The sequence below is a fragment of the Eleutherodactylus coqui genome, chromosome 1 (genome assembly GCF_035609145.1).
Source record: "Eleutherodactylus coqui strain aEleCoq1 chromosome 1, aEleCoq1.hap1, whole genome shotgun sequence".
NCBI lineage: Eukaryota > Metazoa > Chordata > Amphibia > Anura > Eleutherodactylidae > Eleutherodactylus > Eleutherodactylus coqui.
Genome location: NC_089837.1, coordinates 204,022,059 through 204,127,963, shown reverse-complemented (window position 1 = coordinate 204,127,963; position 105,905 = coordinate 204,022,059). Strand labels below are relative to the sequence as shown.

The window sequence follows — 105,905 nt, the reverse complement described above, 5'->3', positions numbered from 1 at the left end:
TATATTATACATAGTGCTGTCAAGAATCAAATATCTATATAAATCATAATATCTATGTAATATCTATATATTAAGATCGATACTCTTAAAAAATGTATATTCTGTAGGATAAAAATGAATTAAAAACATAATATATCATAATGAAATGGCTCCAGGAGTGACAGTGACTACACCCACACACAGTGGCCTCAGTAGTAACAGTGACCCCACCCTTCACCATGGCCACAATAGTTATAGTGATCCCCCCCCACCGTGGCCTCAGCAGTAAAAGTGTCGCCCACAGCAGCACCCCACTTTCATGGTGACCAGAAATCGGCGCATGTACCCAAAGAGAGAGCTGAGTGGCCCCTCTGGTGCATAAGCCATAGGTTCACCACCACAGTAGTATATTATCTAGCTGTATGGAGGGGATATTTCTCACAGCAACCCAAATACCTCCTCAGTGCTAGCAGGGTCATACTAGCAGCACAGCCCCATCAGCAGTCTCTGCCCTGGTCTTACCCCTCTTGTCAGCTCCAGTATTACAGCCATCACTTCCTAGTACTCCTATATAAAGAGTCAGCTCTTCTCACCTGGTCAGTCAGAGCAGCAGGTGTAATTTATGGGATGGAACGAGGGTCGAGGATCCTCCCAACTCTTCCCCAATCGCCTCCAGGACCCTCTCCATGCTGGACTGGGACAGAACACAGTTTTCTTCTATGTTCAAACACAATAAGGGCTTATTTAAACGACCGTATATCGGCTTGGTTTTCACCTTACTTCCGCACCTCAATTAAAACATATGGATTTCCGGATTCTGCATGCAGAAAACAAATCGCAGCATGCTCCATCTCAGGGCAGATTCGGTGCGGACGGCTTCTGTTGAAGTTGACACTGCGAACGGTCGCAGATTCCATGGGAAAGGAAAAAACAGACTGTACTGCGCATGCGTGACGGCCGGCAGGTACGTGCGGTTGTGGGCAGGGTCGGATTCTGCTGCGCACTCCTGTATGTGGAATGCCATTCCCCGTGGACACAAGGCCTAAAAGTTATTTTTTTAGCACAGGGATTGGTTATTAAAACCCTGCTTCCCCGAAAATAAGAGCGTATCTTATATTAATTTTTGCTCCAAAAAATTGTACTTTTTTCCACGTATAGCTGCCTGGACACGAATTAAATTGACTTTTTTTTTTTTTACCAGTGAGGCCTCCTGCAGACTGCCGGGCCGGATCACGCTGCGAAAATTCGCCTCCTGACACCCAGCCAGCACATGCGCAGTGCGTAGCCCGCACAGAAATAGGACATGCCGAGATTTGTTTTCCGCGCATGTTCTTACGCGGACAAATCGCGGATGTCTGCTTATGATTGCAATATGAAATGCAACTCTATGGCAGCGGGCACAAGCGGAAATTCTGCGAGAAGTCCCAACGCAGAATTTCCGCCCGTCTGCTGGAGGCCTAACTAGGGCTTATTTTTGAAGTGTGGGTTATAGTTCAATCATCCACAAAAATTCTACAAAATCATACTTCGGGGGAAACAGGGCTTTCAAAATTATTTCCTTCTTCATAATAACTTATGTTACTGCGCCATTTTGCAGCGGTCCCAAATCATTAGTTCGTCAAATTTTACCCCCGCAGTATAAGAAATGAAAGCTGCGCTATGATTGGTTGCTATTGGCAACAAAAATTACAGGGGAAGTCGGTGAGTTTCGATTTTTAATTCCGCCAGCATTCGTCGCCGCTGCTGAAGAACTGAGCGTTCTAAAGGTCACTCAAAGCGGACCCGAACTGTGGATGTGTATACGGCACAGGCAGATTTAGTGATTTCTATAGGGCTGTGGCGGTGTGCAGTGAGGATGCTGAGCCGCCATAGTGAGGGCACACTGCACTGTGAATGGGCCATGGTGCCCATGAGGGGTACAGGGCCACTTGTGTCTTCTCTGAGGTGACACCAGGGAGCCCTCACAGGCGCCTCACCTCAGGGCTGTGCAGTCTGCTGTCGCACAGCACATTACCACACACACACTGGCGCGCCATGTCCGCACTGACAATGTGTAACACTTGAGGGCAACATGTCCTTCCGAGGGTTTCACCGCCTCGGCCATTCCTCGTGAGTCACCGCCGCCGTGCAGGCCTCAGCCGGTGATCTCACTGTGACATGTTATACAACACTGCCGTCATCTTTGTTATGGCAGGAATGTAGTGCGCCGCCTGCATGGAGCTGGTCAGACTCTGCCCTCCTTCCTGGGCAGACCAATGCCTGTACAGAGCCTCCCCTCTGCAGCTGCCTAATAGTGAGCCAAGCCGCGGCGGGTGAATGGGGCACGGCACATGCGCGGGAGGATCCGGCTCCCTTCCTGGCAAATAGTGAGCCGCTCGGTACTTGTCGCTGCATCCTGCAACTCGAGTGGACGGGGGAATAAGCCGCAGCGGTGAGCGGAGGGTCGGCGGTCGGGGCAGGATGCATGTGGCGGTCATCTCTCTGCGCCCCTCGGGAGGCTTTAACTAGAAGGCGTCGGACGTGACTTCTGCTCCTATGAGGTATGTGCGGACATCACGGCCATTGCTAATGTCATGCACGTTCCCGGGCTCTGCAGGCGGCGGCGCCCCTGTGAGGCCGACAGGGACATCTTCCTCCTCGGTTCCTGCGGTGCCAGTAGGGATGTCCTCCCCGGGGCTCAGGGGCAGGCGGGAAGTTCAAGGCTAGCTGGAGCCGGTGAAACTACCGGGGGCTCCTCGTTCTGGTGACCTGATGGGGGCAGCGGTGCCGACAATGGGGGCATCATACAAACAGCTGGATTTCTTGCTAGTCTGTGCCAGCAGAGCCCCTGGTGCAGCTTCCTTGCAAGTAGGGGGGGGGGGGGGGGGGGGGCTCGTGCAGCTTCCTTGCAAGTAGGGGGGGGGGGCTCGTGCAGCTTCCTTGCAAGTAGGGGGGGGGGGCTCGTGCAGCTTCCTTGCAAGTAGGGGGGGGGGGCTCGTGCAGCTTCCTTGCAAGTAGGGGGGGGGGGGGGCTCGTGCAGCTTCCTTGCAAGTAGGGGGGGGGGGCTCGTGCAGCTTCCTTGCAAGTAGGGGGGGGGGGGCTCGTGCAGCTTCCTTGCAAGTAGGGGGGGGGGGCTCGTGCAGCTTCCTTGCAAGTAGGGGGGGGGGGCTCGTGCAGCTTCCTTGCAAGTAGGGGGGGGGGGCTCGTGCAGCTTCCTTGCAAGTAGGGGGGGGGGGGGCTCGTGCAGCTTCCTTGCAAGTAGGGGGGGGGGGGCTCGTGCAGCTTCCTTGCAAGTAGGGGGGGGGGGGCTCGTGCAGCTTCCTTGCAAGTAGGGGGGGGGGCTCGTGCAGCTTCCTTGCAAGTAGGGGGGGGGGGGCTCGTGCAGCTTCCTTGCAAGTAGGGGGGGGGGGCTCGTGCAGCTTCCTTGCAAGTAGGGGGGGGGGCTCGTGCAGCTTCCTTGCAAGTAGGGGGGGGGGCTCGTGCAGCTTCCTTGCAAGTAGGGGGGGGGGCTCGTGCAGCTTCCTTGCAAGTAGGGGGGGGGGCTCGTGCAGCTTCCTTGCAAGTAGGGGGGGGGGGCTCGTGCAGCTTCCTTGCAAGTAGGGGGGGGGGGGCTCGTGCCGCTTCCTTGCAAGTAGGGGGGGGGGGGCTCGTGCCGCTTCCTTGCAAGTAGGGAGGGGGGGGGCTCGTGCAGCTTCCTTGCAAGTAGGGAGGGGGGGGCTCGTGCAGCTTCCTTGCAAGGCTGCTTACGCATCTGCGCTCGAGGTTCCGCTTTTCTGCTCTGTTTGAACTATAATGGCGTCCGGCCGCTGTGTGCCTGGCTGTCGAACAGAAGAATAAGTGCAGTGTGCTGTCTTTTCTTCCGGATCTGTGACGCAGCCTCCAGCCGGGGTACTGGTACCGGTGCAGGTGTGAGACCGGCCTGACTCCGCTAGATCTCTGGAACCAGGGCTTCTGAATGATAAATCTAGTGGTGTTGCCCACGGCTACCAATCAGATTACAGCACTAGTCTACAGAGTGGTTTGAAGGCCCGATTGGCGCATGTTCCCGCTGCAACCTCTCTTCCCTTGCACAGGTTTCCGCACTGTTCCTCACTATCGGACATCCTGGACTCGCTGCTGGATGCCTCTTGGCTGCCATGTCTTGGTCCTAGACATGTTGGTACCTAAGCATCAGCAGGTCTCATTTTTTTGCTGTGGTCCTCCTCATGTGCTGGATCCATGCATGTGTTGCCCTGAAGGGGGCACTTGCACACGGCCCGATAGAAATTGTGGATTCCGTGAGCATTTGATCTGCGGTCATATGCGGATCACTCACGTGCATCAGACTACAGAATTCTGCTCACATTAGTGGGTTGAAATTCTGTAATCTGCTTACGGAAAATAGAGCGAAGCATGTTCTATTTTACAGTGGAATATCTGACGTAGAGCCCATTATTCTGTGTGGTCATGGATTTTCTTGACCTGACCGTGTTGGTACAGCAGAATACGCGGCACCAACCTGCCATGGGCTCCCCTGCTGCCTAGCACACACATTGTGCGACGCACACAATAAAGATTGCAGCATGTTCCATGCACGCCGAGGTGGTATATGGCAATTTGCCTGCAGCAAGTATGCAATGTCATTGAGCTGTAGCCGGTACAAGTGCTGCCATGGGGTATTATTGTGTCTTGTCACCACCAGGAAATGGGGGTGGAGACAAGATTGTGGCTGCTTGACAGGTCGGTGACGCCCCCTCGTCGTGATTGGCTGCACGGAGCACTGACTGAGCCCAGGGACAGCTGCAGCCTCTGTACAGCTTTTTGCCTGCTGTGGAGGGTTAGGGGTTAGTTTTCCTATTGGGCTTACATTTATAGCTCTAAAGGCTTTTGCATTTACAGCTAATAATTTAAGCCCTACCGGAGAACGAAGACCGAACACTAACCCTCCAGGGCTGGCAAAAAGCTGTACAAAGGCTGAAGCTATAGGACCATCAATGACCTTCTAGAAATCGACCTTCTAGAAATCACCCTATCAGGAGCTCGAGGTGTGACAGGTGTTCCTGCATCCAAGCCCTGTCAAACCTCTAGCTTCCTGGTGGTGACATTACAATAATACAGGCACCGGGGTACCCTCACCTAAAAGCATTGCACTACCTCTGATTCGGTGCTGTACCTGCCTAACAGGACCTTATGGAAGTCTTTATTTTTCTGTCAGTTTTCTCATGAATCTGGAAAAAAACAAAAAATCCTGTTGCCCCTCAGCCAAAATATAGGTTAGCGTGCAAGTATATTCACACATAGCAGACTTGTAGACATTTCTGTGACTCTCATTCACATGAATGGGACTTGCAGAAATCCTGTGCTCGTCACCATGCAGATGACTGGGACAGAGATTCAGCATCAGAAACGACTGCAATGACTCTACCTTATCGGCTTATTCAGATGAGCATCTTCAGTTTTGGTCTGTGTAAAACAGGGCTATTTTAATCAGTGCCACGCCTGTATATGTTGTGCCACGCCTGTATATGTTGTGCATGTCTATCTTTTACATCTATGTCATCCCTGTGTAAACTTAATTTTTTTTGTGAATGAAAAAAGAAAATGGAATTTTTTTTTTTTTTTTTTTAGCAGTCTTTAGTAATCAATGATCAGTGGAAAACGGAGCACACATGGATGTCATCTGTGTGCGCTTGTATATTCCTTTTTTTTTTTTTTGTCTACCCATTGACTTGAATAGGTGACCAATTTCGAAAGTCAGACCAGAAAAGGACATGCTGTAATATATACAGGGGGCGGACAAAAGTATGGAAACCCTACAAAATGCTTGGCTGAGAGCTTTCTCGCCAAATTTGTGTTTACTTTACCTCTTGCCCTGCTCTTGGTGGTTTTGGGAGCCAGCTGGTAACAGCAGCTGAGTGGCTCAAACCCCTGACCAATAAAACCTTGCTCGGGCAGATGTTCACTCCAGCCCGGCATCATCTGTGTCATATTGCCTCCACATAAGTTACATCGGATTATAAATCATCTTTCAATAAGACATGTAGAGGCTGATTTTTAAGGCATGTATTTTGTATGACGTTTCCATATTTGTGTGTGTGTGTGTGTGTGTGTGTGTGTGTGTGTGTGTGTATATAATATATATTTCTGTTAAATAAAATAAAAATCTGCATAGTGCTATTGACTATAATGGGTTGATATGCTGTCTGCATGCAGTTTGTTGCAAATGTGCATAGCACCTGCCTATGTGAATTAGCCCTAAGGCTGTATAACTTGTGTGGAGCTCTGAGGGTCTGTTCACTCAGCGGAATTCACCTCAAAAACTACAGCAATACCCGAGGCTTTTTGGTGCAGATCCACACATGATGTTTGCCTTGTTGGTGGGCAACATTCACATGCGGTAAGCTGCATGTGTAAAATTACATTTCCAGATTAAGGGCTATTTCAGACGACCGTATATCGGCTCGGTTTTCACGCCAAGCCGATATACGGTGTCCTTGTCTGCAGGGGAGGGGGGGGGGGATGGAAGATCCAGGAGCAGGAACTGAGCTCCCGCCTCTTCCCCGCCACTATTTGCAATAGGAGGGATGGGGCGGAGCTAAATCCTGTCACTTAGCTCCGCCTTGTCCCGCCCCTCCCATTGCAAATAGTTGTAAGGGGTGGGGAAGGGGAGGGAGCTCAGTCCCTGCTTCTGGCTCTTTACCCCCCCTCCCCTCCCCTTAGTTACATTGCTTCTTGATGTGGAAACGAGATGTTTCACACTGAAGAATTCCACATGTGGAAAACTGGGTTTCCGCATCAAGACCTGGCATGTCACTTCTTGATGTGGAAGCATGATTTTTCCACATTGGAATTCCGCATGTAGAATTTGCCCATTGGTATGAAAAAAATCCTGCATGCCGATCAACGACAGAAATCGTGACTAATTTTTGCCTGTAAAATCTACATCCAAATCCTTGTCACTCTGATGCAGAGTCACCTTGCACGGAAAATTGCATTACAGTATGAAGTGACACCGCATGGGGCAGCAGCACATTGATTTGACTAGGTGACGGGGCTAAATCCTCATGAAGATCAATAGTAGAACTCCGAGGCTCACCCTCTGCTGCAGATTTATGTCCGATATACATCAGAAAAATCCAATGTAGATCTAACAGTTCTAATCATTTTTTTTTTTTTCCAGGATTTTTTGAGTGACAAAAAAGTTTCCAATGCATTTTTGGAATGATGCTTGCGTATTTTTACTGTCCTTTTTTGGGTGATGTTACTTAGTTGCACCATGTGCTTTTTCTTTGGCTTTTTTCTTCCAATATGGAAAGAATGCTAGAAATATTCCAAACCCAGAGGATGCTCTGAATTACCAAAAAAACGCCATGGACTCAAAAGTACACAGCAAAACTGTAGAAAATTGCTGCTAAAAAATGCTGTGTCAAAATGCAAAGAAAAAATGGTTCTTTTACATAAAAGATTGTGAAACCAGGGTTGGGCTGGGTTCATACGGGGCGGAATTACCGCGAAACTTCAAAACTGCCTGCAATCGTAAGCCTGAGACTAAGCAGCAAAGTGGACGAGATTCGCAAAAATCTCGACCGTGCTGCAGCCAAGCCGCACTGAAACTGACATGCCATGCGGAAATCAAAGCTGCAGCCTGTCAGTTGTATTGCCGTTTCTGCTGCGGGCTCTCTCCTTTTTATGGGGAGAGATTGACGCAGCGGAATAAGCCGCTTTCAAAACATGCGCCAAATGCTTAGTTTTTTTTTTTCCTGTGACTTTTGCTGCTTTTCTTTAATGTGAAAGTTAACAGGACTTTCTAATGTTAACATTGGCAAATCCTATTTACTTTCGTGTTTAAAAAAAAAAAATTGCAGCAAAATCGCGTGAGAAAAATGGAAGTGTGCAGGAGCCCTAAGTGTGGTTTCCCACACAGGTGTTCTGTAGTAGGTTTTCATGCAGTTGTATAAGCTGCTGGGTCCAGTAGAAGTCTGCCATATAGACCTGTGTGTGGTGAAGCCCCCTGGACCTGGTTCTCACTTGTCAGTACTATATGCTGCGCTCACTGAGGGCAGCACATTATAGGGACCCATGCTGATGCCAGCGGCGTCACCTATGGGGTAATGTGCAGGGATTTTGGGGAAATTACAGCTTGTTTCTGCAGCTCCCAGCAAAAGTTGAGTCCAGCTTATTCATGAGGACATAGTAACCATTACTGTAACTTATAACAGTTCTTTCTTGCATACAGTGGGGAAAATAGTATTTAGTCAGATAGCAATTGTACAAGTTCTCACACTTAGGGTGGATTCAGACGACCGTATATCGGCTCGGTTTTCATGCTGAGCCGATATACGGTGTCCTCATCTGCGGGCGGGGGGGGGGGGGGGGGAGAGAGCCAGGAGCAGGAGCCTAGCTCCCGCCCCCTCTCTGCCGCCTCTCCGACCCTCTGCACTATTTGCAATGAAAGGGAACGGGGCTAAGTTCCGAGAATTAGCCCCGCCCCTGTCCTGCCTCTCCCCATTCCAAATGGTGCAGGGGGGTGGAGAGGAGGCAGAGAGGGGTCAGGAGCTCAGAGCTGCAGAGAGAGACGACGTATATTGGCTGGGCGTGAAAACCCAGCCGATATACGTTTGTCTGAATCCAGCCTTAAAAAGATGAGAGGCCTGTAATTGACATCATAGGTAGACCTCAACTATGAGAGACAACATGAGAAAACACATCCAGAAAATCACATTGTCTGATTTTTTTAACGAATTTATTTGCAAATTATGGTGGAAAATAAGATTTGGTCACCTACAAACAAGCAAGATTTCGGGGTCTCACAGACCTCTAACCTCTTCTTTAAGAGGCTCCTCTGTCCTCCACTCACTACCTGTAGTAATGGCACCTGTTATCAGTATTAAAGGGGTTCTGACATGAATAATTTTTTTATGCTTTAGCAGCCATTGTTCCCTGGTCTGCCTAATGGACCCAGGGAACCCATGGGTTAATGGCTGCTAAAGCATAAAAATCGTATACTTACCTTGTCTCCTGTTGTTGTTGACATTGGGGGGTCATCTCCCGGCAGCATATTAGCACTTTCTGCTTAGGTTAAGCAGCCTGACTAGAGCCACCTGATTGGTGCACGCTGTGCAGTCACGTGGTGCCGAAGAGCCAATCAGGTGGCTCTAATCAGCAGCGCTGCTTAACCTAAGAAGAAAGTGCTAGTATGCCTCCCGGCAGGCAGTCGTCTTCCTCCAGCAGACGCGCCGCTCCGGGATCGCGCGCATGCGCAGTGGAGAGGTGCCCTCTGACAGGAGTCAGGACGGGCTGCGTCTCCACTGCGCATGCGCAGCACTCCGGAGTTCAGCCGGACGGACGGGCCGCCCACAGCAAGCACTGCTTGTGACGTGCTTGCTGTGGCGGTCCGTCCGTTGACCTCGGAAGTGCCTGACGGACGGACCAGAGCAGGAAGCGGTCTTTTTGACCGCTCCTGCTCTGCTTTAAAGGCACAGAAGAAGATGCCGGCTGGAGGGGACATGCCTGGCGATCGGGCCAGGCCAGGCAAGGTGAGTACAATTTTTTTTTTTTTTTTTTTTTCATGTCAGAACCCCTTTAAAGACACCTGTCCGGGGCGTGGCCAAGCAGCTGAACTGACCGGCCGCATGTGAGGAGCGCTCCTCCACATACCGGCAAAAAACCCTAATCCTGAGGACATCCTGAGGGTCCCCTGACCCAGAATAGCACCGGCGGAGGGAGGAGAGGATAGAGACCCTGACGGCGCTCCCGGACGGCCACAGCTGAGGTACCGTCAGCGGGGAGAGCGGAGACCCATAGCCGCCGCGGCCGTACTGCGGAGGACACCGGTGAGCGGCGGGGACTCCGAGCCCGACTTTGCTCCGAGAGGGGGGAGAGAGGAGGTGGACAAACCCCCGGAGGGACGTCTGTGGCACCGGAATAGCGGGCACCGCCGGCGGGAGGAAAGACCGAGAGGTCGCGGCTCCGGCGGCCATCTTGTGAGAGGCAGAGGCGGAGGTGCAGGGCCCTGAACACCGGAGTGCACTGCTCCCGGGCGCGGCACGGAGTTGTGCGGAGAGGGGGAAGAGGAGGTTGAGCTCCGGAAGGTACAACTGAGAGGTGGGCATAGGAAAAGCTGCTGGCGGGAAAAGACCGCGAAAACGCGGCTGCGGCGGCCATCTTGTGTGTGGCACCGAAACAGAAAGGCCCTAAAAACAAGGCCGAAAGCTACCCCCGGGCCCAATATAGTACCGCTGCAGGGGAAGGGAAGAGGACAGAGACATCAGAATTACATAGAAGGCACAGGCAGCGCAGTGCACAACGACCCCAGACCCGCAGCGAAGTGACCATCAAGCGAACAAGCGCTGCTAGCAAGCAAAGCAGTGAGAAGACACATTTAAGGGGACATAGAGAGAGGCCTTACCCCCCCCCCCCCCTCCACTTACAAGAGGACTAAACACCATACAATTCGGAGAACCAGGGGAAGGGGCAAAACAGGGGCAGCAGCAGACCCCTATAGAACATTCAATTTCTATAGCGGAAAACCAAACAACCGCGACATGGGTCCCACTAGACAAAACTCATCCGTAGACAAACTTAAAGTCTTCGCAAGAGGAGAAACCCGGAAGGAGCCCAGCCCTGAACCCGCTGCGCCCGCTGCGGCGGGAGTTGCAGCAACAAAGCATACCAACCCAGATCCAACTGAGGGAACGGTGCAAACACTGCAACAATTGTCTGAACAGCTTCTGACCGCAATACAAACATCTACAGCCACGCTCACCAGTAAAATTGATGAAGTTAAAATGGATGTGAGTCTGCTGAGACAAGATCTCCAAAATCTAAGAGAACGTGTTGCCAGCACAGAGAACAGAATATCTACCCTAGATGATACTGTCGCCCCAATGACAGATGCAATACGAGATCTTACGCAGAAAGCTGAATACTGGAGACAAAAAGCAGACGATCTGGAAAATCGGTCGCGAAGAAATAATTTGCGCATAGTGGGGCTACCAGAGCGGGCCGAGGGGCAAAGACCTGAAGAATTTATAGAACGCTGGCTTCGAGAACTATTTCCCAATGCTGGACTATCGCAAGTCTTTGTTATTGAACGTGCGCATCGAGTGCCCATGAAGCCACCAATACCAGGAGCCCCACCCAGACCCCTACTAGCAAAGCTGCTCAACTCCCGTGACAGGGATATAATCCTACAAGCTGCCAGAAAGGGAGGGCCCCTGCGACATGACAACGCCACAGTGTCCATTTTTCCGGATTTCTCGGCTGATCTCCAAAAGCAGCGAGCAACATTCTTCGGAGTCAAAAAGCAACTAAGAGATCTGCAGCTCCCGTACTCGATGGTGTATCCGGCTCGACTGCGGGTGATTGACGGGGACCGTACCCGCTTCTTCTCCACACCAACTGAAGCAGGCAATTGGCTGAACACCAGACGACGACCAGAAGGGCCGTAATGTATACATAACCATTTATTTTCCCCTCTCTAGGTGCAGAGACCAATACACAAAGATGAACATTTCCCTTACAGTTCCTAACTGCACACTAGTGACTATCCTCTAAACACGCCACAAGAACACTCTAGCCAAATGGCACAGAACCGAGACTTTCTTTATCTGTGGCAGACAAGTAATCTACGACTCCCAGGAGAAGATGACGAAGCTTCCCTTCCTACGGCCCCGGCGGGATTCACCCGTTTTAACCCCCCCCCATCCTCCTCCCCCACCGATCCCCCTCGTCGCTGTCTTGCGGGGTGATTTAGAACCCCCTCCCCATATGCTTCCTATCCTCAAGGGGACCCACCCAGAAAATGACAGCCTAACCAATGCCGGTCCACACAACTGATTTAACAATACAACAATACCACAAGTATAGTCTTGTAATAAGCTATACTATGTAGGTACCCCCTAAATACAGGTTGCCACGAATACGTATGTGATAGAGAAGATAATCTTCGAATCTGTTTAATTACAGGTTGATTGAGAGTTACAGTTGATAGTAGTTTATCAAAATGTTTTTAAGTTGTATGCATCAAGTGCTCTATGATGATATTGAAAATGTGCTGAAGTACTGTTACATGATATATGATAAAAATGCAATTGAGTGTCGGGGGGCGTCGCCTGGCGGGCAGAATAACATGGGGAATAGTATCCGGATCAGATTAACATCTCTTAGCCAATGGCGGAGATAGTCTTTGTATCCTGGAACGTCAGGGGCATGGGGTCTACTAGGAAACGGGCAGCGATGAACACGCTGCTGCGCTCCTGGCGACCACACGTCCTGTGCTTACAGGAGACCCACCTTACACCTGAAACCACAAAAGTCTTGCTGAAGCCATGGGTACAATGGTCCGCGCATGTATACCACACATCATACTCCAGGGGGGTGTCTCTACTAATAAGAAGAACACTTAGATGGGAGGTGGAACAGATTAGGAGAGACACAGAGGGCAGATATATTTTTGTAAGAGCTAAAATCAACAATGACCCATATGTCCTACTATGTTGCTATAACCCGCCGCCGGCAACAACAACCATTCTAGCAGACGGCATTCAATTTGCATCATTCTCTCCAGACGCAACAGTTGTCTGTATGGGAGATATGAACATGGTGATGGATCCCGCCTTGGATAGATTTGGGGGTGGTGCTCGGGGGGAGGGAGATGCGAACAAGACTCGCCTGGCCTCTATTATCTCGGTAACGGGTTGGCTAGACTTATGGCGAACATTTCACCCGCAGCAAAAAGAGTATACCTGCCATGCAGCCCACAACCACGCTCTCAGCCGAATAGACTATATATTCGGGTCCCCTTCACTATTCCCTAAAATAGACTCAATAGAGTTCCTACCTCGAGGTATCTCAGACCACTCGCCAATACGTATGACCCTTAAAAACCCAGGCCCAATCACAATCAAGAGACCAAGGGTGCACCCATTCTGGCTTTCATTATTTGGACCTAATGACCGCATACCGGACCAGATCCAAATATACTATGAGGCACATGAGACGCATGGAGATACAAATCTAGTATGGGAAGCATTTAAATCATACCTTAGAGGCTGTTTAAGGTCCTCAATTTCATTTGTCAAAAGAGCCACGGCACGTGAGGGTGAACTTTTAGCAGAGCAATGCCAACAACTAGAAAGAGATTATATAGCTGACCCTATAGACACTAAAAGAGATAAATGGCTTCAGACAGGCAGAGACTACTTATTATACCTGAAAGAGAAAGCCCAAAGGAATCTATTCTTTACCCGACAGTCCTTTTTTGAACAAGGAAACCAATCCAGTAAACTACTTGCTTATATGGCGAGACAGGAAACCGCCCCCCCAACCATACTGCGAGTTAAATCAACCGAGGAGGTAGTGCTTACAGACCCGAAAGAAATCCTAGATAGATTTCAGCAATTCTACAAAGACTTATACCAATCAAGGGTAAATTACACAGCGGCAGAACTAGAGACCTACTTAAATGACATAATATTTCCAGAAATACAAGACGACTATAGATCCCTACTTGACTCTCCCATTACAGTGGAAGAGATTGAAGAAGCAATAAATGAGATGGCTAAAAACAAAACTCCGGGAATGGATGGGCTACCAGTGGAAATATACCAACATTACAAAAAAGAAATAATCCCACACTTGTTTACCCTATACAAATACATCCTTGATAAGCATCACCTCCCAGAATCGATGCTAGAGGCCAACATAGTCCTCATACTTAAACCAGACAAAAACCCAGAGGAGTGCGGCTCGTATAGGCCGATTTCTCTATTAAACACGGACTATAAAATCCTTACTAAAATACTAGCGACCCGACTAAACCAAATAATAGGGAAAATTATACACCCGGACCAATCCGGCTTTATCCCGGGTAAATCGACATCGGACAATATCAGAAGAACACAGGTAATCACACAGGTGGGGTGGAGGTGGAGAGCAGACTGGGCCCTGGCCTCACTAGACGCGGCTAAAGCGTTCGACTCCGTCGAGTGGCAGTACCTGATAGAGGTGCTGCGTAAATTCAGGTTTGGAGAAACGTTTATAAAATGGGTCACCATCCTGTACAAAGCCCCGACCGCAAGGGTAACGGTAAACGGCCTGGTCTCCACTTCCTTCCCACTACACAGGGGGACACGACAGGGATGCCCACTTTCCCCCCTTCTATTTGCAATTGCAATCGAACCCCTAGCCCTGAGAATTCGACAACACAACTCATACAAAGGCGTTCAAATCGGACCCAGAGAGGATAGAATAGGCTTGTATGCGGACGATATAATATTGTATATGTCAGATCCTAGAAACACCCTACCACTGGCCATATCTCTAATAGACAGGTTTGGAATTTTTTCAGGCCTATGCATTAACTGGCAAAAATCCGCTTTCATGCCCCTAAGATCAGAGGGATGGCAGACGGGGGATGTATTTTGTAACTTACAAACCACTCCCGGATTTAAGTACCTTGGTATACATATCACCAGAGAACACACCCAGAGCCTCGAGTTAAATATTGCTCCCCTGCTGACAACTCTGCAGCAAAAGTTGAAAGGCTGGAGCACCCTACCACTATCTGTAGCAGGCAGAATAAACCTCATAAAAATGATAATACTCCCTAAATACTTATATTGCCTAGAACATACAGAAACAACTATACCACAGAAATTCTTTAAAAAAACTAACTCATTAATAACGTCATTCATATGGGGAAACTCTAGAGCCAAACTACGACTAGATACCCTACAACGCCCTAAAGAAATTGCAGGTATGGCGTTACCAGATTTTAAACTATATTATCTGGCGGGACAGGTCAGGTATCTCCGTCATTGGCTGTCGGGTGCGCCTCTCCCTAACTCCGAGCACCATCTCATGTACTTCCTCGAGGAGACTTCGTTGTGGATCCTCCTGGAAAAACCAAAATTGATAACCAAACAAATGCTGCCAGTCCACAGACTGGCAGTGAACGTGTGGCAGATATGCAAATCACTAACAAGACAAGAGAACACCCCCTTGGAGACTCCCCTGTGGGACAACAGGGCATTACCACACTTGATGAATTTGCCAGGTAAACAATTCTGGATAAACTCAGGAGTTACCACACTAGAGCATGTTTATAGGGACCAAACACTGGTTTCCTTTGAACAAATGCAAGAGCTGTACCAGATCCCGAGGGCGGGATTTTTTAGATACTTGCAACTCCGACACGCATTGATCGCACAGTTTCCAGGACCTAGACAAATATTTTCACAGTATCCATTAATAGGTGTACTGCGAACACAAGGACCCAAAGGCCTGATTTCAGTGCTGTATACCCATCTACTACATGCTAAAATTCCTGACATACCAATGACAGTAATGCAGAGATGGAGAGAACTTATTCCCACCCTCACTAGTGAGGATTGGGAAATGGCCATGTCCATATACACCACAGTATCACCGGCGGCAAATAACAAACTAACACAACTATATATCTTACATCAGTGTTATCTAACACCGAGCAGACTTCATAAAATGAATCGGATAACCACCAACCGCTGCCACCGATGTGGAATGCCCAATGCAAACTTCAACCATTTGATATGGAACTGCGTAGATATCCAGACATACTGGAAAGAGATTATAGAGTTTCTAACACAAATATTGGGAATACCAGTACCACACGACCCTGCGGTGTGCCTGTTGGGGATCTTAGACGAAGAACAATGGCAATATCATGACAGGATATTTCTTACAAAGGTTCTATTTTACGCCCGGAAGGCAATAGCCTTACGCTGGATGGACAGGCGCCCCCCGACACTCACAAAGTGGCAGAGCATTGTTAACGCCGTTCTGCCATATGAAAAAATGGTATATAAAAATAGAAAATGCCCTGAAAAATTCGATAAAGTGTGGGAAAGATGGTGTGGGTCACCAAGTACGGTGTACACACAGAACCAGTTCCATAACTTGCTGAGAACAGTGACGCCTAGAAACAATTAGATGGGTTAACAAAGGAACACACCCTCCGCCGACACCACAAAGAAATTATATTACCAGAGGAAAATGTAACAAAGGAATATGTCAATAGAATGTACTAAAACACTTGTTAGGAATGTAATGAGCTAATGATGTAACCAAAAGTTTTCTTTATTCAGTTGATGTACAAAATACAATGTTTTCAATAAAACGAGTTTAAAAAAAAAAAAAAGACACCTGTCCACAACCTCAAGCAGTCACACTCTAAACTCCACTATGGTGAAGACCAAAGAGCTGTCGTAGGACACCAGAAACAAAATTGTAGCCCTGCATCAGACTGGGAAGACTGAATCTGCAATAGGCAAGCAGCTTGGTGTGAAGAAATCAACTGTGGGAGCAATAATTAGAAAATGGAAGAGATACAAGACCACTGATAATCTCCCTCGATCTGAGGCTCCAAACAAGATCTCACCCCGTGGGGTCAAAATGACTACAAGAACGGTGAGCAAAAATCCCAGAACCACACGGGGGAACCTAGTGAATGACCTGCAGAGAGCTAGGACCAACGTAACAAAGGCTACCATCAGTAGCACACTACGCCGCCAGGGACCCAGATCCTGCAGTGTCAGACGTGTCCCCCTGCTTAAGCCAGTACATGTCCGGGGCCGACTGAAGTTTGCTAGAGAGCATTTGGATGATTCAGAAGAATTTCGGGAGAATGTCATATGGTCAGATGAAACCAAAGTAGAACTGTTTGGCAGAAACACAACTCGTCGTGTTTGGAGGAGAAAGAATGCTGAGTTGCATCCAAAGAACACCATACCTACTGTGAAGCATGGGGGTGGCAACCTCATGCTTTAGGGCTGTTTCTCTGCAAAGGGACCAGGACGAATGATCCATATACATGAAAGAATGAATGGGGCCATGTATCGTGAGATTTTGAGCGCAAACCTCCTTCCATCAACAAGGGCACTGAAGATGAAATGTGGCTGGGTCTTTCAGCATGACAATGATCCCAAGCACACCGCCAGGGCAATGAAGGAGTGGCTTCATAAGAAGCCTTTCAAGGTCCTGGAGTGGCCTAGCCAATCTCCAGATCTCAACCCTATAGAAAACCTTTGGAGGGAGTTGAAAGTCTGTGTTGCGCAGCAACAGCCCCAAAACATCACTGCTCGTGAGGAGATCTGCATGGAGGAATGGGCCAACACACCAGCAACAGTGTGTGCCAACCTTGTGAGGACTTACAGAAACCGTTTGGCCTCTGTCATTGACAATAAAGAATATATAACAAAGTATTGAGACAAACTCTTTTTATTGACCAAATACTTATTTTCCACCATAATTTGCAAATAAATTTGTTAAAAATCAGACAATGTGATTTTCTGGATGTGTTTTCTCATGTTGTCTCTCATAGTTGAGGTCTACCTATGATGTCAATTACAGGCCTCTCTTTTTAAGTGGGAGAACTTGTACAATTGGTATCGGACTAAATAACTTTTTTTTTTTTCCCAACTGTAAATAATTTAGGGAATTCTATACCTATCTTACATCATACACACAAAAACTAACGCATATAGGGAATGTCAGAAGTTGCCCAACCCCCTGGAAACTTTTGTACAACCATGGTTGATGCGTCAGAGCAATGAGTCTGCTCATATCAAAAGTAGCCATGGTATTATAATGGCCTCCAGTATCCGCAGACAGCAGCTTGGATGGGTCGGTGGGCCCTGGGGGCTCCTGCACTGTCTGCCTCCAACTTTCTACTTTTTGTATTTTTTTTTAAATGTGAGTAACTTATGCAATAAATATATGCAAATGTCAATGGAACTATAAAAAGCAATGTACTTTCGTTGATGTCACTTGTAATACACAACCAAAAATCTGCTCGTTTGAGTCGGGCCTAAGGCTATCCTCGAAGCATAAATTTGCCTGTAAATGCATGATTGCGATCTGTGGAGTGAGGTAGCAAAACTAATTGTGCTTTCAAATTTGCAATAACGGTATCTAAAGCGTACATGCACACCTAGCGTATTTTTCACAGCGAAAACCCTCTCGAATAAAGTGTTGGACTCTGCACTGAAAATCTGCAGCATACATTGATTGCAGTAGAATTGACATGCGGTGCAGATTTTAAATTCTTAGCATGTTTTTTTTTTTTTTTTTGACTTTTTAAAAAAAAAAAAAAAAAAAATTTTGTTTTTTGATTGTACTGTAAGGCGGAGTGTCCACGTGTAAGACGGAATATCACAAGCGATATTCCGCCGCATGGAACACCAATGTCACTGCAATTTTTGTTCCACGATAAACATATCTTAATGATTTTCCGCTCGTGTACACTGGGCTGCGCTTTCCATAGTTATCCTATGGAAAGCATGTCATGTGTGCGATGGATGGCTGCGAATCACGCTATGACAAATCGCCTGTGGTCAGCCAGCCTAAGGCGTCTCTCAAACGACATATTGTGACAGCATGTTTTGCACACGGAATACAATGTATCAATCTGCCACATTGCAGCAGCATGTTTTATCTTGACATGTATTGTGCGCCACATACACTTCAAAATAGTGCATGGCGATAAGAGGCCTGCAGCCAGTCCACAACAGCTCTAGCGGGCAGCAGAACAGCCGTATGAGCCTGGCCTAAGTGCTACGGGTTTTTCTTGCAGAAATTACTTAGCATTTATGTTCTGTATAAACGATAATATGGTTTCCGTCACGCAGTACGCTTTTCCCCACAAATCAATCATCTAAGGGCTCACACGGGCGTATTGTCACTGCGCAGTACGTGAATATTTTTCACATGCATGATTTGCCATACTAAAAGCTCGTGTGAAAAAAGATGCAGGATGTCCTATTGTATATTACACAGTAATATAGGCCATGGGGATAACATGCATGTTACATTTGTACTATGTGTGTGACAATATGCAGTGACCATATGCCCTTGAGTGAGAGCGAGCACCCACTGGCGTTTTTTTACCTGCGTTTTGCGTTTTTCCTGCACAGGCATAGAGATAACATGTGTTCCTGTCCACTGGCGTTTTTTTTGCGTTGCGTTTGCGTTTTTAACATAGGAACTGTCAGTTGCATATGTGTCCTTATTTTTCTCCTAATGCACCCATGAATGTCAATGGAAATTAACGGAAACGCCGCGAAAAACGCGCGGAAAAATCGCGGGAAACGCGGCGAAAACGCTGCGTTTTTTCCCCCGCGGAAAACGCAATCGCCAGTGGGTGCTCGCCCTGAGCCCTAAGGGCTTATTTACACGAGTGTATTTCAACCAGCGTTTTTAACGGCCGATATACGCTACCATCTAAACAGTCTCTCCTGCACCCACCCCCCCCCCTTCCCTCCGGTTCCCTCACCGGCTCTGTCTTTCTCCTTCCCTCCGGCTCTAACCCCTCCCGGCCCCTTGTCCATAGCCAGCAATGAGCCACTGCTGCCAACCAAAACAAAACGGTTGCCACCTGCAATCCAAAATTATACAAATTTTATATATAAAAACATATGACAAAAAAATGAGCAACCCACTCCATTAGGCTTCATGTCCACGGGGAAAATCAGGCCCGCTCCGGATTCTACATGGAGAATCCGTAGCGGGTCCCTCCTGGCCCGCAGACATGAGCGCTAAAAAGAATAAACTTAACTCTCGCCCGCTCCGGATCTTCCCTTCGCCGCGGCGTCATGTTCTCTGCGTCGCGGCCGGATCTTCTTTCTTCGGCCCGGCGGATGCGCAGGGCACATCGGTGACGTGCCCCGCGCATGCGCCGTCCCGAAGAAAAAAGATCCGGCCGCGACGGAGAGAAGATGGAGCCGCAGCGAAGGGAAGAACCGGAGCGGGTGAGTAAATTCCGAATTTTGTCTCCCACGGATCCGGACGGCTTCCATAGGCTTCAATAGAAGCCTGCGGGAGCCCCGCACCAAATGGAGCATGGTCCGGATTTTTACATGCTCAATTATTATTATTTTTTTTTTATTCACTTTTATTGACCATCCGCTGGTATTTATCTACCCGCAGGTAGTCAATGCATCCCTATGGGGTGCGGATCCGCGTGCAGGAGAAGAGTTAAAATCCGCTGCGGATTTTAATTCTTCTTTTGCCCGTGGACATGAGGCCTTAGTGTAAATTATAGTAATTTTAAAAATTATAAACACTTTTGCTTTTAGCCTCTTACCCTCAATAAAACAGAAAAGTCAGTTTATAAAAAAAAAAAATACATAAAATGGCCCTATACCATATTTTTCGCTCTAAGATGCACTTTTCTTCCCCCTCCCCCGATTATGAGATAAGCGCGCAATTGTGCAAAGAAACTTGCGATCAGTTAAAAGAGCAGTTCTCTCTCCTTTGCACTGCTGCCCGTGAGTGCCGGCGGGAACTGCTGCTGCTCCTCCTCTGTCTCCACCAATCGGACTCTTTCCTGGCTCATACACGAGTGCCGCTGTCACGGAGCTCCGGTGTTTCAGAGCTCTGCTGCTCCATCTGCTCTGTTACCCGGTACTACACCCTGCACTGTCCCGGGGTGAGTTAAAAATATTTTTTTCCCTTGTTTCCACCTCTAAAATGTTGGTGCGTTCCCTAATAAGTGTCTGGTCCTTAAGGGGTTAAAGAGGCTATACGATCTGGTACTGGAACTACCTTTTGGACTAGATTCACCTAGGGAAACTGAGGCCCCCTCCTCCTCTCTCTCTCTCTCTCTCTCCTTGCACTCGTTTCTGGAGGAAAAAATATATCCATACATTTGGGGGGGACGAGTCCTTTCTAATTTCCTGCTTAGAGATCTGTAAGCCTTACACATCTGGGAATGCTGGACACAGAAGTTGTGCACAAGTTCCCTTAAAAATCTTTTTTGGAGCCTCCATTGCAGTAAGGTACTGTAAAAAGTATCACCGTATGCAGCATATAAGACACCGGAGACATGACTAAAACCCGAAGGATCTCCTAGTCATTGACGCCTGTCGGATGCCGTTGTTCGTCATGCGGTGGATGAGTCCCTGCTGTCGTCTTCATTCTTGTGCTCCGTTGTAGGTGGGCAGCGATGGAAATAACAAACGGTGATGAGTGGGGCCTTGCTTATCTCATTTGTAGCCTCTTTTCCGGTTCATTGTCTTAGCAAAATCAGGGCTTGTTCTAGAATGTAACAGCCTGCTGCAGGAGGAGCTGTACAGCGTATCCTTGTCTGCCAGTTGGAAAGGATTATTCCTGCATATTATGTGAAAAGTGTCTGAACATGCTAATTTACTCAGACATACCATCTGCCCAAAACAAATATGTTGTTGTGGTATAGAGCCATTGAATCTGTAGTTAAATGGCTGGCCCCACCAAAAGTATTCTTCTGATCTTTATAGGGCATGTGAAATTAGGTACTTGTACAAAGTACACACCCTTTTTTTCTATTGTATAACTTTGGTTTGTACTCTTTCTGACGCCCCCTGCTGGTTTCCTTCTGGCAAAAATTCTGATCCACCCTTCTGCAGTCCTGGTGCTCGCACATGCATACTAGCTTCTGTCTGTGTCTTTTCTGTCCCTGCTTTTTCCCCTGTCAGTGCTGAGAGATTGTGGCGCTGGAGGGATCGGTTGGGAGATCACTCTACGGACAGCGTGATCTACCCCTCTGCGCTACCAGAGTGATTGTCACAATCCTCCTGCTTTTTAGATTCAGAGAATGAAGCTATTACTGATTATGACAGGCAGAGACAACTGGGGCGGCATGGCCAGAATGCCAATCACAAGTACAGCATACACGGGATAATTTGCTGCGATGTAGATTTTGGTGCAATTTCACCGCCTCAATCGAAGGAGTGAAATCAAGGGCTGTGGAGGCGGACTCCGAGTCCTACTTAGGCCCAATGTCCACGGGCGGATTTTAATGATAAAATCCGCGCGTGTTTCTTATGTAGGAGATCTGCACCTCTTGCTGTCCATAGGGATGCTTTAGCATCCGCACGGCAAGTAAGTGTGTGTGTGTGTGTGTGTGTGTGTGTGTGTGTGTGTGTGTGTGTTTGCAACTTTATCCAAAAATCAACAGATTTTGTAATTTAAAAAATAAAAAAAGATATATACATACACAGTCAAACCTCTGGTCTCATTGGGGGCCGTCGGCGCATGTGGCCTTCCTGGTGACGCAGCCCATGTGATCTCCTGCTCAGCGTCTCCTCCTCCTGATGCTGAAACGCTACCCACCCTTCTCCAGCGTCACTGTGGGTGCTAGTAAAACAATACTGTGGTGTAATGTAAGTGGCCATGTTTACCTAGATAACAGTGTCACCTGCAGTCCTATGTAACAGCACAGAGAACACAGTGATAACGCTGAGGACAGATGATGTACTGTAGTACAGCAGATGTCACCTGCAGTCCTATGTAACAGCACAGAGCACACCGTGATAACACTGAGAACAGATGATGTAGTAGATGTCACCTGCAGTCCTATGTTACACCACAGATAACACATGTTAAATGTTCATTTATTCTTTACAGTAATCGTCTCCATTAATTTTTGGTATTAACCATATTCTCTATTAAATCTGGTTTGGTGTTTTTTTTGGATTGTCTAGAACAAATTAACTGGATTTACATTGATTCCTATAGAAATAATTGCCTCGAGTTTCATTGGTTTCAAGTTTGGCCGATTTGCTTTCAGACGGATTACCAACGAAACTAGAGGTTTGACTGTATTTAAAAAAAGGGGACTGAACGATAAAGGTTTTAAGTGAAGCACTTTTATGTCAGTCTGACATGAACTCATTACCAGCATTTACTGTGAGCTGTAAAATGATAATTACAGTTGATAGAATCTGCTCAAGTGCCAACAGCCTGAGAAGAAAAAATGGATGGATCTTTTTTTTTTCCAAGGACACCAGAAAAAAATTCCCTACTTTTACAGACTATCTAGGAATTTCTTCCCTGGTTTTTGCCATGATGTGGATTAGAACAGTAGTTGAATAGGGCTAAACGCTATATGGACCTGTGTGCCAAGCTTACCTCTGCACAGCACAACTGATGGTCTTAAAGGAGATGTCCCGCGCCGAAACGGGGTTTTTTTTTTTTTTAACCCCCCCCCCCCCGTTCGGCGCGAGACAACCCCGATGCAGGGGTTAAAAAAACCACCCGCACAGCGCTTACCTGAATCCCGGCGGTCCGGTGACTTCAATACTTACCGCTGAAGATGGCCGCCGGGATCTTCTACCTTCGTGGACCGCAGCTCTTCTGTGCGGTCCACTGCCGATTCCAGCCTCCTGATTGGCTGGAATCGGCACGTGACGGGGCGGAGCTACACGGAGCCGGCATTCTACACCAGCGGCCCCATAGAAGACTGCAGAAGACCCGGACTGCGCAAGCGCGGCTAATTTGGCCATCGGAGGGCGAAAATTAGTCGGCTCCATGGGAACGAGGACGCCAGCAACGGAGCAGGTAAGTATAAAACTTTTTATAACTTCTGTATGGCTCATAATTAATGCACAATGTACATTACAAAGTGCATTATTATGGCCATACAGAAGTGTATAGACCCACTTGCTGCCGCGGGACAACCCCTTTAAGCACAGTAAAAGGGAAGGGGTCATCAGAAAATAAATCCCCAAGGATATTGGGGGATTTTTTTCTACATTTTTGCTCATAATTACAAGTCTATATTCTGAAAAACAAAGCAACCCCCCCCCCCCCCTCCAAAAAAAAGCTAAAATCCTTCATTTCTTACACTAACCACAGAGCCTAATAATTGTCCAATACTTCCTGATCTCTAGTGACCCCTTTGCAGCAGTCACCTCACACATACATCACAGGCAGAATTATACTGAAAGGTAACACCTGTATGTAGATAACACAGGATCCACCATTCACTATAAACTGTGATTATCTACACCATCCCACAAAATAACCCCTACACAGGTCAGAGCATGTCCAGAACGGTCTCTCATACAAGTCGATGGGTCCCCTCCTGTCCATTGTGTGAATGGCCCATGAGGCTGCTGTAAAGCATCTCTCTAAATGCTGTTAAATGTGACTCCAGAAAGATGGCCGTCAGCATGCTGATGTATAGACAGCAGAATAGAAAATAAAGACTACAAAAATGGAATGTTTCTCAATCTGCTTTTAATAGAAATAATTTTGGTGATAAAGACAAGAAATTCCACAAACTAACTCTAGACAAGGCATACTTGTTAACTGAAAACCATTCAAGGGGGACTACCTTCAGCCAATCAGAAGAGTGGGGTCAAAGCTATAATAGGAGTATATTAACCCTTTCATAATAGTCGCACTGCACTCTTCAGTTCAGTAGAATGCAAGTTTCGGTAACAAGCTGACCTAAGGCCTCATGCCCACGGCTGGGTCAGATTCCGCCTGTCAGATATTGCAACGAAATCGGACCTGGCGCCCTCCAGAGACTTTATACCTGCCGATGCTGGGCAGTGTTGCGGATTCTTGCAGTACTTCCACTGTGCTCACAGCAAAAGTATCGCGGGACAGACAGCTTCCATTGACTGCAATGGAAGTCATCCGGGTGATTTTCTTTGCAGTTTCTGTCCAATCCCTGGCTTCAGTGGTAAGAGGTTGAGGTCAGTGACTGACTGAAGTATTCACACGCTTAGATGTGACACCGTTAGACTAACCAGCTGCGTGCCCCTATCTTCCTTTAGGCAGCCTGTTCACGGGCGCTTTTGCATTGCGGTCCCCGCGGCGCTAATCTGGCCACGGAGAACGCAGTGCACGCTTTCCATGTTGCAGGTGGCAAATTGCAGCATGCTGTAAATTGCTGCGATTCTCCGGGGTGAGCCTCTGCTGGCTCCTGCTCCAGGGCAGCGGCTCCCAAGAGGCCACTGTGTTGCAGCCTAGTTTGGTACTTAAGTGTGTGTGTTGTGATGAGTGAGCATTGCCCTTAGTGAGTACCTGCCCACTCGAGAGAAAAGGTTCGGCTGCCGGCGGCGGGGAGGAACGTAGGGGAGATCTCTCTCCCTCCCCCCCACTCTCACTGCCGCAACTCACCTCTCACCCGCGCCGACAGCCGAACCTTCTCTATCGAGTGGGCAGGTACTCGGTAAGGGCAATGCTCGCTCATCTCTAGGTACATATAATTGTGTAATCCCTAATAACTATTTAGGTGGTTGTGGTGAAAAAATCAATATGCCATTGTTGTGTACACCCTTCCTCTTTTAAATTTTATTTTTTTGATGGTATTTACCATGCAGCGTAATTGACACAATACCTTTTCCCTCTGGGTCGTTGTGATTATAACAATACCAAAATTAAACCAATTTCCCCCCAACCCCACGCTTTTGCACAATAAAAATCCTCTTTTTCAAAAGATTATTTTGGCATTGCTGCATTCCAAGATTTTTTATATTAGCGAAGCTGGATGGCATGCGGGAGGGTGCAGCGTAATGTGACTGTGACCTCAGCCAGCGTCCGCAAGTAACTGTCTCTTTTCCTTGTTCATCTGTACTGTGGATGGTTGAGGCCGTTGGATGTGCGCAGTAGTTGTTCTTGGAGATGGTTTGACCAAAAAAATGCGCAATTTAAAAATTTTTTTTTTTTTTTTCCTTTTTTTTAAATTTTTCTGACTACATTTAGCATGCGGGATAAATGATATGTATTCCTTTTCCTAGTCCCCATATTGAACTCGAACTTGCAATTGTTCGATTGCTCATACAATATAATGTAATACCATAGTATTGCATTATACCTTATTTTGACAGGCTGACTATGAAGCTGTGCCACATGCACGCCTTCATGGATATTTGTTAATGGCATCCCTAGATGTGTAAAGAAGGCCCCTGGATGCCATGGCAATTGAATGGCACAATCGCATCGCTGGGGGGCCATTCCTGACCCCCGAATGGTGGTGTCATTTAAGTTCGGCTGTCATAATCTATAGCGGAATTTAGAGGGTTAACAATCTTGATCAGCCTTGCCATTGATTGCGGGTGTCTGCTGTTAAAGATAGCCGACACCCACCTTGTATGGCTTGGGACCGGCTCTTCATCCGACTCCAGGAGATAAATGTACGCTCTGTGACGTTAAAGGGGTACTAACCTTTCGGACAACTTCTGCTCCTCTCCTAGCTTGTGCCAATCTTATCGGTTCTGTAATGTAATTGCAATAAAAATGTTTTTGCTTTACCACTGTAAATCACATTTGAAGTGTCTGCCACTAGAGGGTTCTTCCTTCTAGCTTCTCTGCAATTGACTGTCGTTGGGTACAGAACCTTGAGAGGACACTGGTGTTTCCATAGCAATGGGGGGCGAAGCTATCTTCACAGGCAGCTTACCTACACTCAGAGGCTGCAGTCTGACAGATCTGCGGGTAATGTGATAACGATCTCCATGGTCTGTGCCTCTTACAGCATGTGGACACATATATATTACGCACACTTTAGCAGGTTTACTAAGCATTTAAACAGCATGTCTCAAAATGCCAGATTATCATGGCAAAGCACAGTGGTGAGCATTCAGATACTGCCTCCCTCCTGATTAGACCAGAGTGTACAGTATAGCATGGGAAGTCAGGACAGTGAACTACTGGCAGAATGGTAGACTTGCTTATACACCCCCTCCATGAAATCGAAATGCGCAAACAGCTGAGCAATAGAAAAATGGTGAAAAACCACTAAAAATCAGAACCTACGGACATGAAACAGGGTGCAAACAGCAGTAAATGAGAGAGTAAGGAGAAGTGAGTGTATTTTAGAAAACTTGTTGAAAACTCTTACACTTTAAACCCCTCTCTTCTGGTGTTGCATTTTCCTGCAAACACATACAGTTTGGCTATGACACTGCAGCCCTATTGCTTAACCCCATATTATCGTAGGACTAATACAATTACAGATTGTCGTAGCTCTGTGGCACTGTGTCATTAAAGGGGTTGTCCAAGTTATATTTATTTTTTTCCAACAGCATGGAATGTTATACAATAAGTTATGCAAACCGGTTTGATTTCCCCCAACGGTCCAGCACAGCAGCCTCCGTCTTTCATGCAGGTCTTTATTTGCACTTGCAGCAGCGACATGCCTTTATACCCCCATGACTGCTGCAGCCAATGACTTGCCTGAGACCAGTGATTGTGTGTGTGTGTGTACAGGAGGTTACCTATGCAGCATGTACACAATGTGTTGTGGGGAGGACTGGAACTGCGGCCAGGTGAGTCCATTCATATATCCAACACCGCTTTCACATGGCAATGTTCTGGTCAGACTTTTGCATCAGCGTTTGTAAGCAAAAGCGAGAAAAGCATAATGGAAGGATCTGCACCTCCTGTGTGTTTGGAGAATCCTTGTTCTGTTTTATGACTACTGATCAAAATATTGCACCATGAAAGTAATGTAGCATTCTACTTTTTTTTTCCTTAAAGGTGGCCCAGAATGTCTTTCCCTGAGGTTCTGGGCAGGTGGGACAAATTTGGTGCATACTCTGTGTCCACTGCTTGAATGTGCTTTGTCTTCCTTGTATATTCCATCTGCTGTGAATGACACATAATTATAGGCTGCACAGTGTGCATATGTGGTAGGATGAAGGCAACACGAAGAAAATGTTTTTTTTGTTTTTTCTTTCAGTCTTACTTGCTGTAACTTTTTTTTACAGATTTTCATTTACATAGTAGCTTTTTAATAGGAGTGAAGTAGTTTTCTGATTGTCTACTACTTATCATTCCCAGGTATCTTCCTAATAAGTGCTGGTTGTCGCCTGCATGGAATGCAATAAGCCCTGCTTCTGAGAGGACTTAGCTCTCATCTTACCTCTAGTAAAGTGTAGCAGCTTTGTAGTTCCTGTCTGACTCAGGTCTGACCTTTGGATACTAGTTGGCTCTTAGTAGCCGCAGCCATCGGTGGGTGTGACTTTTACTGTGAAAAATTGTTCCCGGCGACTGGAAGTGCAAAGCACTGGGTGTTTCTCTAAACAGTCATCACATTGATAATACGCCTTAGACTAGTGACCTTTATGGTATAGCTAAGATGTGCTCTTGTTGCCAAGCTTTTTTTTGTTATGTAATCCAATGTTCTTGGCATAAAAGAACCGCACACGGTATATTCATGTAATGTTATGGCATTTGAAGGGTTATTCATTTTTGGCATATCCTTTTGAAAATGGTTCCTCTAATCTATTTTTTTTTTTCTTTTTTTTTGTTGCAGCTTTCAGAGCTGTGTACTGTTATTGCTTTTTGTTTCCTATGCCTAAGGCCTCATGTCCACGGGGAAAATCAGATCCGCTGCAGATTCTCCATGGAGAATCTGCAGCGGGTCCCTCCTGCCCCGCGGACATGAGCGCCGAAAATAGCAATTTAAAGCATTTACCTTTCCGGCGCGGGCGACGAAGCTCTGTACTTCCTCACGGCCGGATCTTCATTTTCGGCCGGCGGATGAATTCCTGACGCCGGCGGCACGTCGCCGGCACGTCGTCGACGTGCCGCGCGCATGCGCCGGGCACATCCGCCGAGCCGAAGCAAGGGAGATGCGGCCGTGAGGAAGAGAAGAGCTTCGCGGTCCGCTGCGGGTGAGTAAATGCTTTAAATTCCTATTTTAGGTCTCCCGCGGATCCGGACGGCTTCCATAGGCTTCAATAGAAGCCCGCGGGAGCCGTCCCCGCGGGAGACCCGCATGAAAATGGAGCATGGTCCAGATTTTTTCATGCTCCATTTTTTTTAAAATCACTTTTATTGACGATCCGCGGGTATTTATGTACCCGCGGGTGGTCAATGCATCCCTATGGGATGCGGATCCGCATGCAGGAAATCCGCTGCGGATCCTAAATCCTATTTTCCCCGTGGACATGAGCCCTAAGGGCATGCGTAGTGTGTGTGGTTGGGCTTTATCTCACTGCATAGAATATGTGGTTGCGACTTGGCTTGGTTGGCACACGACAAACTTTTTCAAGTCTACTGACGTTTACCAGACCCCACAACTTTGGCATCTGTTGATCTTGGAGCAAGGGAATTGCGAAGGGTCATTAGAAGCCTGTCTGTGGGCTCCACAAAACTTCTGGACTTGATACCGGAGAACCCCAAGGTGGGGACATTCTACATGCTTCCAAAACTACACAAAGCCGGCAACCCAGGAAGACCGATTATCTCAGGTGTGGGAACCCTCACTGAAGGAATCTCAGGATGGGTGGAAGGCATCCTCAAACCACTGGTGAGAAACACAACCAGCTACCTGCAAGACACCACGGACCTACTGAACAAACTGTCAACTGTAGGTCCCCTCCCCAATGGCACCATCCTGGCCACTATGGATGTGGAATCCTTGTATTCCAACATCCCACACGAGGATGGACTGACTGCCTGCCAGGCGCACCTTGAGGCCAATGGGGTCGCCTCTGATGCAGTGCTACAACTCACAAGATTCATTCTCACACACAATTATTTCTCCTTTGGCAAAGAGAAATTCCTGCAACTCACAGGAACTGCCATGGGCAGTAAAATGGCACCGCAATATGCCAACCTTTTTATGGCAAAACTGGAGAGTGACTTTCTGGCCTCTTGCCCCAGCAAACCATTGGCCTACTTCCGCTGCATTGATGACATCATTATCATCTGGACCAACACCGAACAAGAATTAATAAAATTCCATGAAAGATTCAATGCATTCCACCCCACCATAAACCTGACATTAAACTACTCGCATACAGAAATCAACTTTTTGGACACCACCATAAAGATTTCAAATAACTCAATACAGACATCCCTGTACCGAAAACCGATTGATCGGCCCACATACCTCAGATGGGACAGTTTCCATCCTAAACACATCAAAAAGTCCATTGTCTACAGCCAGGCCATCAGATACAACCGGATCTGCTCCAACCCAACAGACAGAGAGGAACATTTGTACCATCTTAAAAGAACATTTATAAATCAGGGCTACCATCCCACCTCAATTGATGACCAAATCACCAGAGCCACCAGGATACCCAGAAGTCAACTACTCCAATACAAGGAGAAGGAAAGAAACAATCGTGTGCCTCTAGTAGTGACCTACAATCCGCAACTAGAGGTACTAAGGAAAACCGCAAGAAAACTCCACCATACCCTGCACAAGGATGACCGTCTGAAAACCATATTCCCGGACCCTCCGCTTCTGTGTTACAGGCAACCTCCTAACTTGAGGAACTTTTATAATCAGGAGTGCATTACCCTCTGACACACAAAAAGGAACTTATCCCTGTAATGTAAGGAGCTGTAAGACCTGCTCACATGTACTGACTGCGGACAGGATACGGATCCCCAACACACAGCAGGACTATAAGATCCCAGGGACATTTACATGTTCCTCGTCCAATGTTGTGTACCTGATCATGTGCAGTAAATGTCCTGTTGGGGGTCTTTATGTTGGAGAAACAGGACAGAAACTGAAAGCCAGGATGAGATCTCATCGCCATACAATTGAACACAGAAAAAGAGAATTACCTGTGGCCGAGCACTTCTCTAACCATGGACATAACATAGGAGATATGAGAGTTTTGATATTGAAGGGTGGTTTCAAGTCACAAAACCACAGAAGAATTTGGGAATATAAATTGATAACAACCTTTGACACGCTGAATACTGGGTTAAACTATTCCCCAGGATTTATGCGTGAATGGGAAGTGTGAGACTTGATTGCACAGATAAGACCCCCATCAACAGTAATTCAGGGACCATAAACTTTCACTCCCTTATCAGTATTTAGCTAAAAATGTTTGTGTATCTCTTATAACAATTCGAGCCTGTTGACCTTTCCCCCCCCCTCCAACAGTAATTTAGGGACCATAAAACTTTCACTCCGCTATCAGTGCCTAGACAAAAAAAGTTTGTTTTCTGGTTTGCAGAATTCCTTTTAAGTGCGAACCAATCACATCCATATCTGTGCCTTGTCATAAGTATGTATGTTATAAGTGTGTATAAATATGCATGCCTCTTCAGATCCAATCCATTTAAGCCGGAAGAAGTACCCTGCGTTGGTACGAAAGCTCGCTATTATTACATCATGTATTTTTGTTAGCCATTAAAAGGTATCATATCTACAAGATTACGTGGTTTCTCTTGCTGAGAACAATCACATTTTGCTCTACTGGCTAACACGGTACCAAACCTTTGTTTTCATTTGACACAATCCTGCATCATGCAGTGGGAGCAGGGGTTAACATGTAAATGGCCTCCAAATTCTTCCTAGTTCCTTTTTATACAAACTAAAGCGGACAATAACTTGTGGCAGGGAATCGCTAGAGGTGTTCAGTCTTGTCTGCTGCTGATCTCCTGACCGTGTGCTGGAGGCAGCGCCATGACGTGCGGGTGGTGCCAGCTGTGGAGGGCTTGCTGCTTAGACTTCTTTCGCTTATAGTGATGCCAGAAGTATTAAAGTACTTTGAAATGAATTTCAGAATTCTGTTAGGAAACAGAGTTGTCATCAGGACCCCAAAGGGTGAACTAATCCAATGTGATTCATCGCCCAGCCCTGGCTGTACCATAGGGACATGGGTGGCATCGGTCTAAACTGCAGGGATAAAAGTATTGGGTCAGCTTTACTATTCAAAATACAACCGGTTTCTGGCGCAAATTATACTAGAAAGCTGTCGTGTGTGTGTGTGTGTGTGTGTGTGTGTGTGTGTTTTTAATCATAGTGAAAAATTTTGGTTGGTATGATTGAAAGTACAGTGTATTACAAGAATCGCTTGAATAGGGCCGACTGCACACAGCCGGGTCGGATTCTGGCTGTTGACCCCATGCGTCCCCTTCCTGCAGAAGGGGCGGGGATCGGACTGCTTCTTCTGACTTCAATGGAAGCCATCCGCACCGACAAAGAATATGCTGTGATTTGTGGCTTTTTTTTTTTTTTTTTCTTTTTTGTTTTAAATTCCCTCCACGAGTAGAATATCGCAATTGTTTTCCGCTCGTGGACAGGGAACAGCAATTTTTGGGCAGTATTTTCTGCAGAATCCGCTCTGGATTCTGCAATGCAAATACACCCGTGTGAATTGGGCCTTTAATAAAGTGCTTTTAGGTGCTGAATCCCCATTGTATGCTATGAAAATCTGCGTTGGGTCCAATGTCCACGGCGGATGTGAATTGCAGTTCTAGCCTCCCATAGGGAAGCATGGGCATCCGCACTCGAATTTACATATCTCGATTTGTTTTCTGGATTCTGCATGCGGAAAACGAATCACAGCATGCTCTATTTTCGTGAGGTTCCCGTATGGACGGCTTCCATTGAAGTCAATAGAATTTGAAAATGAAGTACTGCACATGTGGTGGCCGGCACTACTGCACACATCCACATTACAGAAAAAAGACCAGGACAGCTAAGCGGGGTCATCGGGCAGAGTCGGATTCTGCTGTGACTCCTGCATGCACAATCCGACCCGCCAGTGGACATTAGGGCCTTTATATTGCACAGATTTTTCTGCACACTGGGTATGAAATCTGCCTTATGGGGGGAAAAAAGAATTTAACGTGACAGTTCTTGGTGCGGAGACTTCTAGTGGCAGATGGATTTTTACTACGGTTTCCCTGAAAATAAGACCTAGCATGATTTTCCAGAATTTTTGAGGATGCAAAATGATTTTTCAGGCTTTTTGAGGATGCTTGAAATATAAGCCCTACTCCAAAATTAAGCCCTGCTAACAGTTAATTAAAGTCAATTTAAATAGTGTCCAGGCAGCTATACATGTAAAAAAGTTAAACCTTTTTGAACAATAATGAATGACACTGTCTTATTTTCGGGGAAACACGGTATTTTCCGCATGGGGGAAAAAAAATAAATATGTACATCCAGTTCAGCCTGTTGATCCAGAGAAAGGCAATAAAGCATTCACTGGCTAAATTGATGCACGGATCCAACTCTGTGCAGAACTCCGATGCTTAGCCTCCTGTTGTACTGTCAGACCCATGATGTTGAACTGACAGGACGGAGTCTGTGTGAATGAAGCCTTATAATTCTTATTCACTGTACTGCCATGTGGATTCGCAGGATCAGCATTATTTTAGCAATTAGCCATCAATCCAAAATAGAATTTGTCATTTAATGATGTCATTCTCTCAAGCGTTGGTTGCTTTCCCTGCGGGATGCCTTGTCCCAGCATGTTTGCACTCTGGCATTCTTCTAACACCCCTGACTTCTGCAGTCAGTGCAAGTTCTTGTTTGGGGTAGATCATTTGACCTTAGTTTCGTCTGAAGGAAATTACCTTTCCGACTGTCAGTAGCACCATGTGTTAAACCTGTTGGGACAAAGTCTTTGGCAAGTGATGAACATGCATTTTTCTTCACTGACACTGAATCCTAATTATGCACTGTTAAAATGTCACTTGCTGGGCCATTAGGATATTGCATTGCTTAGAGAGACCTATAGTGTGTTCATACAGTCAGGCTAGCTTTAACCCCTTAATGACGCGGGCCCCCCCTCCCCCATTTAAAAAATCATAACTCCTTTATTTATCCATCGACGTCGCTTTATGAGGGCTTGTCTTTTTTGCGGGACGAGTTGTATTTGTCAGTGGTGCTATTTAATCTACCGTATAATGTACTGAAAAAATTCAAGTGGAGAGAAATGAAAAAAATTTACATTCCGCCATCTTTCAGTGCATCTTGTTTCTACAGCACACAAACTGCAACAAAAATGACAACTTTATTGTATAGAATGAATATATATTTTATGCATATGCTGCCGGAGGTGGGAGGGAGTTTAGCAGCGTTTGTCGGCTGTTTGCAATGGGAGGGGATGGGGGCGGAGCTAATCTTCACACCCTCCTATTGCTGGCTGCGACAACAGGTGGGGAGGGGGCGGGAGCTTGGCACACTAACCAACTCTCCTTGCAGAGAGCCGGGAGGGAAGGGGAAGAACAGTTTAGCGGAAAAATTTTAAAAGTTATTGTGTGCAGAAAATGGTAGGAGAAATTTCTATATTTCTCCTACGATCTTCTGCGCACAATAACTTTAAAAAATTTTCCGTCGACGTAGTTGTGTGAGGGCTCATTTTTTGCGGGATGTTCTGTAGTTTAGTACCAATTCGGAATATATATATTTTTTAATCTTTATTGCATTTTTTTTCTGGGAGGCGAGGTGACAAAGTGCATTTCTGCCATTGTTTATTCATTTTCAGATCCACAGGCCTTTCCCGAATTTCGGCGCATTCACCAATCTGCAAAATGGGGGACTCAAGCGCTACTACAGGTAGCCGAGAGCCTGCAACACTGACTAAGAGCCGCGGTGAGCAGTCCTCAGTCATGTCAGCGCTGTTATCCAATGAATGATGGCGATTACATAAAAGTTAACACCATTAAAGTTTAAGGCCTCATGTCCACGGGGAAAATCAGGCCCGCTGCGGATTCTTCATGTAAAATCCGTAGCGGGTCCCTCCTGCCCCGCGGACTTGAGGCCTAAAAATCAGAATAAACTCCTTACGATGCGGAACTTCCTTCCTTCTTGGCCGGATCCTCTTTCTTCGGGCCGGCGGCATGACGCGCGCATGCGCCGGGCACTTCCGCCAGGCCAAAGAAAGAAGATCCGGTCGTGAAGGAAGGAAGAACCGCATCGTAAGGAGCAGGTGAGTTTAATTCTGGTACGGGTCTCCCGCGGATCCGGATGGCTTCCATAGAAGCCTGCGGGAGCCGTCCCCGCGGGAGACCCGCACTAAAGTGGAGCATGTCCATTTTTTTTAAATCATTTTTTTCCCCCCGCACGCAGATCTGCACCTGACGGGAAAAATGACACCCGCAGGTATTTAACTACCTGCGGGTATCCAATGGATCCCTATGGGGCGCGGATCCACGTGAGGGAAAAATGCCGCGGACTTTAAGCCCGTGGACATGAGGCCTTATGCTCCTTTTGGTTTGAGCCCTGTTGTACATACGGACATAATAGGGCCACAATTTGTATGTTTCTGAACACGGGACAAACTTTGGGGTCGGGGGGGATATCAACTTTGGGGTGAAAGTCTGTTTGTGTCTGTGTCATTTTAAAAACAGTTTTTGGTTTTTTTGTTTTGTACAATTGCCACAAAATTTAAAGTCAGTATTTTCTCCTTCTACTTTGCTCAGATTCATTCAAAAACTGGTCAAAATATGTAGTACACCCTTAGCCAAATTCGTTAAGGGGTCTAGTTTTCAGAATGGGGTCATTTGTGGGGCTTCTCCATCGGTTTGGCCGCTCAGGGGCTCTACAAGTGGGCAATGGGGCCTAAATTGCCTTCAAGCAAAATGTCTGTTCTGAAAGCCACCAGCTGCTCCTTCAGTTTGGGCCTCCTTGTGCATACAGACATATTAGGGCCACAATGGATATGTTTCTGAACACAGGACAAACAGGGGGGAACCATTTTGGGGTGCAAATCCTCATTATGTGCACCATGGGAAAAAAAATCCTTAAAATTTCATATTTTTGCAATTATTATGTCATTTAAATTTTTTTTCCTTCTCTAAATTGCATTAATTCCTGAAAAGAAACTGTGGTGCCAAAATACGACCCCCCCCCCCCCCCCTCAGTGAATACATTAAGGGGTGTAGTTTTTTTTTTTAAATGGAGTCATTTGTGGGGGTATCTGTCATTCTGACACCCATGAGCCTTTGCAATCTTGGCTTGAAGGAAAACAAAATGTTCCTCAAAATGCTGATTTCATCATGTAGCTCCGCCCCGTCACGTGTGCCGATTCCAGCCAATCAGGAGGCTGGAATCGGCACAAGTGACGGGGCGGAGCTACGCAATGCCGCGTAGAAGGGGGCGGAGCCAGAACGCTGCTGCTGCCGGACAGACCCAAAGGCAGAAGACCCTCCTGCGCAAGCGCGTCTAATCGGGCGATTAGACGCTGAAGTTAGACGGCGCCATGGAGACGGGGATGCCAGCGCAGGGAAGGTAAGTGAATAACTTCTGTATGCCTCATATTTAATGCACGATGTATATTACAAAGTGCATGTATATGGCCATACAGAAGTGTATAACCCCACTTGCTTTCGCGAGACAACCCCTTTAAGTAAGTGGAGAAGGGCGGGGCAGTGACAGGAGTGAATACCCGCTCCTGTGCAGCAGTATGAGAGGGAGTGCACACAGGGACGAGTATCGGGCATCGTTTGCCCGACATTTGTCCTGTGTAAGTGGGCCTTTAGGGCTAATTCACAGCGTTTCACTGCAGCTGAATGTTAACGCTGCAGAATTCCGCAGCGTGAAGTTACTTGTGGCATGTCCTATTTGCTGTGGGAATACTCGCTGACTGCTTCCATTGTAGTCAATGGAATCCTCCCGTCACGCTATACTTTCACTGTAGCACAGCAAAAGTATAGCGTGAATATGCGCCCCGCCCACCGCGTCATGCATTGTACTTGCACATACGCGCCGGCGCCATGTGGGAGCTATGCAGCGGATCCAGAAGTGAGTATGGGGTCTTTGGGTCCATTTAAGACGGTCTAATGTGTGTTTGCACTGGCTAACTTTTTAAGCTTCTCTCCTTCACATAGAAAGTGACTTGCGTCTTGCATATAAGGGTTTGCTTGATCTGTATTGGCTCTCTGCTTTTTAATCTTCATTTTGTATTACTTTGACTTGACATTTTGCGGGCTTTGGAACCAATTACCACATTTATCATATTTTTAGACTCTGACACTTTATTTTTATGACTAGTCCGATAGTCATGGTTCTGTGAGAAAGGTGGTATAATGTTAGAGTAGATAGTCTATAAAAGTACGGCAGAGCCACTGTGATAAATCTGGCACATTTTAAAGACTGTCCTGTCTAAAAGCCTTAGACACAGGATGTGAGTAAAAGAAATGAAAAAGGAGGGTGGAGCAAGACCCAGTGAGGGTAGTGGAATATTTATGGAGTACAAAGAGTTTTCAATGATTGAGTATTTTGAATGGTGGAGGTGCTGCCAACCAGATGACGCTCCACCAGTGTGGGCGTAAGTGTAGCGAAAAGGATGTGAAAAGAACTGGTATGGAGGCGCAACACTCTAAGCTACTAGAATATGTAGATCAAAGTCCAATGTGTGATGGTGAAAGCACTTCTTTTTTATTATTATTTTTTCAGAAATTAAAAACCAGCAATGGAATATGCGTTTCGGGGAAGAACCCCTTCGTCAGTTCGGCTGGATAGGACAACAGGATGCCTAGGGGTGACACGATTCCAAAGATGTATAGAATGTGTCGGAGGTCCTGTGTGCAGGAGGACAGGGGAGAAAGGCTAAAGCATTTTTTTTTTTTCTCCCCTGTCCTCCTGCACACAGGACCTCCGACACATTCTATACATCTTTGGAATCGTGTCACCCCTAGGCATCCTGTTGTCCTATCCAGCCGAACTGACGAAGGGGTTCTTCCCCGAAACGCATATTCCATTGCTGGTTTTTAATTTCTGAAAAAATAATAATAAAAAAGAAGTGCTTTCACCATCACACATTGGACTTTGATCTACTTCTTCTAGTAGCTTAGAGTGTTGCGCCTCCATACCAGTTCTTTTCACATCCTTTTAGACACAGGATGTCTGTTGGGCGCTAACCTGATGATTAGTCAATACCTGTTTCATGCACTGCTCCCTTGCACTAGTCATAACACAGCATACTAGTTTGGTCTGTGTTACAAAGATAATTTGAATCCTTAAAGAGGCAGTCCCGCAACCCCCCCCCCCCGCCTTTTTTTTTTTTTTTTTTTTCACCACTGCACTAATCCTGATTGTTTCTAACACCCTAGATGTCTCCTTTTGTATACTGCACTCACTCCCATAAAGAGCAGCCTCATTTCTTGTGTGTGTATCAGACACCATCTTGATTCTAAAAAATTCTCCCCTGCATTCTCATCTTCTGCTGTGCTAGCAATCTCATGATGCATCAACACATGACCATCTACCATTTTTGCCTGCTGGGAGGACAGCATGATTATCCTCCTCCCCCCTCTCTAGAATCTCTTAAAGGGGTTGTCTCACGGCAGCAAGTGGAGTTATACACTTCTGTATGGCCATATTAATGCACTTTGTAATGTACATCGTGCATTAAATATGAGCCATACTGAAGTTATTCACTTACCTGCTCCATTGCTAGCGTCCTCGTCGCTGTGGATCCGTCTAAATTCGCTGTCTTCTGGCGTTTTTAGCTTGCGCAGTCCGGTCTTCTGCCTGGTGAATGGGGCCGCTCGTGCCGGAGAGCTGGTCCCGCGTCATCGTAGCTCCGCCCCGTCACGTGTGCCGATTCCAGCCAATCAGGAGGCTGGAATCGGCAATGGACCGCACAGAGCCCACGGTGCACCATGGGAGAAGACCCGCGATGCATCGTGGGTGAAGATCCCGGCGGCCATCTTGGAGAAGGAAGAATAATATATATATAATTTTTTTTTTTTTTTTTTAACCCATCCTTTGGGTTTGTCTCGCGCCGAACAGGGGGCCTATTGAAAAAGAAAAAACCCGTTTCGGCACGAGACAACCCCTTTAAATAAGCTAAAGACCAACCTATACATCACTGCTGTAACTGATTGGTCCCCCAAATGCTGCAGACCTCTTTCCAGACTATGACCGTGTCATAAATTCATGATTCCTCGTTGTATTAAATCCGACGATTAATGTTTTTGGTTGACGTAATATGTATGGGTACCTTTTTAGAATGCAAATCTGTGTGGCACACTGCTATATTTTGCGCTAGTCATTCTCTCCCTCCGTATTTCATAATTATGACAGACGTCCAAAATTTGTGTAGGAACTGCCGCGTTAACAAAATCTGAAGACTAAGGTCAGACAGTGTAAAATGTGTGCTGTTGAAACCTTCCTAAAATTTGCAACCAATTTTGTTGCCACTTTCCATCCAGATTTGCATTGTCTGCCCACAAATCCACCCCCCCCCCCCCCAACTTTCTTCCTTTTATTTCTTCTTTCTATACAAGACTAACATCAGTGAGTTGTGAGCCTTTTGTTGGTGTGACTCCAGAGATTAGAATCCGATTAGCCTGTTGCTAGGCCCAGCTGTTTGTTTGCTCAGTGTGTAGAGATGTAAGATGACCCAGAACTGTATTAGTCAGAGCTCCAGCAAACTACACTAGATCTGTTTTGCAGTGTGAAGTTTTTAACGGTTCTCTTATTATTCAGTCCTCTGATAAATGTTGTTGATTATAATCAGATTAGGCCCCTATTCATCCGGCCAGATTTCTGGTTGGCGTGCTGTCTGTATATTTAATAGACAGTACAAGGACTGATTAACGCCTTTGCGGCTGTTCACATGGACAAGTTTTGAAAGTCGCTGCATGGCCTAGTCTGGTCTGTAACAGACTAATCTAGGACATGCAATGTTCACTGCTCATGCAGATTACACAGATCAGGGACGGGTGTCCATGTACTGTCTGATACAAGTTGTGCCCAAGATTCTTGGGTGCAATTCACATATGGCTATATCTGTATGCTGCGATAGATTGCATAAGGCAATCTATTTGCCTGCGAATTACCATGTATCACACACGTAATCGTATGCTCTTGTAAGCCTGGCCTAAGGGACAAACTGATATTGTGGCCTCTGAATAAAGTGCTTTAGATTTCTTAGGCTGGGGTCACACAGGACAGAATGTTGGTGAAATTCTCACAGAATGACCGCACCGAAAAACTGCGAGAATTCCACTTGAAAAGTGCAGCTTCAAAACCCGCGGCCTTTAGCCGCAGGTTGTGGAGCGTCCTTGCCGTCGGCGTTTCACTCCGGCTTTCTTTTCCCATAGAGCGGAGAGAGGCCGCTGCGGAAAAGAGAAAAGAATTGACACGCTGTAGAATAGATTTCTGAGCCACATGGCAGTTTTTGTGCAGCTTGGCCGCAGTGTATGGACAAGATTTTTGCTAAATCCCATCCACTGTGCTGGCTAATCCCGGAATTAGGAGCAGCAGGTGGAATTGCCATGCGGACTTTCTGCATGGAAATTCTGTGGCAATTCCATCCCGTGTGAACCCAGCCTTAGTCTGATCAGTGTTTTTGTGTTGACTGTTGGGGTTTACTTTTAAAGCTGGGGTCACACAGGGCGGATTTGCCGTGGTTTTGCCGCGGATTGCCGTTGCATATCCGCACTGCGGCAAAACCGCTGCGTTTGCAGTGCAATGCAGCACAAATGAGATTTGCCAAAAAGCTGTTCTCACAGGACGGATTTTTTCCGCACAGCCGCAGTGCGGAAATGCAACTGCGTCGCGGTTTTAAAAGATGCAGCATGTTCATTCTTTGGTCGTTTCCGCAGCGGTTTTTTGTCCACAGACCTCTATGGACGCAGCCAAAACCGCACCAAATACGCGACAAAAGTAAAAAAGCGCTGCGGAAAAAAACGCTTCCAGATTTTTCCGCACGAAAATCCGCAGCAAAATCCGCAAGCCCAAATTAACCTTTGAAGCGGTTTTGCCGCAGAAGCAGTTCTTCTGCGTCAAAACCGCAACGGAAAAACCGCAGCAAAACCGCAAAAAATCCGCCCTGTGTGACCCTAGCCTAACACTTTAAGGCTGGGTTCACACAGGGCAGATTTGCCGCGGATTGCTGTTGCATATCCGCACTGCGGCAAAACCGCTGCGTTTGCATGCAATGCAGCACAAATGAGATTTGCCAAAAAGCTGTTCTCACAGGACGGATTTTTTCCGCACTGCCGTAGTGCGAAAATGCAACTGCGTCGCGGTTTTAAAAGATGCAGCATGTTCATTCTTTGGTCTTTTCCGCAGCGCTTTTTTTGTCCATAGACCTCTATGGACGCAGCCAAAACCGCACCAAATATGCGACAAAATAAAAAACCGCTTGCGGATTTTTCCGCACGAAAATCCGCAGCAAAATCCGCCAGCCCAAATTAACCTTTGAAGCAGTTTTGCCGCAGAAGCAGTTCTTCTGCGTCAAAACCGCAACGGAAAAACCGCGGCAAAACAGCAACAAATCAGCCCTGTGTGAACCCAGCCTAAGGTAAACAGAACGGAATTGGTCAGGGTGGGGACCTGGCTGACTCATTGTAAGGTTTCCTACACGAGTAATCTGCAGTACAGAAGGCAGTGGGTGGTATTATTACTGTGTGCATCTATGGCATAGCCTGGCAGCTCCACCAATTATTTAGAATGCCAGAAACTGTGTTTTCAACCAAAGATTAATGGAGAATACTAATCAAAGAAACTATGTGGTAAATATTCTGGTTTTTAAGAAATGAGCACACACTGCATTATATGTATTGTTCATGTCGGCTAGTCAAACGAAGTTATCTGCTTCATAGGGTGATGGCATGTATTTGTACAGTATCTTATAGCTTGTTATCCCTTTACCTGCGGTCTCCTGCTCCGTTCTCTATTGGTATCCAGTGGTCAAGACCTGGATGCTCGGCTGTTATACTTGTCAGGCATGTAAAAACTAGCCCTTTCTGTAATGAGGACAGTTTGTACAGTCGTGGACACGTAGTGGAGCGCTGCTGGTGATGTAGATTTTGCACTCCCCAGCAACAATTCTAAATAACAATGTGGAGATCTGAAGCTGGCTGGAACGTATAGTCGTGCAGGCCACAAACATACGTGCTGGAGTTCAGTTTAACTATTTGCATGGACATTTGGAATAATGGCAATAAGAGGCAATGTTGGGTAAATTTAGAAAATGACCAAAATAGTCCTAAAGTGTTTGCATCCTTTAGATACAGATCCCCATCTTTGGATTGAAGTGGTGAAGTCTGCCGTGGATCCTCATCAAAATGGTGTGTGGCTTTTGACGCGGAAAGTGCACACCAATTCTGTGTGCGAACATACCATTAGGCCTCCTTCCCACGAGCGTGACGGGGTCCGCCGCGTAATATTACGCAGTGAAGCCCGTCACGGCGCCCCCCAGAGCCCCTATACTTACCTGCGGGAGATAGCGTGAAATCGCTTCCCCGCCCACCGCCGCCGCGTCACCGCCCACCACCGCCGCGTCACCGGCCGTGTCACGTGACGCGGCCGGCCGCGTCATATGGCGTCATATGACGCGCGGCGGTGGGTGGGAAAGCGTTTTTTCACGCTATCTCCCGCTGGTTACAGCGGGAGATAGCGTGAAAGGACGGCTTCCATTGACTGCAATGGAAGCCGTCAGTGCGTACAGCCCGTCCTCACCCGCAGAAAATAGAGCATGCTGCGGGTGAGGACGGGAGAAATCGCGGTGCGTAATTCCGCGCTGGAATTACGCATCGTGAGCATTGTGCTATTAGGTTCAATAGAACCTAATAGCTGCGGGCAACGCAGCGGATTTTCGCCGCGAATTACGCGGCGGAAATCCGTTCGTGGGAAGGAGGCCTTAGGCTGGCTTCACACTGGTTACAAAATTGCAATGGGTTCTTTCACAAGAGCGATGTTTTGTAACCTGCTACATTGCGAGAATACAAAATTGCGGCATGCTCTATACAGCCGCGATTTGCTATGTTTTGTAGCCCATGTTTCCCTTGTTTATTGCATCGCAAGAACTTGCGATTTTCGTGCTATGCGATTTTTAAACATTAGAAGGGTCCGATTAACTCTCTCGCTATTAAAAAAAAATAAAAAATCCTAAGAAAAGAAGAATCAATGACCCTGCAAAATCGTGTGTTCGTAGCAGCGATATCGCAGCCGCCCATGTGAAGGAGGCCTTAAGGTTTTATGCAATTGACTGGCGTATCTAATGATTTGTTTTAAAATAACTTGTCTAGTAGGTGAGAAATGCATGCACTATAGTGACACAGCTGTATGTCAACAATATACATACCCTTAGGCCTCATGTCCACGGGCAAAAGAAGAATTAAAATCCACTGCGGATTTTAACTCTTCTCCTGCCCGCGGATCCGCATCCCATAGGGATGCATTGACCACCCGCGGGTAGATAAATACCCGCGGATGGTCAATAAAAGTGATTTAAAAAAAAAAATGGAGCATGGAAAAATCTGGACCATGCTCAATTTTCGTGCGGGTCTCCACCGGGGACGGCTCCCGCAGGCTTCTATTGAAGCCTATGGAAGCCATCCGGATCCGCGGGAGACAAAAATCGGATTTTACTCACCCGCTACGGTTCTTCCCTTCGCCGCGGCGCCATCTTCTCTCCGTCGCGGCCGGATCTTTTTTCTTCGGGCCGCGACGCAGAGAAGATGACGCCGCGGCGAAAAGAAGATCCGGAGCGTGCGGAGAGGTGAGTTTATTCTTATTTATTCTCATTTTCAGCCCTCATGTCCGTGGGGCAGGAGGGACCCGCTACGGATTCTCCATGGAGAATCCGGAGTGGGCCTGATTTTCCCCGTGGACATGAGGCCTTAAGGCCGCCTGCAGACGGCCGGGTCGGATCCCGCTGTGAGATTTCTTGCAGCGGGATGCGGGCCTGTGCCCCTGAACAGCCCTGCGGCTCACCCGCTCCCAGCGTCTCCTCTCTGCACTGTGTGACATTTCTGTGTAGGCCTTTGCGAGACCCGCACAGAAATATAACATGCCACAATTTGTTTTCCGCGTGTGTTTTCACGTGGACAAATCGCAGCCATCTGCCTAGGATTGAGTTATCTAATACAATCCTATGGAAGCAAGCACGGGTGGAATTTCCGCCCGTGTGCAGGAAGCACAACCTCGTTCTATGATGTGTACAGCCAGGGTTGCATAGACATTGTGTATTTGCACGCACATGTGTTTTTGCTTTACTTTGTGTAAAGCTAAACAACAAAAAAAACTTATTTAGACATAGTTTTTAGAGTTTTTTTTTTTTTCTTTACAGGACAAGTTGTATTTTTCAATGGTACTATTTAATATGCTGAAAAACTTTTTAAAAAATTCTAAGTGGATTAAAATGAAAACAATACATACATTCAGCTATCTATCGGTGCGTCTTGCTTCTACGGCGCACAAACTGCAACAAAAATGACATGATAACTTTATTCGGTAGGTCCGTATGATTACTACAATACCAACGTGTGGTTTTTTGTTATTTTTTGCTGTACTCTTTGTATTCTTTCTAAGATTATCTTCACATAAAACACCCAAAAAAATGTAAAATATTCTGTGCGCAAGAACCTTTTTGTTTTTCCATCGATGTAGTTTTGTGAGGGCTCATTTTTTGCGGGACGCTCCGTAGTTTCCTTTGGTACCCTTTTGACATAGATACGACTTTTTGATTGCTTTCTATTGTTTTTTTCACACTTGCGATCGCGATATTGCTGTGTGTTGGGTTTTTTTTGTTTGTTTTTTTTTTTTGTTCTCTGTAATTATCAAGTTTGCGTTTTTGTTTGTTTTTTTTAATATCCAAAGTTCTGCTATCGCTAATCTGCTGCATTTTCTTAATGAGTGAACACACCCTTAAACTAACATTTTGTGTCCCTCCTTTTATGTGACTTTGTTTCATCAGTCATTGTATGAAAGTTTGTCCTCTATTTTCAGGCACATGCGCAAAACAGAAAATGCCGCTGGAGACAATCTGGGTTGTGAAGCCGATGAGTTTTCAGATGAAGCAAATGCCGAAACCTTCTATAGCCCCTCTCCTCCCAGCACTCCCCGACAGATGAAACGTATGTCAACCAAACATCAACGGAACAGCACGGGGAGGACAGCCAATCGAAACCTATGTAAAGGTCAGTTTCTGAATAACGGTGGTTTGAGTAGTTCTTATAGAGGCATTACATTAAATTCTATGGACACCTTTTGGGGGACCTTTTTTTTCACTTAAATTTTGGCTGACTTATTTTTGCAGTAGGTTTTATTTAAAAATTGACTGTCTTCTCGGCTTCTACATATCGCTGTATAGAGACACTGCAATGTAATGCCCCATTTAGACTGGGTGAGGGTCGGCTAAATGACTGCACGAGCGCGGATGTCACCGCTAAGGTTGTTGGTGCTCATGCAGAGCGTTTAGACAGGCAGATAATACTGCTGGATCACGGGCTTCTCTTTGACTTCTCGCTCAGCGCTTCACCTTCTATGTGAAGCGTTTACACACAACAAGAAGCCAGCGATCCAGTCATATTTTCTATGTGGATTTGAAAGTTGGCAATAACAAAAAGTGAGTGAATAGTAAACCTTTGGTTTACATTTTTACACAGGATGAATATAATTCAATTTAATTAGTTGTAATGAATTTTGAGCGATAATTGTCCCGTGTAAATGGCCCTTTAGTCTCAATAGGAGATCTGTCAGTGAGGCAAGCTTTCAGCCCTTATCTATCCTCTCCTGCATGCTAATTTAAGAGCAGAACAAAATTCTTTGTGGATAAACTTTCAGATGAAGCACTGATTGAATCACGTTGTTAACTGTATCGCCCAGCATGGTGGCCCCACTGCCTACTGATCATTGTGTTTATTGGGCTACAAGGCAGTTTGAAATTATAATCTATTTATTTCCACTTAATAGTTTTAGTGTGAAATATACAGGAAAGCAAAATAATGCCCTTTTTTTCTTTTAAAGGTATCTGTTTGTTTGTTTTTTGACAGATCCATTTAACCCTTTAAGGACCAGGCTGTTTTGTACCTAAAGGACCAGACACTTTTAAGCAATTCATGTGGTGGTTTTACTACCCTATTATTTTTTTTTTTTCTTTTAGCCTGTGACATAGTGATTTTTTTATTTTTATCTTTTCTATTTTTAATATCTTCACCGCCTTTTTCTTTTTTTTTTTTTTCTCCTTTTATTGGGGGTATATAAAAAATATATATATATAATATTCGAGTCAGGAAAGGCTTTAAAAACCCCCCCTATACTTGCCTCCCAGCCAGCGTCTGTGTCTCCGACGGCGGTGCGGCAGGCTGCGTGAATGCTCTCCGCGGTCATCCCCCGCCGTCAGCGATGTGTAAGTAAGAGCTGTGATTGGATCGAGCGTCAGCCAATCGCAGACGGTGCTCGATCATTCACAGCCAATCAAGCTGCTTTAGAATTCTCCCTGCTGTCATCTCCACGCTCGGCTTTCAAATCCCCTGCCATCGGTGCTGTGTAAGTAAGCGCTGTGATTGGACCGAGTGCCAGCTGTGATTGGCTGGCGCTCAATCCAATCACAGCACTTACTTACACAGCACTGACAGAGCCAAGCAGAGAGGGCGGCGGGGGATGACAACAGGGAGAATTCAAGCAGCTTGTCACACAGACGCCGGCTGGGAGGTGAGTATGGAGGGTTTTTTTTTTTCTTTACCTAGTATATACTGGAGTATAGCTCGGCTTATACTCGAGTCAATAAGTTTTCCCAGTCTTTGGGGTGGAACTTATTGTCTCGGCTTATGCTCGGGTCGGCTAATACTCGAGTATATACGGTATGTTTTTTACTATCCATGTCCCCCACGTCATGTAAGGCATCTGGGGACATTCACAGGTGTGTGTTTGTTTTTTTTTGTTTGTTTTGTTTTTTTTTTTTTGTTTTTTTTTTAAGTTGACACTTTCCCACTGTAGCTGGGGCATCCCTTGGAGCCCCAGTTACAGGAAAAAACATCCCCTGTAGTGAGATTAGTTACTGGCAGAGCTGGTCAGGGTCTACTGGGACCCTGCAGCTCTGCTGTAGCAGGGAATCCCGGCAGTCACCGTGATCCCCCAGCTCCCGTAGTGGAAGACACCCTTCCACTTTCCCTATTCAGTACACCGGGCTCATTAAGCGCTGTGTGCTCGGGGAAGGTGAAGACAGGATCAGTAAAAAAACAAACAAAAAAAACCCTCCTGCCTTATCCTCCAGGTTATCAGCTGTGACTAACAGCTGACAACCCGTCTTGCTCTGAGTGATTGCAGAGCAGGAGGCTTAAATCCCCGCCATAATTTCACAGTCGGCCGGGCTTTAAGCCCAGGACCAAGCACCGTATATTTACCTTGCTTGGTCCCTAATGGGTTAAAGGAGTTGTACCAATATTGAAAGTTAGTCCCTATCCTCGGTCTAGGGGATAACTTTATGATCAGTGGGGGTCTGATGACTTGGACCCCTACAGAGCCTGAGAAGGTCCACTCATGAACGAAGCTGCGGATGAGCGAGTGCACTACCCTTCGTCATGCCGTAAATAGCTGTCTCCTACAGTCCCACTGAAATTAATGGCGCAGCAGTGCGCTTGCTCAACCACTGCTCCATTTATGCGAGGACCTTTGAGACCTCCATTCTTGGAATGGCAGCGGTTAGAACCCCACCGATCAGAAAGTTATTAACTATCCTGCTGTCACAACCCCTCTACATTACTGTTTTAAGACAGTGGCACTTTAAAAATAGGTATATTGCTGACGTCTTTCCAGCTGTTATGGCAGTGGGCACAGAACATCCATTGTAATGCTGCTGGGTTCTTCTGAAATCTCTGAACAAAGCAGTATAGTCAGTGTTTGGGGCCCTTTTACACGGAACTAGTATCGTTTAAAAAAAATCGTTCAAATGAGCAAAAATGAACAAAAACTGTTTAGTGTAAATTCAGCCATTGATCGAACAACGGACAATAAATCATTCGCTTTTCGTTCATTTTCTGCTGGCATAAAAATAAATTATTGGCTCTATCACTAAACGTTCAATTTAAATACAGATCATTTAGTCGTTCTCATTCACCATACAGTGAATGTGAGTGACTGAACATACCAACGCTGTATCTGCCTGCACAAACAGGCTGTCCGAGCAAACTCTGACATTGTTGGCTCATTCAAACAAGAAATCATTTGGTGTAAACAGGCACTTAGTTTAGAACCTAGTCAATCCCTGAGTTCCTGTTGAAAAGTTACTGTCCAATGGATGAAGCGAAACTGCCCAAAAAACTGAAATGTTTTGTTTTTACAAAAAGGCTATCAAAAATCAAAGCAGTCAAGTTCTGAAGAGTCCCAATTGGGGAATGAATACAATAATGTTTAATTGCTATACATTGGATAGCTATTCTAAACTATTCTAATCTAAAGCAGAACATAAAGGTTATTTTCAAATAAATATATAAAAAAAATTTAACTTGTGAGTTACTGCAGTGAAAGTTGCATAGGATATACTCTATAAGGGTGACTACCCACTACAGTTTTTCTTTTCACTGCGAAATTCGCAGCAGTTTTTTCTCTGCAGGGATCTATGGGACTTGTAATGTTACAATCGCGATCGCGCAGAATCGCAATTTACCGTGAAATCGTGATTTTGCGCAATCGTGATTTTTTAACATTACAAGTCCCATAGATGCCTGCAGAAAAAAAACCCGCCGCGAATTTCGCAGTGAAAAAAAACTGGAGTGGGTAGTCATCCTTACACTGTGGTTTTGAACCAAAGCTACGGTGATGAGGAATTTTTAAGTTAAGTACTCCTTGTTAAAGTTATTACTGCCAGTACAGGGAGTGCCAATATTTTTATGTATATGTCAGTAAGCGGATCGGGTACAGAAGGCCATTTTGGCCGAAACGTTGTTTCTGGGTTGATGGGGTAATAACGTTTCTTCTACTTCATCCGCTTATGCTGCCAGTTACCCTTCTATTGGATGATCTATATTCTGGAGTCTTTCTGGTTTGAGCTCCCTTGTCTGGCTTCTGCATAATCCAGCCTGACCCAGAGTGGGAGGATTTTGGTGCTGCTGGTTGGACTTTCTTTGTTTCGGGTACAGAAAATGCATGACTGGTAAAGCCGAATAAAGGGGAATACTTTTCCACAAAGTACTTAAAGATATCTGAGAAATCTACAGTAGATTCAAATGACAACCAAAGGAAAACTCCTGTCCGCATGTGACAGACTTGGGATGGGTTTACGGATAGGCTTTTATGGCTAAAGACGTTCCGTTTTATTCTTAACATTTATGGTAAGGCCTCATGTCCAAGGGCTGTATTGATAAAATGTTGGGCATCTCCCTACAGCTATTCACCGTTGTTTGGCGAGAGCCGACAGAGTATGGCTGTGAGTGTACTGTGCAAGCCCATGAATCGCATGCGCATGGTGTGACTGTCCAGTTGTTTTTGTTTTTTTTTCTAAATTCGCCGCTTTGTTTCATAGCGGGGTTGCATACACTGCCTATACAAATGTATAGGGCTCACACTGCATGGTGCGCAGAGAAATAGAGCATGCTCTGATTTATCTCTTGTGCGTGTATGCACACAGTGTTTACACGCACAAGTTCATTAACTCCATCCACTGCGTATCATGTAGCCATGCGTAATATGCGGTGAAAAACCACCTGTGAACATGAGCCATAAAGAAAATCCTGTTGCTAATAACCTTTACATTCAAGAGAAGTAATCGTAGAGCGCATACAATGTATGCCAGACTAAAGATTTGTACTAGTCCAAAACTTGTTTCTTCATCCAGAATATTCAAACTATATTGAGCATGTGAAGAAAAACAAACTAGATGAAGTGTACTTTTATGTAGTTACATATTGGGTCCTGCAGAATTAAATAAGAACAGCCGTAACCCCCTCTTTCTTTTCATTTCAGAAAAGATGAGCACACCAAACCAGACGCCTCAGAAAGAAGTAAGTAAAAATACGGAAAATGTAGAGGATCACAGCTATCGTCAGGAAAAGAAAAACAGGGCAACGCTCAGGACAACAGAAAGAGATCGCAAGAAAAATGTGCAATGTTCCTTCATGCTGGATCCGGGCTGTGGATCCTTGCCAAAAAAATCCATACCAGATGTTGATCTTAATAAGCCTTACCTCAGCCTTGGCTGCAGCAATGCCAAGCTACCAGTGTCTGTGCCTGTTCCTATTGCCAGGACTACACGACAGACCTCAAGAACAGACTGCCCGGCCGACCGCTTAAAGTTTTTTGAGACTCTTCGTCTTCTGCTTAAGCTTACTTCAGTCTCCAAAAAGAAGGAAAGGGAACAGAGGGGTCAGGAAAGCACCTCTTCTACATGGTTCAATAGATCGAATGAACTTTTCTGGCTGGAGCTACAAGCCTGGCATGCTGGCCGCAGTATTAATGACCAAGACTTGCATCTTTATACAGCCCGGCAGGCCATACCAGACATTATTAATGAAATACAAACTTTTAAAGTAAACTATGGGAGACTATCGCGTCTCAGCAATGGGGGAGATCTCAATGGGACTTTCTCTGAGGAGACGTGTATCAGATCTCATGAAGATGTTGCAAGTGGTCACTCAAGCTATCATGACCACATCCAGAAACAACGCGTCTCTTTTGAGCAAGTAAAACAGATTATGGAACTTCTAGAGTATATTGAGGCACTTTACCCATCTTTACAAGCTCTTCAGAGAGACTATGAAAAATATGCTGCAAAAGACTTTCAAGCCCGAGTGCAGGCACTCTGTTTATGGCTTAATATAACCAAGGACCTGAATCATAAGCTCAGGATTATGGGAACTGTTCTAGGTATCAAAAATCTTTCTGACATTGGCTGGCCAGTGTTTGAAATAGCTTCACCACGTCCATCCTACGGCCCAGAAGAGGAGGGCAATGACATGGAACAAGAAGGGGCTATGAGCACAGACGGCTCAGGAACGTGTACGGAAGAAAGCGACGACGACAAAGAGGAGATGGACAATCAATTGGATGCCGGCCAGGACTCTGATAATAATTCAAACAGCAAATTAAAGGTTCATTTTAGAAAAGAGGACAGCCAACTTCAGAAACTAGATAGATTTGTGTCAGAAGATGACTCGTGCTGGGCAACTTCCGAATGCAGTCATGGCACTGGCTGTAATAGGGATTGTTTGACTTCAATCTATAGACCATTTGTGGACAAGGCTTTGAAGCAAATGGGACTGCGAAAGTTGATTTTAAGGCTTCATAAATTAATGCACGGTTCGCTTCAGAGGGCACGCACAGCATTGATAAAGACTGATCGCAAACTGGAGGTTAGTGTTCATGGGTCTAAGAATAATTATATTTCTTTATATACACAAAGTACAAAGGTACTGGTGTATCTTGTCTCCACCGGACGTAGGAGTGGAGACAAGGCGTGTGCTCACTTAGTGACAGGCAAGTTTCAGGTAACTCCCCCAGGAGGTGATTGGATGATTGGCATCAGTTCATTGTTGCTGGCATGCATGCTCCCCAGGTAGGTGTATTTTCCAGCCACAGCCACCCTGCTATTTCCAATGCACAGCTCTACCTTCCCCGCTCCTGTAATGGTAACACTGCCAGTGACAGTGTATAGCCCTTCTGCCTGCTGTCACTCACCCCGGTGCACTCGGTTGTGCCCTAAAGTCTCCGGCATTGTCGCTGGCATTGTCAGTGTGGACGGTGCTGGCCTCTGTTCCTCCTGGGGCCGCCTTCAGCATCTCTTGAACGCCTCCTGTCACTGACCCTGCCACAGTACGTTGTGCGCTAGCGGCTCGGCCGCTGTCTGTGGTGCTGGGGCTTCAGCGGTGTCACCGTGGCCGGCGCTGGGCTGCGTTGCTCGTGCGGCCACTGTCAGCATCGCAGCTTTGAGGCATTCTGTGGGGCAGAACACAAGCGTGGTGTCAGCAGCTGCAAAGCAAATACAGCGGCTTAAGCTTAGCGCGGATGTCATCCCCATCCGACAGTGTGAGTGCCGGCTAGAACAGCGCTGGCTCCACCAACAGGTGGCCAACATGTACTCATTTACCCTTACACGTACACCTATCCCTAACCCCCCCTTTATCACCTGTCAGGCTAAGGCTAACCCTTAGCCGCCAGTGAGCCAATCAGGAGTTTGGGGGCATCAACAAGCCGGATACTCTACATCAGTATCTCTCCACCCCTGCTTCCGGTGGAGACAAGATAAAACAGTACCTACACGAAGACGTGACCACCTTTTACCTTGGCGCATATATATATATATATATATATATATATATATATATATATATATATATATATATATAAATTTTTTTTTTTCAGCTCTGACCGCACACATCTTAAGAAAGGACACCTCTATTTGTATATGTATAATGTAAATATATTAAGAATATATAACATTACACATTTCTTTATCTCGATTCTGTTACATATGAATGTTTTAAGGTTTATAAAAAATAAGTAGAAAGTAAATTGGGTAACTTGGAATGAACCTTAGACAGCCTGAGAGTGCTTCTGTGCAGAGAAAAACCGCACTGCAGCCATATGCCAACACTTTTTGATATGGGAAAACCTTTTTTTTTTTTTTTTAATATTCTGCGTAACATTTAGCTTTCTGAACAATACAAAACCATATTTCACATTATTTAGCCAAAAAGTTGGAGTATTTTACAGAGTGGAGATTTTTTTTTTTTAATCTCTCTTCACCCTAAGTGTCTCTTAACTGTTTCTAAAGAGTAGATACGAATCAGTCGTTTGTTTTCCAGCTGAATTTCTTTTTTTTTTTTTTTAATCTAACTTTCATCACATTTATACTCAAAGAAATACTTTCAGAAATGGCACTTTGAAGTAAGGTTAATGGGAGGAATTGTTTTGAACTGCTAGGGAGATGCAGTCTGTACTTTCTATAGCAGATAAACAATTCTGTAATGTTATGAGCTCAAACCTTTTGAGGGATTTTACTAAATTATAAGTAATACCTGCCCCTGGTACATTTTATGGAAACTGATTAGCCTGGAATACAGCTGCTGCTGCTCAGAATCTGGCTTCAACTCTATGACTTAGGCCGGCTGCACACAAACGGATTTGCATTGCGCCATTTGTAACATGCTGTGTAAAATCACTTTTCTTCCTACAAACTCGCAGAAACAAATTGCAATTTTTTGCGAGTGAAGGAAAAATCACAGCATATTTTATTTTTGCGTGGATTCTGCATGGACAGCTTCCATTGAAGACAATGTAAGCCGTCCGACCCGCGGCCCATCTGCAATTGACATTGTGGAAAGGTCGCTGGTACTTCAGCTGTACTGCGCTTGTCCAGCGGCTCGCCGTAGTCATCCGCAGGTCAGATGAAAAGTGACAGGTAAGGGACGTTTTTTGCCGTTGGCTCACGTGTCATGTGTAGTTGACCTTTATAGCACTAATTCTAGGTAGAAAAAAATGAAAGTGTTTTTAATATTGATATTTTGTGTCGTTTTTTGAGTACAGTCTTCAGAATTCCCAGACCTCATGTTATGTTCAGATTATTTACCGGACCTGTTGAGACAATCTCATAGTTCCATGCAAAACTTGGAAGCATCGTGTGACCCTATCTCATTGGAAGAGCTAAGTGCCATGGACTTGCCATCATTTGAGCCTGCCTTCCTAGTCCTCTGTCGTGTACTTTTAAATGTCATTCATGAATGTCTCAAATTGAGATTGGAGCAGAGGCCAGCTGGGGAACCATCTCTTCTGAGCATTAAACAGGTTAGTGTCACGTTTTTTGCAAGAGAATGTGTGTGTGTGTGTGTGTGTGTGTGTGTGTGTGTGTGTATGTATATATATTTTCTTTCTGCACCCAAGCATTACTGAGAATGATCAAGACCTCATGTCCACGGGCACGCATGGATTCTGAGTGTGGAATCTCGCAGCGGATTCCACCCGTGCCCGCAGCCATGAAGCAAAAAAGACATTTACTCACTAGTCCGGACTCAGTGCGGGTCTCCTGCATTGCTGCTGGATCTTTTTTCTTCTGCATGGCGGATGCGCTTTTCTGACTCCCATCACTGATGTAAGTTTTTAGTAGAAGTTTGTGCTGCTGTACAAGTCCTGTCTATAAGTGATATAGTGCTCTGCCCCATAAATAAAGACCCCCTCACCCATCCCTTCCCATTGGAAGGGATTGGTTTTATGGCTCTTACTGTCATTTTACACTTCTATAGCGCATACTTATTCCGCAGGGCTTTAAATCACTAGCTGTCCCCACGGGGCTCAGTCTAGATTCACCTGTTAGTATGTTTTTGGAATGTGGGTGGAAACCAGAGTACGTTGGGAAAACTCACACAAACCTAAACCTATTGTGGGAATGTACAAACTCCATGCAGATGTTGTCCATGATTTGAAGCCAGTGGTGCAAGGCAACAGTGCTAATCACTGAGCCACCGTGCTGCCCCAATAACTTTTTACAGCTGTCTGAATGTAGCTGAACTAGTGCTGGCAGCTGCACTTTGATTTGAGTGCCAGCCCTTTTTGAAAAGTAGTGTAAGCCGTAACGAATGATGATCCCTGTGTGGGTGCACCTCTCATGTACTGGTTGTATGCATGTACTCTACTATTTTCCATCAGGAAATAATGCTGTGATCTGTTTTTATCTTGCAGTTAGTGAGAGAGTGCAAGGAAGTCCTGAAAGGTGGATTGCTTATGAAGCAATATTATCAGTTTATGCTACGAGAAGTGCTTGATGATTTTCACAAGCCTGACTGTAATATTGATGCTTTTGAGGAAGACCTGCATAAAATGTTAATGGTAAGCTTTTCTTTACTTTGAGGCCACCTCGTAGGCCACTGTGCATGGCAGATCTGGAGGCCATGACAACCCATTAAGACCCCATGATGGCATCTTGTGGGTCAGATGGGTGACAGAGGAAATCCCTCCACTCTGACAGGCCTTTTGCATGCTGAAGCATGTAAGGGTTAGAGAGGGTGTTGAGCTGTCAGCAGACAGCCCAGCCGCCCGTTGCTAGCGGTATAGGACAGCCTTGCTGCTATTCTGATGCAGTGCAATAAAAAGGCGCCATGTAGAATAACGACCATTAGTGACTGCCATAAGAAGGCGTATGGAGGGTCACTAAGAGGTTAATCCATCTCGCATGTGTTTGTGTGAGGCAAGGTACTTCTGCTGTTGGATATTTTCGAAGGCTAATGTCCTTAAATAACCTACATTTTATTCTAAAATGTAACTTACTAGAAGGACCATTTTTGTGACAGCTAAGAATATGTAATGCTCTGCAGCAGAGATTTTGCCTCAAGCTGGGGGAAATAAATTTATGCGTTTACTTGTGTTCATCAAAATAAATGTCTCATTAAGTATTGTTTGGACCGTAGTCCAAAAGAAAATTAGTATTTACCTTTTTAATTAGTGCTATTTCCTGTTTGAATATGCAGATTCATGTAATGATGACCAATTGCAAGCTTTAGGTTTCCTTCTCAAGAACAGAGAGAAATTGGCGATCGTTTGATCGCCAATAAAATGTACTGCAAAATTTCGGTATTGTAATATGTTGAACTTTTGCAGCCATCCTGATAAGCCCTGCCTCCGGCAGGACTTGGAGAAGTTTTTGCCAAGCCTGGAGGCCTTCACAAGGCCCCAGGCTGCCATGGTAACCAAGAGACACCTTGCGTCATTTCCCTATGTTAGGACATTTAAATGCTAATATTAGGCTGTCCTTAGCATCTAAAGTGTTAATGGCCGGGATTCGAGTCCTCTCTGATCATGGCCATTGCTGTCTAAGACAGCAGGCACCTGTAGTATATGAAGTGATCTGCACTCCTGAGTCTGCTTCATAGAAACTCTGCACATCCGACATCAGCTGTTGCCCAAGCATTGATGAATTTATTTTATTTGGGGTGGAAAGTAGTGTTTTGGGGTTTTTTAATTTAGGTTTTTATTTTTTTACTTCATGAAATGTTTATTTATTTTATCCCACAAGGTGGAGATAATCTGCTTACTTCTATAATGCTTTGGAATACCCAGTCTATCATGGCCTAATAAACAGATGTCTCTGGCAGATCTTGAATGTATTTGTCTGGCTTACTGCTTCCATAAAAACCCATTGATGCTCCGCAGTAGCCGGTGGGGGGGGGTTCACACAGGGCAGATTTGCCGCGGTTTTTCCGTTGCGGTTTTGCCGCAGAAGAACTGCTTCTGCAGCAAAACCGCTTCAAAGGTTAATTTGGGCTTGCGGATTTTCGTGCGGGAAAATCCACAAGCGGTTTTTTTTTTTCTTCTGCAGCGCTTTTTTCCTTTTTGCTGCTTATTTGGTGCAGATTTGGCTGCATCCACAGAGGTCTATGGACAAAAAAGACCGTAGAATGAACATGCTGCATCTTTGAAAACCGCGCCGCAGTTGCATTTCTGCACTGCGGCTGTGTGGAAAAAATCCGCACTATGAGAACAGCTTTTTGGCAAATCTCATTTGTGCTGCATTGCACTGCAATCGCAGCGGATTTGCCGCAGTGGGGATATGCAACGGCAAAACCGCGGCAAATCTGCCCTGTGTGAACCTAGCCTAACCCCTTCAGTGGCGGGTTTCTTACCACCCTGTCAGACCTACCAGGGCAGATTTGTTTTAAATGGGCCGATCATTTAATTTCAACAAATTTCTAGTCGCATTCCAAGAGCCATAACTTTTTCATTTTTCCATTGACACAGCCATATGAGGACTTGTTTTTTGCGGGACAAGTTGTACTTTTATTGACATCATTTTTGGGTATATATAATGTATTGCATAACTTTGTAAAAAAAAAAAAGTGTGCCATTTTGTTTTTTTTGGATTATATTTTTACGGTGTTCAGCGTGCGGGAATAAATGTGATAACATTATTCTCTGAGTCACACGATTCCGGCGATACCAAGTTTTTATACAGTGTTTTGTTGTTTTTTTTTGCTATTTTTGTACATTTAAAACATTTTTTTTCTTTTAAAGGTTTCCTTTTGTTTCGCCACATTCCAAGAGCCGGATTAATGTTATTTTCCATTGCCAAAGCTCTAGAAGGCCTTGTTTTTTGCGGGGTTTACTGTAGTCTTCATTTATCTATTTTTTTTATTATTTTTTTTTAGGAACATGTAAAATTTTGATCGCTTTTTATTTCATTTTTTTCCTACGGGCAAAATTAAGAAAATCTGTAATTCTGGCATGTTTTTTATTTTTATTTTTCGCTGCATTCTCTGAGCAGTATAAATAATGTATTTAAGTAATTCTACAGGCCAGTACGATTATGCCAATACCAAATTATAACAGTTTTTTTTTCTTTTCACGACTTTTATTACTTTTTTTTGCTTACCTGTCTGGACGCTGCGGGTTCCTGTCCGTCGCGCCGGATATTCTTTGCTTCTGCCCAGCGGATGTGCTCGGCATGCTGGCAGCGTCGGAGAGAAAAAATTCAGCTGCAGGCGTACCGCAGATACGAACGGCAGAGACCCGCAGAAAATGAAGCATGCTTTGGGTGTTTTCCCGCACGTAAGATCTGCGCGGCAGGGAAAATTTGTCATCCGCAGGTATTTACTTACCTGTGGGTGTCCAATGCATCCCTATGGGACACCCGTGCGGATTTCCCTATTCTATTTGTCCAGTGGACATGAGGCATAAGGCCTCCTGTCAAAGAGCGATTTATTTTTTATTTTTACCCTCTGCGTTTCCAGCGGCGATAATCCGGCCGCCGTGAACGCTTTCCATAGACAACTAGCTCACTGAGTAGGAACTACTGCTGACCCAACAGTCCATATATTCAGAGGCAGCATCCACCGCAAAAAATGAATAAAAGGGAACTTTATTCCATCATGGTTCCAATAGGAAAACAGAAAATATAGCAAAACGGAATTTACAACAGAGTAGCAGCAGCAGCAGCGTTTCGATCCACATAAGATCTTTATCAAGCCTAATGGAATAAAGTTCCTTTTTAGTCAATTTTTGCCGTGGATGCTGCCTCTGAATATATGGACTATTGGGTGAGTTGGAGCAGGCTGGGATCCGGCCTGGTAAGGCATAACATCACTGGGGCTTTAATCGTTGTATGACGTGGGCCGTATTATTGAGTGCTGCTGTGGCTTGACACTCTGAAGTTAGAATGACTGCTGAGCGGCTTCTTGCTCAGTTTTTGAGCGACTGCTTATGGTGAATGGAGATGGCCGGCACGGAATGATTCCCGGCCCCCTTCACCTTCAATCACTTGAATGACTATCGCTTCTGCGGATTTTATCTGTGAGAATGTTGTGTTCTAGCTTTAAACTAAACAAACTAATACAAAGATGTCCTTCCCCAATGCTAGGTGTACTTTGACTACATGCGGAGCTGGATTCAGATGCTGCAGCAGTTGCCTCAGGCCTCACACAGTCTGAAAAACCTTCTAGAGGAAGAATGGAACTTCACCAAAGAAATTACTCCTTACATACGAGGAGGCGAGGCTCAGGCGGGGAAACTCTTCTGGTAGGAAAGTCCTTGTCATTTATGGCCTGTTGGCTCCAGTAGCTCCATGAGCCACAGGAAGAGTTCATTGCTTTTGTGTTTGTTTTGTTTCTGCTTGTGGCAGTTTGCCTTCCATAATTAGTAAATGCAGTGCACAAGCGTTTCTAAGGCCGCCTGCAGACGGCCGGGTTGTATCCCGGTCCTATGTCCCTGAAGAGGCCTGCGGCTTACCTGATCCCGGCGTCTTCATTCTCTGCTATGCGCCGGCTGCTGCCCAGCCAACCCGTCACCAGTGACATTTCTGACCCGCCAGAAATAGAGCATGCCGCGGTTTGTTTTCCGCGTGTATTTTTACACGGACAAATCTCGGCCGGCTGCCTAGTATTGCGTTATCTAATGCGATCCTATGCAGGCAGAAATTCTGCGGGAAATCTGCCATGGAATTTCTGCCTGTGTGCAGGGGGCCTTACTGTCTTGTGACCCAGTTTGGTGTGGAATCTACGCCAAAAGTCCTTACATTCCAATGGGATGTTGCTTCACGGTTTTTAATAGGTGAATTTTTTCGCTGTAGATTTTAAAATGCTTATCGTGAATAAAAAAAAAAAAAGATTTGTCACTTCTTAATCTAACAGGAATTCTGCAGGTGGATTTGGCCCATAGACGAGGGCTAAATGCGCAAATAAATCTGCGGCAGAAATACGCAGCCCAGTTACAGACTTCTGCTGAATCTACATGAAAAAATCCAACTTGTATACTGCACTGTGAACATACCTTAAAGGGGTTGTCTCGCGCCGAAACGTTTTTTTTTTTTCCAATAGGCCCCCCGTTCGACGTGAGACAAACCCAAGGGATGGGTTAAAAAAAAAATAAATAAAATATATATATATATATATATATATATATATATATATATATATATATATATATATATATATATATATATATATATATATATATATATATATATATATATCTTACCCGAATCCCTGCTCTGCGACGACTTCTTTCTTCCTTCTCCAAGATGGCCGCCGGGATCTTCACCCACGATGCACTGCGGGTCTTCTCCCATGGTGCACCGTGGGCTCTATGCGGTCCATTGCCGATTCCAGCCTCCTGATTGGCTGGAATCGGCACACGTGACGGGGCGGAGCTATGATGACGACGCAGGACCAGCTCTCCGGCACGAGCGGCCCCATTCACCAGGCAGAAGACCAGACTGCGCAAGCGCGTCTAAAAACGCCAGAAGACAGCGAATTTAGACGGATCCATGGCGACGGGGACGCTAGCAACGGAGCAGGTAAGTGAATAACTTCTGTATGGCTCATATTTAATGCACGATGTATATTACAAAGTGCATTAATATGGCCATACAGAAATGTATGACCCCACTTGCTGCCGCGAGACAACCCCTTTAAAAGTGACTGCGGTCAGTTAAAGCGACCGTCTTGTCCTCGGAAACAAAGATGGCTGAACTGTTTCTTGAACTACTTGGTCAATCAAAGCAGGTGTATCCCGTAGTATCTTACACCAATAATATCTACTAATGCACGGTGTGTATCAGGGAGTCAGAGAAGCTGAGGTGGCCATGTTTGTTTCTGGTCACTTTCATCCTTTCAGTCTGAACAGTGTTATTTAAAAGGCCCAACAGAGGGAGAGGGGCTCCCAGTCTCTCAAACAGCTCGTCTGCTGAAGCCCCCCAGGCCTTGATCATGATAAGGCGACCTGGATGAGTCTAATCTGGAATCATGTGTTTTTTAGTGACATAGCGGGGATGCTGCTGAAGTCAACAGGGAAGTTTCTGGACTCTGGCTTACAGGAAAGCTGTGACGAGTTTTGGGCCAGCACAGACGATAGCAGTGTCTCTGATGAAATACGGTAAGAGAGGCCTGGTGGAAAGAAGGCTTTTACTGTCATAGACTAATTACTTGTTCTAGGATAATTGGTAATTAAGAGTTCTATATAGGATGTCTTTATGCAAGCTTTTAATCGCAAGAAATTGAGGTCTTCAGATATACATACCATTGATAGTTGCTTGGAAGAACATAATGGGCTTATTGGTTTTTATGCTTGTAGCTCACTGAATATCTAAAATAAGAAAGTTCCTTGAAAATTTGACAAGGGTGTTGGAAATGAAGATGGTGTCATTTAAATTCTAGTTAGGTTTTTTTTTTTTTTTTTTTCTCGTCTTTCTTCCACAGGGCCAAGAGTTGGGTGGATAGATTGATACAGAATTTTGGTCAAAACAGTATGAAGCCGTTTTATGTGTGTGTCAAATAAGTCTTAAATAAAAAAACAAAAAAAAAACCTACAACTGAATGCAGAGGGAGTAAGAATATCCATGGAATTAAGGCCATATTTTTTGCTTAGTGCATTACTGTTTGAATTTTTTGTTGTCTTTTTATGTGGGCCAAAATAACCACAAGCTAATAATTGGGTTTTCACCCATCTAGTCACTATAACAGTCCATACAAAATCAAATCAAAGCCACCACAACTCAGTTTTTCAAATAAAAAATAACTTTTAATGGTTTATTTAAAAACAAAGGAGAATAGAAAAAAAATGTCCTCTCATGGTTCTAGTATAGTACTACCTAAAGGTCCCTTTACACGGGATGATGGAAAAATTATGCGGTACACTATACCCCAATAATAATGGCGTATTGTCCACCACCTAATTTTTCCGTTTTTAGTCCACCAGTGGTATTTTCCCAGTGCGCGGTGTTCCCGGTTATAACAGATGTATGACTATTTGTTCTATACCAGCCACTGTTGGGGTACTGTGTACTATATATGCTTCCATTACTCTCTCCTGGATCAATCGTTGTTTTAGAATAGGATTTTCCAGGAAGAGGTTCGAGTGTGGGGTTGTCCTTGTTAGGGCAGTTAACCTGCTTGGGTAGTAATGTACTAGGAACCGAATTTAAATTTATTTTTTTTTTTTCCCACTTCTGTTCTTAATTGATAAAGGTTATGTTTTATCAGAAAAAATGGGTTTTGTTTTGAGGTGGACTTGCCTTTTAACGCAGACAAAAGTTTGAATGTTTGTTTAAATGATGCACCTTGTGTATAGAAATGCTTTAGAAACCTCTTGACGAGGCTCATAACTTTGTTTGTGTCTTCCACAGGAGATCAGTTATTGAGACCAGCCGTACTCTGAAAGAACTCTTTCATGAAGCCAGAGAAAGAGCATCTAAAGCTCTTGGTTTTGCTAAAATGTTAAGAAAGGTACGATCTGCTTGAAATATTTCAAACTTTAAGCCTCTCAGAAATCATAAGAGGAGGACATTATTTCTATCTGTATGATTAAAGGGTTTTGCCATCTCATAAACAAATGTACAGCCAAATTATGCCATCAGCTTATGATTGGTGGAGGTCTAACCTTTGGAAGCCCCAGTGGTCCAGAGAGAACTAGGGTGCTCCTGTGCAGAAAAAAAAACATGTAGGGATGCAGTGCTAAGCCAGATTACCAAATGTGGTAAAGGGTTATGTCCCAAATTTTCTTACTGTATTTCTAGCTTGATTGAAAAATCTTTCAAACGTCCTAGTATATACATAATTTGTAATGATTAGAAATGTGTATCTTATGCTCTTACCACGTTTTAGAGTTGAGGATTGTAAATTGATGGCCTATAAATTTTAGGGTTTATAAAGGGGGCTTTAAAGTGTACTGATAATAAAGCAGGCAAGCAACATTTTCCTCAGCTCAAAAGCAGCAACTGTCTGTTTTACAACTGTACTGCAGCACCCTTGCTAGAAGACGGGGTGCTGTAAAGGACAGATTGTACTCTGCGGTCAGGCTCACAGGGCCTGTTTTGTGGTTAACAATCCCTTCTTATAGTTCTATTAGTTTAAGTGATCTGATTATCAAGAAAAGTTAAGCAAATTCAAAAAGCAACCAGTATGTTTTTGCACTGTAGGTATAATCTTCACTCTTTCTGCTGCCCTGTGTATTCAGGCCAAAGTGTAAATGTAGTGATTCTGAAGAAGGCAACAAAATAAAAAGTTATGGCATTTCTACCTCCTATAAAGAGCATATAATAAAGTGTTTAATATACACAAAATACTTTTACTCTGGACAAAGACCCCTTATGAGATTCAGTACAGTTGAAACTCATTGGGTCCATTCTTGGGGTATATTTATGTTGTGATGCCCATCTGTGGGGCTTTTTGTGCCCAAAGTCACGCTACAGTGCCTCTTGTCTCCACCTGGATAGCGTACCCTCCCTCTGCTCGGTTTTTTGCTGATGCAATACGGGTTGGAAATATCCAGGGGATAACACTATTTGTTTTATGTCCATATATGTATAGTGCCTAGGGCACGAGTTCTTTTAAAATATTTAAATAAAAGTTATGTATTTTATATATCTACGTACTTTCTCTGTAAATCTAGAAAACTTGATTCAGCGTTTTTGTTTTTTTTTTTCTATTTTATGTAAATAGCGAAACAAAATAAAAAGGTAATCAATGGTGGAACTACTACCCCACCATGAAGACCTTTTAAAAGCTTGTGAGAATAAAAAAAAAAAGCCAAAGATTGGGGGGAAAAAAACCTCATACACAGCCATGGTAATGAGAAAATCAAAAAGATACCATTCATGGAGTGCAACAATTAAGAATATAAAAAAAAAACAAAAAACATTGCTAGGTCCTTTTAGGGGCCTGTCAGGGACATGCTGATTTCAGAAAATCGAATGGTGCAAGAGTTTTGTAATACTTGGATTTGTAAGTTTGCAGTACCTGGCAGAAATGAGTCCGATACAGCTCATTAATTTCCATATAATCACTGTGGCCCCAATCCTCAATCGCTCCTCCGTCACTGATTGACAGGCCTATTTATGTGCACAGCAACAGAGAGTAAGCTGTCAGTCAGCGACAGGGCGTGTAGTGGATATATGAATATTAATGAACTGCTTCGGTCTTTGCTGTGTTCTGCAAAATTAAAAATGTAGGTATTTTAATACTCATGCACTGATTTGGTATAAGTAACAAACTACTGAATTCAGCGTGTCTGTCACTGTATCTTTCCAAGGAAATTAAGCACTTACAGTGTATAAAGTTAAACCTCTTTCATTGATATAAATGATATGTACAGCAAAATGGTCCAAATTGGCTTACGTGTTTCAAGCGGTAATTCCTCTCTTAAGCACAGCTCACTTATAATATGTGTGGACCTATTTAAAAACAGGACTATAGTAGGACCAAGAAAAATTAAATCCTGATTAACCCTTAGTCTAGGGCTATATGGTAACTTTTGGCCAAGACAGGGATTATCTGACCAATGATCATTGTGTAGCCCTGTAACCGATCACTCTCATTGAGGTCAGTGAGGTTGTCATGCGAGACTCAAGTAGCTGTGACTCGCAGATTACAAAAAATCTATGGTGTATTTTTGTGACCTGCAAGTCATGACCGCTTGCACCACAACCCCAGAGACCTCAATGAGGATGTAAGGTCCTAGGGCAACACGGTGATTTTTGGTCATATTATGGCCTCAGTGTAACCCTAGTCTCCTCGAACATGCTTATGTTAATACATAGAAAAATTGTAGCAATATCTCGTATTTACTAATATTTGTTCAAATTAATGCCTATGGGTTAGTGTTTAGTTTTAAAATCCATATTGCCCTCCTTAAAAAAAAAATAAATAAATAATGGGGGGGGGTTGATTTTATACTCAACTACTGGTTTTCCTTGGAGAGAGATTGCTTACCGGTCCGCATTTGAGATGCAATCCCCTACACTAAAAGCTGCATATATTACAACCATAAGCCTGTATTGCCAATCCCGTACACTAGTGTCTTTCATTGTCAGAGCCTTGACTTATACATTCAATCTGTGGACATCATGTGGAGATGAGCACCATCCATTGACATTTTCACTTCTGACAAGTTCCCTTAAAGGCCCAAAATAGGCTGATCCTGAAGAGGATTACCTTAATTTGTGCAAAGCTGGACATCTGAAAGTGTTATCCCAATGCTATAGCCCATGCAACATAAAATAAGACCACAGTATGCGTGCCTTTTCACAAATAGTATGATGAGGTTTTTTTCAGTAAATTTCATTCCGTTTCCTTTAGCTACTGTTGTCTAAATCGGTTTTGTTTTTCTAGGATTTGGAGATTGCTGCGGAGTTTACTTTTTCGGCACCTGTGCAAGACCTTTTAACTTACTTAAAATGCAAGGATTATTCAAAGGTAAATAACTTATTAGCAAGTAGATTGCATTTTATGCGTTGTAAAGGATCACTTGAAAGCGCAAATACAGAATTCAACCCCAATAGATGCCATCTCCTGTATTTGTATGCAGAGGAACGGTTGTGGGGAGGGAGGTGTTGAATGTGTGTTAAACTGATAACCTCATACACTACATATCTTGTCCCCTAAAATACAGCCCCAATTCCATTTGGGATGCTGTGTAAGATGTAGAGAAAAGGAGAATGTAATATTATTGGAATCTCAAATGGCATTATTTTATTCAAAGTAGAACAGAAAACCAATCAGAAGGTGAAAGTGAGACCATTTTCATTTAGAAATTGATGGCAGCATCACATCTCAAAAAAGTCTGGGAATTGAGGAGACCAATTGCTGGGGTTTTGGAGGAGGCATGTTGTCCCATTCTTGCCTGATGTGAGACTGTAGCTCAACGGTCCTGGATCGTCTTTTGGATTTTTTTTGTTGCTTAATGCTGCAAATGTTTTCTATTGTTTTTAAAGGTCTGGATTGCAGGTGGGGCAGTTCAGAACCTGGACTCTTCTTCTGTTGAGTGATAGTGTTGTGATGGATGTGGTTTAGCATTGTTTTGCTGAAAGGCTTTCTCTGAAAGAGAAATTTGGATGGGAGCTTATGATATTGTAAAACCTCTACATGCTGCTTGGCATTGATAGCTCCTTACAAGATGTGTAAGCGGCCTGTGCTATAGGCACTAATGCAGCTCTATACCATCAGAGATGCACTTCTAACCACCTCGATGGTCCCTCTGCTCTTGAGTCCACAGGATACTGCGTCTGTGTGAAAAAGTTTCAAGTTTTGATTCATCTGACCACAGAAAAAAAAATTATTTTTGCCTCAGTCCATTTGAAATTAACTTTGGCCCGAAGAAGACGCAGTTGTTTCTGGATTGTGTTGACATCTGACTTCTCTGCATGATATAGCTTTTACTTGCATTTGTTTCTCTCCTCCCCTCTGAGCGATTTGCAATGGGAGTGGGTGGAGCGAAGCTCCAGCCCCCTCCCCACCCCTTGTCCATAACCAGCAATGGGAGTGGGCGGGACAGAGCAGAGTCGTACTGGAGGTGAGGGAAGGGGGGGAACTGCTTAGATGGAAGCGTATATCGGCCAGGCGTAAAAACCCGACCGATATACACTCGTGGAAATAAGACCTTAACCTGCACCATAAAACCATGGCATTGTACAGTAAAATACATGTGGTTTTCAGCAGCATTTTTGATGTGCAATTAACATGATTATCAAAAAATACTTTCAAATCGCCATAAAAAAAGTTTTAAAAGCATACAAGAAAAGCGTTGTGCAAAAACGGCCTTAGATTTCTGTTTGCATGCAATAATTGAGAAGAAATTTCTTAAACAGAGTAATAACTAGTTAAAAGGGGTTGTGCAGTTGCTAATTGTTGATGACCTACCTTTTGAGATAAGCATCAACTATAGATCAATCAGGGTTTGTTGCAGTCATGCACTGAGCTGGTTTCTTCTGGAAGCAGACGGCTCCGTTTCCATTGTAGTGGCCGGCTTGATATTGCATGCAAAGTTCCCTTTCATTTTAATAGGAACTTTGCCTGTAATACTTCTCCTCACCACTGCAGCAGGAGCGGAGTGGTCTGCTTCCTGCAAAAATCAGCAAAGTGCACTAGCCTGGTGACTGACAGGGATCCTGGGTGGCAGGCCCTGATCTCTACTATTGGTGGCTTATTATGCAGGTAGGCCAGCAATAATTTACGACTGGACAACCTCTTTAATGAAGGACAAGGGTAGTAGTCTGTTTGTAGCCCTGCAAGGAGCTGAATGATTGTATTATGAAATATGAGGTGTGGTTAACAGAACATAGGAAAAATGAACCAAAACGGTTTCTGACAATTCCAATTTTGATCCTGGTGCATAGTCTACAGCAATTAATTTTTAATTGATTTACTGGAAGATTGTCTATATTTTCCAAGAAAAACGTGCAGAAAGATTGTTTGCACTCTGTCCGGTCTCCTCTTGCATAGTAACTTGGGAATGTCGGATATTTAGATGACTCTGCAGTTTAGATTGCTTTTCCCTCTGTTACAAACCGCAATATACTTTGTTCATGTTTTCAGCAGTTTAGACTTCTTTCATTGCCTAAACAAAACGTCAGGGTTTCTTTTGTCTGGTATGATATGTGTATTTGCCTGTCACCTTTTAGTTGGTTGCAGAGTGTCACCTTGAAGGTTTGATAGATGTCCCATGTAAACATGGGGTTCTGCAGGGGAGACTCCAGGTGAATGCCCACAACTGACTGTCCACAGCATTTACACTAGGCTCCACTGACCGGCAGCTGGAATAAAGCATGCATGAGACTTAACAATGGTTTTATTTCTTTCATCTTTTTAGGTGTTTGTTCCCACTATAGAAAATCTCCATGTGTTTGTGCCAGATAATTTTTCTAGAGGAAGAACGGTTATTTTGCAATTACTGAATGCTGCAGCTGGTGTAGACTGTTCTAAGGAGTGTGACGATATGGCATTTGATGCCTTCTTGCTGATGACTAAGCACTCTGAGGCGGAGCAACAAATAGCAGATGTCTGGGGTAGCTGGGAGGGACAGACTGTAAAAATAGTGCCCCCTGTGGAAACCGTGGAGACTCTGAGAAGTATGCAGGTAAATGTCCATTGAATCAGTATTTACCAAAATTATTTCAAATGATATACCAATTGTTTTTTTGACCTTTTTTCTTTCTAATTTTGGCATAAGATCCAAATAACCTTTCATTCTAATTTACACCCATTAGGTTGACAATCTGCTGCTTGTGGTAACTCAATCTTCCCATTTGCTGCGCAATAGAAAAGGTTTTCAGCATTCTGTTGAGGACATTTTGTCTCTGAAGCTTGAACAGACATCCAGCCATCCCGTGATTGCAGACGCTTTGCATCAACTCAAGGTGAAAGTCTAACTGTTGTCATTACATGTAAACATTTACATTTTTAGGGCTTATTAAGACGATCGTATATCGGCTGGGTTTTCACACCCGGCCGATATACGGTGTCCTTGTCTGCAGGGGGAGGAGGATGGAAGAGCCAGGAGCAGGAACTGAGCTCCCACCCTTTGCCACTATTTGCAATAGGAGGGGGTGAGATGGGGGCGGAGCTAAGTACCAGCGCTTAGCTCTGCCCCTGTCCTGCCCCTCTCATTGCAAATAGTGGGAAGAGGTGGGAGTTCAGTTCCTGCTCCTGGCTCTTCAATCCTCCCCCCCTTAAATAAGCCCTTAGAACAATGTTTGGGAGCTTCACACCTGCATTGGAAATTCCGCACTCCTGCTCCTTTCAGGAAAGCAGAAAAGAGGAATCCGCACAGCCGAACAGACAGAACCCATTGACTATGATGGGGTTTGTCTGCTTTCCGCCCAACTGCCCAGCTTTTGGACATAAAAAGGGCTTCACATGGAGGTTCCGACAGGGATGTGAAACCGGCCTATGATATACTTTTATTCCTAATCGTCTCCTCATGTAGGTTCTTAGATATATTTAACATTAAGTGTGGTGAAATAAAAAAGAAATGCACCATTTTGGGAGAGGATTTTACAGCATTTTCAATGTAGTAAGAATAACATGTTGACTTTATTTTGCATAGGAGTACAATTACGACACCAGATGAATAGAACTTTTGGTTCTATACATGGTTTACTACTTTGGAAATAATTATCTAAAATTGCCTTTGTTGCTAGATTCTGAGACCCACAATCTTGTTTGTTCCTTGATTAGGCTGTGTGAGGGTTATTCTTTCCAGGACAAGCTGTAGATTTTATTGGTACTATGTTGGGAGTACATATGACTTTTTGATCACGCTCTCTTTTAGTATTTAAAAAAAAAATGTTTTTTTAAAGGGGTGTTTTTAAGCCTTTTTTTCATGTGTTCTAGTGAAATTGAACTTGTGATCACTTGATTTGTTTGTACCATATACTGCAATACTTCAGTATTACAGTATATAGTACTTTCTGTTGTTGCTTATTGACACCTTAAAAGCCAGCCATTTTTGTTCTCAGGTGTAGATTTTTTATTTTTACATTTGTATATCTTTAACCTACCATATATTTTAGAAATTTTCAAAGTGTAGTGAAATGAAAAAAGGAAAATACAATTTTGCCATTTAGAGGGTGGGAGCTGTTTCAAAGTGCTAAAAACAACATGTTATTTTTTTATTCTGTGGGTCAGTACAGTTAGAACGACTCCAAATTCATATTTATTTTTTTTTATATGTTCTACTGATAAAGGCATTTTTTTTAATCTAAAAAAAAAAGAGAAAATGTCAGTCTTTTGAACAACTTGCGGTGATACAGGGATGAGTGTCGGGCATCGTTTATCTGACACTCGTCCAGTGTAAACCGGCCTTTAGTCAGAGACCATAAAACCTTCACTCCCTTATCAGTGTCTTATGGAAAATCTTTATATCTCTGTTGCAGTATTCTTTTAAGTACAAACCAATCGCATCCATGTCCGTGCCAGTATGTGTGTGTATAAATATGCATGCCTCTTCGGATCTATTTCATTTAAGCCTGAAGCAAAACCCTGCATTGGTTTGGAAGCTCACACTAACCTCATGTAACATCACACTAACATCAAGGTATCATACAAGATTACTTAGTTTCTCTTCCTGAGAACGATCACATTTTGCTCTTCTAGCTAACGGTACCAAACCATTTTCTCCATTATGAGTAATCTAAAAAACACAGCAATTCACACACTTTTGTAAAGACTCCTCTGAACGTGCCTGACCTCTTACGGCTCCCTGTCCACGGCCGACGCAAAATATTACTAGCGATATTCCGCTGCAGGGGAGGAGCACTGACAGGTCTCCGAGATGAGCCTGTCTAATGGATAGGCTCACCGCAGAGAATCGCAGCATGCCGTGACTTCAATCCTGCGAGTGGAGAATCGCTGGGATTCTCCACTCGGGGACGCCGGAGCTGTGCTTTCCATAGCAACCCAATGGAAAGCTTTACAGAGCGTGATTCGCCAGCCATTTATCACCCACAGATTATCGCCCGTTGACAAGTGGCCTAAGGGAGATTGCACGTGTGAAGAATACTAATGAACATCTACTAAAATGCCCAGCATTTATGGGGAGAAGTGCTTTAGTAAAGCCCAGACATAAAGCTTCAGTAAGTAGTACACCATGCTGGCTCATAGCTTGTTGGTCAGACTCATAGTATAGCATCAGGCAGGCTGCCAAGTCCCTCCTTAGTGCACCCAATAAACTACAGATACCACATTCTTCCCCAACATCACAATGCCAGACTGCATGTTGCAAACGTTATAAAAATGCAGGTATTAGTTTATATATTTGCCAAAATGCAGAAGTTCACACCTGTGTTATTGGTCCCTATTGACTTGTCATTCCCTACACTAAATTGACAGGCAATCATTGCACTATGCTGGGCTGTATGTAAATTTCAACTCCATACTGGTCAGGCATGCATACTTGCACATACATCATTAGTTAAATGTAGGCAGATTCTACCCATGTTGGTGGGTTCAATCAATCCAACATGTTTAGGAGAAGTCAGACTGTCTCATGAGATTTGCTGTCCAAGGAAACATCAACATGATTGATTTGATCCTGGGTTCTAAGCAATGCCAGAGATGTCCGTCAACAGCTTATCTTACTAATTTATTTGGTATGAACGTGTGCATTCTATTACTTCAAGTATCAATTTTTCTGTGGGAATTGGGGGAGACACATTACTGTGCAGAACTTTTAGGCAGGTGGGGAAAATGCTACAAATAAATGTTAGAACCAACGACAGAGGAAGAAGTCTCCAGGCTCCTTTCCACTGCCCGCCCCACCACCTGCGCTAGCGACCGTCTCCCCTCTCACCTCCTCCGGTCCCTTTCCCCAGCTCTCATTACTCATCTCACTACAATCTGCAACCTCTCCCTAACCTCTAGCATTTTTCCCTCCTCATTCAAACACTCCATTATATCCCCTCTGCTTAAAAAACCAACCCTGGACCCAACTGATGCTGCCAACTACCGACCCGTCTCAAACCTCCCCTCCATCTCCAAATTACTGGAACGTCTGGTCTACTCCCACCTTACTCGCTTTCTCTCTGACAACTCGCTCCTCGACCCCCTCCAGCCTGGTTTCCGCTCTCTACACTCGACCGAAACTGCCCTTACAAAAGTAACAAATGACCTGATGACTGCAAAGTCGAGAGGTGATTACTCCCTACTAATCCTCCTTGACCTGTCTGCTGCATTTGACACTGTTGACCATAACCTCCTTCTTACTATGCTCCACTCTATTGGTCTTAAGGATACTGCTCTCTCCTGGTTCTCTTCCTACCCCTCTGGCCGCTCTTTCAGTGTCTCCTTTGCTGGTTCTATCTCTGCTCCACTTCCTCTCGCTGTTGGGGTACCGCAGGGCTCGGTCCTTGGTCCCCTTCTCTTCTGTATCTATAGTGCCCCAATTGGACAAACCATCCACAAATTTGGTCTCCAATGCCATCTCTACGCTGATGACACCCAACTATACACCTCCTCTCGTGAGATCTCTGGACCATTCCTCCAAAATATCACCGACTGTCTGTCCGCTGTCTCTAACACTATGTCCTCCCCTTTTCTCGAACTAAACCTCTATCACTTGCCATTGTGCTTTTTGCCTGTGCATGCAAGGAATTTTTTGTTTCAAACCTGCCTCGCATCACTTTGCAGAGTTTCTCCCATTGTTTCCAGTTGGAGACCTCACATTGCGTAGTGTGCACCTAGCACGTGGTGCGATGCTGCTGCTGGTCTCCTTGAAAACAATGGGCGGTGTGATGTGAGAGCGGGAACAAAGATGGGGCATACCGTGCTTTGTTTCGCGCTTCACATTGACATTTTTCAAAACTCATTGAAATCAATGGGGAAAAAATGATCAGTTTATATCAGTTTTGCTTCAGTTTCTCTCCACCAAAAACTGAGCAGAGAGACGGAAACCCTGAACTAACGCAGGTGTGAAACCACTCTTAGCTTTATAGATCTGTATGGAGAATTGAATATGTGTGCACCATTGACATATGGAGGTATGCGTGTAGTGAGCGCAGGTGAACAGTGGGATTAAAGTTTTTAAACTTTTTAATGTTCTTGATGTAGTTGCTATAGTACCCGCAAGGGGCTTGCAGGAAAATAAAGCAAAAATTGAGTGTCATTTTCCTAACAGAGTGATGCCCTAGACCTCTGCAGTAAGATCAACAATGCCATAGACCGGGTGGATCAGTTGTACAGCTCTGAATTTGAAGCTGAGGTGGATGAATCAGAATCTTCCACTTTGCAGCAATACTACAGAGAAGCCATGATTCAAGGTTACAACTTTGGTTTTGAGGTATGTACTACAAATGTGATTATCAACTTCAGTGTATGATGCATAAATTATATAGACAAATGACTTATAGGGGTATTCCTTATATAAAACTTCTGTTGAAAGTATGTAGTAAAAATACTCAATTTTAATCTTTTCAGTAGTTCATCAAATGCATTGTATATTTGCGACTTCAGGCCATATGCCTTTAAATCTTCTATGTTCCCCAAGATGACCATGTATAACCTGCAAAAGGTCTGTCTCACAAGTTTCAATCACATATTAGTGGTGCAAGGACTATATTACTAGAATTGGTCACATATCAGTGGTGCAGACTCTGTTATAAGGAGCAGTCGCATATTATTAGTGGTGCAGGGTCACTCATCAGTTAAGGCCCATTTACACGCAGAGATAATCTTTCAACCAATTGAAAGATTTGGCAATCATTTTGCATATAGTTTTAATAGCCACTAATTGCCATTAACATGTTATCTTCATTTGCATGTAAATGGGACTCCAGGAGCTGGTTGCAGAGCCCAATGTGTGATTAATCCCATGCTGGGCTCTGCAAACAGCTGCATAGTTCTTGTCGGGGCTGCTGGCAATCAACAGTGTAATCTCCGACTCCCGTGCAGAACACAGCATGCGGTCTGTTGAGAGATACTTTTATCTCCGTGCTGCTAAACGATGGATTTTAAGTTCACCTTAAAATCATTATACAGTCGAAAAGTGCACGATGGCAGCGTTTACTTGTAACGATTTATCGCTTATTTTCAGTCGTTGGAATGAATTTTGAGCGATGATCTTTACGTGTAAAATGGGCCTTTAGTCACATTTCAGAGGTGAGGGTCTGTTATCAGGAGCAGTCACACACTATCAGAGGTGCGGGGGTCTGTCTCACCAGTTACAATCACATATCAGAGGTGCAGGATCTGTCGTCAGGAGCAGTCACAACCTCTCAGTGCAGGGTTTTTCTCAACACTTGCAGGGACATATCAGATGTAGGCCATGTCTCACCAACTGCAGTCATATAATGGCAGTGGTACAGAGTTTGTTTTACACCCTTCAGGTAGTTCATGTATAAGAGTAGAAGGCATGAATAAAAGAAATTATTATAATTTAAATTCCTGATATAGGCTGCCTGCAGACGGGCGGAAATTCCGCGGTGGGATTCCCCGCAGAATTTCCGCCTGTACACGCCTGCATGGGATTGCATTACAATACGCACTCCTTTGCAGACAGCCGCGGTTTGTCTGCGCGAAATCACGCGCAGAAAACAAACCGCGGCATGCTCTAATTCTGTGCGCACAGAAACGGCACTCCCCGGCCGCCGGCTCCACTCTGCACATGCGCCAGCTGCCCGCAGCCGGCACATGAAAGAGCGGGAGCGGGTGAGTTCCGCGCTGCTCTCTGCAGGCGCTCGGGTCAGGTCCCGGTGCGAGAATTCTTGCAGCTGGATCCGACCCGGCCGTCTGCAGGCGGCCATAGAGGTTGACAATATGTATGTTTGTAAATACAGATAAAACAGAATTTTGACTGTAATATGCAATATGTTAGAAGTAAAGTCAGTTACATAAACACATCTTGGAATTTCCGAAATCATGTCTACAGATTTCCAAGGATATTTGTACATAAGACTGTATATTTCTTGTCAGTGCATCTCCTGCCACTTGTAGTAATTGGGAAGAGATTTGATGCAGTTCTGTGATTCAAAATCTACACCGTTTACTGCTGTACATGGGAACACATATGTATGTAAAGCTGCTTAAAAAGATTCTGAGTAAAAGCCCTGCCTGGGTGGGGCTCCTCCAGAGGGAAGCCCCGCCCCACTCACACAGCATGACTCGTACAGGTGCCAGCTGCAATAAGCGAAGCTCCACCTGCATTAGGCAGCAGAGAACCGCTACCATGTAATAGCAGGCTTACATTCATGCCCTAATCCCATAGTGTCATTTAGGAAGCAGCCACCTGTACCAATCAGATGTTGCCAATTGTGTCCCTAATTTTCTCTTTGTGAAAGAGCCAAAGTTCTAAAGTTTATCCATACTTTTTTTTTCCTCTTCCCTTTTATTCATGTCCTTTTCCATCACTTGGCTGAACTTGATGGACATATGTCTTTTTTCAGCTATATTTACTGTTTAATGCCTTACAGTTTTTTTCTCCTAGAAGTTGTAAATACATAGTTACATAGTACACAGCACGTGTAGTCATTTAAGCTGGGTTCACACAGGGTGGATTCCTGTCGGAAATCTCGCGGTTTGGCCGCAGCAAAAACCGCGAGAGGCTTTGAAGTGGCCCAGCCGCTCGCTTTTCCGTTGCGGCCGGCGCTCCATAGAGGAGAGCGCAGCCGCGACAAAAATAAACAAAAAAAAAAAGTAAATAGACATGCTGCATCTTCTGAAACCGCGGCTGCGGCGGCCGCAGCCGTGGTTTCAGCCGGATTTACTGCAGCGGATTGGCCGTCCCGTGTGGACGAGGTTTCTGAGAAATCTCGTCCACATGGCTGGCTAATCCCGAGATTAGCGGCCGCGGGCGGATTTGCCGCGGCCAAAAGCCGCGGCAAATCCGCCCTGTGTGAACCCAGCCTAATTGATTTCAGTGAGAGCTACACCTGTAATTATGAGCCCTGGCCACTACACAGTTCAGAGCAGCAGCTTCCACTCTACGGTGTATGCCGGCACGGACAGGCAGCGCTGCCTGGGAAGCCCCTGTAATCATAACTATATCTAAGCAAATCCTCTTTCTCATCTAATCTAGCATTCAACCCCACCCCGTCAACTATCGTGATTGAGATGTCAAAAATATACTAAAATTTAAAATGGTCAACCCTCCAGAGCGTTTATCCCTTTGGAGGGTCTCCAATTTAATCCTAGCGGATTTCTTGTTCCATGATAAACTGCTAAATATCTTATTGAGTCTAAAAGAATATTGTGATAGAATCCAAACCAGGGCGTTTTGAAGTATATAAAGGAGTTCAGACATCAAAACCAGTTTGATAAGATTTCACCTGCCAATTATTGACAATGGGAGACTATTCCAGAACATGACCTTCTTTTTCACACCAATGAAATCAAATTGGCAAAAATATAGTCTTGTGGCTTAGAAGATACCACAACTACCAAATAGTCCAATGAATAGTCCCCTGAAAGGGTATCTGAAGGAAGTTTTACAGATTGTCCCTTGTTAATAGTGAGACTTGACATCTTACTAAATATATCAGAAATAGACATAATAGGACTCATTGATCTACTCACATCCCCGTATAAAACAGCAGATCATCTGCATATGAGCTATGTTTCTCAAGTTCTCCATACCGTAATCCCAACTATATATGGTATGTGTCTTAGCAAACCAGGCAGGGGTTCAATTATTAAGGTAAAGAGAAGGGATGGGGGACACACTTGAATTATTCCCTTCTCCAACAGCATCCGTCCCAAAATACGACCATTTACTCCTCACTCTTGCCCCTGGCATGGAATAGAGCAGTTTAATCCTTGCCACAAATTTCTCCCCGAAACCCATCTATGAAGAACGGCCTACAAATAATTCTACTCGACACTCCAAAGTATTGGCAGCCTCACGTGACAAAACAACCCTGCCATCACAAACTCGATGATCCGCTAGAAGATTCAGATATAGCCTCATTGAATTAATAGCAATTGATTTTATATGGCATAAGGTCGGAATGATCCTCATGTATTAAACTAGTCATTTTTAAAAGTAATTTATTTGCAAGTACCTTCACCAAGATTTTAACGTCGGTGATATTGAACGATAATAATCAGGAAGAGACAAATTCTTTTCCAATTTAGGAATTAAGACAATCATAGCATCTCTCATTTATGGTGTAAGTATGCCTTTTAATGCAATGATTTATTAAACACCTTCTATAAGTGTGACAGAAGCATATCTTGGTAGTACTTAACCCTTTCCAATCCACTGTCTGACGTCTAAAGACATTCCGATTGAAGGCTGTACAGCTCCGATGTTGGAGGACGTCCGGCAGGGTATTCTTACTGTAGATTACTGGCCGCTGTGTTCTCGGTGGGCCTCTCCAGCATGTCCTATACCGCAGTACTGGCTCTAGCCAACAGATGGTGCCATTGTATAATGTCAGAAAGAGAAAACCCCCTAGGAAACTGTGAATCCAAAATTGGATTGCAAAGGGTTAAATTCATTTGGGAGACTGTCCAACCCAGGTGACTTTGAATAAGTTGAGGGATGCAGAAGCAATACTTCCTAATGAAGTGTTAAAGGAGCATCTAATATCGCTCTCTGTTCATCAAACAAAATTGGCGATTGCACCCAAGCCAAATATTCATAGAGATCTTCACAATCCACACTTAACTTAGAAGCATGCAGAATCTGCGCTGGTAAAAAGATAGGACGAGTGCCGACTAGCCTGTCAGCTCTGTGCCGCACCGCTGTCCATGGTGCTGACCATAGACTCCTACGGGAGCCGCGGCAGCACTCTGTTTGAAGCACGGACATGTGAATGGGCCGCTCCACGGAGCATCTCGTTCACCGCAGAATTCCTGCATGTCAGCAGCGTGGTTTACACGTTGCCGTAGCAGCGTGTAAACCACGCTCATCTGAATGTAGCCTAGGGGTGCTATTATGCAAGCATTACTTGCTGTGGGTAGGAGCTCATTCACACTAGTGTGTAATACGCACGTATTACATGGTGAATGGAGTCGGTGAAGGTACACTAATCTTCATTGATCCATTCACATATGCGTATATACATTGTGTAGAATACGTGCGTGAAAAAATACAGCATATTCTGTTTTATGTGCGTACAACTCTATTCTCTATGGGTTGAATATTAAATGCTATACATACACAATACACTGTGTATGAAGGACATTTAATATGCAACTCCACTAGGAGACAGAGCTGGGAATCCGGTTCTGGCAGCAGTGGCGTCCGCGTTTACCTGCTCTGTCGCTGTCTTTCATGTACTGCAGATGGACACGGCGGCTCGCCGTTGCACATGCGCAGTATAGATATTTTTATTTTTTTTTTACACGTGCCGTCGCTAGGCAGATTACGCAATTCCAACATACTAATGTAAATGGAACTGCGTAAAGCTATGTAATTGCCTATGAGTTATCGCATGTCACATGGGCGTACCCAGCCCGCATAATACGCAATTCAATACAGTTGTGTGAGCCCAGCCTTAAGGGTTTGCTGTGGAATAACCCACACATTTTAGCTGTGATTTAGGATAAAGAAATATGATTTTTACTTTACATTTTCTTTTAAATCTGAAAAGCACAGAACTCTATGTTCAAATCCACAGCTATTCCGCCGCTAATGCTCTAATTTTTGCTTCAAGTTTTGTTTTCATTACAGTGGGGGAAGTCCACACTGCAATCAGCGCTGCTCCCACCGCACATGTCCATTCCGCTGTTGAATCTGTGGAATTTTTCCACACGACGTGGAGGATATTTTTTAAATGTCGTTCACACGTCTTGTACTGTATATGCTGTGGGTTTTCAGTGTGAAAATAAAGAGCACTTCCACCCTGTGTGAGCATACCCTAAGTCTCTTCTCTTCATAGATGTATGAAAAGCAGTTTCTAAGGACTTGCAATCAACATTAAAACCTGGAAGGATATTCCAGTTTTGCAGAAAGTCTCCCCCCCCCCCCCCCCCTACATTGTAATCGTATAGACAATATAATTTTATTTATTTTTATGACTATTTTGCATTTGGATTTTGGAAGCTAGTGTTTATAGTCAGAATAGTTTGGCCAGAATTACTGACGTTAAGTTCTTTGCCTTCAAGTACCACAAAGAAGTTGTTCGTCTGATGTCTGGGAAGTTCAGACAGATAATTGGTGACAAATACATCAGCTTCGCCAGGAAGTGGATGAACTATGTGCTGACAAAATGTGAAAGTGGTCGAGGCACCAGACCAAGGTAATAGATGGATGCATTTTAATCAACTGCACAGTCAATTCAGACATTTTTTTTTCCTCTGATGGAGTTGGGGGTTAACTATTTTGAGGGGAAAAAAAATAATACAAGACCCTATAGTCTCCTGTCCCAGACCCCGCAGCTCCGGTTTTGCCTGCTCGGTCTGTTTACAATCTGCAGTCTGTGCGTACGCAGAGTGTAATAGACAGTGGCTGTCAATCACAGCACCCAGCGGTGCACTGAGATTTGCTGCACTGGAGCTACTGTGTGCTTCAATTTCTCACCATTTTCAAGAAATTAGTTTGCTGTCAATAACGAAGGATGATTTTACACGGGCCGAGAATTTTATTATTAATGATGATTAATTAAGTCTACATGCCTGAATGACTAATGATAAATTTATTTGTCTTTCCATTTCTGCATGCAAAAATAAATAAATGACTGACTGGCCCGTGTAGACAAGCAGTCGTTTATCTATGCATGACTGCCTGTTTACTGTGAATGGAGGCGGGTGGGGTGGAATGATCCCAGCCCACTCCGACTTTGTTCACTCAGCGGCGATCATTTCTGCGTAAAAGCACAGGAACGATCATCCTGGGACAACCTGTCGGGCATCTGCACCCGACCGCTCACCCCGTGCGCCCAGCTCCCGTCCCACTATTCACTCGTATGTTTCCACAGCAATACTGGAAAAGAAGCATTGCATTTCTTCTAAATGTGGTTTTTAAGCTGGTCCTACTGAATAAAAACTGAGACGTTTTAATGACAAACCCCTATGTATGTGCATGTCTAAGGGCTGCTCCTTATTGCCAGCCTTTTGGTTTATACCATTTTTTTGTTTTAAATGCAATGACTTTTCAAACTACCAACAAATGAATGGTGACTTTAAAAAAAATCGCTGCTGGGGATCTGAAGTACATTTTGATCAGATCGTGTTTTGGTGCCAGCAGGAGTGCATCCTCATTGCCTCCTCATCGCCTAGTGATGGCTTCAAAAGAGCGCCAATCATCACTAATAGCAGTACAATCAGTAATGTGTGAAAATCCATTTAGGTCAATAACCAATCTGGTTCCATCATTAGTTGAAAGCGCTACTACACTGTGTGTATTGATGAAGATCTTCACTTTTCTAGGTGGGCAACACAAGGATTTGACTATCTCCAAGCTATTGAACCAGCATTTATTTCAGGTCTTCCCGAGGATGACTTTCTGGTATGTTGTTTTTGTTGCTTCTTCCAGATTTTGGTTATGTAGAGTATTCTGGAAAAAATGTTCTCTCTGCACTGTGGATGTTTACTTCATATGCTCAATAAGGGCTCATTTAAGCTGTCACATTACTATTTGTTTGTAGTGTTATGTGAATTAATACAATGTGAATTAATGTGATCACGTTACGCTTAATTTTATTCTAAATGTTATGGTGACTACCTTTTTTTTTTTTTTTTTTTTTTTTTTTTTTTAATGATTTGTTTAGAGTTTGCAAGCACTCATGAATGAATGCATCGGCCACGTTATCGGAAAGCCCCATAGTCCGGTCACTGGCTTGTACCTTGGTAAGTTATTAACTATTGTTTTGGGGTTTGTTTGGTTTTTTTTTGTTTTTGTTTTTTTTACAATTTCAATTTTTGTTTCCAGCGTGTTTTTTATTGAAGTGAATATTTCAGCAGACTTACATGATTGCTTACCTTGTGCAGCACAGACCTATCATTTATGATGAATATATTGACTGTTTAGCAGGGCACACATGGTCTAAAACGGTTACTGCTGCGGGGCTCCTGCAGCGGTTTACAGCTGTGATCCCAGCCCTGACGCTGCGTACAGCCGCGTATGGCGGCGAAATTGTACTGTGCATGACCACATACTCACGCAGGCAGTCATGTGCAGTACACCTTTTTTTTTTTTTTTTTCCTGTTTATATTTCCCTGCTGTCGCTTAGCGCTGATGCAACATTAATGCTTATGGGCTGTGGGTTTATACAAAACCCCAGAAAACAATTGGCTCTATGTCATGTATGTCTACAGTTAAGAACAGCCTTGTCTAATTCCCCTCCCCAACGCAAACCAGGGAGGAAGTCCCCCATTTGCCCTGATCCTAAACCTCAGTTGTCTATATATGGATTTCACTCAGGCCAAAAGATTTGATCCATCTTATGAAGAACAGCCCATAAATATTCCCGCTCAACACTGTCAAAAACTTTGACAATGTCCATGGAAAGAACCGCCCTTCTTTAAGCCATCTAATACTTCATTTGTACATTTAAGATACAGTCTTGTCCAACATGAAACCCAATTGAGCCTCATGGCTACCTGAGAAATGACCTAGAACTTTGGCCATTATTTATTTACTGTTTATAACAAAACGGGCCTGTAACAACCAGGTTTAGGGAGGTCCATGATGTTGGCCTTCCTCATGGATGAGAGTAGATTACCCTCCTATGAAGACTGCCGAAAAAATCGGAAGAAGGGGAGATAGTAAAATGTCCTCATGTCTTTTAAAAAAAAATTTCCAGGCAGCCTATCTGACTTGGGAACCTTTTTAGGAAAAAAAGGCAATGCAGTCCCCTGAGAGCACAGGCCCATTGAGCAACAACTTTTACAACTTTAGCAACACTGATGAGGGAAAATCAGAAATATGTGCATTTAACCCCCTAACAAACACATGAAATTTAGAAAAATCATCCCAAAAAAAGTAACTTTCTTTAATGTAGATTAAACATAATTAATTTTGGCCTTAAGAACCAATGGCCTTTCCCCTTTTGTGTTCCAGAAGTCATACAGCTACATAGAGAAAAAAAACTTGACGTTATGACACCTTGTATTTTGCTGAAGGAGTTCTACTTTTTGCGGTACTTAAAACAAATTGAATTATGTTCAGGCCGCCTGCGCACAGATGTGGCGGAATCCGTATGCGGAATCCGGCCCTGGCATCAGCGGCGTTCGCGTTTACCTGCTTGAATTTCTCTTCATCTGTACTGTGGATGGTCTGTGCGGCTCGCTGTATGACATGCAGTACCCTTTTAGTAAACGCTGCAGTGTCCATTGCGGAAGGGCTGCAGATCGGATGGCTTCCATTGACTTCAATGGAAGTCATCCACTCGGAATCCGCGCAAAAATGGAGCACGCTACAATTTTTTTTTTCCGCCAGCGTGAACCGCAATTGGTTTTTGCTCTTGTGCAGGAAGAATCTGTTTACATAGCATGCTATGAAGGTATTTGTTGTGGAATCCGATGGCAGATGCCCGCTGCGGATTCCGCACTGCAATCTGCCCGTGTGCAGCCAGCCTTATTCATTTTTTGCTATAGGCAGTGGAAAAAAGTAACTTCAATGTTGTTTTGGGGATTTATTTTCAGAGTTCACCATATTGGAAAAATATTATGTTAAATATATTCTGCAGGTCTTTACAATTATGACAATACCAAATTTTATAGTAGTTTTAATGTGTTTTGCTCCCTTTGTACAATATTAACCCTTTTTTGTAGAAAAATACGGCGTGGTGCCACATTCCAGGGGCAGAGCTTTTTTAGTTTTCAATCAACAGAACTCTGAGGCTTGTTTTTTATGTAACCACTGTACCATTTTGAGGTATTAACTGCTTTTTTTTCTGTATACCTGTTTTGCCAAAGTGAGATGAACAAAAATGGCTGTATTGGCACTTTAAAGGGGTTGTCCCGCGCCGAAACGGTTTTTGTTTTTTTTTAACCCCCCCGCCCCCGTTCGGCGCGAGACAACCCCGATGCAGGGGTTAAAAAAACAAACCGGAGAGTGCTTACCTGAATCCCGGCGGTCCGGCGTCTTCATACTCACCTGCTGAAAATGGCCGCCGGGGTCTGCTCCCTCCGTGGACCGCAGCTCTTCTGTGCGGTCCATTGCCGATTCCAGCCTCCTGATTGACTGGAATCGGCACGTGACGGGGCGGAGCTACACGGAGCCGGCATTCTGCACGAGCGGCCCCATTGAAGACAGCAGAAGACCCGGACTGCGCAAGCGCGGCTAATTTGGCCATTAGAGGCCGAAAATTAGTCGGCACCATGGAGACGAGGACGCCAGCAACGGAGCAGGTAAGTATAAAACTTTTGATAACTTCTGTATGGCTCATAATTAATGCACAATGTACATTACAAAGTGCATTAATATGGCCATACAGAAGTGTATAGACCCACTTGCTGCCGCGGGACAACCCCTTTAAGTGATATTTGTGTTGCTGGATACATGTTTGTTTTTCTTTTTTCAATATTTTAAAGCGTTGTGTAAGTGGGAAAAATGTTTGAATACCCCCTCCCCCAAGAGCTTTTGGATGCAACGGCCAGCAATCTGCAGGGTTATATGGTTTAGCGGTACGATTATAGATGAGCAAGTCCTGATTTTTCACTCCCTCTTTCTATGAGAGTTATGAGAACAGCGGAGCACGCTTGGCAGTTTCCATAACACTCTTAAAACTGAATGGAGAGCGCTGGCTGGCTGGGTGAGGGGATCTCATGCGCTCCGTGTAGGAATGGTACCTAGAGGTGGAATACACACGTATTATAAATAGATTTGTCCTGTGGATATGTTATAAATTAGCAAATTAGGAATACGACTTTAAAAGGAACATGTCATTAGAAAATGATGTATTTAAGTATTTATGTTAAATTTATATATTTTTTTTTTTGATTTCTGGTTGTTGTGTTTTTTTCCTTTTTAATAAACTTTCCATGTCACTAATATCCTGCCGTTTTCACTCTGGCCACTAAGCCTAATAATAGTGTGAGACTTCTGTTTTGTACAGCAACTTAATAGGCCATAGATACACTGGGCAGGAGGGGGCTCATTGACTAGGAGAGTATTCTAGGTATGCTAAGGGACGTGTGCAGATGCTTTTGGGCAGGGGAGGAGGTCAGCTGTGACCATCACCTATTGAAATTTTGTCACTGAGGTGACCACTGAAGTTTTCTGTACAGAACAAAGTGGCAGACTGTTAGGCCTGGTGCCCATATATACAATATACATATGTATGTAATTATACACACATAGTGGCCTGGAAAGTTAAAAAAAAAAAAAAATTGGCGTAACAAGTTGGTTTAAACAATAGGCCATTTTCTGACAATGCATTCCCTTTAAGTTGCTTTTTATGCAACTGTAGTGGCGACTTTTCACTTCTTTTTTTTTTTTTCCTTATTTGCAAATATATTTCCTCATTTTAGGAGGACTTTCTATGACACTTCTAAAGTTGGCTCTGTTCACAATTGCATTGATTTTTTTTTATTTTTTTTTTTCTTAAAAAACCTCATCAGAAACCTTTCATAGCCAGATTTGTTACATGACTGATATCGCCAGAGCCCAACGGAACTGCAGTGTCTTATATGGCTCCCATTGATTTCTGCTGAGGGGTCACTCATTTTGAGAGGGATAAATAGTGCATAGAGCCATATGCCAACTAGAATGGAACTTGTAACAGAAGCTCTGATTCAAGAATAATCTAACTTGTTTACTACATGTTATTGCTGCCATAAATCAAGCTCTACGTGACTTGCACCTATAAAATCTCCCTAATATTCTGTGCCTCTGCAGATTGAGAGTGCGGATCTTCCCCTTTTGATAGGAGCGATGAGGGGAAAAAAACAAAAAATCTGTGTCTTTGCAGCTGCATTGGAAAATGGCTCAGAGTGAATGGAAGATTGTTGTGTTATTATGTTTCCATGGCAATGACATACAGATGGGTTTTATTGACTACAACGGCGTCTTTCATACCCTTTTTTTGTACATTTTGTTGTGCTGTGCAATATATTTAGTCACAGCTGTATCTCTGAATCACGCTATGCATATCTGAATGATCTTTGATAATATATGTATTGCAAAGAGTACTAAATTATCATTCATTAGAAACCTAATGGTTTTTAGCAATCTTCTTGGGCTCGGCTGTCACCCGTCTGATCAGTGTCTGTTTACGGTTTCATTATTTGTCGTCAAAAATGTAGCTTTATGCTAGCAAAAAAATTGTAAGGCAAATTGATCATTTTATTGCTGTTTTAATGATAATGATTAAAGGGAGAACATCAACTTAAATGTTTCCTATGCCACTTATATAGATTGCGTTGGGTTGACATTTTATAGCAGTAGCTTAGGTCTTAGTAAATGACCATAAGGTTTCTACAATGGAAGAGTTTGTTTTTCCTGCTATTTAATTGACCTTCTTTTAAATTTGTTTTGTTTTTATTAGTTACACATCGCAATAGTCCAAGACCTGTAAAGGTGCCTCGATGTCACAGTGACCCACCAAATCCCCATCTGAACACTCCTGCCCCCGAAGGCTTTAGGTATTTGTTATTCTTGAAATACTTCATGTGATGTGTTGCGTTTTTTTTTCCAGCGATTTGTTGGTAAGATTTAGAAAGTCAAATGATACATGTACAACACATGAGTAGATTGCATCGTTAACCTGATGGAATACACCTTTATCATCTATCCACTGGGGGGTTTTGGTGTCCATCCGTCCCCCTTCCCATTTGAATGGAGCCGCAGCCAAGATTATATGCTACTGCTGCATTCACCTCCATGGGTCTGAAAGAAATAATAAAAAAAAAAAAAAAAATTGATCAAGGTGTGCAGAATTCTAATACAAGATCAGCTGCTACACCGATTAGGTAACTCATATAAGTTAATGGGAATTAGAGATACAGCATGGCACCGTGAAGTAGGCTGTTCCTGCAGCAAGTTCATTGGAATTGAAGAGAGTGATATACAGGACTTCATTACAATCAGAACCCTTCCAAAGGAAAAAAAAAAGGTGATCTATGTATCGGCGATAATACAGGACATCATTAGTAAAGAGCTGATGACCATAGAGATGCATTTCTTCAAAATAATCCTTATATAGGGGCCTTTAAGGGCATCTATCGTAGGCAGTATGGGAGCATACGAAAGAAGATGTGGGTGTCAGTAGCAGGCACTATGGGAGCATAGCAGGTCTTTCATGCGCATCAGTTACACGCTATTACTACAGGAGCCAGTAATGGATGCACTATTGCTACTGGGGCCACTGAAAGGCGGTGCTGTTACTACTGGGCCAACTATATTATCATAGGGGCCACTGAAATAGCAGAGGTAAAATCATATGTCGTTATAAGGTGCGAACTCTCTGCCCACACACTTTTTTTTTTTTTTTTTTTTTTTTTTTTTTTAGTAGAGGCGCCTTGAGGTAAAAATGATCTCAGGGGTACCCAAAGTCTGGGAAGCACTACTTTTGTGGTGCGTTCACATGGGATAAATATGCTGCAGATTTTCAGACGCAGAATAACTGTTTTCATGAAAATTGACCTGTGGTGTCTATTTTAAATCCGCAGAATGTCAATTTACGCTGTGTATTTGCACTGCGGACTTCACCTGTTTCAGTGAGCGGGGTAAAATCTGTAATAAATTCACAAATTACTCATGCAGGTTTTGCAGTGAATTTGTTGCAGTTTTTCTTCCTCTGAACTTACATCCCAAGTGGAAGTAACATTACACTTCAGCTATAGTATGATTGTTCTCCGTGATAGAAACCGAGTTATCTTGTAGATATGATACCTTTTAATGGCTAACAAAAATACATGATGTTATAGCGAGCTTTCAGATAGTTCCATTATCCACCCTTCATCAGGCTATTTCAGCCTGATGAGGGTGGATAACAGAACCATCCGAACCATCCGAAAGCTCGCTATAACATCATGTATTTTTGTTAGCCATTAAAAGGTATCATATCTACAAGATAACTCGGTTTCTATCACTGAGAACAATCATACTTTACTCGCTAACATAGTACCAAACCTTTTTTTCATATTACTTCATCTACACACACAGGTTACCCCAGTGCAATAAATGTACCAGTACTTGTAGAACTTGTATAATATCTTACAAAGCAATGGGAAAAAAGGAAAATTGTTCAAATCAGTTTTGCTTTCAATCTGCTTTGTATCACAGAGGCACCCCTAGGCCATGTGTCTGCAATTTACTGTCAACATTGTTGTGATTTACCCCCTCCCCAAATGATTCTTTGTGATACATTGCTAATGAGAAAACCTTATTCTCACTTTTATAGTGATTTTATTTCAAATCTGTTCTTCTTTCTCGCAGGGGTTCAAGTGTACCAGAGAATGACCGACTAACCTCCATAGCATCAGAGTTGCAATTTAGATCTCTTAGTCGCCATTCAAGCCCAACAGAAGAGAGAGAAGGTAATCCATATGCCCCTACTAGTTTAGCCTCTCTATGGTGTCGTGTTGTTTATGCATCATCTAGTTGTTAGTTTCAGTTGATTCGTTTTATTTAGGTTGTATTTGCATGGAGTGGTTGAGATGTGATTAACCCCTTAACGACGGCCCCATCGGGAAACTACGTCCTCAGAAAGTGAGCTTTAATCCTAGAGGCCGTAGTTTTATGCATCCTCTTTGGATTGATGCCCACTGGCCTGAGGACGATCGCAAAAAAGTAAAGAAAACAGTGTAAAAAAGTAGTAATTCAGTTGCTATGATGGATCGGATCCATCACGGCAGCTGAAAATACTCACATGGCTTGTCGGCGGTGTCCCCCGGAGATCTGGTCCTCCCTGACCCGCCGGCGGCCTTCTGCGCATGCGCGCCAGCCGATGACGTCACGCGCAGAAGCCCGGGTGTCCCCGGCAAATTTAAAATCTCCTGGCTCCCGGCTCCTGAAGGTAGCCGGGAACCAGGAGGTGTTACCGGGGACCACTGTGAGCGGTCCCCGGGCCCGCGATCACCGCTATCCATTGGGATAGCGGTGATCGCGAAAAAGTTGAAAAAGTAAAACAAAAGTAAAGTTTCACCTCCCCTCATGGATCGGATCCATGAGGGGAGGTGAAGATACTCACCCCCGGTCCTCTGCGATGTCCCGATGTCCCGGGACCCGAAATCCCCGTCTGCGCATGCGCGCCCGATGATTGACATCGGGCGCGTGCACAGAGGGACTCGAGCCCCGGGAAATTCAAAATTGCTCTGCTCCTGGCTGCCATGTGTAGCCAAGAGCAGAGGGATGTCACCAGGGACATGATCACTGTCATCCAATGGATGACAGTGATCATGTAAAGTAAAAAAAAAGTGCAAAAAGTAAAAAAATAAAAAATAAAAAAAGGGGGTAAAAGGTAAAAAAAAAAAGTGCAAAAAGTAAAAAAAAAGTTTTAAAAAGTTAAAAAAAACCTTGCGTTTCATCTCCCCCCCCCCCCCCCCCCCCCCCACGGATCATAAATCCGCAGGCCTTAGGTACGTCATTTCATCCGTGAGGGAGGATGAAATGACGTACCTAAGGCCTGCGGATTTATCCGCGGACCTCACCCCAGCTTCTGCGCACGCGCCCATCGCCAATGTGGCAGGCGCATGCGCAAAAGCCGTGGTTTTTTAAAATCTACCTGCTCCTGGCTACAAAACTTAGCCGAGAGCCTGGAGATTTCACGGGGGGCCGCGGTGAGCGGTTCCTGATCACGTGTTCGCCGTTATCCAAAGAATAATGGCGATCACGTTAAAGTTAAAAAAAGGGGAAGGTTCATCTCCCCTCACCGATGCGATCAGTGAGAGGAGATAAAACTTTTTACCGGAGGCCTCCATATTTGCACCCCGACGAAATCTTCTTCCGTGAACTTTCCCGTATTCTGCGCATGCAACCGCCGGCAAAACACCGGACACATGCGTAGGAGTCGGGGAGCCCAGGAAACTTAATATCTCCTTGCTCTCGGCGACCAACGGTCACCGAGAGCCTGGAGCAGTGACCGGTGGCCTCGTTGAGCGGTCCCCAGTCACGTGAAAAAATGGTAGCGATCTACCTTTGGCCGGTCTCACATGACCGGATAGGAATTACGGATTCCACATGCGTTTGATTAGCGGTAATACGCAGATCAATCGCATTGGATTACACAATTCCCCTCACATTAGCGGGTTGGAATTGTGTAATCCACTCGCAGAAAAGAGAACGCAGCAGGTTCTATTTTACTGTGGATATCGGCAACATAGAGCCCATTGTGCTCCATGGTCGCGGATATACCTGCTGCCCATACGCAACTACGTTGTATACGGGCTGCGGGTACCCGCGTCATCGCTAAGCGACGGTGCGGGAAATACAAACAACAAAAAAAAAAAGTGTACTGCGCATGACCGCCCGTGTTAGTACGCAGTTATGCGCAGTACATTACGCGGCCGTACGCAGGGTCACAGCCGGGCTCACAGCTGGGATCCACCTACGGCTGCGTAAGCCCGGCGTTATTCAGACCGCTACCTGTAATACGCAATTTACAAGAAGCCCCGGGAACGCTCGCCTTCCTGCAGTTCCAGGAGCAGCTTGTTGAGCGCCTTCTGTGTGAGACCGCCGCACCTCATCAAGCTTACGGAGACTCACGGAACGCCACTTTTTACACAACATACCCGCCACTGAGGTCAAAAAATGACCCCCAAAAAGCATGAGAGGAGGGGGGATACCTGATTTTATTGCCCTATGTGCCCATCCCAACCAGCCTCCATAATTACCTGTCTTTGGAAATACTACACAGTTCACATTATTACTTTTATCTAAGATTTGGGGAACGCCGAAAAGGGTGCGGAGGGGGATTTTTAGGGAGTCAATTTTTTTTTCGTACAAATGAGCAATGGGGCCTGGAATTTATTCAGTTGTGCCCTGCAATCCAACGGGTGTTCCCTCCATTACAGGCCTTGCCATGTTTCCTGTAAGTAGATTAGGGCCACAATGGGTATGTTTTTGAACACGGGACAAACGGGGGTATCCATTTGGGGGTGAATGTCTTCATTCCTATGTACACTGTACAACAAAAAAAGTTTTTAAATTGACAAAATTGCCAAAAAAATGAAAATCGTAATTTTTTCCTTCTGCTTTGCTGAAATTTATTCAAATACTGTGGGGTCAAAATACGCAGTACACCCCTAGATGAATTCGTTAAGGGGTCTAGTTTTTAAAATGGGGACATTTGTGGGGGTTCTTTATCGTTTTGGACGCTCAATGGCTCTATAAGTGGGCAATGGGGCCTGGAATTTATTCCGTTGTACCCTTAAAACCAATGGGTGCTCCTTCCATTATAGGCCTAGCCATGCGTCCTTTAAGTAGATTAGGGCCACAAGGGGTATGGTTCTGAACACGGGACAAACAGGGGTATCCATTTTGGGGTGAAAGTCTTCATTCCTATGTGTGCTGTACAAAAAAAACAGTTTTTAAATTGATACAACTGCCAAAAAAATGAAAATTGTAATTTTTTTTCCTACTGCTTTGCTTAGATTTATTCAAAAATTGTAGGGTAAAAATACACAGTACGCCCCTAGATAAATTCGTTAGGGGGTCTAGTTTTCAAAATGGGATCATTTGTGGGGGTTCTCTGTCGTTTTGGCCGCTCAAGGGCTCTACAAGTGGGCAATGGGGCCTAAATCACCTTCATGCTAAATTTCTGTTCTGAAAGCCACCGACTACTCCTTTCATTTTGGGCCCCGTTGTGCATCCAGACAAAAGATTAGGGCCACAATGGGTATGTCTCTGAACACGGGAGAAACAGGGGGATCTATTTTGGGGTGCAAGTCTTCATCATGTGTGTGCTGTACCAAAAAAGCAGTTTTTAAAACGACAGAATTGGCAAAAAAAACGAAAATCACAATTTTTTCCTTTTGCTTTGCTTCAATTCATTCAAAAACTGTGGGAACAAAATGGTCAGTACACCTCTAGATAAATTCGTTAAGGGGTCTAGTTTTCAAAATGGGGTCACTTGTGGGGGTTTTCTTTGATTTTGGCCGCTCAAGAGCTCTACAAATGTGCTATGGGGCCTAAAACGCCTTCAAGGAAAATCTATGTTCTGAAAGCCACCGACTACTCCTTTCGTTTTGGGCCCCATTGTGCATCCAGACATGAGATTAGGGCCACAATGAGTATGTCTCTGAACACGGGAGAAACAGGGGTATCCATTTTGGGGTGAAAGGCTTCATTCATGCGTGTGCTGTACAAAAAAAGCTGTTTTTAAAACGACAGAATTGGCAAAAAAACGAAAATCACAATTTTTTCCTTTTGCTTGGCTTGAATTCATTCAAAAACTGTGGGGTCAAAATGGTCAGTACACCCCTAGATAAATTCGTTAAGGGGTCTAGTTTTCAACATGGGGTCACTTGTGGGGGTTCTCTTTGGTTTTGGCCACTCAAGAGCTCTACAAAAGTGCTATGGGGCCTATAACGCCTTCAAGGAAAATTTGTGTTCTGAAAGACACCGACTACTCCTTTCATTTTAGCTCCCGTTATGCATCCAGACATGAGATTAGGGCCACAATGGGTATGTTTCTGAACACGGGAGAAACGGGGGTATCCATTTTGGTGTGTAAATCCTCATTTTCATGGGCTCTATAGGAAAAAAATATGTCTTTAAAATGACATATTTGCAAAAATATGAAATTTTATTTTTTCTCCCCTAAATTGAACTAATTCCTGAAAAAAACTGGTGGGGTCAAAATACTCATGACCCCCCTCAGTGAATACACTAAGGGGTGTAGTTTTTAAAATGGGGTCATTTGTGGGTGTATCTATTATTCTGACACTTATGAGCCTTTGCAAACTTGGCTTGGTGCAGGAAAACAAAGTGCTCCTCAAAATGCTGAAAAGTAATGTTAAATTGTACGTCCTCTAAATGGTTAAAAAAAAACAAAAGTTTTTCAAGTGTGCATTCAGAATAAAGTAAACAGATGGAAATACATATCTTATCAAAAATTTGTACAGTATGTTTGGACATATTTGAGATTACGGTTGAAAATGTGAAAAAATGACAATTTGTTCAAAATCTTTCCAATATTGGTACTTTTAATAAATATACACAAATTATATCGGTCTCTTTTTACAATCTAAATGAAGTACAACATGTGGCGAAAAAACAATGTCAGAATTACTGGGATATGTAAAGCCTTTACGGAGTTATGCCACGTTGAACGACGCATGTCAGATTTCCAAAATTTGGCTCCGTTACTAAGGCACAAACAGGCTTCGTTACTAAGGGGTTAAAATGCAGATCATGGATTGTGCAATGAACCTTCAAATGTACCGATAACCTTTTCTAAAGACATGACAGAAGTGCTAAAGCTAGTAGATTTCTGAAAAAAAACTTTCAAATTGAAACTGTTTTAGGCTGTGTTCACACGGGGTGGTTGAGATGCAATCAAAAATTCATCCAAAGCTGCACCTAAAAAAAACAATCACATGGTTTTGCTGTAGTTTTTAACGTTGTTACTGTAAAAACTGTAGGTGCATTGATTTATTACAAATAGAATGTTTCATTGCTCCCTTCTGTATATTAACTGTAGGATTTGTAAATTGAATGGAGTGCGTGGGGAAAAAAAAACTTATATTTTGGGGGTTCTGCTTTATTAACTAATATAATGGTTTTATGTCTTTAGAGCCTACTTATCCAAAGGCAGAGCAAGGGGGTTCTGCAAGACGAAGTTGGGAGCTTCAGAATATAATCATTCAGACCCGAGGTAAACTAAGGTGGCAGTCCACTGTTATGCCAATAGGCTGGATTAGAATAGACTTAAGCAAGAATGGTCATCTATGAGCTTTATACAGGGAACATTAGCTGTGCACTGAATAAATTGTAATAGGTGAATACTGGCATCTGGTAAATGGACACAGAAGTAAAATCTACTGTGAAAACTTTGATTTGTATGTTACTCCATAGATGACGAAAGCATGTGGAATTCATTCTCCATCTGAGCTTGCCATCATGTCCTATAATACTCAGACTTCTTATAAAGCTGTGTTTCTTCTCTCCAGTCCTCAGATACTCATGATGGGTCATGATTCGAGGCTATCCTATAGTAAGGCCTCCCTCACACAGGTGTTTTTGTACAGCGTTTTGCGCTGCGTTTTCAGCGCTGCATTAAACGCTGTACAACACTCCCATTCATTTCAATGGGGCTTCTCACACAAGGCTGAAAGCGCAGTGTTTCCAACACTGCATTTTGACAGCGTTGCATGTTCCATTCTTGGCCGTTTTCAGCTGTGAGTCTCCCATTGAAAGTAATGGGCTGTTTTTTCAGCACTGTTGAAAACTCGGCACAACTTTGTACTGCGTTTTTATAGCATTAACTGCTGATTGCTACGCCAGCAAGTCTAAAAAAGTTTCCAGATTCCTTGGCTATGTGGTCAGCTGTGCTGAAAACTCTGTCAAAACGCATGCCAACGCTTTTACAAACGCCTGTGAGAGGGAGGCCTAAGAACACCTGTGGCAACTTCTGAGCACTGACAAGAATTACATCACCTGTGCCATACTGAGGACATCCTGAAGACAGGACCCATTGTGGGTATTTGGGGGGCCAGAGTTGAGAATTCCTGGTTTAAGGACTAATTTCACTGCAATATTTCACAGATATTAGGTTCTATTGAACCTAATAGCTTTTTGCCTTTCAATGTTCACACTGTGGAAATCTATCGCGGAATTCCGCAGCATGAAAGAAATCATGGCATGTTCTATTTGCCGTGGAAAAACGCGTGTCCTGTTTCCATTGTGGTGCAAGCCGCCCGTTGCGTTATACTTCCGCGTGCTCGCCGGACAGCTCCAGAGAGGTGAGTGTGGGGTCTTTGTGGGGCGCCGCGTCAGACTCCACTGCAATATTCCGCTGGCGGAGTCCGATATGGCCGTGGGCAGGAGGCCTAAAGGAACGGTTAGTTCTTCCTCCTGTCTGTTTTCATAAGTACTTGTATTCCCCTTAAAAATATTTTTCCTTAGAAATGTGTGCTGCTTAGAAATAAATAACTAAAGAAGTAGATGCACAGTCTTAATTTCCTGGAATCCACAGGTTCAATAGTCCACTGAAGACATTTGTGACAGCATCTTGGATGCAAAGGAAAATAATCTTCCTCCTTTTTATGAATCGTTTTGCCCGCACTGGTCTTCGTAATCATATGCAGTGACTCACAAGTGACCCATACAAATAATACATAGAGTAACATGAGCCCGTTGTATGCCAGGGGAGCCTATCAATTCATCAGAGTGCCCCCCTGTTGATTAAACCGCATTGATACATTTAAAAACTGCACACTATTCACATAATCCCACCTGAGGAGCTTGGTCAAATTGTACAGCATCGGGGACTGCCAGAAGAATGCTCCTCTTGCCAACACCAGTGTCCAGTGGTGCTCCTTGCGTATAACCAGACTGACCAATCACCGTAAAAGCATTGTGGTTGTGAGTGAACAGCGATCAACTGATTGCTGCTCAGCGCTACTGGACCCCCAAACCAGCAGACCAAGGAGACACCACTTTCACTACATGTCAGTGGCTGCTTTGCATGCCAGCAGAAATGAAGGTTATTTTTTACCATTCATATTTTTGGAAGGTATAACCGGTTTCTTCAACCAAGGAATTCAAATATTTATATATTTGCTTCATACAGATATTGCAGCCAGGCACCGCCCTATGGATGCCATTCAGAAATCTGTCATGGTGTTCGAGGAGCAAAGATATCGGGAGATGAGGAGGAAAAACATAGTAGGACAAGTCTGTGATACTCCAAAGTCCTATGATAACTTTATGCATGTTGGCCTAAGAAAAGTAACATTCAAATGGCAGAGGGGCAACAAAATTGGTAAGTTAGTGCTTAGATTTTGGTTTGAGGTTTCGGATTAATTAGAGAATTTGAATTTGAACATCACCCAAGTCATTAAATTGAGTATTGTGCAGAATTTGCAGTGTAGCTTAAGCTGTGTACATATAATTGCTTGCACTAACTTGCCATGCCTTTCTATTTTTACATAGGGGAAGGTCAGTATGGAAAAGTGTACACATGCATTAGTGTTGATACTGGAGAACTCATGGCTATGAAAGAAGTAAGTTGGATATTTTTTTTTGTGTGTGTGTGTGTGTGAACTTAGTACAGCAACATTGCTTTCAATATGAAAAATGCTTAGTTCTCCTCTTCTCTTCACATCCTTCTGTGTTTTTTTTAATCCGTTCGTAACACCTGAAAAAAATCTTGTGTGGTGTTGCACTTGCTGGTAAAAAAAAAAAACCAAAAAAACATATAACCATATGTCAGTTATGACTATTTAAGTAATTTCTATCAACTGGGACCAACAACTTTAGTAACTTAAATATAACAATTGCATTTATTTCCTGCATCACTTAAAGGGGGTTGTCTGCAACTTTAAAGTTCTGCCTTCACCTGATATCCAGCATAAAGAGACAGTTATGCAAGTTGAGCCGTTCCAATGCCTAGGAAGTATTATGCACAAGTCATATTCTAATTCAACCTATGCATGGTACTTTCCAGGTGTCGCGTGGTTGGCATTGCAGCAGTGCCACCCGGCATGCAGGTAGCATCTGCATGTGCAAGTTGAAGGAATATGTCCTCAGAAAATTACTTGGTTTGAATCAGGTTTTTATGTTAAACACTTGTTGTTTTTTTTAAATATATGGCAGTTTTAAAATTTAGACAGGGCTAATAGGTTGACACTTGCTGTCCTGTACAGCAGTCTCATGGACCATAAGAAAGAATAGACTGGAGGGACCTGATTGACTTCTATGGGTGAGTGCGCTTGCACTCTAGTTATAACCTTGCCTGCAATAATGAGATGACTATTAGACAGTTTTACTCTACAGGACAGGAAGAAAAATTGCCAAATATAATAATTTAAATCACATTTTTTTTGTTAAATATATTTTGTTTTTAACAATGGGTCATCAGAAAATGATCTGACGCATTCCCTTTAACATTGAGGGCCTATCCTTAGGATGTTAGCATTGTCTTCTGTCCTAGAGAAGTATTGTAATGATCTACAGCACTAATAAAATAGAGGCCTATGATAAGAATGTAATTGCAGTGATAATTTACTACATCCGTTGTTGACTTCTAAAGCCTGATACAACTAAGTTAATGAAACCCACTGCTCATGTTGTTCTTCATATTGTTGCCTGGATACAAAACCGTTTATCTTGACCTACATTCACAAGAATGAGTCAGTCCTGACGGCAGTGAAAGTCTGCTCCCAAGATACTAACTAGTAACAATGTGGAAGCTTTGGGTCACTCTCTGTTAAGGCAAGAGTAACATGCATCCGCTGTATGAAACTTAGCAGCAGAACAAAATTAGCTTTCAGTAATGGCAATTATAGAAATATTGCATTACATTACTTGTGCTTTCTAGTTAAACTCAAATTCAACTGGCAGAAGTAGCAGGAAAGACTGAAGTCACGTTGGATTCGGCTGTCAGTGACAGAAGACAGAGGAGGCCGCCCACTTGATAGATACAAGTGCCAGGAGCTGTAACTAACAGCGGTTACTGTGGAGGAATGGGGAGGTAGGATAGAATCAGCGAGGCTACAGCTGCAAGGTTATGTAGGCAATCCTCATCTAAGGGCATGACTAACTACTTGCTGGCCGCCTATAGACTATAAAGGTCCAGCAAGTCCACCTCTATCTCTACATAAATGTTCTAAGACATTAGAACGAGTCATCGTGTCCCCACACCCCCCCATCCCCGTCGCATGAAAATAAAATAAAATGCATCTAAACTTGCATTTTATTGGAAAAATTGGAATTTTTCAAATTCATAGCCCAATGTTGACAACTTCCATAAGATTATACGGTAAAAACACTCATGACATCCCTTGAAAAATTCCTTAAGGCCTCTACTATCCAAAATGAAGTCTTTTGAGGGATGTGTCTTAAATCTTGGTACCTCCAAAGCCTCTGCCAACCTGAAATATTGCCTAGGATATGTCCCAATAAAAAGGAGGCTCCAAAATTCACGAGGTGCCCCTTTATTGCTGAGATCTGTGCTTTTTGAGTCCTGTTCTGAACTAGAGACACATATGAGATAGTTATAAAAACTGTAGAAATGGGGTAATGTATAATTGGATTCTAATACACAGGCCCCTCAAAGCCACTTAAAACTGAACTGGTCCCTGAATAAAAAAAAGTTGAATGGTCTTCAAAATTTGAAAAAATGCAGCTATACTGATAAGGGCTACTGCCCACGAATGGATTATTGCTGCGGATTCCACAGCAATGCCCGCCCATAGACATGCTGTGTTAAATGATTCTCCCCTGCCCGCGAGCGGAGATTCCCGGCATGTTCTATGCGGAAAAGCTATGTTCCTGCCCCACATGATACTTCCGCTGTGAGCACAGCGAAAGTACCGTGAGAATCCGTGTCATGCGCTGCACTGTGCATGCATGCTGGCTCGCTGGGTGAGACTCGCGGCAGATCCGGAGAGGAGAGCATAGGGTCTCTGGTGGGCGCCGGGTCTGATTTCCTCTGTGATAGGACACGAGCCCTTGGGCCTCATGTCCACAGGGAAAGTCAGGCCAGCGCAGATTTCTGCTGCCGATGCACTAGAATTTTTCTTTTTTTTTTTTTTTTTCTTTCCATGCAGGAGATCAACTGAGATATGCGCTCTATGAGCTCCCGCACGTGTGATGCGCACTAAAATAGAGCATGTCGTTTTTTTCACGTGTGAAATCCGCAATCCCTTAAAATGCCATCCGTGGCTATTTAATTAACCGCAGATGGTCAATGCTTTCCTATGGGACGCGAATTGGTGTTTTGTTTTTTTTTCACGTGCGGATTTGCTAAATTTAATTTCCCAGTGGACATGAGGCCTTAGTCTTATAAAGTCCTGAAATTGTTAATGCTATTAACTATTTTGTGGTATGGCTATCTTGCATGCAGAATATGTCAACTTTTGAAAAATGCTAATTTTTTTTCTAAATGCAAAACATACAATAATTTTTGCCATGGATATGAAGTAAAATAAGTCGCAAAAGGCAATCTCAGAATCTTAGGCTGCCTTTCCACGGGCGTAGTGATATACGCCGCCGGGGAGCAGGAGACAGCTGACGGTTCTCCGCACTGAGCCCATTTGATAGATAAGCTCACTGTGGAGAATCGTGGAAAATCGCAGCATGTTGCGATTTGAATCCTGCGAGCGGAGAATCGCAGCTGCGCTTTTCATAGCAACGCTTTGGAAAGCTTCAGACAGCGTGATTTGGCGGGAATTTATTACCGTCAGAATCACGCCCGTAGACAGGCAGCCTTAAGCATATTGCATATGTAATGGCATTCTAAAGTTATTACATAAAGTGAAACATGTCAGGTTTCAAAAATGGACCCAAACTGGCTTGAGTGGCAAGTAGTGAGAGTAGGTATTTCAGATGAAGTTCACCTTTAATTTGCATTTCATTGTAAACGTATTTATTTATTATTTCTTCTATAGATCCGCTTTCAGCCAAACGACCATAAGACAATTAAAGAAACTGCAGATGAACTAAAAATCTTTGAAGGCATCAAGCACCCTAACCTTGTTCGTTACTTTGGTGTGGAACTTCATAGAGTAAGCATACTGCCTAAAAATATTGTCATGAGGCTTGGAGTAGGTAAATGGGCGTCAGATAGATTCTGATGGTGTAAAAGATGTCCTAGTTCTGTATATGATGTATAGAAATGCCTGTGGAATTAAGGGTTCGCTTTCTTGGTGTAAATGTGTGTTACTTTTCAGAGCCACAATAATAGTGTGCACAGAATTAAAAAAAACAAAACAAACAAAGAAAAACACAACCTCCCCATATGCGATACTATAATACACTGAAAATAGCGGTATAACTTTAGAGCTCTTAGAATGTATGGCAAACGTTTTGCTACATAAAATGTGGTATATTGGGTTCCATTTTTAGTTTATTTTTTTAAAATTCTGATCTAACTAGCTATCAATGTGGCCTGAAAAAAGTACAATGTAATGCAACATTAGGTCATACGAATCGTTCAAAGTAGGATCTACATTACTACATATAGTAGGATTTTTGCTGACCTTGTAAAGGGATTTTCTACTTTTTTAGTTTTCTTTTCACTGTCCTGATGTTTGGTTTATTGTTGTATTGATCACTGAGGTGCTTTATGTGGTTACTTTCAACAATCTTTCTTTTTTTCTTCCCCCCCCCCCCCCCCCCCCCCCCCACCATCAATCTAGGAAGAAATGTACATTTTCATGGAATATTGTGATGAAGGTACTTTGGAGGAAGTCTCTAGGCTCGGCCTTCAGGAGCACGTCATACGGCTTTACACCAAGCAGATTACAATTGCAATAAATGTGCTTCATGAGCATGGCATTGTTCATCGGGATATTAAAGGTAATAGAAACACATTTCATGCAAAATATTTTTTTTCTACATTGTTCACGTGCAACAGAAGTTGTTGTAGTAATGCCTATAATCCATACAACATAGGTGCTTGCATGAGAGCCACTGCATGTCTCAATTTTTAGGACTATAGTCCGCTAATGGTCTCGGCATTTGTTACATATGGACTTCCTTTCATACTCTGTTCCAGTAAATTAGGTTATCCGATTGACGGCATTGTAAGTCGGTGAGGTCAGTTGGGTGCCAGTGCTGTCCGTCATGGGATGTTTCCACTTAAAAATAGAAAAATTGGGCGGTTGTAAGAACATTAAGCCACTTTGACAGGGGAAAAACTGATTTAGAGAGACTTTCAGCAGGATAATGCACACTGCAAAAATTGTTCAGCAAAGGGTTAAAAGAAAGATGACAAAATATTCGCAGTGTAGAGTTATTCAAATTGCATGTTTTATGTTCTATCTTCAACAGGAGCAAATATCTTCCTAACGTCATCTGGCTTAATAAAATTGGGTGACTTTGGATGCTCGGTGAAGCTGAAGAATAATTCTCAGACCATGCCTGGGGAAGTAAACAGCACGCTGGGGACAGCAGGTAAAAGCTCTCATTTCTATTGTTTCGTAAAAAAAATTCCTCTGGCATTTTGGGTGCCTCATCTTCCTGTCTATTCAAGTAGGTTAATGATTTTCCCTTTAAAAATTGTCTTACCTTAGCTTAATACGAATCTCCAATCAGGAATCCCTTTGTAAGAAGCATATTAAAAAAATCAACTCTTTGGCAGCAACATGTGACACATGTCTACATCACTTACACATGGGGAGTTATGGAGTAGGCTCAGAAGCTGTATCCAGTTCATGTACGTTGGGTGCCAGCTGTGTGGTACAGCTGACCTCCTTTTGGGACGTCCCGTATCAGAGTTACCCTCTTAGATGCCACTCGGTAGTGACTGTGACAACACAAGGGCTCTGTCACCCAGTTATTTGATGTCAAGCAGTTGTCATGGCAGGTGGGACCTACTGGAATCCTATACACCCTGTCTCTGGCAAGGTATAATAGTGTGACAATGCAGGCACATTGTACTGTAATGCCAAATTAAGAAAATTCCCTTTCCCATTTTTGTAAAAAATATATAAGCAATTTAAGGGCAACTCTGGCAGAAACATCCTTTTCCATGTCTGCTCCCCCTCCCCCACACACCTGACTACCTGTCACACTCTGGAGGTCTCCTCTGTGTATTGCAGTCACTTCTGTGCACTGCAATGTCCAGTCAGCCACCATTTTGAGGGTTGATTTTATTTATTTTTTTTTCCCCCTTTCCATTTCACATCTATCCCATGATGATCAGCACCGTATTAGCTATAGTTATGCCATTCTGTCATCGCGACCTTTATGCATCCAAGTAAGCTACAGACCATAAGTATAGGGTCAAAAGGATGAGCTGTGATCTACTCTATTATACCTGTGTGACAGTGACTGTGTGATCATAATCAGTAACTGTAATGGCAGTGTCCCCTTCAACACAGTTGCTATGGTAGATCCATGCAACAGCATCATACAGGCTGTAAAATTGATTAGAAAACGAATCCATAACCCCTAAGTAGATCTAAGCTGGTCAGAACTGAGTTCACATGACTGAAAAAAAAAAAGAGGCTAGGAGTTTCAGACAAACAACTAACCAAGGTTCTATATAATATTGGAGTCATAACTGTAAAACTCTGAACAATTAAAATGGCAGGTTTATCCCACACAGTTAATGTTAAACAGTTTAAAAAAAAGACCAAAAAAAAAAAGCTAAAATTTTGGGAGGTTTTGTCACTTCACTGCCTCCCTAAACAAATGGATAAAAAAAAAGATCAAAAAGTCATATGCGTCCCAAATAGTAGTGATAAAAACTACAGCTCAGTATGCAAAAGAGAAGCTCTCATGCAGCTTCATAAATATTAAGATGAAATAGTTGTGTTATGGGCCTGAGGATATGATGACACAGCTAATGTTCTTATTTATAAAGGTACATATATTTTAATGTACAAACCTATTATAAAATGTTTATGTATATATTTTTTTTTTTTTTACCATAGTGAATGCCGTAAATGTGAAACGCAGAAAAAATAGTAATTGCAGGATTTATTTTTAACCCCTTAAGGACCAGACTGTTTTGTACCTTAAGGACCAGAGACTTTCATATGGTGGTTTTACTGCCCTATTTTTATTTTTTTTCCCTTTAACTACCAAAATTATTTTTGACGTGTTTTTTTTTTTTTGTTTTTTGTTTTTTGTTTTTTCCCGTGACATATAGGGAGTTGTGCTTGTTTTTTTTTTTTGTTTGTTTTTTATATCTTTTTTCTCTGACTTCTTTTTCCGTTTTTAGTTTTATTGAGGGTAAAACACAAAAAAAAAGTTTTTGTTTTTTTAACAATTTCAATTTTTTTTTTAAAATTTGTATATTTTCTCTAAAATAAAGCATGGGAACAGGTTCCTCATTTTGTTTCGGACATTTTGATATGTAATGTATATGGTTTTGCATCATAGGGTGCTTATAGCAACGGTTTTGTTTGGCGTCGGCTTTAGGTTATTTTCTTTCTCAGGGCGCCTTCAGACGATCGTATATCGGCCGGGTTTTCACGCCCGGCCAATAAACGACTTCCCTCTCTGCAGGAGGAGGAGGCTGCAAGAGCCGGGAGCAGTGCTCTGAGCTCCGTCCCCTCCCATTGCAGACAGTGGCGAGGGGCGGAGAGGGGGCGGGAGCTCAGAGCACTGCTCCCGACTTTCAGCCTCCTCCCCCTGCAGAGAGAGACGCCGTATATCGGCTGGGCATGAAAACCCAGCAGATATACGGTTGTCTCAAGGCGCCCTCATGTATATATTGTTTTATTCTGTCATTTTGTTTTACTGATGTATGTAATTTTTGTTTTTTACTATTTGTTCCCTGTTATGTCATATAAGACTTATGGGGGACATTCACATGTGTTTTTTTTTTTTTTTGTTTGTTTTTTTTTTATCGCTGCGACTAAACCAGCCTTAACAGCTGACAATCCCTCATGCTTCTGATTGATTGCAGGAGGCTTTAATCCCAGCTGTATTTTTTCATACGGCTGGGCTTAAAGCCTGGGACCAGGCGACGTATATTTACTATGCCTGGTCCTAAATGGGTTAATGTCACCTGACACATTTTTAAAAAGTTTTCTTTACATTATATGGTACATTAAATGGTGCCATTAAAAAATAAAAATAATACAACTTGTTCTGCGAAAAGACAAACCCTCATATGGCTGTAAAAAAAAAAGTTAAACGTCTTAGAATGTGGGGATGAAAAAGAGCAAAAAGATTTTTTATTTATTTTTTTGTAGCAACAGATTCAATAAATGCTAATTTTTCTTGAGTGAATAATGTGAAACCTTTGTTAAAACAGCATACATGGCCCCAGAGGTTATCACAAGAGCTAAAGGAGAAGGACACGGTCGTGCTGCGGACATCTGGAGTCTTGGTTGTGTCCTAATTGAAATGGTCACTGGCAAGGTAAGGAGTCCAGCTCTGAATTGACTAAGTTCTTGAAATGCCTGCTATGCATCCTCTGATGTAAAGTACAAAAGCTTTGTACAAAATTCAAATACTAGTGTTTTTGAGGCATTTTTACAGTCTAGTAAGTCATACACCATGATTAGCATTTAATAGGAATATACAACATGGGGGCTTTTGTGTACATTTTCTTCTAGTTTTGAGATATGAGAGCTGAAGAGAATGCATCTGTAATTACAAGGTATTAATTGCAGGTTTGCTAATGTAATCATTAAAAAGCCTCCAAGTTGGATTTCACTGTTTGCTGGAGCAGCCTGCTATTTCGACTTGTCAGTTGTTATTTTTCTATGTTTATGCCTACAGTATTTATAGCTAAAATTTGCTTGGCAGACATTGTTATCTGGTTTCATTATTAAGCGGGTTGTCTGCGTCCTGCCATCTCAGTACATCCCCTTCCCCATTGAGTAACATAACAAATTGTCATATATTTATCACTCATGCTGTGTTCCGGACCAATGCTAAGTCCCCCACTCGGGTCTGTGTTTACAGCTGCAGTCCCTCCAGGTTTACAGGATGTCACAGGGGCTTCAGCCAGTAACCAAGCTCAGCAATCGATGTTACTCAATGGGGATGGGGTTGTGCAGAGATGGTACAACTTGGACAATCCCTTATAACCCTGGAACAAAAATGCTAAAATAATGCTACTGTGTTACAAACCAACATGCATTGAATGGCTACGGACTGAATAGTTGCATGTGAAGGCAGCACTCCAGACAGCAGTATAATGTAGTCAACAGACCTTTATTTCAGCTCATGGCATGAGCCCAGCAGCGACGTTTCGACCACAAGGGTCTTTGACAAAGCTGAAATAAAGGTCTGTTGACTACATTATACTGTTGTCTGGAGTGCTGCCTTCATATGCAACTATTGGGATTATGTTTTGGAATTTGGGATTCAGTTCCTTGAGGCGTGCATCCACTTTATATGTTCCCGATATTCCTACCGATTTTATATCGGGTTTGGTGAGTGCTGCTGACCATACCTTATTGGATACAGACTGAAATTGTCAGCAATTGCTAGAAGAACATTCTGATGCAACACTTCTATTCACAATGCTAAATAGCATCTAGCTATCCTTCATAACCACAGTACTCAAACCTCTAGCAGTCAATAATGGGAATTGTCAGAATGTTGACAGCCTTTATTTTTGTTTTATGTGGGTGTTTTTTGTTTTTTTTGCAATCAAAAAAGTGAACTGCAGTTATAAAGTACTTGCTAATATATTTTGCTTTGTTATTGAACAGAGGCCATGGCATGAATATGAACACAATTTCCAGATCATGTACAAAGTAGGGATGGGACACAAGCCTCCCATTCCAGATCGTTTGAGCCCAGAAGGTAAAGATTTCCTTTCTCACTGTATGGAAAGCGATCCAAAGAAACGATGGACGGCTAGCCAGCTACTGGACCATCCCTTTGTCAAGGTGTGTTCAACGTGTGGGACATGTCACCAGTTTTTGTATTTTTTTTTCCACAGCGAAACCATACCAGCACTGAAGTGGTGCGCTTACACACATTCCCAAATTGCTTTTGGTATAAATGTTAATAGAAGAATACGTCTAATTGGTGATTGAGATTCTCTCGTGCCATTTGTAAATGCAGCTGAGCTGTCCTGTGGGGGGGCCAGACCAGCTTCCTTAAGGTCCATATACGCACACGGTTGATCGCTCAAAATTCGTCAAAGACTGGCAATTTTGAGCGATTATTTTGCGTGTATTTAGAGAGCATAGGTTGGTCTGTTCTCTAAATACATCGCTATTCTCCAGCGGGACAGCAGCTTGAAAGAATGTTATCAGGAACAACTGATTTGTAAGCTAGGGTGAATTTGGCGATTGACGAAAAGTGCACGTTGGACACACATTTACAAGCAACGATTATCGCTCAAAAGATGGCTTTTGAGCGATAATTGTTGTATGTAAAAGGGCCTTAAGCTTCATTTCTTTAGTATCATTCACACACTGGAGAGGTGGACTGAGTTGATAGCTATGTCGCAGGGGACTGGAGAGGCAGACTGAGTTGAAAATAATGCAGCTAAGGGAGCTGGTTCTGCCCACACACTGGACCACTCAGCTGCATTTATAAATTTACATACAGCAAGGGGGGAATTTCAAACCTGAATTAGAAGTATTCTTACATCAACACCTATATAAAAAACTGTTAGAGAAAGTGGGCATTGTTTCATTGCGGGAAGAAATGCTGACCGGTACCCTTTAGGGGTACGTTCACATGTAGCAAAAACGCTGTGGATTACCCGCAGTGGAATGGTATAAAAGCAAGGAGAGGAAAACAAATGCTGCAGATTTTCTGCTGGAACTGTAACTCTTAGGCCTCATGTCCACGGGGAAAATAAGAATTAAAATCCGCAGCGGATCACCCGCACGCGGATCCGCACCCTATCGCAATGCATTGACCACCCGCGGTTTGATAAATACCTGCGGATTGTTTTTAAAAGTGAATTAAAAAAATTCTGGAGCATGAAAAAAAATGGACATGCTCCATTTTAGTGCGGATCACACGTGCGGGAGCTCATAGAGCACATAGCTCAATTGATCTCCCGCATGAAAAATAGACAATTACAGTGCATCCGCAGCCCAAATCCGCGTTACAAATCTGCAGCTGATCTGATTTTCCCCGTGGACATGAGGCCTAACCTGTGGTTTGCTGTGGAAATCCTGCAAAAAATCCACAGTATTTCTGCAACATGTCAGATATTTCCAAACAAACATCTGAATCGCCAAAGGAAGAGATGAGCACAGTCTCATTTTTGTAACATAACTTATGTAGGTTTTTATTTATTTATTTTTGGGGTTTTTTAATAATTAGATAACACTTTGATTTTCATCTTATTTTTACTTAGTGTTATCTAACTTTAAGGACAAAAATCAATTACATATGTTATGGAACAAAAATAAAAACTCTGCTCTTTCTTCCTATGTCAAATCAGATCTTTTGGCTGCAGTAGTCATACTTTAGCCACTTGCAAACAATCAGTGCTTTACTGATATCTTTAAGAGATGACTATTGTGGCTACCTATAGAAAAATACAGGGTGGACCTTGGAAGCATGAGTGCTGAATCGCCAGAGGGAGGAAGTGAAACTTGGGTGTGGAGGGGAAGGAGAGCGAGTAAGAAGCTGCAGTTCTCCATATAGCATTTTGCCCGTGCCGCCGCATGCTGCTGGGAATTGTTGTCTGTTCCTATATTTCTGTATCAGTGAGTATAGCAGTTGTGATTTTTCGTATGGATTTGATCTCTTTTTAGTGGTTTGTAATCTTAGTGTAGGGACTTGCAGGAGGAGGACCCTTGACATGATTTGCAGGCTTTCATATTTTGGCCAAAATATTTACTACCTCATTTATCATTATTTTTGCAAGAAACAGTCTGGCTTTAACCCTTTCCAATCCAATGTCTGACGTCTGAAGACATTATGATTTAAGGCTGTACAGCTCCTATGTTGGAAGACATCCGTCGGGGTTCTCTTACTGTATATTGCCAGCCTCTCTTCTGTCAAAGCCTATCCAACATGCCACCTCATGCAGTACTGGCTTTAGCCAGCATATAGCGCCATTGTATAACGGCAGAGAAAGAGTAAGCCCCCTAGGAAAACCGAGATATAAAGTGGATTGGAAAGGGTTAAAATGTTGGGGAGCCTGGGGTGTCGGTCCTTTGTGTGGTTCGCTAATAAGGTGCAGGACAGCCCATCTTCTCTACTAGTAACTAATAGGCAGTAAGCCTGCATGGTGCACCCCACATACTCATGAGAAAATCTCTACATCCTCTTTGAACTTTCTGGCTTTATGAATCATTGATTTTTAAATTTAAGAAAAAATTATTAAAATACATACTCGGTGTCTACATGTATTTACCAGGACTCGTGACAGATTTTTTTTTCTTCATTTCCCAGCAATAAGTGCTAATACAAATTAAAGGCTAACTAATATACATTCCAAATGTTATGGCTGTTGCAGCCAAAATATACAATGAATATTGAAATGCAGACCCTGTAGGAGCACAGCTTTAATACGAAGTGCATTAAAATGTATATCAATAGGCTTGTATTCTGCAAGTAAACATCAAGTCTTATTTTCCTCCTCTTCTGTTGGGCAGGTTTGCACAGATGAAGAATGAAGCTGTCAAGAAGAAATGGCCCAATATATTTCAGCAAGTCATCTCTTAATCACTACTGTATGTAATATTTACATAAAGACTAAGCTGAGGCACTCGGTGCAATGTCATGTAATCCCGTGACTTAGGACTGCACAGGTGACGGCCGTCACTTCTCCTGCTGCTGCTCTTGTACATGTTATCTGGCACATTTTCTTCATGTGACAGTGTCTCGCACATGTTGTTTGTTTTTATAAAAGCTGCATGTTTCGGTGAAGTGCCATTACTACTGTACATGGACCATTGTGTTTTTAATTTGTTCTCTGGCTTATTTCTCATATGAATGAGAACTGTAATAAACATAGTACTGTTTTCAACGTATCAAGCTCTGACACAAGTTGTAGTATTACCATGCATTCTGGACCTTGTAAATGTTTCTACTTCCCGTGTTTGTTGAGTGCACTGTGAACCTGTCATTTTATGGCCAGCTTCAGATTTGTTATGCAAGAAAAAGTTAACTAAGTTGGAAGAACATTTTCTTAATAAATGGTTTATTTTAGGACATCTAATAGTATTTTGTTCCTGCTTATCTTGAATGAGTTCATGGGGGACATTAAAGGGAATGAGGAAACTTTTTTTTTTTTTTGTGTCATTACAGAAAATGGTAACTACACCAGTCCATCTAGGTGAGTATTTTCCCCAGTAACTGTCGTTGAGCACTTTTTTCTTATATGGGATTTGTCCTTGGAATACTGGGGTACAAACACTTTCCATGGCTCAGAAGGTTAGAGCTCATGCACATAGTCCTATTACAATTTCAGCTCTTTTTGCATGGAGCCATAATATGACTGCCACAAAGGTGCATGAGACCTTCCATATGCCCTCTGATGTGGAATGGAAGCATAAAGTGTTTTTTTTTTTTGTTTTTTTTTGTAGTTGTATTCCAAATATATGGCGCATCCTCTCCTAGACACAGTGTGGCGCCACTTTGTACAGTCACCAGTTCAGGCTCGAGCGGGATGAGAAGATCTGTATGTTCTTCAATCAGCTCT

General features: G+C 43.8%; 1 protein-coding gene across 1 annotated transcript; it reads left to right on the top strand.

Moving 5' to 3' along the window:
- Nucleotides 1-2,323: 2,323 nt before the first annotated feature.
- Nucleotides 2,324-105,417, top strand: MAP3K4 (mitogen-activated protein kinase kinase kinase 4). The gene is made up of 26 exons (XM_066605429.1): nt 2,324-2,519; nt 44,147-44,337; nt 49,103-50,487; nt 52,661-52,918; nt 53,810-53,956; nt 57,477-57,634; nt 59,372-59,488; nt 60,738-60,837; nt 63,721-63,804; nt 66,197-66,463; nt 66,594-66,743; nt 71,000-71,161; nt 76,927-77,060; nt 78,190-78,268; nt 78,531-78,609; nt 83,253-83,349; nt 85,145-85,245; nt 90,444-90,524; nt 92,442-92,633; nt 92,804-92,874; nt 96,262-96,378; nt 97,012-97,171; nt 97,646-97,768; nt 100,584-100,690; nt 101,995-102,174; nt 104,857-105,417. Exons 1-26 carry the CDS (start codon nt 2,515-2,517, stop codon nt 104,875-104,877), a joined length of 4,566 nt encoding a protein of 1,521 aa, XP_066461526.1. The 5' UTR covers nt 2,324-2,514; the 3' UTR covers nt 104,878-105,417.
- Nucleotides 105,418-105,905: the final 488 nt, after the last annotated feature.

Excerpts from the sequence above, each read along its gene's own strand:
- MAP3K4 (XM_066605429.1), top strand. Across the intron at positions 78,610-83,252 it reads GGTCACTGGCTTGTACCTTG|TTACACATCGCAATAGTCCA; the intron begins GTAAGTTATTAA and ends TGTTTTTATTAG. Across the intron at positions 92,634-92,803 it reads GCAGAGGGGCAACAAAATTG|GGGAAGGTCAGTATGGAAAA; the intron begins GTAAGTTAGTGC and ends ATTTTTACATAG.